At 37.0% G+C, this 144179-nt stretch overlaps 1 protein-coding gene across 1 annotated transcript; it reads right to left on the bottom strand.

Moving 5' to 3' along the window:
• Window positions 1-28270: 28270 nt before the first annotated feature.
• Window positions 28271-83838, bottom strand: IGF1 (insulin like growth factor 1). The gene is made up of 4 exons (XM_068401684.1): window positions 83683-83838; window positions 79176-79332; window positions 39734-39915; window positions 28271-28339 (listed from the first exon to the last, which is right to left on the bottom strand). Exons 1-4 carry the CDS (start codon window positions 83743-83745, stop codon window positions 28280-28282), a joined length of 462 nt encoding a protein of 153 aa, XP_068257785.1. The 5' UTR covers window positions 83746-83838; the 3' UTR covers window positions 28271-28279.
• Window positions 83839-144179: the final 60341 nt, after the last annotated feature.

Here is a 144179-nt window from a genome sequence, read left to right as displayed (position 1 = left end):
TCATCAATACTGTAGACTACACAGGAAAAAAAGAAAACCAAATTGCTCTATGAGAACTTTCCCATTTATAGTTCAGACTATAGCCCTTCTTTCTGCAGGAGCATTAAGAGGATCTCATTCTTCTACCCATTATTATTACATAAAACTTGTAGAAACTTACTGTCTTTGACACCTCTATACCTTACCAAATCTGAAACGTGCAGCCAGTTCAAAGTTGTTAGAAAAAGATAGATGCACTGCTACGTTTATCATGATCATGCAAGATTTGTTTCTCTATGAAATCAGTATAAAAATATTTTAATGAGGAAAACTCGGTCTTTTATAGGATTTGTTCCTTTGTGTTTTATAAAAATTGTCACAAACTAATTTTCGTGCTTATTATGTTATTGATTCTTTTGTGTATCCTTCTACCGAAGAATGTTTGAAGACGTCTTAATTAGATTCTGTTCAAGATTTTTCTAATGCAATTCAAGATGCTAAGATGCTTTTTGTGAAGTGGGATTTTTTTCTTCTACTTAGGTAACACATCAGAGAGCAACTTCTTTTTCTGTCAAGGCAAATTGTAGTAGAGTATAAAGCTTGGCACAAGCTTGTTCCTCACCATAGTTATTTCCACAGTTATTCTTGCAGGATTCTTCAGTCTGACAGAGAACTCAGAGGACTAGCTGATCTAGCTGACAAGGAGACAAGAAGATAGCTTTGTATACTTGTGCAAGGTCCTAACACCTGGCAAAACTATTCTTAGCATAAACACTTAAAACTCTTAAAAGAATTTATACTATTCTAACATCTCCTACAACATGTTTGTGTGCTGGTTTATTGTAAAAATATTTTTTAATCAGTTAAAACACCAAAACCAAACAAAATTGTAAAACTCCTCAAAAATACAACCTTTACTATATCAATCTGGATCAGTGTATATTGGGAAGGGCAGAGCTGTTTAAATTAAAATGTAGAATGGATCTAAACTGGGCTCCAAATCTCTTTTAAAAGTGCTTAATTATAGTCAAAAAATATGACTTTGGAACTTGCTTAAACTCATAGCGCTTGGGAGCATAAAAACTTACTCCTACTGAAGTTACTATGATTTTTAAATATATTGCTTTTACAAGAAAGGATATTAACTTCTCTGTAGCTGCTTGCTGCTATTTACTAGTGAATCTGGATGACTGTAAGAAATCTAGAAAGCTACTAGAAATCTAAGCAGGAAAAAAAAGTATTTATATTACCCAGAAAAACTCATCTGTATTTTCAGCTGCCTAAACAGAAAATCCCCACCAGCTCTTTTTTGAAAGTTCTATGTAAGACATATGGCTGTGGGTCTACCTGATCTAGGTGATGAAGCTTATTTTCTTCATGGAATGTTTTTTTGTTTCTTAACATTTGAGTTTGCTTTTTATGATGATAGCATTTTGATAGCAACAAAAATGAGCATTTGATTTTTTTATTTGGTAATTAAAATTAAGACAGATTTCTTCCCCCCCCCTCCCCGTTTTTTGTGAGATCTTAATTTGTTTCTGTTTAACACCAAAGAGCTAGTCAGAAGAGCATTTGCACTGTCTGGCTATTTTGTCATCAGTAGAATAACCTGTTTGTTTTCTTGGAATTTTGTGGATTCCAGTGTGATGCAAAGACACTGAAAAAGATTGCAGAAGAAGGTCATAGAATCACCATCACTAGCAATCTTGAAGTCAATCAAGGCTGTGTCCATCAGTGCCTTTTATTTTTGGTTGTCTTTGCTTTAAGAAATAAATTTCTAATTCCAGGATTGTCTTAGATTTTAAATTGTTTTGTGCCAGAAACTTTGATGTCTCTTGTTTGGATGAATGCACAGTTACGACAATTCATTAATAAATAACATATTTAGTCATATTTTATGCCAAAAATAATTAAAGTAACTCTTGTTAGAATGTAGATCCAACTACTAGATTTAGTTTCTTGCATTATTTCATCATTCTGACTCATTATGTCATTCGTTCTTTAATTTTAGAACACAAACATTAGAGTTCTATCTCTCTTGTCTGCCCATAATGACTTTTACTAAGCAACTTTCCTAGTCCTAAAAGTATAAGAATCAACTAAAGCAGTAAACAATTCTAAATGTGGTAAGAGTGAATTATATGCATATATAAAAAGAGAAAACATTGACTGAAATCTTGACTTTTGTGAAAATGTAGCAAGAAACTTGTGGTTGGAGGAAATATTTTAAAGCATTTTAAAATAGACCATCATAAGGGAAAAAGCTATCTGACAGTTTTTCCTCTAGAGTTACTGTGTGGAACTTTGTCAGGATCCTAGGTAGTTCTTTTCTTTCTTGCTGCTGAGAGTCATCTAGCTAGTGCTGCATGATCTGGTTTTGGCTGGCAGTGTGGGGACTTGGGTCCCCAAGTGGAGGGCGGACTCTGCACTTGTATTACATTTGAGAAAGAATCCCATGGAAAAGCCAATTAAATAACAGAAAAAAGGTAAAGGGTTTAAAAATCAGGGTTCATTTTTTAATTAGCTATTTTACTTTTAGAATTTAGGAAATAGCCCACCTGTGAAGAGGGAAGTCAGCAAGATGGAGCTTGTGCTTTGAAATCCTTCAGATGGTGGTATGTGCAGATACCAAGATGGAATTTTTCTGAGTGAAGCAAAATTACTTAAGGTCACTGAAGTTTCATTGCATCTCCTACACCATCATCAGATGGAAAAGAGATTATCAGGAAAAGAGGAACATAAGGTCAAGTGAGTCCTATCAAAGAGTCTCTAGTACAATATGATGGCCAAGTAGACCTTACAACAAAGAGGTGGAAGGAAGTTGTAAGACCTTAAATCAAGGTTCAGCTTTGCTTGCATCTGTCAAGATTTGTATAAAGACTGACACCCCCTTTGACCTTGGTGATAGTGGAAAGACACCTGCAGACCCACCAAAACTGATCTTATTTTGGGAGGCTCATATAATATCACCTATCCAAAACCAGGCATAGACAGCACAGAGAGGTGATATTTGTCTCAGAGTTAGTACAGTTCTTGCCTCTCATTTCAGCCCAAAGGGTCTCTGACATCTTCACCTGTTGTCAGAGTCAGTAAATTCAGGCTTAAGTGATTGAAACTGCCCCAGCAGTGAGATAGTTCAGTGAGAACAAAGTGGAAGGCTTCTTTCCTTGATTTGGCAGTCAACTACTAACAAAAATTGGATCTTGGACTTTAATAAGATTTAAAGACCATCTGTTTTCAGGTTTGTCAGTAATCTCAAACCTGCTTTTTTTTGACAGAAATTGTTGCTCTTTCCTTTTTATCTGCTTGATTATCGTTAAAAAGGTTAGACTCAGTGATGATATTGCTCAGTCATGCAGCTCATCCCATCAGTTTTGAGTAATATCAACAGGGTTAAATACAGGTTCAGAAATGAAAAATTCTAATTGTAGTTTATATCACAGTTCTAAGAGCCTAGGTTATAGGCAGATAAATTCTTTACATGCTTCTTGGTGACGTGATTTTGTTCTTGGTGATTCAAGTTTGTCTTAAGTGTTCATTTGTTCCCACTTTTTACTCTCCCTTTTTGTTATTAAATGTGTTTCTCTCTAGTTTAGTCAATAGTCCTTGACTATGCAGACGAAGGAGATCCAAACTATGTAATGCTCTCTCACCAAAGAATGTGAACTTCTTTTCTATAAAACTATTTACCTACCCAGTGGTTCACTTACAAAATTTAGGTTTTCTTTGTACAGAATATAAGATCTATGTTTGGAAACATTTCATCATTCCAAGTTTATAAGTTATAGATTTCTTCAGAGCACTGTCACATAAAACAGCAGTGGTAATCACTGTCTGCACATTTATCTTCATTGTATGAATGTGACGTATTTTGAGAGACTCCACAAAGGAGTTTAGTTCAGTACAACTAATCTTTTTTTTTTAAAAAAAGAATTAAGTGTTACAATCAATGTCAGTATTTCTATATGCATAAAATTTGGCCATGAGATTCAATTACTTATTTTCTCCTAAGATGGCTCAACATCCTATATTTCTTCCAAGATTAGTATGAGTTCATTCTGCGCCATGTCAAATTATGTTTCTAATCGAGGCCAACAAGCACTTGTGTAACAATACTTTTTTCTCTAGTGGGATAAATGAATTCTTAACCAATTCTTGGCTGGTATTTATTTTGCTTTTACCTGGATTTTTTTTTTTCCACCTTTATTTTGGTGTTGACATTTTCTGTGCAGCAGGAAATCTCCAGTTTTCAATCAAATATACTTGCATTTTGTAAGAAAAATGGATAGTTCTTCTAGAACCAAGGAGGTCAGCTTTATTTAAAATTAAGATCTGTAGCTGTCAGTGGAAGTTAGTCTCAAGCAGCAGAACTTAAGGAAAATAAAATAACTTTAGTAAATTAACTTAGATTTAAAAAATCTGTACTTGGTTGTTGTCTGATTGCAATTCCTATTTCCTACTAGCTAACTGAAAGCTTTATGTAATTTCCACTAACACAGAAGTCTCAGCTCATATTGTTTGGCCCTTAGCTGGATTTCTTCTAATTTCTTTTCAATGTTAGTCAGAAACCCTGTTGGCATTTTAAGAGATTTGCAATCTGTAGCAGTCATATTATACAGAACAAGAGGAATAGTCTGTGCTTGGTCTTCTGTTTAACAGGAAGGCTGTCTTCAACAGAAGTGCTCCACTGCTATTGCTTTTGCAACATATCATTACAATCAGTATCATTTGTTCCATGCTTTTTCAGCATCTGTGAAGCAGCAGCTGGTTACTGCTTTCTTCATCATCAAAGTGCTTTCAAGGACATTGGACTAGAAACTTCTAGAAGAATTTTATTAATTTGCAAACACAGAAATATGAGTATTTCAATGTTGGTTTCAAATGTAGGTCAAGTAAGATGTTAAAAAATACTGGGGAAGGTTTATCCTCCATGGGAATGTGTGTGTTGATCAAATATGAAAAATCTTCTTGGAAGTAATGGGATTTTCTTCTTATAATTTTGATGATTCTCCATTATTTTGATAATTTTAGTTCTCTTCTTCCCTTTTATTTTGATAGGGATACCAGAAATACAATTGGTCCGTTTAAATCTTCATGTCGATTTAAAAAGTCTGCATTTAATACACTTCACTCCTGGGATTTACACAGCTCTAACACAAATAAATCTTCTTCAAACAGAAATCTGGGCACATTCTAGCCACCTCTAATCCTTCTGCAACATTAAACATCTACAAATAGCACTTAGTTGATAGCCTACATTTTACGTATATGAAGTTTGGCAGTAAAAGCAAAAAGATTTGGACATTTTGATTTAGAAAGTATCATGCTGTCAGCATGTACTTTGCTTATTTGTTCTTATATGTAAGTGGGATTCTATTTTTATGGTAAAGCTATCAAGAAACTTATCATGAAGAGGCAGTTCCTGTCTTAGCTAATCATCAACTTGTTTTTAATAATAATTCGACATAAACTTGAAGAAGAAAAGATCCAAAATGATCAACACTTAAACGTTTTAAATAGGTAAGAAACAGTGGTAGAGGCGCTACGGGACATGAGAATATTAGAACATCTCAGTGCTCTGTCATATTCTCCATTTACTTAAGGCCAACCCATTGCAAATGTTGTTAACAATAGCAAAAGTCTTAACATAACATTCTTCCCCCCTCAACACCTATTAAAATATCTCCTGTGTCCTCTGCATGTCTCTTTAGTGTGTAAAGTGAAAGGATATGTCTAATCATCAAATATTTCTCATTATAGTTTGAAAATTTAAAAAATAACAAGAAGTGTTTGCAGTTGTACTGCATTTAAGGTGTAGTAATTTGAACTAATATTGTGGAATACTAAAGTACATTTATTTAAAAGGTGTCTGCCCTGGTGAGGCCACATCTGGAATACTGTGTCCAGTTCTGGGCCTCTCAGTTCAAGAAGGACAGGGAACTGCTAGAGAGAGTCCAGCGCAGAGCCACGAAGATGATTAAGGGAGTGGAACATCTCCCTTATGAGGAGAGGCTGAGGCAGCTGGGTCTCTTTAGCTTAGAGGAGACTGAGGGGTGACCTCATTAATGTTTATAAATATGTAAAGGGCAAGTGTCATGAGGATGGAGCCAGGCTCTTCTCAGTGACATCCCTTGACAGGACAAAGGGCAATGGGTGCAAGCTGGAACACAGGAGGTTCCGCATAAATATGAGGAAAAACTTCTTTACAGTGAGGGTGACCGAACACTGGAACAGGCTGCCCAGAGAGGTTGTGGAGTCTCCTTCTCTGGAGACATTCAAAACTCGCCTGGACGCGTTCCTGTGTGATATGGTCTAGGTAATCCTGCTCTGGCAGGGGGATTGGACTAGATGATCTTTCGAGGTCCCTTCCAATCCCTAACATTCTGTGATTCTGCGATTCTGTGTACTCTGTTTTTGATTTCTGCCACTAGGAGGTGGAAGTGGTCCTTTCACATAATCAGCACTAGGAAAATCTCATCTTGCTCAGTGACTTTTCTATCCCTCCACCATCTTTTTTTTTTTTTTTTTTGTGGAATAGGAATGTATTGTGTTTGATTTTTCTTTTATAATGCTTCGATAGTGTTTGTGGCTCACACTGTTCACACAATCATTTCCTCTTGGTTGATAATCTGTTCTTCCCTCCCTTAAAATGGCCTGAAAGCATTTCTTCCCTCTGCCTTTTCCAGCATTTCTGCCTGACTTTTTTAAAAAATAAACAAACTAAAAAATCTCCAAGGTAGCCTTTCCAAACTGGCAGGCTGGTTGCTGTAGCCCTGAATCCCCTTGAAGCCAACAGCTTTAAGGCCACTTGAATTCAGGGAACTGAAATTACCCAGTAAATGCCAAGGTCTAGGGTTATTCAAGTGCTCTAGGGAATTAGGCTCTCATTTCTTACTAAAACACTTTGAGAGGACATCACCTTTATTTCTTGGCCTTTTAAATTTGTCACTGTTCTTTATATTTATGAAATTGCTCTTTTATTTAAGTGCTTTAAAATTCCAGCAAAACCACAGACAGAAGCTATCTATGTTTCTCCCTAATTTCTTTTTTTCAGTAACACTATCATATTTCTAACGAGCTTTCCTTCTTCAGAATTTCTGTCCTCTGAACTATTTTTAACTTGTCAGGGTAAATAGTCCCCAACTGTATTAAATGCTGCAGGTTTGCACTCTTAACTGCTCTCGTCTCTGCACTGTCTTTTCAACAGATAAAGGTCAGGGAGGGACAAGAAATGTGATCTCAAATGAAAAAGACCAGGCAAAAGCCATTTCATGGGGCTTGCATACAGTAGTAAGTGCTAAATGTTAAGATTTTTACTGTAATTCAGGTGTTTACTTGGAGATGTCTCATTCTGGTTGAGCATCTTAGAATCTTATTCTGCAGAAATATGTAAGAGGTTTTCAGTCTCTTTCTTGCAAATCTTTACACCCACAAATGAAAACATAAAAAAACCAATAGCAAAACACTTTTTTTTCATTGGAGTATGCCTTAAGAGAATCATTCTTTTATGCAAATTTCAGACTATAAAAATAAATAATAAAACACATGATTATGAAGTAAATCGAGGTATTGTGGTTTCGTAAGTACTCAGGATTAGGAATACCACATCCTCACTCTTTTTTTTCTCATTGAGTTGAAGATTAAGATATATGAACTCCTTCTCTTTTTACTGTTGGTATATTTCTGCACATTCTAATAGTAACTGAAATGAGGTCAGTTAACCATATCCCTGCTATATGTTGTCAGGGAAGGATAGGATAGCAAGAATAAAATAATGTAGTAGGAACTTTCTTTTTCTTATTCTCTATTCATGTGTAAAATATTTACCAGATTATTAGAATTTCTTTCTTCCTCTAATTTTTTTTGCAGCAATTACACTTTTCCTTTTGCTGAAGTGTTGGAAGTATATGCATCAAGTACACCAAAACAATTATTTTTTTTGCAAAGTCTTTTTAAGTCCTTAGTGTCTCTCCACCCCCATGGTGGACTTTCCTGTCTTTACTTTTTTAATTCATAGTTTTACAGGAATGCTGAACAATTTTTTTAATTAAGCAGATTTAGCTATGGGGATAAGAGGGTTTTTTTTCTAACTTATTGGTTCCTGCCATGTGCTGTTGTTCTTCATATTAACTTTTAGATAGCATTTTCACTTATCAAGTATAACTTTATCTGGAAACCCACTTAAGGTAATGGTTAAATTCCTTCCTTTTTTCCCCCCCCTCTTCCCTTTTCTCCTTGCCTATTGTGTTTATGAGCTTTGTTATTGTGGGGAACGTTGTGATAATATTATCCATATAAAATGTTTCAGTAACTGCACAGTACTTCAGATCTGTCTTGCATCAATCACATTGAGCCAAAATCTATAATTTCTAATCAGTAAAGTTCTTGACTGTAGTGGGAGTTTTGCTCAATTTAAGACCTGCAGCATTTGGCCTGCAGTTTTTCCTGTACTGAAAGAACTTGATCATGTTTTCATGAAATAAACCTAGTATTCTGTTCTATTGGTTTTCCTTTCCAGGATCTCATTTCCTCTGACATCTGGCATGTAAAACTGGCTGACAGGAATGTTGCCTGGTGCATGAGCCTTGGAATGTTAGCACTCTAAAGCTTGGTGCCATATCATGAATGTGTTTTTCATAATGTCAGGAAGGATGAGTTTCCAGTTTATTCTTGTGCATAGACTCAGGTTTTTTCTTTTCACATGCCTTGACTGGTTGTTATACATAAGAGCTGAACCTCTAGCTGGTAACATACAGAAAGCAATAATCTGTTCAAGTCACCAGTCTCAAAACAAGACACCAAAACTGAAAGGCTTGATTTCTTCTCTGCATAGAATGACATGAATACATTCAGAATGATTGTAGATGATTTTTCCCCAACTTGTGTTTTTACTTATCTGTGACAAGGTTGATGGACTGTAAAAATATTTGCTTTGCAGAAGAGTCATGCTTTATGTCTTTCTCGTAGAACAAACAAAACCAAAATCCAGTCAACCTAAAATCATTCTTTAGTTCCATTAATATGAAAGGAGAGATTTCCAATGATCACACTAGATTTTGGATAGGGCTCTTAGGCAGGCTTATAGCTCAACTATTTTTAGTTTTCTAATATAAGGTATGTATAATTGAAATATTCAGAGCTGCTGTCACCTACGGCACATAGCATATATGAGTGGTATTATTCTGTTAGTCAGACTTGCATCACATTTGAGCTGTCATACATTCAGCTATACCGAAGTCAGGGGGCTGCAGCTCCTCTCAAAACCCTCTAAAGGTTCTGTGTCTGTCATATTAGACAGTCAGGTGAGTGCCAAATTCACTGAAGCTCACAGAACTGAATATATTGAGGCTACAATTACTGCAACAAGTTAAGAGAAGCAAAACTGCAGAGCAAATGGGGACGGGGTGGTGGAGAAGGTGCAAAATGAGAAGGCAGGGCTGGAAGCAAGCAAGGAAAAAAGGATTTGTTAAAATCAATGAGGAGAGGAACCAAATGTGCGCTGCTTAAACTTCCTTAGAGCTACTCTGGTCAGTCATCTCTGGTATATTTTCCCTATGCATCGGTTTCTCAGGCTGTTTTCTCCTTGATATCACTGCGCCTCTTTCTCGCTCATAGCAGCCTGATACTTTCTAATGTGTAGGTTCCCACTCCACTGACATATTTGACTCTCCTTTCATGTCTGGTTGTCCTTAATTCTGCATTATGCAAAAATTTCACCTTTTGGCTGCTTCACATCTATGGGATTCCAAGGGGAGAAATCAGATTTTTTTTTTCTAATAAACAACAAATATAACAGTGAAGTACCCTACTAGCTGTGAATATCTTCTCACTGGCACTGTAATAAGTGTCTTTAAACTTCTAGGATTTCCATTACTATGAAGGTAGAGAGCATGCCTTGATTTCTGTGTTATCGAGAGATAGTAAGTCACCAAAATTATGCATTTTTAAAAAAAGTCTTATTTTAGAGAGCAGAACATTTTGCATTCTGAACATAGGCTGGAGTGTCTGCTGAGAATTTGCACCAGAGACAGAACCTAAAATAATATAGCTATAGAAAGGATACTGAATGAATCTGAAATCTGTGCCTGTTTCAAATTTTAGCAACTGCTTTTGCACAAAGGAAATAGTTTCTTGTTTGTCAGATGCAAAATAAAGCTTACCATGTTACATATATGTCCAGTCTAGAGGAACATTTTTTAAAGCTTTGAAGGTAGGTTATTGATTTCAGCAAATTAGGTAGTTTTGTCAGAATGCTGTGTGCATAATGAACTTCAAAGTTTACAGTAAAAACAGATTTCAACATCTCCTATGCAGAATGAAAAAGAGATGTGCAGAATACAAATTTTGAACTCAACTATATACATCTGTAACATTCTGCTAAGTGTTTAATATTTATGTTTTGCACTGTATGGATTCATTAATATCATGTGCCTGTCAGACAATGCAGTTAATGGAATGCAACAATCTTTTAATGTGTTTTATTTACTCTGTCATCTCTTTTCAAGACTAAAAAAACCATGCCTTTTATGTTTCCTTGTATGTCATGTTTCCTAGACCTCTGGTCGTTTTTGCATCCCTTTGAGTACTCTCCATTCAGCACCATCTATGGAATTTGATGCAAAAACTGGGTACAGTATTGCAGTGGAAGCCTTAACACTTCTGAAATTACTATATTTTCTTTCGATCTTCCACTCCTCCTCCTCTAGATGGAAAGATGCATTTTACCACGAATTATCTCCTTTAGAAATGGCATAAATAGTTAAGTAAATTTTGTTTGTTGAAGATGAAGACTATTTCTTCATGTATCATTAAATCTATGTGTAAAGTATTACAAGAGCCATTTTTTTTTTTTCCTCACTGTGGTGTCTTTGTAGTAGGAAGTGAGAAATTCCTCAGCACAATAGCTGTAATTTTGGATCCATACCATCATGTTACATGAGTGATAAGGCATTCCCAGTTGCTATATGAGAAGGCTTGTCACAATTTCTCAGCCTTAGATTTTGTGCTAATAGAAAGGTGAAGCATTAATATTTAAAATATTAAGTATCTACTAAGTTCATCCTATGTATGGTAGCACAAAGTGTTGACACTGTCAAAGGACGTTTTTCTCTACTGCTTGAAGGGAAAGCCTGGAAACTAAAATTTTCAATGCCTACATGTAGGTGTGATGAATGAGTGCAAATCCACAGTGGAGAAAGATGAAAACTTCTTGGAAATGCTTCTCAATTTTCTCTCTAGTGAGCCAAGCAGATGCTAAGGTAAAGCTAGCAGTTAAAGTTAGCAGAAATGAATTGTTATGTAGAAATCAGAAATTCCTTGTTCAGTGTCTCATGATGTCTAAAATTCTACAGTGAGGTAGGTGTATTTTTGTTAATATGGATGACCAACATTAGTACTTTAACCCCAAAGCTGTAACTTGACATTTAGAGGTATCCCTGGGTCAGCTGGCATTCCTCTTCAAGTTGCTACAGTGGACTAACTCCTCTGCATGCCCTAGAACATAAAAATGAGAATATTGAAACAAATGTTTTCACCTAAAAATGCTGCTTTGTGAATACATAAACTTCGCACATAATCTTATATATTGAAATGTTTTTTCAATGACAAGTTTAAGTACTTGAAATGTTCCATAGTATATTTTCCAAATATAAGTTTGGGGCAGTCATCTGAGTTTTCTTAAAGTAAGAAAACATGCAATATTATTTCTTAGTTATGAATCTGATCTTCTTCAGATCTTGAATTTAAGGTGAGATGAATGTTTTTCATCAATCAGTAATGAGATGCTTACATGCTTTTACTGATTTCTTCCTGACACAATATGTAAACAGAGATGTCAACACCAAGCCTTTAAAATAAGCAAAATCTTAGTCCTCTTCTGAGCAAAGGGCATTACAAATAATTGACAGGTGAATTTAATGTATTGTCTTTTCCATATTCAAAAACTGTCCAAATCTCATTTGATTAAGCATAAAAAAACCTCTGTGAATGCCATTAAGAGTACTGATGAATACTTAGTTTTTCATTTTCTCCTTTTGTTTTTGATAAGACATTGTTCAATTGCGTGTGAGTCTTTTCTCTTATATAAATGCAGTTTTATTCTCCAGAGATGGAAGGAATTGTTTTTACAGTGAGATTTTCTTTAAGCTTTTCCTTTTCCAATTAAAGTTGGAAATGTTAATCAGCTGGCAGATTAGCGTGTGCTTCTTACAGCTTGTTTGTCTGATGCTCTTGTTTCCCTCATAAATATATTACAAGACTCACAGATCTTACCAGTCACATGGTAGTTAAAAGAGAGGTCTCAGTTAGCAGGGATTCAAAAAGTATTGGTTTGTTATCTTCTTGAATTAGCTCGTTTTTCTTTTTTGTCTCTTTTGAGGCTTTTGCCCTTTTGACAGAGACTAATGTCTGTTGTGCAGCCCTACTGACAGAGCAAGTGTTGAGAAATATATAGCAGTTACTGATTTCTCCTAATTCGCTGTCACTGGGCTGCTTACATGATGTAAATTCTTGTTTTGGTCCCATCTAGGAATTGATTTCTCATGAGATTGTTAGAGAGAGAGAGAGAGAGAGACAAAACCCCTTTATCATCTCTTTTGGTAGCTGAATTTCTGTGTATGTTTTTCCAGGAGACCAATGAGGCTACATTTTGACAGAAGAATAATAAAAATAAACCTGTTAGGAGTACATATATAGTTTAGATTGCAGTCAAAAATGCTACATGTGTTTACAGTGTTAGTAGAAACCTATATCTGTTTGTTGGTAGGACTTTTTAGAAGTCCGCGATACCTGAGGACTGTACTATATGGTGTTTTCAGTAAGACTTCTAGACTGATGTCAGGATACCAACTTACTGTCTTTCACCCTCTGAATTTGCAGTCTGGTAGATTCTGATGTCTGAGACTTTCATACTTAACTTTTAGAATGATAAGTTAAAAGTGGGATAAATATATTCCCTATATATATATATACATATATCTGATATGTTTATCTAACACTATGATCAAATGAATGTAATAGCTTAATTTTTCTTTGAAGTTACTCTGAAAAGTCTGGGTTGACTTTATGTATGTATTTTAGTACACAGGTTAAATTCTTCATAGACAAAGAGTTTGAAACAGTCACTAGGAACAACTAAAAGACAAACTTAAAAAAAAAACCGGGCAACAAACTTAAACGTATGAAGTAGCATTGTCCCGTGACATATAAAGAGAGATAATCTCTTTGTAACTGGAAGACTATGTCATAAACATTTCAACGACCTTGATGGTACTTCCTGTTGATTTCAGTAGCTTTCTCATCAGATCTATCCTACACTTGATGCTTTATTTTCCACATCTAGAATAATAGAATGTCTGTAGCAAGATACTTGTTTTTAACAGCAGATATAAAAACAAAGTTGGAATTCTTGAGTGCTGCTCTTGGTTCTGTTATGGACTAGCTGCATATTTTTTAGCAAGTTAGCTAGATTTTGGACTTTCACTTTCATCTGATGCAAAATTAAAGTAATTCTGCTTCATTTTCTTCTGAAAAGCACCATGAGATGTTCCATAAGTAGAAAGAATTATTCATTCATGATCTCATAACGTAATTATCTGTACTAGTTACTGTCAGTTTTTTAAGTTGTGTTCAAATTATATGGCATACCACCTTGATAATGTGTTCAGGATTCAGTAATCTGAGGCACCACATGACACATTTCTAAACTGAGAGTTTTAGAGGGGCCTTCATCATTATATAATTACTGTTATGTTTCAGCTTTCACATTTTTGTATTTGGCCTTTCAGTTTCCTGAAACTTTTGAGGTAAAAATTTTGCAGATTTATTATCTTCCTGAGTAGTATCTGTGATTGCATGTACACTCTGAAACTGGGCAAGTAATAGACATTTCTGCATAAGGGGGCAAGTTGGATAGGAAAGAATCCACTGTATTATTATAAGTTATTGAGTGTTATTTTTAGCCAAATATTAAACAGAATTTTTTAGAATGGGAGAGACATTCCAAATAAAAGTTGCCTTTGTTTATTCCATTGTTTGTCTTGATTGCCTTTATGAACCTTTCAAAATTTCATATTGCACATTAAGTCAGCTTTTTGTGCAGTTGGAAAATCCCTCATCTGCACAAGCTTTTGCTGCATACGTCCATGTACTTTTAATGATTCTCAATAGCACATCTATATTATTAGACTTACATTATGGAGGTAGATTTAGAATTATTTGGATGTAGATTTATAATTATTTTAATATCATATCTTTTATTAATGAGAAATATTTTAAATGGGCCTACTTATGGTACATATTTACATACTGATTCAGGTACCTTACAGAATCTTGGCCAAAGACTCAGATGGCATTTCTATACTGGTAATTCTGTTACTGTGCTGGCCCTTAGGGCAAATAAGTTTAAAGAACCAGTCCGTTTCCTTGTTAAAAGGAAATACAAATGTAAAAAGACTGAAAAACAAATCATGCCAACTAGAGATTTTCTTTATTTAGTGCTCAGGAAAGTTCCAGTCCATCTCAGAACAGAATGGTTTGAAAGTGTGTTGACCTTATCCTCAAGATTTCAGTAGTATTTCAGAGCGAGACTTACTGGCATTCTACAGGATACAGAAATATGAGCTTCAAACTGATATAAAGGAAAACCCTAGATGTCAGTGGTTACCCAGAAAGGCAGTAGAAATGTCCCTATTTGAATATGAGATTTAAGTTTCTGAGATGCTGATGAAATTCCTTGACTCACTGGAGTCCTTGGGTAGTGATAGGGTTAGCATGCTGCAAGTTCAGCTATTAAGTTATCTTGATTTTGTGATTACAGACAGTATGGACTAGAAAAAGTAAAAAGTGAAATTAAGGATAGGAGGAAATGTTTTCATATTAACTGGCACTGTTGTTCTGGCTGGCGTAGCAGAGAACATGCAGTATTTGAACTAAGTTAAAAAGCTGGGCAAAAAGGCTAAATGCTGCTTAGACAAAACAGCAGTAGAAAATGTGTTTGATAGTAAGTTATATTTGCAGAAAAGGCTAATTCGAATGTTTTGTCTGAAGTCAATGGCTGGTTTATTGATTGCTAAAATAACAATGGGATGTGCTTAAAGCAGCACGATTGTGTTCAGCATGTTAAATTACGAAGAAATTTACTGATTGATTTGGGTCTAAGAGCTAGGAATGAGATATGTGTATGAAAAAATATTTGAAGTTTGGAAGTACCAGCAATGACAGCAGTCTACAGATGAAGATCTGCAGGAAAGGCAATGATGTAAAGTATTTTTGGAAAAGCAAGGATTTAAAGAATGTGAAATGAAGAATACTGTCTCCCTTGCACACTATGAATACAGATTTTGGTAAGGATTCCGCAGTCAAGTAGTTTCAATAAAATCCATATGAATGCAAACACAGGTAAGAGACTGTTGTTTCTGTAATGTGAACTAGAATACAAATGTTGGATGTGACAAACAAACTATTTGAAAGAATTAAAGAAAACATATATCTGAAATACCAATGACTAGATTAAAACTGAACAAAAATTAGCAGCTTCTTTGTGGCCTGTTCTATTGGATTTGCATGGCAAGGTTTTGGTAATGGGGGGGCTACAGGGGTGGCTTCTGTGAGAAGCTGCTAGAAGCTTCCCCCATGTCCAATAAAGCCAACGCCAGCTGGCTCCAAGATGGACCCGCTGCTGGCTAAGGCAGAGCCCATCAGCGACAGTGGTAACACCTCTGTGATAACGTATTTAAGAAGGGGAAAAAGTTGCTGCAAAATGGCAATTGCAGCTGGAGAGAGGAGTGAGAATATGTGAGAGAAACAACTCTGCAGACACTGAGGTCAGTGAAGAAGGAGGGGGAGGAGGTGCTCCAGGTGCTGGAGTAGAGATTCCCCTGCAGCCTGTGGTGAAGACCATGGTGAGGCAGGCTGTGCCCCTGCAGCCCATGGAGGTCCATGGAGGAGCAGATATCCACCTGCAGCCCATGGAGGACCCCACGCCGGAGCAGGTGGATGCCTGAAGGAGGCTGTGACCCCATGAGAAGCCTGTGCTGGATCAGGCTCCTGGCAGTACCTGTTGCCCTTTGGAGGGAGGAGCCCATGCTGGAGCACGTTTGCTGGTGGGACTTGTGACCCCGTGGGGAACCCACACTGGAGCAGCCTATTCCTGAAGGACTGCAGCCCATGGAAGGGAGCCACACTGGAGCAGTTCGTGAAGAACTGTAACCTGTGGGAAGGACTCACATTGGAGAAGTTTGTGGGGAACTGTCACCTGTGGGAGGGACCTCATGCTGGAGCAGGGGAAGAGTGTGAGGAGTCCTCCCCGTGAGGACAAAGGAGTGGCAGAGACTACGTGTGATGAACTGACTGCAACTGCCATTCCTCGTCCCCCTGTGCCACTGGAGGGAAGGAGATAGAGAATTTGGGAGTAAAGTTAACCCCAGGAAGAAGGGAGGAGTGGGGGAAGGTGTTTTAAGATTTGGTTTTATTTCTCACTATCCTACTCTGATTTGATTGGTAATAAATTAAACTAATTTCCCCAAGTCAAGTTTGTTTTGCCCGTGACGGTAAGTGGTGAGTGATCTCTCCCTGTCCTTATCTCGACCCACGAGCCTTTCATTATATTTTCTCTCCCCTGTCCAATTGAGGAGGGGAAGTGATAAAGTGGCTTTGGTGGGCACCTGGCATCCAACCAGGGTCAACCCACCACACCTATTAATGGTGGAAATAACTGATTTTGCCTGCTCTATCTGCTTTTAAACCTAAAAGATCTTAAAGTGATCAGAGTTGTGTAGTATGTTGTGTGCCCAGAGCTATTCCATGTCAAGAATTAAAATACCTCCCTCTTCTGTAGACCACACTGGGAATACATCCTGTATAGCATTTAAGTCTTCAGAGGTCTTGATCTCATCAGAAGGCTGAGGGCATGCTCAATGGTGTAGTATTGGGCACCCAAAAAATGCTGGCATTGTTGCTTTTTTTTTTTTTCCAAATTGCAAGCTGATTGCAGTATGCGTAGAATCAATGGGAGATCTGATTTTATTCCATTTTCAGCCTGATGGCATTCAAACCTTTATCTCTCACTTCTTGACAGCATGCCCAAATCAGTAGACTTACCAGCTTTTTTTTGTTGGAAGGTTTGGGAAGGTGTTTGCTGCTTCTCCTATTGCACTGGGTCACTATGTAGCAGGAATATGTGGTACATGGAACAGAAGGAAAAAGCAAATAAAAAGAATGAAAACATTACTTAGTGGAGAGAGCACATGCTGAGAAGGTGAGTCCTGGAGGTCTTGGAGTAATTGAAATGGTTGTTGTATTAAAGGTAAGTCAAAACACTCCCCAAACAAAAAAACCCAACACAGTGGTAATCTGGAAATCCTGCTTTAATCTTTGTTTTATCTCAGTTTAACTAACACTTTTCTTCCTGTTCTGTTCAATTTCTTCTCACCGTTTTGTTTGTCAAAACACAGAGATGACAAATGACTTCTTTTCAGAAAGCCTGCAGAAAATCTGTGTACCACTGATGCATAGTGCAACATGTGCAAACTGTTATGAATGTTAATAGGTCTGTCACCCTCTCAGTTGGTAAAACATACTTCTCAGAGGTGAAAAACATACTTCACAGACATGAAAGATAGGCTTAGGATCGCCACTAATCAATTTTATCTAAAAAGTATGTACAACAGAGAGAATAAGTAAAAATATAAGGTCGTAAACCAAAATTAAGGCAATAAGGTGTGAATAAAGGTATTTTTAACCAAGTGTAAACCAGTATGAAAATACAGGACAAAACCACACATAGCTGAATGAAGTTGCCCAAGTGAAAAAGAAATTTAGTTCTCCACACACAATGTCAACTTTGCACTAATAAAATATGAATTTCTTCCGTGACATTTTTAACAGCTGCAGTTGATAGTCCTAATTTTTACTAAGCTTCCAGAAGTCCTGCTGGCCTTCAAGTAGCAATGGATTTCTAGACTGATTTTTCCCTTTAGCTGTCATCCAAAACCAGTTCCAAGTTTGGGCAATAAACAAGATAATTTCCCAGTAAGTCAATATCCAGGCTTGGTTAATCTGCAGCAACTCTTTGATCAAAAGGTACTATAAATTAAACCATCTGCATCTGCGGAAGTGCACAATTGAAGAAAGGAGCTGGCCACTAAATTTTTTATTTTTTTCTGAACTATTAGTAATTTCTTAGATGTTTCCTTAATCCCTGTAGAGTGTTCTTATTTTGATTGTGTTAGCATAGCTTACCATACAGTCGTATTTACTAACAAGTACATGATGTTCAAGCAAGATTGAAAACTTGTAGTAATGCATGCAATACACATGATTAAAAACTTTTAAAAATTGTAATTAAGATTACAAATGAATGGATTTTTAAAATGCTCCTTGGCCAAGTTGCCAAATCCACAAGTTATTGTGGTGTCTGTTAACTGAATCTCATCATCAGAAAGTAAGAAGAAAAATAGTTTATTATTGTTAGGTGATTATTTTTAAACTGAAATGTCCATAAATTGCTCAAATATTATGATAAGACAGTGTGGGTTTAAAAATTATTGGCTGTGAATATTTAAATATACAGAATTTTGTGAGAAGGATATTTTAGGGATTTTTTAGGGATTGTGCACTTAGAGATTGTGCATTTAGAGTCTAGAGTGGCTACTATGCCAGCAGGATAAAAATACAAGAAGTCAGAGTAGAGATAAGATGGGGAAACCGGTCCAGGAAACTGTTTTACACTGTAGCCAAAATCAGTATCTAGGGAAAAACACTAGAACAAGGCAACATGTTGTGAAAAGTTCCTACTCTCCGTTGATTTACAATTTAGGGACTTCCTGGCCCAGAGGCCTTTTTTATGTCTATTTGCATTTGTGGTGGTAAGACTGTCCTCAGGCCTCCCAGAACCATGAGTTCACTGGCAGAGTGGAGCATTGACCACAACAAAAGAAGAGGGTGATGAGGGAGCATGCAGTATTGTTGTGAGCCTTCTCTCTATTATATTAGAAAGGGTATGGCAACTGTGGAAGTTTAATGACTGGAAAAAAGCAAACATTGCACCCATCCGAGAGGGCCAAGATCTGTGGAGGTACAAGTTGGCCTCAGTACCTGGAAAGTTATAGAAAAAATCTTCCTGGAAGCAGCTTCCAAGCACATGAAAGAGAAGATGGCAACTGGGAACAGAACCAAGGCATAATCATGCCTGATTGACCTGATTGCCTCAATATCACCCATAAACTTTGTATTCTTACCATTCACTCCTTCTCGAGCTCATTTAGGGAAAGGTTGAACATCATGAGTGCTAGAACAGATTGCAGCAGGATGTCATATATGGTGTCCTCCACTATCGACTGGTCACTTTTCCTGATTTATCTTTTCTGCTTTTTAATCAGTGGTGTGCACATATGAAGAACTTTCTTCTTATTCTATGAGAGTGTAGTGTTTTTAAGAACTTTGGATGAGGGACCTAATTTACAAGAATTTTGGAAATCCAAGATCACCCTGATCTTTTTTGACTATGTGGTTGCCCTTTCTTCCAAAGAACTCCCAACAGATTTCTGAGGCTTAACTTCACAGCAACCATCTTCCTTTTCCTGCAAGGTACCATATTTATCATATAATATTTATTCACATATCCACAGATTCTGTTCTTGAGAACCATTTTAAGTGATAGAGATATAAGGCATGGTAGTTTGTAGTTCCTTAAATGAGCCTTGGAGATATACATATATATGTATCAGTATACATTAGCTACCACCTAGTTCTCATATAGCAAGGAGCTTTTGAGTGAGTGGCTGTACACCAGAATTCAGCTGTCTTCATTTGTATGTGAATACAGTTCGTTCCTGGTCATTCATTACCATTAATTTTATCTATAGGTTCCCTAATTTCTTCTGCTGACACTTCATTTTACCAAGGCTCTTGAGCCACTAGTTAACTTTCTATGTCAGTCCTATCTTAGGAGTGAAGTCTGCTCATCCTGTTAAGGGATGTCCTGATTTTGGTGTATTCTGAGAATTGAAATGTATATGCCAGGGAAGAGAAAGGAAGAATGCAAATTACTGCAAAATCTATGTGGATGAAGAGTTTTCAATACATTTTTTATTAACCATAATCCTTTATTAGACCTCACAGAGGTGTAAACTATACATACAAATACATTAGAAAGATACCCTCTTAACAGTAATGCTTCACATTTTGGACCTGATACCAAGAGGGTTGCAAACATTTCAGTACATTCTACAAACAAAGGGTGCTTCAGCCTTTATGTATACAGAGTGACAAAGCCCTTTACTGAAATCAAAGTAGATAAAAGTGAAAATCAGTCAACTACCTCTTCCAACCTTTACCTACTATAAATGCATATAAAAGCCTTTAAAAGCATGAATACACTATTATTTATGGAGCAAAGTTTACCATTCTAGACAGCTCGTAGAGAGAGGGGAAGAGAATGGTCAAGATGGCATTACATGAACTGCAAACTAGCAAAAAATCTTTATTTTTTTAATATTTGTACATATTAAGAGCTCTGTTTTTTGATTTATTGGTTGTTACTAGAAAAGCTTATAAGTGCTAAATGGGGACAATAGCGCAACAAAGACATTGTTGAGGTATTTGGGGGATTCTGCAACACAATGATGTTACATACACAGTATGAAATATTATTTGTCATCAAGTAGTGACATTGTATTATGAGTAAGCACAAGAAAATAGAAAAGAAAGAATAAATCCAGTTAGAACTTTAATAGAGAGTTTAAATGGTTTTTAGTGAATGAACATTTAACACTTGTCACTGTTTGGTTATAATGACTTGAAATGTTAATAGTAGCATTATTCAGTAGTGAAATCAGAAATTCATGTATCCACATTCATGCTTGCATCATCTAAACCCCAGTTTTAGTCAGGATACCAATTGAAGTCCAACAGTGAACAAAGGTAGGACAGTTAATATTCCTATTGGAATGGGTGTCCTGAGAACCAAGTGCTATTGATCGTTTAGCACTTCTGGGTGGCTTTGCAGATAATTTGGGAGGAGAGAAAGCTCATGTATGATTTGATTATCAGCAGTAGGTGGTGCTGCTTCTTCTACTTTAACTTTGTTTCCTAAAATCCTGAGGGTTGATAAACATGTTTAGTATTCAACCCAAAGACTCCGATGATTAAGAAACTGTAAAACCGAACCATCACAATCTGATAAAAGCAACGTGGTGAAGCTGTTCAGAACACTATAAAGTACCAGTATGCTTTCAGTGGAACGTTTTGTGACTCATGTTTGCTGAGACTTAGTTTAATCAGGCAGCTACTATCATTATACACTTTTAACAATTGTTTTTTCATGTTGCACAGGATTTCTATAGAATTCAATCAAAGTAATTCCTAAGAAATGGTAATAAAAAAGGTAAGATTTATATACTGTATCATACAGTGTAATTTGCATGTCTTTATTATATTCAAACTTGTCTCTAAGTGGAAATAACGAAGAGTATTATAATTCTTATGAAGTATTTATGTCAATTTGATTTGAAATTCTAATCTAAAAAAATTAAGATAGAATTCATCCCTGTGCACATAATAAGGACATTGTACCTCTTTCATTACTAGCACTTTAGCCTATTGGTCTTGGATCCTTTCTCTTTGATCATTGTTGAAGTGGGCTTTTTCATACCATAAACCAGGTTAAAGCCAGTAAACAAGGAAGAGTGGAACATTCATTTGATTTTAAAATTTATGAAGTTAAGTATTTCACCACAAAATATGAATTTCATTGAATCGGATGTAAATATAGTTGTCTGGTTAAACCTTTTTCTTTAACATGAGTACATGAAGCATGATCCTGTTTACCAAGATAGAGTCCTTTTTGTTCTGCAGGTATTTTGTTGTTGCTTTAGAGGAATGAGATGATACTAATGAATGTAAAATGCAGTAAGATGGAATGCCTTTGATTTAGTTAAAAAATGGTTCATACCTTTAAAATGTGAAAAAAAACAATTCTCCCAACTATATTTGTGCTGTTTCTTAAGAACTTCAATCAAGTGTGAATATGTAAATATTCTAGGTGAGTGTACGTATGTTAAAATATTTGTGGGAAAGAATGTTTAGCAGCAGAAGTATCATGTTGATGCTTTTTATGACATTTGTGAGCCAAGCTGGCAAAATAAAAAGTTACTGAACGATACAGAGAGATCAAAAATTGTTATAAATAATTTGAGATATAGGAATTTACAGTGCTAAGTCTTTCCACTTCTGAAATAGTTAAGGGTACTATAGAGAGGCATGAATTATTCTTATAAAAACCATCTAATTGACAAATTAGTAATTGAAGTGGTATTATTAAATGACAGAAGTTTTAATTCTTCTTTGTTTATAATACCCATTATTCTTACTTTAAAGGAATGCTTACACTTAACTTCTGTTAAGTGAGATTTTTTTTATCTGGAGAAAAATGAAATAAAAGGAAATTTTTAAGTCAATGTTTTCATAATAAGGCCCTCAGAGTTAGTATTTTATATCTGTACTTAGATAAATTTGCCTGACAATGGCAAAGGAAGTGTCTTATGAGTTAAAAATCAGATCATTTCTTCAGGTGTGAAAAACAAAAGGTAGGATCTAACTTGTGACACCCATATTATATAATATTCTTCTAAAATTAGATTCCATTTGGATTATTGAATATAATCCATGAGAAATAGTGTGTAAAAAGCAAGAAATTAAAATTTTACTTGAGAGGAAAAAGAAGAAAAGCATAATATACACGTGCACACACACATGCGTATACACACACACATATTATAACTATATATATATACACATATACATACATATGTCTATATATATGTATATATCTATATATACATACAGACACCCTTTATGCAACTAGTATAAGATTTCCTAATGTAAGCATTAGGGAGGTCCCTCTTGTTTTGGTCTCTGCTAGACTGGTATCTCTATACTGTACTATATGTAATCAAGTTTCGGATATTCCCATAACACACTTCATGTAAAAAATCAAAGAAGATTTATATATATCAGATACTGTGTGTTCGGACAGTTACAGTCCAGTAGAATATTCCAATGCTGTTAGAAGCAAAATGTATATTGTAGGATTAGAAAGAGCAAAAAACTTTGCATTAATAACTTTTTTTCCTTCTTTCAAGACAACTTTAATCTCGTTGATTTACTTAATGCTACTTCCACAGATGAATTGGATAATCGATATTCTCATCAAGGCAAATTCTTTATATTTTGTGGATTGTACCCAAGAGGAAAAAAATCTTAATCACTTGAAAGCCTCATGTCCTCCTCCTTACCCCTGCCCCCCAAATCAAAACAAAGTGAATCAAAACAAAACACCCCCCTCAAAACAAACAGACAAACAATAAAATTATGTGATAATAGTGTTCTAACAGAGTTTGCTGGGGGGAGGGGGAGGAAGGGATGAATGTTGGTTTTGAACAGAAGTTTGGCATTTGGAAAACTTGTTTGCACTGAACAGTATCCTTAAAAGAGGGACCACTATAGGTTGAGTCCCCAAATAAATTATTACTATTCCTTTTTAGACTAAAAATAAAACATTTTAAATATATTGATTATACCTTCAACAGAACATAAGTATTCTATCTAGCCTACAGGTTCCAAGAATCTCTATTTGGGCTTAACTTACCATCATTTCAAAACAAAACAATGAAATGTGAAATTTTGCACATTAGGATGTTCATAGTGACCACATGAAGTTAAAAAAAAAATTCACAGACTGTTAGCCATATATTTCAACTTTTTCTCACAATTTGAAACTGGTGAGAATTAAAAATAGCACCAGTTTCATGTTAGGAATATTTATTTTTTTATTCCTTGTTAAAATCAGATGCATTTCTTTGTGCTTTTTTTTTAACGAATCTTGACTTTTTGGGGCATGCCATGAGTGAAAAGGTAATCAGGTAAAAATAAAAACGTGCTCAATGAAAATCTCAATCATATCATGCCACTGACTTTAAGCCAAACTCTACATTGATTTCAGGCTAAAGTGTGGCTTAAAAATCTTTGGTATGACATAGGACATACTTACATTAATCTGAACAGGCTTTCAGTCATATCCATTGTTCCCTGACTTTAAATGCTTTTCTTCATCTGTATGTCTGACTTGGAGTAAAGATTCAGAATTGCATTTCAAGTCTATGAATTTTTGTGGCATTTTGACTTATTCCTGCCCCATCTCCATTGATTTAAGATTTCTTTGCCATTGCTGAGTGACAAAAAGTTGAAAAATTATGGCTAGTTGTATTTCTATTTTAATAATCATACCTATATAATTGTCATTTTTATACATTAAAAAAATATTTATGCTTTCTTTTATATTTTAGTCAAGTACTTTCTTAAAACAATAGCACCACTTTGGCATTGTTGGCCAAATCAGTAACAGATAAAGCAAATAAGCATGCACTTTTCTGAACTTGTCTTATCATGCACTTGCTTGTTAAAATGGAGGGCCAAGAAGACACAGTGCTTGGCCTAGAGTCTTCATTAATCAACTTTAATCATTGATGCTAGGTCAACAACCAACTCATGGGGCAACTGAACATAGCTACTAGTTGTGTATGGAATTCACTTCTGTAAAGAAAGCCTACCACTAATTTACCCTTTATTTTTTAAAAGAAGTTGACACTGTAATCTGTCTTGGGCAAAAGGTGCCTACTATAATGTGTCTACAGGGACTGAATGCCATATCCTGTTATTTGATTTTCTTTTCTCTCTTGACTAAATGGTACAAATGAGCCTCATACAAGTCTTTCACACAAATGTAAGTATAGGTTTGCAAGTACATTTTGACCAGAGTATAAAATTTATTCATTTTCTATTTAAACTCTTAATAATTAATTATGGTTACTATGGAGATGAGGCTCAAATTTTGCTGCCTTGATGAAAGAGATATTAACTTCAGTGGGTTTAAATCTCCAGTCCTTTTTGAACAAACTGAAAATAATGAGGCTTAATTAACTTTTTTACTTCTGCACTTCAGTGACATTCTGTGTAATAATTGGAGTTTTATGTCTCTTTTAGAACGCAAAAATCTGTGACTTTTGTCATGTGGTTTACATGATATGGAAGGATGGGCAGTGGGATTTTCTTTACCACTTAAGTGATTTACAAGAATCAATGGCATCCAGTGGGAGACCTGTTCCTAAATATCTGGAGTGCTTTTGAAAATCCAGCTGAACCCTTCAATTTCTCTAATTAGAAGTTTTTCAAGTCAGACTACTTTGCACTTCTGGGAGGGAGATGTTTTGGCTCATGCTTCAACTTCTTTAAGCAGCGGATTTATTGAGATTATTAAGCTAATGCAGCCCTTTATCTTTCACACTGACTGGTATATCATGTGCTCCCTGCCATATGACTGGAGATTTCTTACACAAGTAAGCATTTCCCATTTCTCACTTCTATGGTGGTGGAGCTACTGTCCATTTTGTGATACCATTTATTCCCTACTAAAGCAAAGTGTTGCCTTTGAATCTTGTAGCTATTAATTATTTACTGTAGTTTCTTTCAAGAGTTGTTTTAATTTGTTTAGACAGCTGTCAGGTTCTGATGTTAGATATTGCTGTCTATAAGTGACATTTTCTAATTATGATTTCTCAACAGGAGAAATATGGTGGCATGGATATGAGTGCATGAATCCCAAGATAAGACCAAAATTTGAATTAATTTACAGGAACTAAATAGCACAACGATCTATGGTTATTCAGTTATGTTAACAGTGCATCAGTGAAATGTTATCTATAAAGAAACTTGCCACCACAGAGAACTGCAAATTGCTTTTTGCACTCACACCTTTCCTTCCTCCTCGCCTTAGAACTTCAGAGGAGGTAGGGGACAGAAAGAGCCATGGGATATGAAATGGAAATATGTATTATGTCTGTGACATCAAAATAATTGCTTATTCTTAGAATGCATTTTAGAATTCTTAACAGCCATTGAAGTAAAAATACTTCCCTCTCCATCCCCTCTGCCAAAAAAAGGTCTGTAAGAGCTGTGATAGATATCGAAATTGCTACCTCTGTTTATTGAATTGGTGATAAATAATTTAGGTTATTTTCCCCATCTGTTTCTCTGTACTTTCTTCCTTTTCCAACATAACTATTTCAGTCAGTGACAGCTGTGACATATTCTTTTTATTCATTTACTGCTCTGCTTTTACATTGCGATGGCAGCCTATCGTGCTTATAAACATTCATCTCACAGAAAGTGGAGGGTTTAAAGAATTGCATAGGCATACATTGCACTTTCCTTGGAAAAGATATGAAACCCAGATTTTCTATGGGAATAAAAAAAGGAACTATAATAATTTGTTAGACTTTTAAGATCCACCTTTTCTGTCTGTTTCACAAGAAACTATTGAGGAGCTGTACAATATGCAGTCTGTAGAGATTCTTCTCTTGTGTTCTAATCAATAGTTCAGTCATCTACTCCCATGGATGTAGTAGAAAGTAAGGCAGATTTGAGCCTTTAGAGAGACTTCCTTTACAGATCTAATCAAACATCTCCCTAATTTCTCCCTTCATACAGTATTCTCCCTGCCCTCTTTGGGGCTGACCATGGGGTACTTCATCCCTTGTCTGAGCTTACCATGTGCAGGGTGGTGGGAGAAGTTGAGTGGAACCACGTTGCAGTTCTGGACAGGATGGAACAGTGCATTCTCCCCTGCATTCTCTTCCCTTCACTTACAGCAAAGTTTATTGCTCACCTTGGGACACTGTTGGCTACCTGTCCCCCTTTACTGCATGGCCAATCTAGCACTGAGTTGATTTACAAAAATGGAGCAGAGGACACAGTGTTATTCAAGGTAGAATCAGTGCAGTACCTATCAAGGTTACATGGCAGAGATTATCCGGAAATATATGTCTCCCACAAGAGTGCATGAAAAGCTATTGTGAATAGCAGTTTGAAGGACATTATGGTTCATGTCTTCTTGAGGACTCTTTCTACACTGTAATTTGGTGATTAGATTAGCTTTTCTGATTTACAGAGAGATGCAGCAACCTAATTAGTCAATTTAGTCACATCTGATTGTGGTAAGAATTAAAATGGAAGAGAACTTGAGTAACCCTCTGTTACATTTGAATAGAATGCTGATATTTCAGAAACATTTAGGCCCTGATGGGCTACCCTTTGAAGTCATTTGAGGGCTGTTTTTCAAATTGTCTTCTCTGGGCCTAAGTGTCTATGAATTCGTATTCCACATTACTGTAAGTGAAAACACCATCATTCAAACATCTAAAAGGAAACAAGTATCTGAATTTTCTTTTGAATATGGGAAAGTTATTTCCATGTTGGAATCTGAAGCTATTTTAGTTCATTTAAACTGAATGTTTTTAAAACTATTGTTATTTAATCTTTGGCTTGATCTTTTCATATTTACTTTTACCTGTTACTGTTTTGGCCAGACCCTTTCATGTAACAAACTATAAAATAGCACCGTTGTACTATAAAACAGAGATTTTTACATACTGTTTGATATATGTCTATTAATGATATGCTAAATTTTACATACTGCATTATATGGAGGAAGAAAAAAGTTGCCTATACTGTTGCAAAATAATTACCTGGAAGAATCATTAATGGTTTGAGAGCCTGTGTATGCTTTAACTGCTTTTAAAAATCTTTTGTCTCACAAACTGCAATAAACTGCATCTTTGCAAGAGAAGGAAAAATAAAACTGTCTTAAAATAAATGCATCTATAAACCATATTCTGTCAAAATGCCACATATGGAATTATTGGATGTTTAAAACTGTATATGTTACCTTACTGCTGCTGTTACTGGGAATGCCAAACTGTGCAAATATGAAGGGGTAGACAAACAATGTTATCAGACACTGTAAAACAAACAGTTTGTTGCTTGTGTAGAAGTGCAAATAAAAAAACCACCACTTAGACAAGGCTGATGAATGACTCCAGCAGCCAGTGTTCATAGGTTAATTTAGTGCAATTGGATCCATCAAAGGCCCATAAATTTGTAGGCTTTTGAGGAGCACAGGACTTTAAGAGATTTTGTGCAGGACATTTAAAACAGGTTAACAAACAGCAATGTATCAACCACAGAATTTTTTAGCTCTGAGCTGGTTAAAATGTTCTGTTCTCTAAAGACTTAATATTGGAATGTTTAGTTGCATTGTTCACGGGGAGAATGCCCATTGGTTGAGATTGCATCAAGCTTATTAAACCATAGTTTTTTTAAGTCTTCCAATGTTTAACAAATAATTTATTTACAGCAAAGTATCCTGCAGATGGCACATTCATTCTTCATTCTTGTGGATGGCATGTTCTTACATTCTGTAGTTTCTGTTTCCTGTGTTCCCTCTACTTGTATTCTTCAAATGCACTTCCTGAAGGTGTAGAAAAAAATAATTATTCCAGATAGGCTGTATGATCACAAAACTCATATTAGCGGGAAAACAGTTTTCCTGAATGCTGGAATTGTTAGAGCCCTTCTGCCTGTTCACAAAGAACTCAACTATACAAAACTTCTGTACACTAAATTCCCCATTTTCCTAGGCATAAACACTTTGATTGCTGTGATTGTTGATCTTGGCAGAGGAAACATCTGCATACTGGAACTTAGATGGGCTTAGACACACAGTAGGTACCAAAGATTTTCTTTCTTTCAGAACAAACATATTTGCAAAAGGAGGATGTATAGGGGCCAGGGAAATTTAGAGTAGTAACTGTAGGATTTATGGAGTCTCTAGCTTTGGTACCCAGTGGTCAGAGGTTTTCAAAAATGCTGAGTGAGACACTGTTACCTACATTTTGCATAAATGGCATATTAGATGTGTAAGATTTCAGTTGGATAAGGCCTTTGGGAGGATAAAAGGTGGGGGTTTGCTACAGGAGCTGCAGCCATATAATTTGTATTTTCAAAAACGGACAGAGTGATATGCCAGGCAAATCAAGAGGTCTTTGGAATGAATAATGCCCTCAGTTCACTGTCTTTCCATGTGCTGGCCAGTTTCCAGCAGCAGTGATGGGTGTGGCATATATCTTTCAGTTTGATTTCCTTATTTGCTATGCTGGTAAATATTAGCTGGGCCCAAATCTTTGCATATTCTGTACCAGATTAGAGGCAGAATTGTTAAGTGACTCTCCATATTTATAATCTTCATCAGGAACAAAATTCTTAGTTAACTGAAATCATGTCTGTTGTCTTAAGAAAAGCCAAAAATAAATAAATCTCCCTGAGAAAGGTGAAGCATGTGTATGCAGCTCTACCACTGCATTATCTGCTATTTAAGCCCTAAATAAAAGGAAATGTATTCTCTAAAATTTAAAAAGTAATGAAATTTTTGCCTGCTTTTCTGATGGACAGAAAGAAAATGGAAGATAATTTGGTATGTTAGAGTAGTTTTGTAGGGTTTTAAAAAATTATTTCCTATATAAAATACTATTCTATATATAACTTTTCCATTCACCTCCAGTATCTATTAAACATGAAATAAATCAAAAACTGGTAAAAGATCACAAAACTTGAGCTCACATAGGGCTTATTAATTTCCACTGGTTTTGGATTGCGTTCTGATGGATATGAGTTGAATTATTATCTTCAGAATATAAAAAAACCCCAAGCAGTACTAGTAATTGTTAAATTAATTATACCACCACCAAGTAAGAACATTGAGCCAACTAAGATTTATTATCACTGACAAGCCAAATTTGTTAATAGCAAAGTATTAATAATGAAGAAATGTCTTTTTTAGGAATCTGCCATTCTAGATGTTCTAGTCTGAAATGTGATACTAAATGAGGAAGAAGAGATTAATCATCTAGTCACTATTCCTGTGATCAGTTCAGTAGGATACTGGCTTGTCTTCATCAAATTTTGCTAATACTACTATAGAGTAGCTTCCTTAGCATGGATTGAATACAGAAAGAGAAATGTCAACACAATTCTCCTTATCCATAAATTAAAATATTTTTGCTGTTTTGTCGCCTGTTTCTCTTCCAGCTTTTCCAAAACTACCTTTTCTGTCTTTAGTTTTCCCCAAGTTTTACCTTAGTTTTCACCCTGAGGTACTCATTCTGGATGAACCCTTCAGTTTTCACTAATTTTCACTAAAATCATCATTGTAGAGCTTCACAGGAGTCTGCCACTCTTAAGGATCCTGCTTTATGCTACAACTGCCTATATTGGTAGAAAGGAACTAAGAAAACAGGAATTCCTTGATTCATCTGCCCTGTGTTTTTCCTCATGGCAACAAAGCAAAATATCCTCGTCAATGCTGCCTCTAGGTGCTCCTCTTTGAAGACAGTTTACCAGCATATAGGAAAAGTTTTATGCTACATTTTATTTGCAGAAAGTCATACATTCTTAAAGGCTGCACACTCGCGATGTATAAAATGGACAGTGAGAGCCTTATTATGAAACATCAGCCATTTTGCATTGCAGTGGCTTTCAAAGTATACTTAGAATGAAAATTAACTGTATGTTTCCCAAATGAAAATATAAAAATTCTCTCCACTACTGTTGTTTGGCTTTAAAATGGCTTTATCATCCAAATAAAGCAAATACAAAGATGCAGCAGGGTTTCAGTTATAGCTTTTAAGACTGACATGTAGATGGAAAAAGAGCTGTCATAATATACAGGCTAGCTTTGAAATTGAGGGAAGATGGCAGGTTACTTTTAGAACAGTTTCTTTTCTGGAATCAGCATTTTGATGAATAACTACAAATAAGTGGCACTGGTGGTGGCAGATGTAACATGCATGCCAGAAAATGCTTTGACCCATATAACACATTTTTTCAAGTATGCAATGTTGAGACCATTGGGAAAAAAAAATGTGTGAATACCTGAATCAGGTTCTCAGACCTGCATTTACACTGATATAGAAAAGCTTGCCCTATTTCTCGTCTTTGGAAAAAAGGTAATTAGAAATAAAATTGTTATCTGTGATGCTTGTTTCATTGTCAGATCCTCTGAGCTGACATTCAGACCCAGACAAAGACAATAAGCATTTTAAGATGAGAGATGCAAAATGTCAACTTTGCATAAGCCAGTTCAATGAACAGAGGAGCACAGACTTCTAACCTATCACCTTAAGGATAAATCTTTGGAGACAGGGCAGCATTAACATAAGGATAACAACTACCTCAGTGATAGTAAAGGTCATTTAACTAAGCTGCAAGGGTATTGGGAAGCATTCAGCAGCATTCTTATCCTATTAGAATGGACATTCAAACCTCATATTGGCGTTAAAAGATATCTTGTTTTATTGGTAATAAATGGAAAGTCTAATGTTTGTAGTAACCGGCATGGTATCTTAGCTACGAACTCTCTGGGGTCTCTTTGAAAGCTTTTTAGTTCTGTGGGCAGTGTGATCAATAACATAATAACAAGGCTGGAAAGCAAGCAATGGGAGAAAATAATTTTCTGCAGTGAAGAGGCCAAGTTCTTCTATCTGTTATACCTAAAGGGGTTCCCTCATTGGCTTAGTAATGTGGCATGGCTGTAACAGAAATTAGGATTAGTTCCAGTTTGCATATTTTGGCCTGTAACTGTATCTGTGAGTTGATACTGAGCCAATTACAAAAGAATCTGCCAATCTTAGAAAGATTAATAAGAAATGATGCAATACTTTTTCTGTTTTCTTAATGGCATTTTCTTAAATGAAAAATATTAATATCTTTTCCCTCTAGCTCTTAGTCCTACTTAGTATTTATTTAAATTTTGAAGATTAGAATAAAATCTGAAAAGGATTTTTAGGAGAATCTGCTTCCTAGTGATACTTTGTTGGTGTATATATATTTATGTGAATTTTCCACAGAAGAGGCCTAGCGAAGAGTAAGGACTGAAAATCTGAGGAAGAGCAAAATTGTATCAAGATGTACACCTCTCTGGTCCTTTTGCTCAGGGTTCAAGGGGATGGCTTGGCACTATGTTTTTTTTTTTCTTTCCCTCTTCTTTATTTACTGGATTTTAAAATCAGCCTTACCAGTGTTCACATTCATGTAATAATTTTCAAGGTACCTTGTAGGCTTAAATTGATAAGAATTTTGTGCCACTGCTTCTGTGACGCTGCTTCATTCAAAAAGGTCACAGTCTTCCTTCACGGACACAATTGTTGTGGAAATAGCTCAATTTCCTTTGCTTGAACAGAGAACAGTTGTTTTTCAATGTTCTATTCACTAGTTTTCCATATTGCTAGTAAAACCTAATTCACTTAAGGGTAAATAGACTAAACTTTTATTAGTATTTCTCAGAAGAAAAAGAAACAAAAGAATGAAAGAAAAGCTAGATGGAACCATGTACACTGAAGACAGAACTTCAATTCCGCTTACTCCTATCTCATGGTTTAAAACTCTAAACATAAACTTAGTGTAAAAATACGTGAAAACATTACTTTGCTTTCCAGCACAAATACTGAAAGTTTCTCCCTGTTCCGTACTCCTACCTTACTAGCTGATGTATTAGCTCATTAAATGAGATTTTAATCTGAAAGCAATGTCAACAATTATTCTCATAGTTTTAGGTTAAAAAAAAAAAATCTTGATCTGTAATGTCCTTTGGTTTTGCACCTGTTCTCTTTGTTGAAAATTCAGGGATATCTTTCTCGTGTTCAGAAATGCTGACATATGATTAAGTTGTGTCCTCTTCAATAATCTCTGCTTATATACATAACTAAATGCAACTAAGGTATAATTTTATAGTAGATTTGTATTATGCAGTTGATCACTTCCTACTTTTTATCAGTTGTGGCAAGATGAACACCTAGGTATCTCATTTTTTAACAGTGAGAATTCCACTGAAAGCTTTCAACAGAGTAGTCAAATAGCAAGTAAGTAAACAAAATAGGCTTTGGATGAGTATAATTGACGAGTGATCAGTAAATGAGTGAACAACAGATCCTGAAGGTTGGTTGGATTATTTGATCAAATGTTTAGGTTTTCCTTACTCTTTCAAAAAATATGATTTTTCTCATGAATTTTCAAATGAAATTTATTAAAAAAGAAAAATGCTAAAAGAGTAATAGGAATATTTGCTGGATTGTGGTCCTGCAAAAAAATTACCTATTTGTTTAAATGTACAACTGTTTTAATCAAATTTAATTTTCACAGTATTTTAACTTTGTTTTACTAGGATCTTGTTTTGAATAGTATTATAATTAATATGAAAAGGTGAAGTACTAAATTTCAGTAGCTTAGTTAAGATGGTCAGAAGCAAAGTGAGGGGATTTTGAGTAATATTAAAGTCCTTGAAATCTGAAGTTTTGAGGAGACTGAAAATAGCTTAATGAAGATCACTTTCACCACAAAAAAAGATAGGGCTGGTCCTGGTTTCATGGAATAAAATTGATAGAATCAAGTTTCTGTTAGATTTTGTTTCAGTTTGTGGCCAGCCATGGAGACCAAGGCCCTTAACAGTTAAATCCAGGGCAGCTGACCCAGGCTGTCCCACAGGTGTATTCTATAGCATTAAAATCAAGTTCACTACAAAAGGAAAAGCTTGCTGGGGACGGGTGGCATTTTTTTTGCTCTCCTCTTTCTTTCTCATTCCTAATGATTGCTGTTCCTGGAGCAACTTGCCAGTGCTCTGTAGCTATGTATAATTTTGTGTGTTTTGGATTATCATTGATACTGGTTTCTTTATTTTATTAAATCTGTTTAACTTTACACCCCTTAGTCTCCCTTCTTTTCCCAGTTCCCTTCCTCGTTTGGGGAAGGGACATTGGGTGAGACAGCAACTGTTACTGTTTAGCCCCGGGTGTGGGCTAAATGAAGACAGAGATATACTAATTAATGTTAATACTATAGATATTAATAATAGAAATGTATATACATTGAAGTAAATGAAATAAACTGAAAAAAGAAAACCACTCTGTATCATCCTTGGTCTTAGTGTTGCAATGGGATCTAAAATTATTCTGTTCCCTTAGCTAAATAGTCCAGAACTGTTGTCCTGAATTATTTTTTTTATGTCATCAATCTGAACACTAAACTGAAAGTCAAATTTAATTACCTAGCTTTCCTTAGGAAGCCTATTAGAGAAAACCAATTGCCCTACCAATTGCATTGTAATTATTGCGTATTTTATGCCATTTCTATATTTCTGGTCAGCTGCTCTTGTCCCGAGTAATCTGAATGATCAGGGCAATATATTCTAGAACACAGATTGACTGAATGTAGATTATATGAATGAATCCTATTCTATTTTAAAGGAATAGTTTTCCTTTGTACATCAAGTTCAGAGGAACAGAAACAAAAGATATAAATGGCTCACTAAATCTTAGCTAACCATGTTGTTTTTGTATAAAAGCTGCTTCAGATATGATTGTTACAGCAACATGTGAAGGCTATTGAAAAAGCTATTTGTATAAAACTAAAGCATTTTCTCATTGACCATCCATTGTCCAGTTGTCACCAAGAAGACAACTTTTCTCCTATGCCAGATTTGAGCATTTAAAAACAGAACTGCCACTTCACTGTCTATTTCCTGTACCCCAGCCTGGATATATTTATTGTTTCATACTGGAGAAAGCAATTTGAAAGCTCCAGAAGGCTCTCAAACTGCAAACAGTTTTTTCATCCCAGACAGAGCTGCTGACCCAGACAGGTTAGGTGACCTCTGTAGGCTTCGACTCAAAAAATATAAAGTATTTCAGGGAGTAGGGGAGATGATACTTCTTTTTAAGTAGGGGACACACACTCTGGTGAGACTTTGATGTCCTTTAGATGGATGCCTGAGAAGGATGTTTGCTGGGCTCTAATAGAAACTACATATTACTGAAGTTCAAAACTTACTCAAGACCCACAGTGCTGAAACCCTGCTGGAAAGATACTCAGAGTTATCCCATCTAATCACTGGAGACTTTAGGGTGATTAGCCTGTAGCCATCATGCTGTGCCCTGATGCCTACCTCATTTCTCTCTGCAAGTTATCGTATGTGTTTTTTGCATTCATTGGCTGCTCCAGTTTAAGGTAATTTTGTCATGGGCTGGGTGCAAAAGAAGTGGTGAAAGCTGGACATCTAAATTAGGATAGAGTTAAGGCTGGGTACGTGCTCCATTGTATACAGCAGCTGTGGCAATCACAAAGTGCTTCTAAATGCCTTCTTCATGTCTTTTTTTGTGACTCTGTGAAGTATGCTGTGTACATAATACCCCTAAGTCTATCATAACAATGTGTTTATTTCTTACTTTTCAATATACTTTTATATTTATTTGTGAGTAAAGGTCTTAGAATAGGACAAATAATGGTCCTATAGAGAAAGAAATATTTTGTTCATTAGATACACACAAATAAAACTCTACACATACAGTCTCTCTAATTGGATTAAAACTAGTTCATGATGTTGGCCTTATATCAGCAAATAGTCATTTTGGAGTTCCCAGCCCACATTAATCATTCAGTGCCTGGCCCTTATCATTCAATATAATGACCACTCTCCATCATCTTTGCTAAGTCGTGGGCAACGGGAGAGGTGCCTGAGGACTGGAGGAAAGCGAATGTCACTCCAGTCTTCAAAAAGGGCAAGAAGGAGGACCCGGGTAACTATAGACCGGTCAGCCTCACCTCCATCCCCGGAAAGGTGATGGAGCAACTTGTTCTTGGTGCTGTCTCTAGGCACATCAAGGATAGGGGGATCATTAGGGGCACTCAGCATGGCTTCACCAACGGGAAGTCATGCTCAACCAACTTGATAGCCTTTTATGAGGATGTTACCCGGTGGATAGATGATGGTAAAGCTGTGGATGTGGTCTATCTTGATTTCAGTAAAGCGTTTGACACGGTCTCCCACAGCATCCTCGCAGCTAAACTGGGGAAGTGTGGTCTGGATGATCGGGTAGTGAGGTGGATTGTGAACTGGCTGAAGGAAAGAAGCCAGAGAATGGTGGTCAATGGGACAGAGTCCAGTTGGAGGTCTGTGTCTAGCGGAGTCCTGCAAGGGTCGGTTCTGGGACCAGTTCTATTCAATATATTCATTAATGACTTGGATGAGGGAATAGAGTGCACTGTCAGCAAGTTCGCTGATGACACAAAACTGGGAGGAGTGGCTGAGATGCCGGAAGGCTGCGCAGCCATTCAGAGAGACCTGGACAGGCTGGAGAGTTGGGCGGGGAGAAATTTAATGAAATATAACAAGGGCAAGTGTAGAGTCCTGCATCTGGGCAAGAACAACCCCATGTACGAGTACAAGTTGGGGACAGAGCTGTTGGAGAGCAGCGTAGGGGAAAGGGACCTGGGGGTCCTAGTGGACAGCAGGATGACCATGAGCCAGCAGTGTGCCCTTGTGGCCAAGAAGGCCAATGGCATCCTGGGGTGTATTAGAAGGGGTGTGGTTAGCAGGTCAAGAGAGGTTCTCCTCCCCCTCTACTCTGCCCTGGTGAGGCCGCATCTGGAATATTGTGTCCAGTTCTGGGCCCCTCAGTTCAAGAAGGACAGGGAACTGCTAGAGAGAGTCCAGCGCAGAGCCATGAAGATGATTAAGGGAGTGGAACATCTCCCTTATGAGGAGAGGCTGAGGGAGCTGGGTCTCTTTAGCTTGGAGAAGAGGAGACTGAGGGGTGACCTCATTAATGTTTATAAATATGTAAAGGGCAAGTGTCAAGAGGATGGAGCCAGGCTCTTCTCAGTGACATCCCTTGACAGGACAAGGGGCAATGGGTGCAAGCTGGAACACAGGAGGTTCCACATAAATATGAGGAAAAACTTCTTTACGGTGAGGGTGACCGAACACTGGAACAGGCTGCCCAGAGAGGTTGTGGAGTCTCCTTCTCTGGAGACATTCAAAACCCGCCTGGACGCGTTCCTGTGTGATATGGTCTAGGCAATCCTGCCCCGGCAGGGGGATTGGACTAGATGATCTTTCGAGGTCCCTTCCAATCCCTAACATTCTGTGATTCTGTGATTCTGTGATTCTGTGATTCAGATTTGTGCCTGTAGTGTAGCCACACTTGTTTGTAATTTAATGGCTAAAGATCAGCACAAACATAACCTATAAACAGACCAGCCTTGCTCCATTGAAGTAAGTTATTCTACCAAATTGTGCACGGAAGGAATGATCTGCTTAAGGAACGGGAAAGTAGACCATGTACAAAAACACTTAAATCAAAATCCAAATCCTGGATTAAAAAGGTTATGAGGAGATGCCAAGTAAAAAATACATTAGAAGTATGAAAGGCGTAAGAAACTGATTATGTATGAAAACTGATTGTGTATGAAATCATTACATTACAAACAAGTGTTGCTACAGTGTACAACTGTACGACATCTTATACATTTCACTTAAACCTTCCTTAAATCTTGTGTGTAATTAAGAAAATATTAGGTGTCATATATATTAACTTACATATATATTAATTTTATATATATAAGATACGTATCTCATATAACATAATAATGAGAGAAAATTATTCTAAAACAGAAAAAAATTGCTCAGCTGAAAAATAATTTGACTTTAGTATAATTCATTTTTAAATTAAAATCAGTGACATATCAAGACTATGAATTAGCTAAATGCGTTCATATTGGGGGAGCCTATCCAAAGAAGAAAGTATGAGCATAGCATTATCTTTCTTAATGGAGGCATGTACAGCTGACTGCAAAAAGAAAAAAGAAAGAAAAAATAATTGCATGAGAATATGTACTAGAGCTTTTTCACATACAGTTTTTATTAATGATTTCTCTTACCTTCCCTGCATTTTCCTTTTATCTATCATAAATCTGAATAATAGTTTCTCCTACCCCTTCTGTATTTTTTTTCCACAATCTAATTTTCTCCATCCACAGACATTAATGAAAATTTCAGTTTGTTTTTCCTGTCAGATTTCTGTTATTTTTATCACCAAGTTCCCATCAAGAAGCATTTATGGTTTTTCTGCTTCTGTTCACCTCTCTCCTGCTTTTCCCATACATTTTCTTTAAAGGTGGTGTTTTCTTTAATATTAATTTTTCTCTAATTTTATTTTCTCTCCCCTTTTCTCAAAACTCTATCTTTTCTGTGTGATGCACCATGGTTTGTTTAGTTCTTCAATATTTCTCACCTCAGCCTCTTTGATCTAATTCCCTCCCCTTTCTTTTCCTCTGCTCCTCATTGTCTTTTTACTGCCTTTTTCACGTCTTGATTTTTTCTCCTTCTAATTTCCTGGATGATTTCTTCTGCAGCTAGGTTCTCTCAATTACTATGTACTCCCTTTAACTTTTTTCTTCTTCCAGTATCCCCCTCTACTACCTCCCCTGCTGCTGCTGCAAGATGCAAGGCCTTTCTTCTGTTCCTTCCTGCTTGTAAGAAAAGTTGTTCCTGCCTATCATTTGAACTGGGAGGAGGACAGCTGCCGAAAGAATGACATCATTCCTTGGCCCTCCGAGGAAAGTGGTGTGGAGATCCATCAGAGAGCTGGCAGATATCTTGTCTCCTTTTACTCGAAGTTACAGAGTGTTTTACCCATCACCTTAGCAACAAGTATGGGAAGGAGCAACAGATTATGGGCCAAGCCTGTTTTCTTCTTTTCCTGCAAGTCTTAAATATATGTGTGCCCAGACAGGAATAAACCACAGGGTTTTCTTGTCTATAGTTGAGCTCTACCTGAAGACAACTTCACTTGTCTTGTGTGCCTTTTGAGATGTTCATGGCTAAGGCGATACTTCCCAGGAAGAATCATACAGCCATTACTTAAAAGGTTGAAAAATCTCGAGGAAGAGGTGAAAGGATTCCTTTCTGTGGATTTACTTATGGAAAAGAAATGGATGCTGGAACGATTACAATTGTTCTGTTCATAAAGATAATATTAAGGAAATTAGTATATAGTGCTGGTTTCCTGAATTCCTATGAAATCTTAGGTTTTCAGGGAGTTCCATTTCTTATAAGAAAAAATTTTCAGATAACTGCAGGAACAGGGCCAATGTGTGTGTGGGACAGACAGGGTCAACAGCAATAAAGTGTATCACCAGAGGCTTACAGCAGATCACAGATAACATGTAAAACAGATGTTCAGAACTCGAGCAGGAGAGACAGTTGGACATGAGCTTAATGGTAGCCTAGACTAAGATGGGTTTTCTGACCTATAGGCTCTATTGAGGAGAGATGAGATTTAACTACATATATGTACAGTATATCTAGTATGACAGTAATAAAAGTCTGGGTACTCTGAACTCCACAACTATACAAATAATACTAATGAATATTTGAAGTGCTTGGAGAATATCCATATTAAACATTAAATAGTTAAAATTAAATATGTAATGATTGCAGTAACCATCCAGTTAATTTAGTTCTGATAAATAAATTTTTAAAAAGCCAAAATAATGAGGAAAGAAAAAAAGTAATTTGTTCATTTACATGTAAAATAAATAGCAGAAGAGCTATGTTTTCCCTCTTGATCACTCACTCTAGCTTTTCCTGACAAGGAAGAATGAGTGAGGAAATTCTGGATAGATCAGTTGTTAAACATTCAGTGTTTGCTTTCTCTTTTGAAATAAGTCTTAGGTGCTATTTATGATTGGATGATGTCAGTACTTGCCATTTACTACCCAGTAGCAGGATAAAGCCTCAAAACTACTAGCTTAGCAATTCCATGTTTTATTCAGTGTTCTAAGAGATAAGATAGAACACACCATTTCCTTCTTATTTCCTACAACAGACACTATTTTCCAAAACCCCACTAAATCTCAGTGTCCCTAATAGGCAGAACACATCAGCTGTTTGCTATGTTACCAGCTTTGACAGGATTTTCCTTCCCTAAAATAGGTAGGGCTTTTTTTTTTTTTTTTTTTCCCCAGCCTGGCCTACCTTTTGAGCTTTTGGCATATCAGTGTGGCGCTGAGCACGTACAGAGCGTGCAGATTTAGGTGGCTTTATTGGAGCACAATACATCTCCAGCCTCCTCAGGTCACAACTCTGGAAGCAGCATTCATCCACTATTCCCTTGTGGTGTAAGCGTCTACTGCTGGATCCATACCCTGTAGGCTTACCTATTCAAAACACAAATGGAAAGTTTTTATGTTAGAAAGAAAATGCAAAGATCTCAGCAGCAATCATATTAAGTTGCATTATTTTAACTGAATCACCAATGACAGTTGTAGAGGCTGCCTGTGTGTACCTATTCTAAGACCCTGTTCTCAGATACAGCATTGAAAGATATTCCTGGAGTTGGGCAGCTTTGATCTCTGTCTATGGGTGGTTGCTATTTAAGCATCTGAGCAAAATTATATCTTCTTAGAAAAGTATTATTAAAAGATTTTCTTGAACTGTCTTGGCGTTGAAAATGGAGAGGGAGGAAGTTGAAACCTGGCATTTAGAAACCTTGAAGGAAATTTGTCCTTTAGCTTTTGGATGAAAACTGATTGTTGAGCTGACTGAGGTAGCTGGTGTTTAAAGATCATAAATCACTCCTGTGTTGTAGGCAAATTTTTTCTAGTGAAAAAGGCTACACTGAGGCACTATGTGAAGTCAGAGTGTGTTCCAAAGGGGAAACTAATACTGTATACCACTGCACAGGCTGTAAGATCTGCAAGCTCAAAAACTAGTGGGAAGCAGGAAATACGGTAACAAAGTAACCAATGAAATGCAGCAAAAATAGGAAGATGGTTGATGGAACAGATAAAAGCAGAAGATTTTATATTCTATAGCTTTGCACAAGATAGGAAATGGGACTGACATAATGTGTTCTTTCCTGTGTTTTGTGTTTGCACTGGGCAACTGTAGAAACTACTTGGTTGGCAAATGTTTTGCATTTTTCACTCATCTCCAGTAAAGCGTGACATTTTCATTCATAGAACTTTCTGCTCTTTTTTTTTTCCAATGATTTATGATTTCTTTAGTAACTGTTGATTTCTCTGCTATACTATGCAAAGATTACAGATACCTTATTTCCTGGGTTTGTTTGTATGCAACCCAGCTGGATGTGCAGTTGCCCTGTTATGATTAACTAGAAACAAAGGAACAGTAAAGTCACAAAAATAAGTGGTTGCTTACTTACTACATCTATTTTAAAATTCTGATAGAATTTGGTTTCAGGCAGTAAAATTCTGAAAAGATTAAATGTTTTGTTTTGACATTTTCAGCATTAAATGTGTCCATTTACAGAATGATCCACATTGGTTAAGAACACAAAAATATGGAAAAAAGGAAAGAAAATCACACCAAGAGCCAAGAAATGAAGTAACTCAATTCAGTCAGCTCTACCATTTATTTTTCTTGCTTTTTTTTCCCCCTTCAGTTTTATCACTGAGACAAAAAATCTGTTATTCACAGAGTTTGGCATGAGTTTACATTTTAAGAAACTACTAAAGCTAGATAAAGAATAAAGGTATCAAAAAAGATGAAAATTCAGTTTCTCTCTGGGAAATTATTGCAAAATTCTAGGTTACTATCCATATAATTGTCCTGTAGTTGTCAATTTGAAGACAACACTGCATTTTGCAATTCTCTGTGATTAAAACATACATCCACTGATGAAGAACCCTTGAGGCCTTAGTATATCCGTAAATGAAAAGACCTCTAGTGGTAAAGTATGTCTAACAATTTAGCCAGCAGTACAGTCAGCTAAGAACTAACTATCCCTATGAGCTTTGTAAACCCAGACAACAGGTTATTAAATGTCTTTTTTTCCAGGGACTATAAATTAAACAAAAAGAAAAACATGCTTACTTAGTATATTGCAATCCACTGAGGGCCTCTATACTGTACATTGCCTGCTAAATTATTTGTTTCATAAGACTAAACAGAAAAGCAAGCCAGGAGTAGATCACAGTAATGTTTTGATTTGTCTCTGTGTGTGTGTGTGTGCATGTTGTTTTCTGTATATCACTGAAGAGGATTATAAATATTAAGACACAGAGTTTTGGGTTTTTTTTCCAGACTATTTTCACTCACTGACTTATAAAGTACAAGATTTTCCCTGGAGATTTTTCTGAAGTCTGTTAATCAGGTGGTCTTAGCCTAATACGTTTAAAATTTAGCAGTCATGATAAAATGTGGACTGTCATTACTGGGTGGGATACCCAGAGCATTCCACATTTTGTCTTGCTCCCATTTAAAACATGGAAGGGCAAATTCTGTTCCTGGATATGAAGGTATAACTCTTTCTAATAGATTCAGATGAATTGTAGGTACAAATAGTTGATTAGTTAAGCTTACCTTTCTTTTCTCAGTCTGCCAATTTTTCATAAGCAAACATACTATAAAAGCTTCTGTTCAAGAATTTTCCTTTAAATGGTATTTCATAGCAGCTAACAGGCATTGAGGTTTGGTTGATTCCCTGGCTACTGCTAATAGCAAAAATAAGGATGGACAGTTCATTGGTTAGTTTCATCTGGCTTATCATGATCTGTCTACCTAGCAAAGAAGTTACCTCTTAAAAAAAAAAATGTATCAATCCAATACAAGATTTCAGTTTAGTAATATTTTGCACTTCTGCAAATTTTACAGATGTTAGTTCCTCATGACATTCATGCTGGGTAGATAATATTACCTCTAGGTGACAAAATTTAGAATCAATAAGATGAAATGTGTTGGCCAGGAACTTCCATGAATTAACAACAGAGCGTGATAGGAGAAATCTTCCTTCCATGAGTAGTAGGAAGACTACAAATGTCTAATGACTGATAGCGGCATTTTTTGTGGGATCCATTGGTATATGAAGGGGGTTATAAAGGAGATAATCAAATGAAACATAAAGTTTTCAAGGTCTTAGTATTTTGTTGCTTAATATGGTTAACATTTAGCTTTGTCATGATTAAAGCCAAAGACGAACTAGAACCTGTATGGTACATGTAACAAGTTTGGAATGGAATCACTAATACACCAGTGATGTGGTCAGCAATGAAACTTGGCATTTATTTATAGACTTAAATATTCATGTATTACATGGCATACTAAATGCTTATCCTTCATAAAAAGGTAACATTATTATTGTGAAGTCAAATGGGTTTATTTTTTTCTTTTAAAAAAAAGTTTTCCCAAGGTTTTAGAAAGACCTAAGCAATCAAGTATACTTAAAATTTGTATGAAATATTAAGTGGTATTACCTATAGTGCTGTACAACAGATAGAGCAAATAAATAGAAAAAAAATAGGAAAAATTATTCTTTTTCAGTAATCACGATTCTGGACTCTACTTTTGAGAAGTATATGATGTGTAAATTTTAACCCAACAGATTTAAAATTGCTGCTGTCCTCTTAAGTGCTGCAGTATACAAAAGATACTATCACAGACAAAGATGAGATAAAGAATTACAAGGAGATACTACCACTTTTACAGATATTATCAGTATTTGGCCCATCTTCTTCTGGAGGGACTGCAGGATCAGATGGTCCCAGTTAATCAAGTTACCAAAGGATGCACTTAAGTCTAGGCAAATGTTCACGCTCTTACACAGTCTGTTGGACTAAAGCATGTATTCAACAGTAAGTACATGCCTGAGTACTCTCCTACACAGAGACTTAAGAGACTTATGTAACTAAGCACTTAAGTTAATTTCTAGATCAAAAACCATATTAGTAAATAAATGACTGATGTTCTGCACATTTAATAACAGTGTTCTGTTCCTTAACTTTTTTTATCATATTGCCTTAAAATACTGACTGATCCTGCTGTGTCAACTGGGCACCCATATAATTCTTTCTCATTTTTCTGACATAATTCAAGTGCTGCATTCCAGCTGTTATCAAAAAATCCCTCATATTTACTCAACCTTCAAAGTGCTGCCTGTGGACATATAACAGTCCTAGGCATTCTTTTTTGCTGGCGTACACTGATCTCCTTGGAGGTTTCTTTCCTTTTTTGTCAGTTGCTAGCTCAAAAGAGATTTCATATCATGTAGGTTAAAGTTTACTTAATAGAATTTTTGACTCTCATTTAATCTACTTTACCAAATCCATGAATGTTTCTTTCCATGTGCTACAAGCAGATACGAAGTTTAGTCACACTGTTCTGAAGTCCCCTGAAAGCAGGCTAAGGTACAGAATTCCAATAGTTAAACAGCTGGCTTCTGTTCTAACAGCACTTCCCTTTAAATAATGAAAAGTCAGTGGAATAATTCAGCAGGGTTTGTTTAGTCTTGATTTCTTTCTTCCCCCCCTTCCCTCCAAAATATCTCACTGGTGCTGCCATTGGTTCTGCTCTACTGACGGTTTCAATGTGAGAAGCACCGGTGTAGGTGGACTATAGAAGTTTCAATTGTCAAACTATCTAGGTATTCTGTGGAGAATTATAATATACTGTTGTAGGATTAACATTAGAAATTACATGAGAAATAGCCCAGGATAAACACAAAGCTAATCTACTGTTTAGAGGACTCTAGGAAGAACTGGGGTAATGTGTCCTGGAGCTTTTATGTGACTCTTTGTATTTGCTGCACATAGTGTCTTTTTTTAGCCCAGCAGTAGAACCCGAGAATGCTGTTTAGACTGTAATTCAGAGAAACATCACAAATCTGAAAAACCATGAACTTATTCCTAACCTACTATTAGAGTCAATCTTCAGCTATAACTGCAGCTTTTAAAGTAATGTGAAAGGCTATTGACCTATTAGTGTACTATAATCTTGTACAGAGAAACTCAAAATGTTTCCATCAAAACATCAGGGTAATATAATTTGTACAATTTAGAAGCATTGATAGCAGTTTTGCAGTACCTATGTGGGCGATCCTGCAGAGAAGTGTGATGACAGACTTTTTTTCTCATTTACCACTGTGTCCAGTTCGTAGGTTACAGTATCTGGATATATGTAAGCATACTATGAGACAGTAGGTCGGCCAGAAAGAATTTTTCTGTGGCCTGAACAACAAGGTTGAGATTCTATAGTGCTATATTACAATGTACTAACTGAATAAACGTATCCTGTATGTCAGATTGAGGCTGGGACCTGCTGGTTGGAGTATTTTTGAGTTGCAGGTGCTATCTGCCTTATGGTGGCACAGAAGACTAGGGATGCTGATTTTGAGATTTATCTTACTCATCTTTACTACCTGAAAATTAGGGATCTAGTTTAAGGTTGTCAAGTAAATAAGCAGGCGTGGCTGGAGAGTGACTTATTTCTGTTTTGAATGCTTTGCTTAAAATGAAATGAATCCTTGTTCTCTGAAAGAGCCCGTGTTCTTTCATCGACAGCAGATAAAGCTACTTGATCTAGTCTTAGAGTATACACACAACTTCTTCTACGGAGCTGAACTCAAAGAAAATGAATTCCATTGAAAGTGATTTATCTTAAATCACAAAATATGTGTCACTGGTGGAGATCAAAGCCATTCTTTTTTATTTCCATTTTAACAATTAAATATAAGGACACATATTGTTCTAAAAAGCATACCAGCCAGTCCGCTGTTTAGTTGTATATCGCCGTACATTATGCATTATAAATGCATACATATGCAAAATAAGAGATTGTTGATATCACTTTTCATCTCCTTGTGATCTTAGACAAATAGTTATAATGTTATATTGGTAACACTTCTTGAGGGTACTCTGGAATTTCTAATCTGTATTTGGAAAATTATGAGTCAGTATTCAATCAGCAGGAAATGTCTGGTGTTTGATACTTCTACAAACCATTAAAACAAACAAACAAGAAAGCAAACAACAAATCTTGTGAACTATTGTAAAGTCCCTTAACAGAAATACCTCAAGGTTTAAATGTTGCAAAGTAGGCAACCTGATTTTCATGTAAATAAGTTGCGTGCATTTTGAAGCTACAATATTTAATATTTATCTTCCACTTTCCTTCAATGTTTTGTTAGTGCCAAAAAATAATTATGCTTAGACAGATTTTTGTTTGTATTCATCAAAATGAGCATATATTAGCATTTATAAATGCTCAATGAATGGATGCTGTAGCTCTGAAGTCTAATTTAATATGCATGAGAATAGATGATAAGCTTTATCAGAACGCAAAAGTAAAATCTTTATGAAAGCATGTGCATTTGTTAATATTGAGATATTGCACTAGAGCTACTGCTTTGTGGAATACTGGATTGCGTTAATTACCAAGTCTAAGGCAAGGAGGTGTTTGCTGATTGCTCTGAAATTCTAGGCGAGTAAGACTGGGAAAACATAGGCACTCAGTTAGTGCTGATCTATAAGAGAAATCTATCAAGACTTCACAGAGTGTTTTGCCTGAATAATTAAGATTTATAAGCTGCACCTTATGAAAAAATGAAAACTTTCATGTTTCAAATGGAGAGTAAAATAACTACTTCACTGCTTTGAAGTCAGCTGACAAATGTACATTTATTCCAAAAGGTGTCTTAATTTTTAATTTGTATGTCTGTGTTTATTTAATCTGCCACACAGTTGAAGAAGGTAATTTTTCCTCTAGAAATATGCTTTCAGAAGCATTTTTTTTCTTCATTTTGTATTTAATTGGAAAAAAATTCTCTTTTCCTTAACTTATTTCCAAAGTACAGCACTTGTAACAATTTCCTCTCACATATAGCTGCACTGTACTCTGCCCTTTTTTATGGAATGGCTGCTTTGAAGGCCATTAAGTATACTGAGCACGTGATAGAGCCATTATGCTTCACACAGTAGTTCCTAAGCCAGTTGCAATGTGTGAAGAGAAAGACCTATAGTTTTGTGAGTATTGCACTGGGATATGAAACGGAAATTTCAGAGTTTAGAATTCTTTTGAGGAAAAAAAAAAATAGCAGGAAGAGTGGGAAACAATATAATGTATTATTTTACACCAATTCAGTGCTCTAGAGGATGAAAACCTTGCCAATCTAGCACAATTTACAAGCCTACATCAGATTCCAGGGCTGGAAAGTGCCAGATGCTGCCAAAAAATATATACTTTGGCAAGGGAAATGCTTTGCTGGAAAGAAATTCACTATTGCAAGAATAGCCAAGTTTATCAGGGTTTAGGACAAGATAATTAGAAACCAGTAGGTCATTGTTACATTTGAATATTGCCCCCTATAGTGCATCAAGGAGGACAATGGTAATACAGTCATCTACCCATAATGAGAATCCATTCTCTCCTCTTCTTGTATATGCTCTCGCAGTGAATAATTACTGTTTGCCCATGTGTATGATGGAAGGATGATCAATCATGATAGGACCTTTCATATCCCACAGCCAATGTAAAAATCCCATAGGACCTTTCTTATCCCATAGCCAATGTAAAACTGCCTTTTATTTGTATTACCAAATGAATAACAATGCAAAAACCATAATTGGGTGAAATCCTAGTATCACTGAAGTCACCAGGAAATCTTTTAGTGCAGTCAGGATTATGTCCTGATGAATCAGGTGCCAGAAGCTACTTATATATAACCTCATCCAAGGTCTATTAAAATCAATGAAAAGACTTCCACTGGCCTTAGTGGGCTTTGCATCAGGCTGATAATGAGCAATCACTTGCTTTTTCTTCTGACCTTACAGTTCAGTGAGTAAATACTATCTTAGTGGCATCTAGAGAGATTTACAGGGAATGGATGTGATACGATTCCTTGAAGGAGGTAAGGACAAAAGAATACTGATTGAAAACGTGAAGCAGAATGACTGCTATATGGTTAATGCCACTGACCACATAACAAGCAGTACATTGCTTAGCACTGTGTAATCAAGATTTTTATCTCTATAGGTCTCTTTCTCAGCTGTATTCTGAGAAATGAAAGCAAATAACAAATGACAAACATGGTACTCTTGTTCCTGAATTTTGGAATCATCATTTGGTGAGAGGCAGAAGGTGTGAATGGCCGTTGCATTAACTCCTGTCTAATTCCTTTCGCACTACGGAGGAGTGCACCTATTGACACACATTACAAATTTTATTTCTGTTTATACAGCAGTAGTACTTACAGAAGGGTAAGCAGCTGAGCGCAGGCCACTGTCATCTTACCTACTATAGAGGTAGACAATTTTCATTCCCTTATTAGAAACAAGTGTGACAATAGAGAAGAAAGCAGGAGGGAAAAAGGTAACAGTAAGGGCCTGGCTCACTTCTCACTCACACTAGCTCTGTATTTGTCTAATGCAGTTAACTTCAGTGGATTTACTCAAATGTGTTGTAAGCTCTGGAGCTATAAGCTCTGTTTAATAAGATCTGATATTACTGCCGAGGGCTTTGTCAGCAAGAAGCATCCAACCTTGTACAATGATGCAGCAACAGAGCACAAGGAATAAAAAAGATTCAGCTTTGTACCTGTGCAGTGTTGTCTGAATCTTGTTTAGACTTTCAGTTATTGAACCTTTCTGTACAAGTCAGAATGACATTACTTTAATTACTTCAAAAATTACTTAAGCATGGTAAGATGAATTAATGCTTTTGACAAAAGTCCAGCATGTAGTTTTCTTATGGCCAACATTTTAAATGTGAATTATTTTCCAGAAAACTTATTTTTGATTGTCTACTACTTCTGGCATGTTGGGATAATTTTACTTGTGAAGGTTGACTTACGAGATTCCTGATTAGCAAGGACAAATTAACCACTACATTCAGAAATGGAATTAAGACAGAAAGATTAAGACAGATTCTTTTACCTTCACTGATGTTAAACAGTACTTTATCCTAAATTAAGAGAGCTGTTTGCAGAGAAGGACAGTACTTAATTTGAGTAATTTATGAAAACTAGCTATCAAATATTTGCAGAAGAGAAGGCAGTGACAGTGCCAGGAACTGAACCTACATCAACATGAGCACCAGGCTTTAACTATATACCTGTCTTCCTTTAACCTTATTTTTGAGTCAGTAGGGCATGTGAAAATCTAATCTTGAAATGAAACATTCCTTTGAGGTCATGATGCTCCTGTTAAACTTGTCTAATGAGATAAAAGAAAAAGTGAAACTTTCCAGTGGAGTACATAGCCATTAGGGAGTGAGGATGAAGTCACTGGGATGAGAAAGGGACAGTGAGTTGTGTGTGTCTGGATACAAAACCAGAACTAAACCTAGCTAAAATATACTGTTATGCTGGATTCACTTTTCACTCACACTGATTTTCTACCAGTTGTAGTTCCACTCTTTAGTGATTTAATACTGCAACAGGAGCTAGGAGAATCAGTTCTAGTGACAGGAACATAAAGAAAAAGTAGTCACTGCTGAATAATAAATGAAACTACTCTCGTTCTCCTTGGCCATTCAGCTCACCTTGTTATTACTGAAGACATGCAGGGGGATTATAAAGGAACACTGGTATAGTGCAGGGAGAAATTGGTTCCAGTATACCATCTTAAATACCAAAACTACAGTTTCTGTAGGATCTTTGAAAATGGAAGTGCTTATAGGCAGTAAAATTGGTTTATGAAGCAAATAGGAAGTAATCCTTCTTTTACAGGCCTGACAATGCCCTCTCCAGTTATAGTTTTTAAAAGGGAATGTGGTTTCTGAGTAGATTTTTTTAAGGTCTCACTTTCAATGGTCTTTTCAGGGAAATTCAAAGGTTTTAAAAGTTCATTTCCATTTAAAGAGAAGTTTTTCTAAGTAACCAGAATTATTCCTTTCTTGTACTATTTCCTTTCCAACTTGTTTAAACTTGATTAATGATTGAAACCTCCGCATCAGTTAAAGATGTTTTTCAATGACTTCTCTTATTTGGCAGTCTTGCTGTCCTCTTGTTTCGCTAGATTTGTTCAGTGGGTCATACAGGAATACTATAAACTTTAAAAGGGCTGTGGCAATGTTGAAGTTGATCTGGCTTTTAAATTCCATGTGCTCCCTGACTTCTTTTGAGCCACAACTTTCTGCATCCACAATCATTTAAGCAAGGGAATTCAGTTCAGCAGAAAAGAAGTAGGATGAATAAGTATGCTTAAAATGGTGCAGACTTTTTCATTTCTCTTATTGGTGTCCTAATGTGTAAGCTTAATCATGAATCTGTGAATGCTAACTCTGTTAGATGTGCTTCAGTCTACAAAAATCATTCTACCCAACACTTGGCCAGTGTTTTTGCACATCATGACATCCACTTCATCAGGCTGAGCCTACTCCAGCTCGGGAGCTATGGTGGTTATGAAAAAAAAAAAAAAAAAAAAGGTGTAAAAATGAAAAAAATACTTGTCTTAAGCATACTTGGCCAGTGGAGGGCTTACATGGTGTCACAGAAAATGAGAAAATAGAGCCAAGTCATTCTTATGAAGTACATTTCTAAAGAATCTCTTTTATTCCTGCATTGGTTATTAGAAATCACAGCCATTTTTAATTCTCAAGCTTTCAACACCTATATTTTAATTTTTATTCCTTTAAACACTAATAAATCTCAAAGCCTGGAGGTCTTTGGAGAAAGATTTTGATCATCTGAAAGCATAGATTCTGAGTTGTGTCTGAAGATATTTCTTGAACATAGGCATCATTATTATGGCCTTTTCAAATATTTTTGTTGTGAGTCTTTAGATATTTAGTTCTGTAGTTACAAATTACTTGTCTGCATTTAAAATTCATAATCCAGTGTTCAAATATGACATTAAGAGTCAAGCTGTAGGAAGAAAAATTATGTTCAGACATACTCTGTTGGTACCCAAAATTTGACTTAATAAGATCATAAATATTTTCAAATAACTTCACAGAATACACTTCACAGAATCAAGTGTGATTTATGAAAAATCATAAATATTTTCAAATAACTATCCTTAAGTAGTTAATTGTAGTTAATCCTACAATTAAATCTGATATTGATATACATAAACCAAATCAAATAGGATAGAAAACAATACTTCCACACAAAAAACCCCATCAAAACACCAAAATCCTTGTAAGTTCTTCTTCTTTGCTTCTTCTGCCTAATCTGATACAACTAAAGGAACGGGCAAATGTCCAGGGGAAGTTAAGTAATTTTCAGATATTATAGATGTGCAGTTAAAAGGGTTTTTTTTTGTAACATATTGAAATTAACTTTGTCGTTAGCCAGTCAAATGTCATTAAAAAGCAGAATAATCTATACAGTTTCCTCTGATTCTGCCTCCTAGGAGTGCTTTTGCATAAATGTGATAATACTTGCAACCTCTACACTTTTAGTATTTATAGAATTTGAGTGTGGATGTAGATGCCAGCAGTACAATATTTCTTTCTCTTAGTCCTTCTGCACCAAAACTTTTTAGAGTTCTTTTCATTGAGAGTGATTTTTGGATAAAATATGACCACTGCTGTCACTGAACCTTTGGTCAAAATGTATACCAAATTAAACTTTTCTGTGGTTTGGGAAAGTCGAATTATTTTTTTCCCCGTTTTTCATTTTGCATTCCTCTGAACTCCTCTATGCTAACCAGAAAAGGAGCTGCCAAAATAACCCAAGGAGGCTGTGCAGCCTGTCCGGAAGTGAGATGTTCAGCAGGTTTAGTGAGAGTGTCTGTTTACGTAAGATTTCCAGCGCAAGGACCCTAACCATGATGACATTTGAATTTTGCAGAACTCATTTTCCCCATTTGTGAAATTCAGAAAAGTTTCAGGTCTGCATCCAGGATAAAATTGGAAATGGAAGTAAAATGAAGTCACTTTCACAATTCTGTTTGTCTAAAATGGGCCTGAGTTTTCTGTTCTTTGCCTCTAAATGATTATCTAAACTGCATCTCTTGTGATTTTGCTTAAGTGTTTGCAATCTCTCCTCATCTGTCAGTTGGTTATGCCTCTCATGCATTACTTCCTCTCTTCTTCTAATATCACTTCATAACTTTTCTAATGAATTTCCTAAACTCATTCCAGTATTCTAGGTATTCTTTGTTTATCCCTCTAGCAGTTAGACAGCAGGGCATTAAATAAGCTGTTACCAATTTAAACTTCATAATTGTTTTGACTTTCCATCCAGCATCATAAAACTGCTATGCAATCAACTGTGATCACTCTAAAGATTAAAACCACAAAAATAAGCTATTGCATATGGTTTCCTCTATACAACTTCAGAACAATATTGTTTTTAGACCAGGTAAATTTAACATATGTCTCATTTAGAATTAGTGACAATAAAATATAATCAACATAAGCATCATCCTTGCTATTTTTTTTCTAATCTTAGTGATACAAAGCATAAACCAAAAGTTTTGATGCAGGAAACATCTGCATATTATGTGTGTGTGTGGGACTGAATCTCTATCGTTCTCTCTTTACGAGTTTGTCTCTCTCTACTTGCATGACTGTGATCTTTTGCCAACAGCTACTATGCAGCATCTTCATAGAATACTACAGGTACTGTGGAGGTATATGCTGCCTCTCCAATGGCTTCTTGTGTCTTCAGCTGTATATATTATGTGAATATTACATGAATTGCATGCTGTAGTGATATATACAGATTTTTTTTTTTTTCTCTGTCATCCGAGATAAAGAGATGGAGCTGCTGTAATGAAGCCATATCACTAGCAAATAGATCTGAGCACTGGAATTTCCTGGATATTATTTATATTCTAGAGCAAACTGGCTAAGCCTCTGGAAGATTTGAGTGATCAGCACATAATAGATAAAATTTACCCTAGTACATAAGGTTTACAAAAAAGGCTTTCTGTCCTTTAAATGTTTTTTATCAATGGTTCTTAAGGTCAAGGTCTAGTGGAAAATTTAAACAAAATATTTATCTGACAGGGACTGCAGTTTATTTCTGCATCGTTCTCAAGTTTTTGGATTCCTTTTTCACTTAAGACCAGTTGTATGGCTGGTCACACATTAGCCCCGAAATCACATTATCTGTAACACCCATTAGGACTAGCTATAAGTATATATACACCTTTTCTTCCTTCAGTGTTGAGAGCCAGGAGATTTTATAATTGTTGCAACATGTGACCAGTGTGTGTTGCTGGAATGCCTGGAGACTGACAGTGGCATCGCAGTCATCATTTTTCTGTGTTGCTCGTGTGCAAAATATGGGCAGTAGGTTCAGTTTCTTTTTTACACTAGAGGGCTCCTTCACACTTGGTTAGCACTATGCCAGTGCCTACAAGTCAGAGCAGTGGAAACACAATGCAGTGTAAGGGTATGTCCACACTATCTGATGTAACAGGCTTACGGTGTCCTCACTTCACAGAAATTTCTTCTGTGTATCATGCATGATATTGTCACCTCATGAGCAGTATCAGAGAGGCTTGTGATAATTTTCCCTCCTTGCCACATAATGCGGGAAGAACAGAAACACTATGGAACTATTTCTGAACTAAGAGAAGTTAAGATTCTCTCCTTGTTTGGTTTATAGATACACATGAGAATGGTAAATGCCATAATCAAGCCAGTTGGCAAACAGGAAATCCTACCTTGAATGTTTCCTAAAATTATGGTCACTAGGTAAGATTTTTGGAGGCTATTGAAAATCATGTCGACTTGTCTTTCTGCTGTTGGAGTGTCTGAGTTAATTTAATTTCAGTAGTGGGACCTGTATTTTTACAGGTTGAAGAATATGCTCATACTAACTCTGCATGTTGCAGTAGATTTTCCTGTCAGTATTTAGATCTTGGACTACAGTGGCTCAAATAACACACAAGAACTAGAAAGTGAGAAGAAAGCTTAAGTGTTGGAGGAAGACACCCGTGTGTGAAAACTCCTCTTGATCTTTTTTAGACCAGAATTTCAGATAATTTTGACCTGTAAATACTGTTATGGAATTTGAAAAATAAATTGGTAGAGAAGATGTGCAAATCAGGAAGTAAAACACTTCTCAAATATCTGTCCTACACTCTGTCCTTTGGCCTCTTTTCTGCATTAGTAATAGTTTTCTTAGTTGTCTACACAGAAATTTCTTAGTATTAGTAAGGTTAGGCTTTCTTAATTTCTAGTTTAAATGGAGTATTATGGTAGAAAACCAGGAAATTTACAGACAAAATAGCTGTGTGCTGTAGTATAGTAACCTTTTAAGTTTCTGAAGTAACTGAACTGTATTCAGTGTGAGGGGTTGTGTAGTAAACTGTGTTGTTCATTCAAGTAACGATATCAGAAATTGTTCCCAAAACACTGAGTTATGTTGATATTTTAAAATACTGCTACTGATCTCCACAGCTTAAGCACTTAAGCCCTACCCTGCTCTTTGTCAGCTTCATGCTTGGGAAATGTCACTGGAGTGACAGCTGGTGGAGTGAAGGCACAGAGCAGAGAGGAAGCGTTGAAAAATGCTTGGAATATGTTGCTGTATTGTAGGCAGAAAAGACACTAGAAATATAGAAAACAATATATGGCTTTTAAAATGCACAACATGTTCCATCCTATGTAAAAGACTGTTTAGTGTCGGTTGTAATTAAACTTACATGCATGATGAGCGGTATATTTATCAGAACTCATTGCCATTCTTCAATAATGCAGCAGCAAGGAAGATTATCCTTTCCCCTACTCCAGGATGACGTCATTGTACTGATAAGTAGGACTTAGGGAAGGTTTATGTTCTTACCACTAGAATTAAAGAATATAATACTCCTTTTAATATAGTAATTTCTAGCTCTACTAATTTTCAATGCTGATCTTGCAAGATCATTAGGAAATTCAGAAATCATTTCTCTGGTTTGAGAGAAAAAGAGTGGGGTGATCTAAGGATAAACAAGCTGTCTGCTGTAGTGTTCTTCTACCACTGTATCACATCTGGCAAGTATCTACAAGGTCTTTCAAAGTGACAGGCTGTAAAATTGCTAAGAAATGCAGTCTTTAAAAATTCAAACATATTGTTAACATTTTAGTGTTGAAGCTGGTAGTAATTACTGAGTACTATATTTGTTTCCTAATAGAACAGACGTTCTTAATTTATTATTGCACATTGTAAATTTTCACATTAGACACCATACTGGCTCAAGATAAAATATCAGTGATAGGACACTTGTTCTTTCTTTTTATTCAGAAGAAGCCAGACATTATTGCACCGTGTCCTGTATCTTGTTCAGATTCATTTTGCCTCATTTCCTTACAGAAATTGCTGAAACCTCTCCAGAGTTCTTCATGGACCATTCATTTATTGTCTCAGTGCTCTGGTGCAATTATATAAAGTCATATTTAGTGGATGTAGAAGAAGAAAGATTAAGAGTCAGCTCTTCTGTATGGGCTGTATGGCATCTGGTATAGCTCAAGCTGGAATCAGTGAGGGGCAGCCCAATCCCTAAAGGACAATTCATCCTGTCTCATTGCACAAAGTGCATATAAGTGTTTGAAAATTAAATACTTCTTCAAAAGCAAACTAAATATTCCATAACAGTATCATCAAGCGAGCAGCAGAACACAAAGTTTTGTAATCATACATATAAATTATGATTGTTTGGCACCATATTGCCATTGACATTAATAGCTGGAGCAGGTAACAACACCTAAACTTCAGATTGCCAAACACTTTCTAATAGTAGTTTCTGCCTTAACGTTGTTATAACTTAACCAAACCTTAACTGCCTGAGTTTCAGGTTTTGTGCATTGTGCATCTTTTATATGTTTTTGAGGTTTTTTTGTTTTCTTTTTGTAAAGGAATGGGAGAGGGAAAGGTGCAGCTAAAACCATTGAGTCATTTCCAACAACAAGATTAGAAGCCACATGGTTGCTCCTATTAAAGCGCAACCGCCTCTTCTCTGAAGTGTACGGCTGTTTTATTGAATATTCCTTGTGCTTTCATGATGTGAAGGTAGAATTCAGGGAGGAGGCAAAAAAGGAAATGACTTTGGTTCAGATACGTGCACTTGCATCCTACATCTGGAAATTCACCTAAAAATTGCAAATTTCCAAGGTTCTGGGGTATTTGTCCATAAAGGTAGGTATAGGTATTTAGCAGTCTAGTATTTGTATTTACCAGTTCAGTACTCTGAAGACCCGGGCTGCTGCAAGTGTTTTTCTTTTTATGCCCCTCTCATGATAATTTCAAGGTGTTGTCATCTGGCAACTCTCCTGCTCTTTAGAATGGCTGCTATCATTTGTTCCTGCTACCACAACTGAATCTGCTGTCTGATATTGTCATTTCCCCATCTGAACATTGAGGTGAGGTTTCTCTTAAAAACATTTTTTCTTGGACTCTACTGAGATTGAAGTTAAATGAGATGTGGCTACTTCGTGGTTAGGTGATCTGCTGTGGGTATTTCTATAGAGATGCTTCACAGTCTGCGCTAACCAGGACTGCAAGACTGACACTTATATAGCTCACAGAATCACAGAATCACAGAATGTTAGGGATTGGAAGGGACCTCGAAAGATCATCTAGTCCAATCCCCCTGCCGGAGCAGGATTGCCTAGACCTTTCGGAGATCTTTAAACTAGATTTGAAGGGGGATGGGGTAGTAGCTGGGCTTGCACCACTGTGGCAACACTCTAGTGTTGAGGTAGACCAGGAGGCCTCCCATCCCCCTGGGGTGAAATCGGTGTGCTCAGCTCGCTCCCTGAAATGCCTGTACACCAATGCGCGCAGCATGGGGAATAAACAGGAGGAGTTAGAAATCCGTGTTCGGTCAGGGGGCTATGATTTAGTGGCAATTACAGAGACTTGGTGGGATGCCTCGCATGACTGGAATGTGGTCATGGATGGCTATGTCCTGTTCAGGAAAGACAGGCCGCTAAGGAGAGGTAGTGGAGTTGCTCTTTATGTGAGTGAGCAGCTAGAATGTATTGAGTTCTGTCCAGGGGCGGATCAGGAGCGAGTTGAGAGTTTGTGGGTGCGAATTAAGGAGCAGGCTGGCAGGGGTGATACTGTTGTGGGTGTCTATTACAGGCCACCGGATCAGGATGAGGACGGTGATGAGGCCTTCTACAGGCAGCTGAGAGCAGTCTCTCAATTACAGGGCCTGGTTGTTGTGGGGGATTTCAACTACCCTGATATTTGCTGGGAGGCCTACTCAGCCAGCCATCCTCAGTCCAGGAGGTTCCTCCAGTTCGTTGATGATAACTTTCTGATGCAAATGGTGGATGAGCCAACTAGGAGAGGAGCGCTGCTGGATCTGATCCTCACTAACAAGGAGGGTCTGGTTGAAGAGGTGAAGGTTGAGGGCAGCCTTGGTTGTAGCGACCATGAGATGGTAGAGTTCAGGATCTCATGTGGCAGGAACAGAATAGCTAGCAGAATTGCAACCCTGGACTTCGGTAGGGCCAACTTTGGCCTTTTCAAGCAATTGCTAGGGGAAATCCCATGGGACAGGGTACTAGAAGGTAAGGGGGCCCAAGATAGTTGGTTAGCATTCAAGGACTGCTTCTTCCGAGCTCAAGATCAGAGCATCCCAGCAGGTAGGAAGTCAAGGAAGGGTACCAGGAGACCTGCATGGTTAAACAGGGAACTGCTGGGCAAACTCAAGTGGAAGAAGAGAGTGTACAGCTCATGGAAGGAGGGGCTGGCCACTTGGGAGGAATATAAGTCTGTTGTCAGAGGATGTAGGGAGGCAACTAGGAAAGCTAAGGCCTCCTTGGAATTAAACCTTGCAAGAGAGGTCAAGGACAACAGAAAGGGCTTCTTCAAATACATTGCAGGTAAAACCAACACTAGAGGCAATGTAGGCCCACTGACGAATGAGGTGGGGGCCCTGGAGACAGAGGATAAAAAGAAGGCGGAGTTACTGAATGCCTTCTTTGCCTCTGTCTATACTGCTGGAGGCTGTCCTGAGGAGCCCCGGACCCCTGCGGCCGCAGAAGAAGTCAGGATAGAGGAGGAATCTGTCTTGGTAGATGAGGGCTGGGTCAGGGACCAATTAAGCAATCTGGACGTCCATAAATCCATGGGCCCTGATGGGATGCACCCGCGGGTGCTGAGGGAGCTGGCGGAAGTCATTGCTAGGCCACTCTCCATCATCTTTGCTAAGTTGTGGGCAACGGGAGAGGTGCCTGAAGACTGGAGGAAAGCGAATGTCACTCCAGTCTTCAAAAAGGGCAAGAAGGAGGACCCGGGGAACTATAGACCGGTCAGCCTCACCTCCATCCCCGGAAAGGTGATGGAGCAACTTGTTCTTGGTGCTGTCTCTAGGCACATCAAGGATAGGGGGATCATTAGGGGCACTCAGCATGGCTTCACCAACGGGAAGTCATGCTTAACCAACTTGATAGCCTTTTATGAGGATGTTACCCGGTGGATAGATGATGGTAAAGCTGTGGATGTGGTCTATCTCGATTTCAGTAAAGCGTTTGACACGGTCTCCCACAGCATCCTCGCAGCTAAACTGAGGAAGTATGGTCTGGATGATCGGGTAGTGAGGTGGATTGTGAACTGGCTGAAGGAAAGAAGCCAGAGAGTGGTGGTCAATGGGACAGAGTCCAGTTGGAGGCCTGTGTCTAGCGGAGTCCCTCAAGGGTCGGTACTGGGACCAGTACTATTCAATATATTCATTAATGACTTGGATGAGGGAATAGAGTGCACTGTCAGCAAGTTCGCTGATGACACAAAACTGGGAGGAGTGGCTGAGATGCCGGAAGGCTGCGCAGCCATTCAGAGAGACCTGGACAGGCTGGAGAGTTGGGCAGGGAGAAATTTAATGAAATATAACAAGGGCAAGTGTAGAGTCCTGCATCTGGGCAAGAACAACCCCATGTACCAGTACAAGTTGGGGGCAGACCTGTTGGAGAGCAGCGTAGGGGAAAGGGACCTGGGGGTCCTAGTGGACAGCAGGATGACCATGAGCCAGCAGTGTGCCCTTGTGGCCAAGAAGGCCAATGGCATCCTGGGGTGTATTAGAAGGGGTGTGGTTAGCAGGTCAAGAGAGGTTCTCCTCCCCTCTACTCTGCCCTGGTGAGGCCGCATCTGGAATATTGTGTCCAGTTCTGGGCCCCTCAGTTCAAGAAGGACAGGGAACTGCTAGAGAGAGTCCAGCGCAGAGCCACGAAGATGATTAAGGGAGTGGAACATCTCCCTTATGAGGAGAGGCTGAGGGAGTTGGGTCTCTTTAGCTTAGAGAAGAGGAGACTGAGGGGTGACCTCATTAATGTTTATAAATATGTAAAGGGCAAGGGTCATGAGGATGGAGCCAGGCTCTTCTCAGTGACATCCCTTGACAGGACAAGGGGCAATGGGTGCAAGCTGGAACACAGGAGGTTCCACATAAATATGAGGAAAAACTTCTTTACGGTGAGGGTGACCAAACACTGGAACAGGCTGCCCAGAGAGGTTGTGGAGTCTCCTTCTCTGGAGACATTCAAAACCCGCCTGGATGCGTTCCTGTGTGATATGGTCTAGGCAATCCTGCTCCACTAGCTATCCACTTACATGCAATTGCTAGTACACGGTGCAGTCACTGATCAACCCAGATCTGGTAAGAAAAATTGGACGCAGTTGCATGTGCTGTGCATTTGTGAGAGAACTGTCCTTGAAACCTGGTTCAAACATGATTGTCCCTCAAAGGAATCAAAGTCCTAGTTTAGGTAAGGTAGCTGCCAAGTACAGAACTTTATTAGCAACTTTTAAAGACTCCTCTGTCAAATTATGTTTTCTTTTGATTCATTTTTCCTATCTCTTTCCAGATGAAATTATTTTGTCTTTCTTGTAACACCTTTCTCTTAATGCTAATCCTCACCTTCTTTTGTTCTGTGTGTAATTCTGATGTATAATGACTGTTTTTAAAAGAAATGCACAGAAGTATTGACTCCTTTAAATTAATAATGGATATCTCAAAGCTCAGACTAAGGGACTTTTTTTTCTGTTGTTCCTGCCTTAACAATACTGGAAAATTTTGAACAGAATTTCTATTAAATTTGAAAGGGTAAAACTTTTCTCAGCTGATTTTCCCAAATCAAAATTACTTAGCAATTCTGAAAAACATTACCTTCACAGTTCATTAACACAGTATTGACCCAGAACTAGCAGATATCCTACCTACAGGGAAGTCACTGACTTCAGGGAAGTTAACCTCATGGGAATATTGATAGAAACAGGTCTAGGAAAAGAGCATGCAAGGCAAGTGTGCTCTTCTCTGAGGCAACTCTTTTGATTTATTGCCTCGTCTCTGTGTTAGCATTGGCAAAATGTTGTGGAGAATGAAAAGAAATTGCTTACTAGGCTCTACAACTTTATTGAGAGGGTGCAAGGAAAGTAGTGTGAAAAGGGGAATGTGTGGGGAATTAGAGTGAGAGCACAGTATTTTGTTGCTGGCAGATGTCTGCCTGGCTTTACCATTTTACAGGGGTGGTACAATTCAGTTGTTATGACACATCCAGGAAGAAAAACAGAAAACACGAGCTGGAGGCTTGGAGAAAATTAAATGATGATGACTCAGAACTTACACCCCAAACTAAAATGAAGATTGAACACTGCACCAATTTGTTTAGTGGAGGAATATGAAGCACACATGAAGAAATGAACTTCCAATTTGTTGAAACTTTGCACTGATTTTCAGATGAAGAGGGTAATATTAGAAAGCTAGTGTCAAGGTGAAAGGCAAGGATGATTACAGATAAACTGCAAGCTGAGCTTATATTTTTGCTGCTGCCATCCACTTTTCAAAATATTCTTTTTGTTCAGTGTGTAGTCAGTCCACATCTGCTTCTGCTGAAATCCAAGGAAAAGTGTTTCAGCACCTAGAAGTGTTATTGTTTGACTTGTTTGGCTGGGACAATGCATCTCAAGTAACCTATGAACTCTGTGCCATATACTTGCAGTAAGCAGAGGCCTGCTGGGGTGATCTACTTAACTTGCTGTTAAGTTTTATGTAACTGTTATAGTATTGTTTAAAAACAGTTTGAGGGAGTCTCTGCAGTAATATGGCATATGTTAACTTCTGGTTTGAAAGTAGTAGCCAATTTTTATCCCTTATGTAAACAGATCTATTTTTATTATATTTACTGAACTGTCTTCCTAAATCCGACAGACTATTATCTATAATTTATCATCCTTACTGCAATGTGGCATTTTGCTTAAAACTTTAACCCTTCCAGTGGTTGAGTTATATATGGGTGAGTTTCTAAAAAATAGTATTTGGATGGATCTGAATGGTTACCTGAATCAGGGGATTTCAAGAGCATTTACAAGGTGAATAAACATCATTGCCTCATTTTCACACGTGGTGAAAGTAAGACAAATACACATAAAATTGGTTTGTTCAAGGTTATGTAAGGTAGTTTTTCCCAGAGCTAGAAATAGCCATAGCCCTCCCAGCTGCTTTATTCTTTATCCATTGCCTATCTACAGAAGCACTTGGTCTGTCCTCTGAAATATAAAAGGTGAGAGAGAGTTTACACCAATTAGGCTTCTCGTATTTGGAAGTCTTATTTCTGGATTCACAGGTTGCACAGAAAGGGTCTGTGTTAGCCATAATTGTATACTGCTGAACTCATATGTTTCAACATCTCACCATTTCTTTTTATGGGTGCAAAGTTTATAAATAAATTTTCCGTACATATGAGAAATTGGTTAGCAACAAGATCATCTTAGGCAGCATATGAGGGTGTTTGTCTCTGCTCCCAGGTAACAAGCAATAGGACGAGAGGAGACGGCCTCAAGTTGCACGAGGGGATGTTTAGATTGGATATTAAGAAAAATTTCTTCATGGAAACAGTCATCAAGCATTGGAACAGGCTGCCCAGGGAAGTGGTTGAGTCACTATCCCTGGAGGTATTTAAAAGATGAGTAGATGTGGTGCTTAGGGATATTGTTTAGTGGTGGACTTGGTAGTGTTAGGTTAATGGTTGGACTCAATAGTCTTAAAGGTCCTTTCCAACCAAAACAATTCTATGATTCTATATCAAGAAATTAAGTGACTGTGGGTTTGATATTGGAAGTAATCTGTGTCCACAACTCTTGTGCAATTTAAGTAGCAGTTATAATTGGTGAGAGTTGAAAGACCAGATAGTGGTCTTGTTATTTTTTTACCAGAGAAATTCAGGTCCTTTTAGCTTTGCCAAAGCAGCTGTAATTCAGTCTACCCCAGATGACAGTGTCGTATTGGGCATATCATCCCTTACCTTGTGATCATAGCCTCAAAACTCATTGAATATTATGCAGCCTATGTGGTATAGTAAGTCTTTATTTCATATTTTTATCTGTCATAAAGACTGTGTTAGTGGTCTCCTCAGTGGATCATCAAGAGGGCAATGGCTACATTACACCACTGCTGATGACTGTGATCACATGAAGGGACAATCAGTCCTACATAATGCCTCTGATTTACAGCTCCAATATACTGATATTCTAAAAGGACAGGTAACAGATAACACCGGATACTCTGCCATATGTCTTGAGGCAAAGGGTACGTGTCATGCCCTTTACCAGTACCTGGCAATACTGAATTCTGTCTATCACCAGCCCCTTGGCAACAAGAACTATTCCTGGTCAGTGCTTTGCTGCTGCCCTGCACAGCAGCTGCTGGAATTTCTGCAGCTCACAAGAATGAGGCAATTTCTGTCTCTCCATTGAGAGCAGTGAGAGGCTAATGATTCTTTGGACGGGTGCTTAGTTTTGAAGAAAAGGAGAAGAGGATTACATTCCCAGTTTCTGTTACATGCTGTTCTCCATTGCTTGTAGTTGTCAGGCCTAACCTGTACTAAGTTAATGGACTGATAGATAGACCTTTTACTCAGCAATTTGGGAGTACTATGCTATTTATTGGCTGCACACATTTAGGTGCATCATGGCCCATTTGTAATGTAGAAGCTCAAGCTTATTGTCACCCATTAAAAAGATCAGGACTCTTACCAGACTATATCACTGTGAGTTATAGTGGTGATGAAACCTGTTCTTAATGTGTCTGTTGTCTGAATCCAAGCTTCCAGTGTTAACAAGGTTTAGATTTTCTTTTCCCCTTATAAAAAAAATATAAAGAGCTCATATTTCAAAATAAATCTCCTGAATTATACTTTATTTAACATTTGACACAGCTGAGATTTTAAGCCGCTGAATGCACATATAATGCATTTTAAAATGTGACATTTCTATGGTTATGAGTTACACAACAACATGATGTCAGCCCTCTGATTGGTGTCATGGTATTTAGCAATGCCACTTGGACAGGAAAGTTCACACACAGAAGCCTGTCCAACAGTTCTAAGAATTTTATATCTTTTGAAGTATTCAATATATTTCTTTATGTGTTGAAGTACTGGCCTTCCAAAGCCTTGTTTTTATTTTCCAGCAATCTCAGTGAACTTGGGGTCATTGGATTGCTCGCTTTCTCACTGGCTGCACAGAAATCAAGCAGCCATCAACTAAATTACTGTAGTTTAAATGTGTCTAAAATGAATTCAAAGCAGTACATTAAAACAGAATTATGACCCTGCTTTCAACATGGCACAAGGATATAACACAAACCGAAGAGGTAGAGGTGGTTCAAAAAAAAGGTGGATTTTCTGTACTGGCTCAAAATAAGAAACAACGGGACTTTCAGATTTCAACTGCCTACTTCAGTCACAAGTTTTCTGTGATTATAGTTGTTTCAGCAAGAAAACAATCTACTGTTGATACAAATTAGGTCTTAGTTTTCCAAGACATCTCTCCATCTCCTGAGACTATAGAGAAACAGCAAAATGAAAGCTTTATCAAAATATTAGTTCCTTTGTCTGAAAAAAAAAGTCAAATTAAGGACAGTTAGGATGGACTCGACAAATAAAATCATATTTATCTGTTTGGGTTGTTCAGAACAAACAGTTTTCCAAGTGTTGCATACAATCTGGTGATGCAGAGTGGAGAAAGCAGGAAAAAAAAAAACAAATAAAAAGGCTTTTTATTTAGTAGATTACTGTCCATTGCCAAGAAAGCTTGATATGTGAAAAACATTATGCTTATATAGTTGACTGTCGAGAAATGCACTGGTGGTCTCTGCTAATACTCACATCATAAAATTACTTCAATAAATTCTCATCCAGTTGGTAGTTGCAATTGACTACCCATGAATGGATAAGCCTAATTTATGTTATCATTACTGAAGACAGGAAATTACTTATTCCAGCTGAAGATTTAGCATGCAGCTCTGAGAGGTGTTTACACAACCACCGCACTTCATGAGTCTTTTGTGAACAGATATAGGGCTTTTCTGTACTACCTTTCATGAGATCCTTCGTTATCTGGAAAGAAAAAGAAAGGTTTTATATTCTTTCTTAATTGTTTTTAACTTTTTCATCTAAAATTAGGTCTCTTGACCAAGAGATTTCAATAATTTAAAATTTTAAATGATTCTGCACTGAATTCTATGTATCACCAGCCACCTGGCAACAAAAACTATTCCTGGTCAGTGCTTTGCTGCTGCCCTGCACAGCAGCTGCTCTGGAATTTCTGCAGCTTGCAAGGATGAGGCAATTTCTGTCGCTCCAATGAAAGCAGAAAGAGGCTAATGATTCTTTGGAGAGGTGCTTAGAGTTGAACAAAAAGAGAGGAAGATTACATTGCTTTTGTTTTCAGCTGTCTTGGCAAAAGTGCTTTGTTAGCTCAGGTAGGACAGGGTATATGCTGAAGTTGCTTTTGAGCAAGCGGCGCACTTGCAGCTACGTGTTTTAAAATCTGCTTTTGCCTTTTTGATTCAGTTTCCCCTGTATAAAGGGAAGGTACTACTTCATTGTTAAATTCATTGATGTATGTATTCTGTTTTGAACATACAAAGTACTAGCAGAAATGTTAAAATTACTTTGCGAAATTAATCCTTGCCGTCTCCAGTTGGATGTGCAATTACTAGGGAAAAAAACCTTACAAATGCATAGAGAAACAGATGATTTCTTGGGAAATTGTAGGGTGTAATGTATTTGTCTTCATACTTCTATGTCTATGTCTATAATGTCATCATATTTCTATGATGAGCACTCTAGGGAAATATTAATTCTTATTGTCTGCAGTGTTTGGATCTTGGAAGTCAATAGGGCATGAGATGACCCATTACATAGTGGAGACAGAATAAATATTGGAATGATTTTTTCTTTCTCCCAAGAAGTATGCATTCTGCATAACTACGTGTACAATTTGTTGTTAAAGACTGTAGTCATTTAGTGATGGACTGTATCATAATGTAAAGTTGATTGGCCTGTGGCCAAAATTAAGGCTAATATTCCCTGATTTTAAGGGATTCTTAAGACCACAGATAAAGTCACTAGTTCTTTCATTAAGCTCTTCTGTTTGAATTGCAGCACATTTAAAAATGTGTTTAATTCATATATTCTGGTGTTATTTTTGGTTACACAAACTAATACTTTTTAATAAAATCTGCATATTCTCTTACTCCTTATATTACAATGTATTTAGAATTATTGCAGTAAATTTACATGCTGTCAGATGGTCTCATTTCAGTGGAGGCTAGGTCTAAGTCACAAGTACATGAAATTCCAAAATGAGACATCCTGAAGAAGCTTGATAGATTTTTAATTACATTTTTCTGTTCCTAAGACAAAGAAAACAATAAAATATGCATTGTCTCCAACTTCCTGCAATGATTATAATTTTTCTCATGTTCGATCTTTATCCTGTATTGTTTGTGGTCCATGTTTAGCCTTTGGCATCTTGCAAATGAGGTTAGTAGAAAGATAGCATTTACAGTACTTATTAACCACTGTCTGTTCCAGAATGCCTCTTAGAATATTTATTCAAATTCAGCCTTCATTATTTTTAGCTCACTTGGGAAATTATTAGCTTTCATCTGATGCCTCACATATTTATGCTAGAAATAAGAAGATTTCATACTAAGCGTATTAGTATGTTTAACGTCAGAGAGGAAGCCAAGTCATTATGCCAATTCTTATTTTAAAGAGCTTTTAATAGTGATAGCTTTTCCACAAGTAGTCAATAAGGTCCATAAGCAAAATTTAGACAAGTAACTAAGGACTCTGACTTGTATTTCCAAAGATACCGAGGTGACTAAAAACCCAGGCATATGCCTAGACTTAAAAAAACCTGCCTAGAACCACCTATCATTTATTTCAGTGGAAATTAGACACATGACTGCTTTTGAAAAATCTCTTGAGTGTCCATCTGCCTCTTCAGTGCCTAAAAAAAAAATGAAAATCTGCCTCGTGTGCCTTTAGGAGCCTCCAGGGTCTCACTGACTATTCATGAGACTCAAACTGATTTTTGAAAATAGATTAACACTTCTAAAAAGTTAGCATTCAGTCTTTTAGATGTAGCCACCTACCTGCCACAAAATCAAGACAAATTTAGGCACTTCAAGAAACACTTACGTAGGAAGAATTTTTAATAGTTTGTACCATGACTGGTAGATGAACTTTAAAATTATGCTACGAACCTTTCAGGTTGGTTTGAATTAATGTTAAAAATAAGGAGGTTTTTGATGTGTGTGTACTCTTTTCAAATCAGGCACAAGTAGTACCTATTGATTGCTAAAAAGAGCCCCTATTTGCTATATTTATAATACAGAAGGAAAAATATCAGAAGTCCAGCTGGTAGTTCTTAGGAAAAACAGATGACTAGTTAGTTACCAGTGGGAATCCAGTCAAGGGAAAATATTTGTGGTGCAATGATACTTATGGCCAGAAGACCTAGGAAAATCAATGATCAATCTTTTCTTTAGTAAGCATAGAGAATTCCTCACAGTAACTCACACTATCCTCAGTGCACTGAGCCAAAGCCAACTGAAGTTAACAGGTAATCTTGAGTAAGTATCCACAGACTCCTGATTGTGGATTATGAAGTGAAGAAACTCCTGGACAGGGCCAGCCTGGGTTACCAACATCATTATTTTCCCCTTCTGTGGTATCATCTTTGTCCCTTCTTTATTATAATACATGTCAGCTTTTCCTTGACAGTGTCTCTCTTTTCGCTGCCATATGAAAGTGTAGATATAAATTTTAAAAAATATTATATCTCCAAAAAACCCAGGGGCACTCCCACTTGTTTCATAATTCAAAGATAATAATTTTGTATTCAAAATCTGTTGCAGGTTATTTGATTCTTGATAGGGGAGGTCAAGCCTGATTTATTAAAAAATTTTTGCTCTTTTTTCACAGATCTGAGCTTCATCTGTTTCATATCAGAGTATAAATTCCTATTTGAAAAGAGCAGCAGACAACAAGAATATCACCACTTATGAATTCTGTTCATTTTATTAGTCTTCATCTTAGTGATAACAGGAAATAGCTGTCTTTTATTGCATCAACTCCTACTGCTTTCAAAAACTAAAATAAGATGACTGTAACAAAAATTATAGTAGTTGACTTAATGCCATTAGAGCTGCAGTTATAGAATTTCATTCCATTGTTTGCAAAAGGAAGATAAGGGTCAAATTCTACAAAAACATCTTCCTATTATTTTTCGAATGACCATATTATCTTGATCACTCCACATTTTGAAATGGAGTGGTATTGTATCTTGGGATAGCTATATTAAATCTACTGTATCTAATTCCTGAAATAGTGGTGGAACTCTACAAGTTTATGAAGATCATTCGTGTGAGTATCTCATATAAGATCACCCTTCATGAATTTTAGATGCAGAATTTAACAAATAACAGTGAAGTGAGAGAATGTTGTGGAAACACTACCCTCATTTCTACCCCGTTTCCCTCAGGCCAGAACAACTGTGAATGGAACAATGCACAATGTTAAGAGTAGCCTGAAATAAGCTAAATTGTATAGGTATTTATTCATAGCAAATATAAATAGTCCTTTCTGGTTTTCGGTGCTGTACTCTGACTGCTTTAAAACAGCAGTTACTGAAAAAGGTTTGTCAGGATCTGAAAAACCTAAAGCACAGTTCCTACCCCTCATATCTGGTTTGGAAATTTTAACTACTGCAATTACTCTTCCCTGCAAAGGGATCACTTTAGAGAAGATCATGGAATGCGTTATCTTTGAAGTGGTTCTGTACTGTTTCTATATTTCCTTGGATTAAGGGAGGAACTGAAGCAAGGAAGGTAGAGGGACTTTGTACTGTTGATTCAACTCATTGAATGGCTAACAATCTCAGGCAGGGTTCTGTCTTACTTCAGTCATATTATTGCTTTTGTAAATGAGCTCATTAGGTCAGAAGTAGCTATTTTTTAAATCTTCAGATTGCCTGAGTATTTCAAAACTGTATGCCTGTTGTATCAATGAGTATCTCAAAACTGTACTTGAGTATTGTTCTGTGTCCTTTCTCCATGATGATACTTTAAGGCACAGCATTCTAATAGAGAAAACGCTTCTTTAATGATGTCTGATATTTAGATTCTAGGTTTTAAATATCATTATTGTCTCAAATTCTTAAAAAACTGCTGGGCCCTGTATATTCACAGGAATAGAAATGAATCCATGTGAACAGCAGTGTAAAAAAATGCTTCACTATTTATGCAGGGATAAGTGCACCTTGTCTCATTATGCAGGAATAAAACATGAAGGAGTGTTACTTATTATGGCATGTAAGAGTATATTCTGTCTATTATATTAAGAAAGAAAAGATAGATAACCTTTTCCCTTCTACTTTTACTGTCTCAGAGTGGAGTGCTTTCTCAAACAGGATTCACACTTAGTCAGACTAAGGCCTGGGAGTTCTTAAAGGCCAAAGGAGCAACTCTGATTGGTGTTACCTGCATAAGGCACATTCTGGGTCTTTGCTTGACTGTATTATACCATGGCAGCTGAAAAAAGCTTGGGTTTTCTTTGATCTGAAATGCGGTACGTATGAGTGCATCCTTATCTCCACATTGAAGTTCACTGTGTGGTTTTAAGTAGATTCATTCCTCTAAAATTTAGGCTCTAAATGGAGAGGCCTTACTCAACTGATTTAACTAACTACAGGATACAATTGTGATAGCTTCCTTCCTTAATTTAGTGGAGAAGGAAAAGTATGTCCCACGGGATATTCGGAACTTAATGACAGCTCTGAAAGTTTCTAACTCCTCTCACTGACTGTAGAAAGAGCTTGAGTAGGATCCTAACTCAGATACCTTATTTATGTGCCCAAAAGCAGACGGAATTAATCTGAACCAGAATCTCTTTGTGTATGCTGGATCAAGCTCTGTTTAGTCTTTATCATTCAGAAGGTTCAGTCTGTATGTGGATGCATTTCCAGGAGCAGGTCCTCCTGGAAACTATACTGAGGCACACGGAAATCAAGGAGGTGATTGGTGACAGCTAACATGGCTTCACTAAGGGCAAATTGTGCCTGACAAATTTGGTGGCCTTCTATGATGGGGTTACAGTGCTGGTGGATAGGGAAAGAGCGACTGAAGTCATCTACCTGGACCTGTGCAAAGCATTTGATACTGTCCCACATGACATCCTGTCTCTAAATTGGAGAGGGATGGACTTGATGGAGGGACCGCTCAGTGGATAAGGAATTGGCTGGACGGTCACACTCAAGGAGTTATGGTCAACGGCTCGATGTCCAAATGGACACCAGTGATGAGTGGCGTTCCTCAGGGGTCGGTGTTGGAACCGGTCCTGTTTAACATCTTTGTTGGCGACATTGACAGTGGGATTGAGTGCGCCCTCAGCAAGTGTGCCAATGACACCAAGCTGTGTGGTGCAGTCGACACGCTGGAGGGAAGGGATGCCATCCAGAGGGACCTTGACAGGCTTGAGAGCTGGGCCTGTGCGAACTGCATGAAGTTCAACAAGGCCAAGTGCAAGGCCCTGCATGTGGGTTGGGGCAATCCCAAGCACAAATACAGGCTGGGTGGAGAATGGATTGAGAGCAGCCCTGAGGAGAAGGACTTGGGGGTGATTGATGGTTGACAAGAATCTCAACATGAGCCGGCAGTCCATGCTTGCAGCCCAGAAGGCCAACCATATCCTGGGCTGCATCAAAAGAAGCATGGCCAGCAGGTCAAGGGAGGTGATTCTCCCCCTCTACTCCACTCTCATGAGACACCACCTAGAGTGCTGTTTCCAGCTCTGGGGTCCCCAACATAAGAAGGACATGGAGCTGTTGGAGCGAGTCCAGAAGAGGGCCACAAAGATGATGAGAGGGCTGGAGCACCTCTCCTATGAAGACAGGCTGAGAGAGTTGGGGCTGTTCAGCCTGGAGAAGAGAAGGCTCCAGGGAGACCTCATAGCAGCCTTCCAGTATCTTAAGGGGGCCTACAGGAAAGCTGGAGAGGGGCTTTTTACAAGGACAAGTAGTGACAGGATGAGGGGGAATGGTTTTAAACTGAGAGAGGGTAGATTTAGCTTAGATATTAGGAAGAAATTCTTTACTGTGAGGGTGGTGAGACACTGGAACAGGTTGCCCAGAGAAGCTGTGGATGCCCCCTCCCCTGGCAATGTTCAAGGCCAGGTTGAATGGGGCTTTGAGCAACCTGGTCTAATGGAAAGGTGTCCCTGCCTGTGGCAGGGGGGTTGGAACTAGCTGATCTTTAAGGTCCCTTCCAATGCAAACCATTCTATGATTCTATGATTCTATGATAAATTGAAATGATGTTTGTCACAGATTGTCTGCCTAGAAAGGACTGAATTTAAAAGTCTTTTGTCTGAAAGGGGATGAAAGGAACAATATGGTCAACAACATAGAATACAAATGAGAGCTTTTCAAATACATCTATCCTTCTCTACATGAATCCTGGAGGTATAGTAGCATCACCTATTCTTCCTACACCTCTATGCTTCCTTGAATAAAAGAAGGAAAAAACCACCACCAAAAAACAACAGCAAGGAATACTTTGGTATTACTGAATTCCAAAATATAAGTGGGGTCATAAAGCAAATTATTTCAGTAGTACCTCTGTTTTTGTTCTGTGCCCATTGATTTAGAGTAAAATGCCAGAAACAATTAGAAAAAAACAGAAGTGTTCTAAAAGTAAATATATATGGTGTTTTTGCATTTAATCTTAGCTATATATTTCAGGAATAAATATGGCTTTTATTCAGGATGTGTATTTGCCAATAATATATCTGATTAAACTAGGAAAATTAGACATATTATCGGTAGCTTGCTCCCAAATTACACAAGAAGAAATTAGATACATTTTCAGTAGCTTGCTCTCAAATCTCTTCAGTCTATGAGTCACCAGATTCTTCCTGCCAAACTAAATATGTCTGTGAAAGGCTGGAAACTTTAATGGAAAGAAACATAAAACTTGAAATACGTAGGAAAAACTAAGTTTTTTCATGGAAGACCTGTTGACTAGTAATTCAGGAATTCAGGGGATGTAGAAACAAACTATTACATCTTACTTGTCTAGAGAAGTTGCAAGGTATGAAATGTATTCAATTTAAACCTGCTATGTTAACCTAAAATCGATGTCCTTATTAGCTTTCATGTAACCTAAAGTAATCAATGAAGAGTCCTAAAAAGAGGTTCTAAAAATTTCATTATAATAGTAGAAGCTCTTATCCAGTCATTTTGATGGGGCTGAATTAAAAGAAACCTTCAGTACAGTTAATGCAAGTCTGACAAAAAATCCCTCTGTTGTAAATTGGATTTATTATACAAAGTACCACACAGCCATCAAAGCTAATTACAAATGTACCCATGTTTTCAGATCCACAATCATAATGACATCTTCTCTACCATTTTCCCCACAACATTTATACTTTTTCTACCTTTGCATAAGCCGTACATTTAAAAATATTCTTTACAATGCAGACTTGTGAAATACAGAGTTTGTGTGTGTAATTTAAGCTTTTATCTATTGCCTTAGTAGGATATGGCTGTTAATTTACATTGTTTTGAAGTCAAAACAATTTTCAGTTGTATTTACTTTCCTTAGAAGTTGCTGTTTATAGGAGCTGGGGGTGTTACTTAAGTGCTTACTTGTTTGGAGATAGAAATAGTAAGTATTGCTAGAAGATTTATTTTCAGAAAGAAAACAGTTTTGCTCACTGAGCTGGACTGAGTCAGAATGGTCTGAGCCAACCCCTTCTTTTTTCTGCGTACTCAGCCTTGTGTAAATTTCTACCCAACACACAAACACACAAACACTATAAATAAATAGTTCTGTATTAAAAAAATTCGTATAATTTCAGGTTTGGGCATGAGCCATAATGTACTAATGGAAGTGCTTTAACAACACTTCCACGCTTTTATGGGCACATAAGGAAGCACAAGGGTCTGCTGTCTGGAGGCATTCTCTTAATCTAGAATAGTTATATTACATAGATGGGAAAACCAGGATCAGAGCTGAATTTCAAAAGTAGGATGGGAAATATACAAATACGCTGTAGACTCAGGAAAAAGAAAAAAAAGAGAAAGATGAGCCCTAAATGGTTTCTTTGATAAAAGGAAGCTATTCCAGTTTTCATTAGCAAAGGATTTAACATGAGGTAAACAAACAGCTTCCACCCTGTCTTGTAAGAGCAAGAACATTGAAAACAAATTAAATTGACTATACATGGGATTCATTCATAAAATACAGCAAGTATCTCAGACTTGTGTCTGATTTTGTAGGAATCGACATTTACTAAGGTATTCAAAGCAGTTTTCTAAGGAATTCCAAACCATTTTACCAGGAATTGACACAGGAAAGGTAATCAGATATTTAACCTAAAAGCTGCTCAGATAAAATTGACAAGATAAGCTCATCTATGTAATCTGTCTAATACTTAAAGAAGCCTGAAGACAGCATTTGAGTTTTCTTGTTTTGATACAGTAAGAAAAGCAATTTATCCTATTATTCTGAAAGTTATGTGTTAACCAGTGCCCAAGGTACAGCCTTTTGGTTGAAATAGACATTTAACTGGATTCAATTTTTCAAATTTTTACTTACAGTGACAATGCAAAATTTTCTATAATTTGGAGTGACCCCACTGGTCAGTATACGTTATACTCCTCCAAAGGCTATGGATGTGTTAAGATTCTTGTTCTCAGAACCTCATTCACTGATGCAAACATGAAATATGCCTGTCGTTACCTAACAATTAGACCCAGTACTTGGGCTACATCTTGTGTAGTACTTTTGCATTAAATGCACCACAAAGAAAGTATGAGTTAATGGCTTTTTCTTCTTTTTGACATGGAAGTTCCTGTGGTTATTACCAGAGATAAATTTAGCATAAATTCTTCAATAAGCATACATTTGTGGTATTTCTTTTGTCTTGATTTCTAGACTGAGAAATTACTTAACTGTTGGTTACCACTTTCATTTATTGCTATATTTTTGAACAATTATGCTTGTTTTGTAAGGAAACATTGACATGTGGGTATGGTTTAATAAACAAGTTCAGATCCATCCTTTTTTAGTAAAGCTCTGAAATGAAAACGGCTTTAAGTCTCTATTTGATTTTCAGTGATGTGAGAGTGTTTGAAACATGCATAAGCGCTAAAGTGCTGAATAAGCCCTAGACAAATGGCTGTATGAACTTTTTTCTTTGAATGACCACTCTGTATAGATTGCCATAGATACTCAAGCAGTTAATGCAAAAGGTTTTAATGAAGAGTCTGTGTGGTTCTGCTAAACTGAATAATTTGCTTTGTGACTCTTGCTGCCGTTGATCAAATATTTCAAATGCATTATTAATACCAGAACAAATGAAGAGGTCCATATGCAAAGGTTTTGGCCAATTGCATAAAGCATATGCCAGAATTAAAGTCAGTGAAGGGTTTTTCTCAGTATTTAAGATTCAGTGGAAAGAGGGGCAGCTATGCCAAGAATTAATGCTGATCTTGCCAAGTGCTTCTTTGAGTGACTTTATCCAACATGAGACTAAACAATGTATTAAATACACATATAGCAGTTAGAGAATCAAATGTCAAATAACAGCTTTCTGCTATTTGAGACCAAATTTGAAACTTGGTCTAGTGCATAGATAAAGGCAAACATCATAAAAAGCATTAACATCTCTAACATCTAACAGCTAATAAGGACACATATAACTTGAACTTCTCGAGAAACTGTACTTATTTGGTACAGTTTGGAGTTGGTCCAGTTCTGGAGAAACTGTACTTATTTTGGTAGTAGAGACATTTTGCAGATATTTCTTGCTGGAATTTTGATCAATGTTTTTTCTTCCAGTCACCTCATTAAAATTATCATTACCACTACAGTCCCTCTTAATGAAAAGTTTGAAAAATTATTAAATCCTTGGCAACCTGACTCTGTTTGCAGAGTCTAAATTTAGTGTGTTTTAGAGGCTAACTCCTCCTAGACTCACTGTGTGATCCATGGAGAAAGAAGGCAGAACCTCTCTATCTGTTGTTAAAGAGGTAACTTAAGAAGATTAACCTCACTAAACTAAGGTTAGCCTTTATGAACACTCCCTAGAATTTCTTAATGTGGTAAAAAGGGACAAAATTCTTTCAGAGACTGGCTTATTTTCAGAGAACTTCCACAGTGATTACTACTAGGGACAACAGAGCACACTTCAAACATGTATCAGTTATTTGACTATACAGTGATACCATTCTGGAAGCCAGAGCTGTCTTTTTTCTCACAGAGATATATCTGTAACTGTGCCTGTAGGCCTGGTTCCCTGAGCACTGGCCCTGCAGACCTCGCTAAAGCACATCTTAGCTTCTTTCTAGGGTCGCTTTCCTGTAAGTAGTAAGGAACCTGGGGGTAAAGATTGAGGAATACACTCAAATCTTCCATGGATAGAGGATTTGGACATGAATGGGGCATGTAGCCAGACCAAGGAACTTAAAAACACTCTCAGATCTTGCTGTGTGAATATAGCCAAGATGACCAGCATTTCTTTGCAACGATTTGTAAAACTGTCACTGACACCACAGGCTATGTGTGTCCACCACAATTTTTCAGCTTGCCTCTCTGGGCTTGTAACATTAACATTCCTTTTGATCAGGGACACAAAGAGGAGCTGGTGACTCATAGCTCCTACAGGTATGGAATAGTTAAAGAACTGAGTGCCATGCCACCTCTTGTAATTATGTTGATAGGTTTGACAGGCCTAGAAACTTTAATAACATTTTAAAAGCAGGCTTTCTGAAGTAAACAAGAAGCTGTTAACTAAAGGGAAATGGAAAAAGCAAAGCATAATTGCCTATTGCTATGCCCTTTATTTCCTCCTCTGTAAGGCAGCAATTCCTCCATGTATACCTTAGTTCTACAAAGAAATGAGATCTGATGACAGCTCTGATGATTACCCAAAATTATATTCACTGTCTTATCCTGATTTTCTGATGATTATAAACCAATAGTCTTATGTTGCACACATCTGGGGATATTCCCAAGGACAACACACAATTCTGATTTTCTTAGTGGAAAAAAAAGTAGTAAAAATCTGTAATGCTTCTCCACAAAACAGTTGACACAGGCAGTGTTAGGCTGGATACCAGAAAAGCCTGTCTTTTATGGGATTCACTCTTTTACATATGGAAACATGTGCTAGATCATTCTCCATTTGCTGAAGAATATCAGAGGAAGTCCATTGTGTCAGGTATCTAAATAAGCTCCTTCTTTTCTATGCAAGTGAAGCTTCAGAAGATTCGCCATAAACCCAAAGCAGTTTTTTTAACAGAAAAAAGGTGGGGTTTTAATTCATGAAGTTTAATGCCATGGTTTCAAATACGTATTGCCATCTAACTTGGGCTTTAGAAATTAGAATGACCAAAAGTGTCTAAGGAAATAAGAAAGCTATTTCTTTATTGACATTCATGTGTATTGTTAGCCAAATTGGTATCCATTTATTGGAAAAGGAAAAGGTATATTTTCAAAGGAGAAGAAACCAGATTAAAAAAAATATATAGCATTTTCTCCTTAGAGTAAACTACATTTGCTTTCCTTTCTCATGGTAGTAATAGCCCTCAGGAAACAACGTGAGTGAGGATGAATGATTGTCTATCAATTTTAGTATAAATAAAAAAAAAAAATCTCTTTTTTTTTGATTAATCTACAAAGTAAATTCCTGTGATAAGACTAGACTATTTCAAGTAAAATTTCCCCACTCCTGGGCTATTGCTTCTTAAGTTTCCTGTAATTTGTCCTTTCAGTATTTCCAACATTCTTTGCCCTCAGCATTGTTTTGTAATAGCAGTGGCATGGCAGACCTTTCTAGGCATCAAAATTCAAATTAACATAGCAGTCATCCCACTTTGCTTCGTGACTGTTGAATACAGAGTTTTTGAGACTGGAGAAACATTAATTGAGAAGACTTGTGTCTAAGTGTAGCCACTTGTACAGCTGTGGCCAGGCTCTCTGCTTGTTGGCTTCTCCTAACATAAGCTAGCACACAGGAACTTGAGTGGCAAACGTTCTGCTGGAGAGGTGTTGCTAGATCAAAGGTGCTCTTTGCTGGTGAATCATGGGAGAGAAGAAGCTGTCCAAGAAGTAGCCAGTGCTGGTTGAGGTTACATGTGACCAAAGGAAAACACAGATGCTATATTTTGGGATTTCTGCAGTGTCCTCCCCTAAAAAAACTTTAAAAAATATTCCTTGCCAGTCTACCTCATGAAGAAAGGGAGTGGTAGAAACCACATTTGACTTCCTCTTGAAGTCAATATTTTTCTTTGTGTGTGGTAAGCAGCTGGAGCATATCTTCAGAAGCTGTAAAGGATTTCCTTTTATAGCTAGGAAGTTGGGCAGAGAAGACTATATAAAGGAGATTTTTTCTTCCGGTCCTAGCTGTAGATATAGCCTTGTGGTTGTGGAGTACAGAGTTTCAATAGAAAGTAATTCAATTGTTTCTAGCTTCATTTCCACCCACAACTCCCAAGGAATAGTCAGAAGTTTTGACCTTGAATCTGAACCAGGAGTTCCACCTCAGCCAAAAGGTATTCGTTATATTTGAAGTCTCTAGTGAAATACAGAATGATGGAAGAAAAACCTCCCCTCACAGTTATTTCCTGTGCAAGGTAAAGGCAAACATTACCATTAATTATACTTTATCTAAAGGAACCAGAGTATGAGAATCAAAGGCTTAAAATGCAATTTAAATTGACATTCTCTTCACAATAAAAGAAAAAAGGTCACTGGATTTTTACTTCTGCAAATGATATGGCATTCTTAACAAGTCCCATGAAATGGAGCAACATTTTTAACTTCCAATAATACGCTGCATTCTGTAGCACATTTGATATAAGGATGTCAAGTTGTTTTACAAATGTTATCATTGGATTTACTTTTCTATAGTTCTGTATTTTAGATTAAACACTAACAAATAAGATGGAGAAGGTTAAAACAGATTAAATTGCAGCCTCATGAATCAGAAGTAGTCAGGTAGAGGACACACATTACTCAGCATCCAAGGGCCACGTATCAACTTCATAAAATTCCTGTTGAATGTTGCAATTGCAGTCTGTTGATTACAACAGTGCAAGACTTTCCTAAAACAGGGTGATCACTCATTAGTAAAACTTTCCATAGTCTTCCATACAAAACAAGGTAGACCTTTATGGTATCAACAGTTATATTAATTTCAAGTGAAAACTCAGAATGTAAGAAAACAACAAAGAAAACTAGACAGAAAGTCTTTACTGACAGCAGATAAAACTCAAGATTGAAAGGGTAAAGATCTTTAAAACTTCAGAAACCCATCCTGGTATTTTAAAGTAAGGATGATCTAGCTTAGGGAATGTAGAGATTTGAAACAGGTGAGAATAATTGAGATTGAAAACAAAGAGAGTTATTGCTGATGATTAGCATTTCACAGGTCCTCTTAACCCTGAGGACCGCAAAGAGTACACGTAACAGTAAGTCTGATCTCTTTGCAGTAGCAGCCACTCTTGTGGTAAGAAAGTGGGATAATTCTATGAACAAGCAGCAAACATTTTTCCGGGAGAGAAATGACTGGGAAAACGCCTAAGATGATACATGCACTGTAAAAAAAAACATGCTATGCTGTTCTAAAGATGTAGAATATTGTCTCATTGTTTTCTGGTGCAGAAACAAGAGAGGGAGGTGAAAATCTTCCTTTACATTCCTTCCAACCATGAAGAGAACATATTTGTAGGACACTCAAAGAGCCCTTTAAGTGTAACTCAGCTGCTGATAAATGTAACAGATTTTGGTGTTCAAATGAACACATAAAGAGTTGGTAGAAAAATGTAAATTCTTTTATGAGATTCCAGTATTTTTAATATTGTATTTAGCACCAGAATACTAAGTTAAACAGCACCCTAGAGCAGATGCTCATTAATGATGGCTAAATTGATAAATACAGAAAAGAAGGGTTCTTTAGTGAATTACTTTGCATATATGAAACTAAAGCTCCCAGTTTCAAAGGTAAACTTTAACGGAAAGTGCCAAGAAGATAGTGAGAATATCTGCAGCTTGTATCTTGAGGAAATAAGGATTTTCTGTAAATTAAAGGTGCAAGAATCTGGATTTCCCTAATTCTATTTTTTATTGCAAGCAAGGAAAAAATATTGAAAGCAATATTGAAAAATATTGAAAGCAATAAGTCCGTGAATAGAAATGAATAGGAATTGGGTGGGTAAGATCAGAAAAACAAAAGTGATAGTTTAGAAGGCAAGAATTATTATGATAAAATAAGGATTATAAAAGTAAAAGAAAAAAAAAAAGAAAAAAAAGCTAGACCTCACAAAGAATATAAAAATAAATAGAAAAAACTCCCTTCAGTTAATTTCTTGTCTTTATAGCCTCACCGCCCCATGTTTCCTTTTCTTAGTTACATTCTTGTTTGGAAAGGTAACTGAGGCCCTGAAGGAGAGGTAACTTCAGACAAGAACTTCAGGCAAACACATATTATTAAAAGTATACAGTATCTTCAGAGGCTCTAAAAGCACAAATTCTTGCATGTTTTAAATAAATATATTAATGAATGAATTCAGAATGAATATATTCCTAGTTAAAAGTTTCATTAACTTTATGTTATTTGAGTATCAAATACCTGAAAATTAGAAATAGATTTCTATTATTTACAAGTTGTGTGTTTCTTGATCTTGACAGCATTTGTAAGAAGGTACTAAGATAAAAGAGTTACTTATCTAAGTACTCCAGCTTTGCACAATCTAAGACACAGCAAAGGAAAAATATTGTGATGTTCAGTTCTAAACTGTAGGTCTTGCTCCAAAAAGTTGAGTACCAATATATCCACACTACTGCAGACAATGTTATCTGTTGTCTGTACTGGTGTTAATCTTTATTATCTCACCATGCATGAATTTTCCTTCACCTGTATTTAACTGACAAAGAATGTGGATACTTGGATGTGGTAACTTTCTTCTTGCTGCCTTCCAGCTTTTCTTTCTTTCAAACCAGATGTTGAAGCTTATTGTGTTTTTAATATGATACAATGTGTACTTAAACTGTTTACGAGTAGTCTGACATAACAGGTACATGCAGTTCTGCCTCATGAATATCTTGGGTCTAGTGTGTGCTTTCATTCATTTAATTTCAGTGGCAGGTCAGCAGAAAGCCGTAATATGGCAGGTGGAATAGCAGCAGCTGGAAAGTAGTTAAAAACAATAACATGTCTGAAAAGGAAAACTTGTCAGAAACTGAGAGAGGCTGAACAGAGACACAGCTCTATTCTTTACTGAGACTTCATGGTCACTGAAGACTTGGGCATCTCCAAGATAGAGGATACTAGTCATACTCGGCAGCCTGGTCTGATCATTTCTAAGCTCGCTTAGAGCAGTTGCAAACTCCAACGGATTACATGGACAAGTTTAGCAGTTGAATGAAAGAAAGGGTTGACTTACTGAAGTAAAAGCCTCTGTCTCCACACACAAACTGAAGAGCATCAACCAGCTCAGCACCACAGAGTGTTTCTGGGCCAGCAGCAGTAGAACTGGTTAAGGTAAGCAAACACAGGCCAAGGTAGAAGAAATGAATGTAGGACACAGTGTGCATCTTCACCTGCCAAGGAAGTAAAAGCAGTGTCAGAATTTCCCAACAGAGTCCTAAAGAAAATTATTCCTGCACCCTTGTGAGCTGAGAATGCATATGCAATGTAATTTGTTAGACAATAAACACAGTATCAAGAAATGCCTCACCATAATTTTGCAAATGTCAACATATGCTAGTCCATGTATCTTGTAAACTGATTACTTCCTGTGGTAAATATTCTTGGTTCACGTTCACACATAGCTAGAGAACCTTGTGGTAACTATGATTCATGGTTGCTCCTGCAAAAGGAGGATATGGAAGGATGCAATAGACAGGCAAAGGGAAGCCCAGAACAACTAGAGTAAGGAAGACTAGACAACCTTGAATTGTTTTGTCTGAGACCAGATAGGCTAAGAGGAAATACGACAATTGCCTGCCAACATACTCTGGGAGATGGAGGTGGCATATGACAGACAAGAGCTACTTAAACTAAAGAACAGGACTGGCACAAGTATAAATGGCTGTAAACCAGATGGAAGGAAATTTGGCCCAGTAGGAAAAGGTTTCATAATTAGTACTCCATGTTTCTCCAGCCACCTTAAAAAGGGAAATATTAGGACAAAACAAAAGAAGTTTCAAGATAGAGCTTGCCAAAGTTACAGAAGAGTTGATGCGGGAACTTCCATAGTAGGGGACCACATTCAATGACTCTTAGAGTCCTCTGTTACCAGCAAGTTAACATTTGGAAACATTCAAGAATTTAAGGGAAGCACTGATGAGAGTGTTAAGGATTTGTATTTTTACTTGATGGAAGCAGCTATACTTTCACTGACCTCCATTATATCCTCTTAGTCAAGTTTGGATACGAGATATAGACAGAGGTGGTAATTCTTTTCTCATTTACGTTTGGTTACAAAATATCTTTTTCCTGGACTTAGACTGAAGAAAGGCCAATCCTCAATGGGTGTAAATTTGCACCATTCCATTTATCCACTTCTTTTTGTATCAATTTATATCAACCAAAGATCTTACCCAATATGTCAAAGAAGATAACATTTTTTTTTAAATACTTGGAAAAGCTATTTATATTTAGTAGCAGGACAGTGAAGAATGTGCTTAATGCATATTCTAAACTGATTTAGATCACTTGCCACAAATACTAGTTTAGAAAGGCATAAATCTGCATTTAATTTCATTCTCTTTCAAGGTTAACATTAGTATTGCAGTCAGGTAAGAAGTTACAAATCTTTCTTGCACATACAGTTAACCTTGGCTTAAAACTGATTTGTATTATCAGACTAGTGCGAAGTAATTGGAATAAAATGACTAATCTTCCCTAAAGTTTCTTTCAGGTTTTCAGGGACCATTTAATTTTATTTTTCCACGGAACTTTTGAAAAACTGGTGAAATTATCTCTTGTCTGCTCATATGGGATCTCATCCAGTGGAGTATTGAGCCTTCTCTAGTCAATAATTTTTAAGAATTCTTATTTTCTTGGCAAGAGATCTTAGCACCTTGCTGGATGAGTCCCCTATTTCAACTTAAGTCAAATCTGAATAAGAGAAAAATCTATAAACAAGTCAGAATTTATCCCCCCTTTTTTCCTGATATTTCCACCGTGAAAATAGTGAACAAATCTGAATCCCATGATACATCATAAAAAGAAGGAATAATTATTTTCCCATTCACAAGAGTCTTTAGCCAACTTTGCCATGCAAAAACCAACAAGCTTTAATACATGGACAAGACTTCAATGGCAGATGGAGGAAGATCAGATTATAAATGAATGATGATAACACAAGGCATTATTTCCTGTAAGGATTCCATGTCTTAACAACATCAATGTCTTTTTTCCCTTGCCATAAATTTATATTTCTAAGATAAATGTGATGCACCTGCAGTTTAAGATGGTTCCCAGTTCTGAGGAGGTAAAGCAGGCAGCTGTTTAGCACATTGCCTCAGAAGGCTGAAAGACATTACAAATACAAGAACATTATGTATTTAACAATTTGTTCTTGTATAACATTTGGGCCAGAAATAAACAAAAACTTTCGGCATTTAACAATTCTTTATTTTTCAAGACTTTTCAGCTGGGTTGCATTTTCAGCTAAATATCAGTACTGAACTACAACAAAACAGATTATCTACTGTTTTTCCTTTAGTGGAAGCCAAAAAGACTGCACAGTATAAACCACAGAGATTTTCGAACTTTATCTCTAAATTTAAAAACAGTCAAGAACTTTCAAACAAGTAAAAACTTTGGGGAAAAGAAAACAGACTCACATGTTTCTAGGGCTCAATCAATTATTTGTTAAATTAAGTGCTGTTTCATCAAAACTAATTCCAAAACATAGTTTAAAACTTGAACTTTGCTTCATCATTTTAATTAAACATAACATTAGTTGATTCAATATTTTTGTGATAAAATCAAAGTTCCCATTTATGTCTGAGGGGAATATTCTTAAGAAAATGCAAAGATGTAATCCAATATTGCTTCAGGTTCTTTACAAAGAGGCAGAGTACTTACAATGTCCCTGGTTTGACTAGAAAGTTGAGAGTTTAAAAGAAAACGCATTGGCATGTGGGTGGGGTTTATTGAAGCATCTAATTACATTTGGAAACTGAATACAGGTTCACGATGAGCCTGGTTAAGCACTTCTTTTAGTTGCATAGAATGACTGACCATATTTTCACAGCTGGAATTTCCTCTTTTTTCAGTAAAATAACCAGCTTTTGCTGCATTCCTCTTTTAATAGTCCAGAAGATTGGCACCACAAAGGAATGTCATATAAGAACACTTTAAATCTCTTTTACTTCTTAGTTCTTTTATATAAGTCCTCTTTGTCTAACAAGCTATCAGTTGCCATAAGTTGTGCATAAGAATTCTTCACATCCTTGGTCACTTCAATAACATATAAGAACATCTACAATAATTATAAATATCTTGAAGGGACAACATTTTTATGGATAGCATATGCTATAGAAAGAAAAAAAGCCAGGAGTTATATTCAAAATTACATTTTGCTACATAGAGGTTGTACCTGGTTACCAAGCCATAGTAGAAGTGTGTAATTAGTATGTAATAACAGTATTCACTAGTAATTATTGTACAAATAAAGCATATATGGTCTAGAATGGATCAAGGTTTAAATACTGCTAACTTTGATCAAAGAATTTGGGCTACATTCTAACCTAAATCAATATGTTCCATTGATTCCAAGGAAGCTTGGCAGGATGCATCAGCTCAGGAACTAGCACATTACTTTTATGTCTCTTAGTGCTTTACTCAATACTTAAAAAAAATCATCTTCATCTTCCGACTATATTGGAAGGGATTCCCATTTATACATTAAGAGAATGTTTTCATCCATTGCAATTACAGACCTGCTCTTTTCAATCACATTAAGGAATGAGATAAGTGTGTTTTAAGTGTAAGACACTCTAAAAAAATAATTAGGCCCTAATTAAAACAGGACATTTCTGTCAACTACATGTGTCCTTGCAAAATATTAAAGAAAAAAGTCCTTGAAAGATATAGATTTGCTGATAATGGAAAGTTGAACTAGGGCCAATTGACTGAAACAGAGGTCAATGTACCTACTGAAGCCAAATTTACTTAAAGAAAACTTATATTAATGTGTAGAAATTATAGGGACATAACATGAAACTTCACATGCAAACTTTCCTGAAACAGCCTTCCCTACAAGGGAAAACTTGGAGATGAACATGTAGGGGAATTTCCATTTTCTTTATGTACTATTGCTTAAGCTGTACAAATACACAAGGTCAGCAAGAGTCGCAGCTAGTTTCTAGTGTAGAAAACAAACTGAACTTCACATTTACTTTTAATTTGTGAAAGCAAAAAACCAAGTAAATGCTACAATGCTGCCAGAAAATTGCTGCAGTGACAACATCCCTTAAAAGTTTCCCTGTGACAGCATGAACATTTTGTCTATAATTGTGTATAATAAAACTGCAGAAACTTAACATGTGAATAATATCTTTTTTCCTATAAAACCCTGCACCTGCAGAAAATAGCTAAAAGTTCTTGTTTTCAGAAGCATTAATTAACAATATAGACAATGATGTAACAGGAACCTTTAATAATCACATAACTGAAATATTAGAAAGTTCTCTGAATAGAAGTGAAATTTAAGACATGTATCTGCAATAATTTACCCTTATAGTTATCTATGTAAATGAAACTATTACATACAGCCATTTTCCATATCACATAAAATTGCATGTTCAGCAATTTATAAACTGTTCTAGTTTTAAAATAATGTTATTGAAAAGTGCACAATACTCTTCAAACCAGAAGCAGACAATACACAGTAAAATAAAACTAAAAAATTATTTGAAATAGTAATAAATATTTACCTTCAAGAAATCACAAAAGCAGCACTTAACTAATTGTGTTGAAAGACTGTTGATTTTTTCCATTGCTTCTTAAAAGTGCAAAGTCTGGAAATGAATTTGTTAGCAGTAATGACGAGAAAAAAGAAATCCAGAGAGATGTGAGATGTTGAGAGCAATGTCACATTTCAATATTGAGGACTTTATTCCATTGCGCAGGCTCTATCTGCTCTGATTTTAGCAGTGACAGTGAGATTTAGCAAACAGAAGAGGGATTTAGAGAAAATCCTCACATTTATCTACATTACACAGACACTGTAGACAGGAAACAGCTGGGGGAGCATTTGCCTTCTCTCTCTCTCCCTCTTCTGGCAAAGTTACCGAGTAAGGACTTTTTTGGGCATGGTGACAAATAACATCATACCTTTGCATTTTAAAACTAGAGCACAGAAGCATATTTTTTTCCCTTTAAAAGAATGTGAATTAGTAACTGAGGTGTTAGCAGACAAAAAAGCTTGTGCTGCCATGAAAAATAAGAAAATGTATTCTGGTTAACTTTCAGACAGCTATGTGTGTATTTGTATTTATATGTGTGTGTGTCTGCATTTCAAATACATAAAAACTTATATACCTAAGGGCATTGTTTGTATATATACATACCTTTGTATATATGTACACATTTTAATTATGCATAAAGGCACAGGTATTGTATTTATATAGTATAGAAAGACAGGCAGTTTGTTATCTACTTTTTCCTTAATGCATCTTCACATTATTAAACTTGGCACACCTATATGCTGAGTAACAAAACCTCCAACTCTCTGTGCTGTTAACCCTAAAATAGCAGTTTGTAATTTGCTAAAAATAACAGAATTGTTGAGCACTACTTGTAAATAGGGCAAAATATCTTTGTGATCTTTTAGCAACCACACAGGAGAAGTCGTATAATTTGCTAGAATTTACAGTATTATGAATATGTTAACACAAGTAGCCCAGTTTGGGGGTTTCCATGACATTTATCTTAAATGTGCTGTTGTAACTATAAAGTGATTTTCCCCCTTTTTAGTAGTAATCTTTATAATTACTCTTGGCAACAATTTGAATAACACTGGGCAAGAGAACATTCAACTTTGTTAGTTCTGCAATACCTAACTTTCACCTTTTTATTTTTCCTCAATTATGAGTATATTATAAATAACACCAGCTGGCCAGCAACATGCTCTCACGGGTTATGATGTCATTCAAATCCCTCAACTGTGCTAGTGGCTTGCAATGTGCTCCAAGCCAGCTGTTTTTCTATTTATAATGTATGCTTGCATTTCAATGCTTAGCTATTGAGAATAAAGTTGTGATGCTGTTTTATAGATACAATTTGTACTTGTTACCCTTTGGTTTTGGAAGATGTTTGTTACGTAACAAACAAAGCGTGATTTCCATAAAAACTGTTTCAGAATGCTGCGTTTTGTCCCTGTCCCCTTCCACTCAAGTGAGAGTTGCATGCTGAGGTGCTAGCTGTACTTTATTATAGAAAATAACAATTGAGATCATGTTGGCCCAGGTCCATTCTCAATTTTCAGATCCACCTTGAACTATATGGTGCTTGCCAGGCAGAAAGGACACATTTAGTTATTTGTATCCTCTGTGAATGGCTAATACTCTGCTCTGTGCAGTTTTAAATGGTGTATGGTTAGCTAAGCTGATTAATCTTTGGAAGGGATTTCTTCTAATATAGCATAATGGCAGAATCAGGGAGGGGCTTTGAGGTAAGTTTGTTTAGTTCAGGTAATAACAATATTTCAAGTACTCTAATACACATTTGTACTGCAGGTACTGTATTTTAATATTCTGGTCTCTTTTATTCTTCTGCGTTTCAGAGGTCATTGAATAGTGGCACCATTCTACATGTAGTTTGACATAGCCTGCTGCAACTCATAGAACATATATCACTTATTTCACCAGCCTAATAGAAGAATGTGGGTAGACAAATTATCAAAGCTCTGATATTCTTTATTTTTGACTTTTACAGTATTACAGATGCGTGACATACTTCTGCCTTTTTCTTCCTAAATAACGGAAGGAATCCACTCATTCCTCACTTCCCCACTGCTTGAGATTCAAACCCTCATTTCACTCCTTAGTGCTTTCTCTCTCCTAGGTTTCACCAGACCTCTCTTGGTCATGAGAGTAGCATGCAGTAGAAGATGCAACTTTTGGCTTTTAGGGTAGCCAAAGAGTCATGGTGTCTCTGCAGAACTGATAATCCTGTTTCTTTCCATGGAGCCATTCTGAACTCCTACCCTCATTCCACCAGCCCAGCCTAAGTTTCTGATGCACTTCAGTTATTTCTTTTAGTTCTTGTTTTAAAGTGGTATTGTGAAAAGGCAGGAAAACAGAATAGATTCAAGAGAGGTTTTTGGTAGTAATTTTTAGACTTACTTACTGTTAGTGCAGTGCTTTTCCACGCTAACAAGTAATTCCATTTTTTTTTCTAGAAAATTAAACATTCCTCAGAACATATTGACTGGGCATCACTTCTTTCCTAAAATACAGCTTCTATTCTGGTAATAATATTGTAGTCAGTATAGCAGTCTATTAACTAATGGAGATTTGTTCATTTCTCCCTTGTTAAATATAATAGCTTTTACTTTATAAACCACTTAGAAGAAAGTATTGTATGATTCAACTTTATGATGGAATGCTTATGCAGTTACATACATTCCCTTGAATAAAATGCACTTGTAAACTACAGAGTGTATGGTAGTCATCAAAATACTATCAAAAGCTGTCCAGGTCAGAAAAAATTATTTAATTGGATATTATATTGGATATATAGCATAGCTATTCTACATTAAAAGACAATAGCATATATATCTTTGTTTGGTTTCTTAAGTATAACCTGAAGTGATATAATAACCACAAAGATATATGAAATGTGCGAGATAGATGAATAATCAGATATTTAGCAATTTGTGTGTTCTGATCCTCATCTTTCAAACTTTAGTACTCCTATGATATCATTAATATGGTGTAATGCTGTAGAGCTTATGTGTCAGTTTTTCTGGGGAGAACTCTGTTTTATAGAAGATAGTTAGCAAAACTATGAATAATCAATTATCCTAATTAATGTATTATTCCTCCTAAAACCTTCCTTAAAAGGTAGGAATGTGTCACAATGCCTGAAAAAATCTGAGCTGTAGTAAGGCAACTGGTGTGCCACCCTCTTGCATTCTTCTATAATGGATCATTGTTACATGTATGCATATTATTTGTTATCTGTAGCAGTTGTTTCTTTTCTTACATTGGGATTATAAGTTTTCTGGAACCAAGATAGAACCACTATAATAGATATCACCTCAGAGCATGATGGAAGACAGGATGGAAGACGACAATAAACACAGTGACTGGTGAACAGCTGTTCTTCATTATATGTAAACAGCAGAGACAAGATTGTCTTTTATTACGTTGTTTTAAGGACATTCATCCTGCACAGAACATACACAGATGCAGTAAGATTCATGCAGTGTGAATAGATGATTGAGCTATGTTGAATGCCATGAGTAATATGTCCCCTGTCTCCTACCAAAAAGCAGAAGAGCTTTTTGAAGGAATGATGTCTTATCAGTCTTCCCTTAGCTTACTGACTGGTTACTCAATTCACTGGGCCAATGGGAACTTTGTGAATTTTTTTTTTGAGGTCCCAATGATTATATTAGACATTAAAGACATTATTAGTTGCCTAAATCTAGGCATCTAGTGTCATTTTCAGTGCTGTGGGATATTCTGCATGCCCCCAGCTTCCACTACAGAGTGATACTTATTTCCCATAAGTCTCTGTGTCCTATCTGCTGACCTCATATAGATTTCTTGCATACTTCAGGGCATCTCAAATGGCCTTCAGCACCTGCAGGTAACTGTACCCCACCATAAGGCCTTCTTTTGGCACGCTGATCTGGAATCCTTGTAAGTGCAGCCTTTGGCCTGAGTATTGCCTTTGGCTTCTTCATAAATAGAGACACTGTCTTCTGTTATTTTCTATTCTTGTGATCCATTTGTGAAGAGGTTTTAAAGTGGAGAACACAACAATTTTCATTGAATTTCAGTATGAACTCAGTGTATATTTTCCTTATACTCCTTTGCTTAGTGTCCAGCTTATGCTCTTTTATTTTGGAGCTGTCTCTTTTTATTTGCTTCATAAATCACATTGCTTATTTTTGGATAAAATAAAATGTTATTTACTATGATAGTATTGTTTCCTGAAACACACAAATGATGATTGTTTAGCTCTTACAGTCTCTAGTGAATTATTTGTAAAGTATTATGTGTTTACATTGAAGAAGTTTGGCTTTCTTTTCTAGGAAACAACTTTGGAGAAAGGGGTGAAAGGGACTATTTTATTAATATGGAATGTTGTGTTAAGTTAGTGATAAGTCAAGTATAAGGTAGAAAATTCCTTTCATCATGTTAAAAGTTAGGGAATCGAGAAAGAAATCATTTTACTAATTCATTTGAGCTAATGAAAAAAACCCAAACACCTTTTCTCATGGTGGCCTAAGTAGCATCATCACTACATGAGAAACAAGTAACAAATTTGATGGGGAGGATGAGGGCATGCAATTTGAGCTGTCATTACACTGGCAATACTGAAGAGACACCAAGGAGAGAGAAGTGCCATGAAAAGCAGTTTCTCACTTGGGCAAAACAGGGAAAGTGCAAGTTTCATGATTAAATGAGGATCAAGTAAATTGAAACCTTTCATATACACTAATCAAGAAAAACATGAGTGTTTGAAGAGCAGGATGAATGTGTGAGAACCTGAGTCCAAAATTACTGCTTATAGGTAGTAATGGTAGAAACAATTGGTGTTAATAACAGGTCAGAGTTAATCTATAGACTTGTAAACTGGAAGTACTGAGTACTTCACATTGTGTGGAGTAAGAATAATAGCTTTGTTAAGATCACAAGATGTCAAGGACTTTATTGCTTGCAACTAGGATGCAGAGAAAGTGTGTGGGCAGACTGCTGTGATGAATGAAGTGCTGTATATTTTTAATTTATAGTATAAGTTAAAGTAGCTGCTGTTTTGAATATCCTTGTATTAGTATGTTTTTTTCCCTAGGTTTTAGAAACAATTGCTGATAAAAATAATACAAAGCCAAATACTGATCTTATTTCCTACTCAAATGAAATATACATCAACTATTGGATATATTGTTTTCACAATTTAAATACTTATTTTAAAAATTATAATATACTATGGAAATTACTTATTAATTATTAAGTCACATGAGATGACGTGTAGTTATGACTGGTAAAACAAAAATACAAAATATGAAAGGTAATATTAAATAAACAAAACAAAAAAGCTCAAACAAAATGTGTTTCAACATTTTTGAAAGCATTTTTTTAGTTTTTTTAATTTCTGTTTTGTGGGAAATTTTGAAATAGTTTGTTCTGATTCAGAATAATCAGAATACCAGTATTTTCCATTAAACTGGAAATTCCCAGTTTCAGCTGTCTGTAGTCTTGCTCACCCTTTCCCAATGTTAAGCACTGAATAGATCATCTTTGCTCCAAAAAGTTGCTTGCTTGCTTATTCCTAAAAGAAACAAAAAGTCAGAATCAACAAAGAAATAAAACTGAGAAATACGACTGCCTAAGCTCTGTGCTTACATTCACAGAAAGAAGGCAAAACAAGTGGGAGTTGTGATAGGCTGGGGTTTACATGCATGTGTATAACTTCCCGGTAGATGAAGGATGGTTTCTACGAGTCACTTAAATGTCTGTATCACAGAAAGAAAAATGCATGGCCTTAGATATTCCTTTCATTTCCTAAACTTGTACCTCCACATTTAGGTGAAATGTAGAGACATATTCATTTTTTCCTGAGTCATCTTAAGGGTTAATCTGTGTTCATAGATTTTTATAAAATATGGTCTAGCAGATATATTTAATAGTATTTTGCTTTTTCTGTAAGTTAGACACACAAATTCTAATGCCTGTGTGCGGGTTTTTTTGGTTTGCTGACTCAGAAAGGACTGTAAAAGAGACAAACTGAGTATTGTAAATTTTGTCACAAGCAGGTTGCATATTTCCATACAAAGCAGACAGTGTGACGACGTGGCAAAAATGCCTTTTTATTTTATCTTGGTCTGAAGAGTTTTTGCATGAGTTACAGTAAGGAATACTTTCTGAAGTCTATCCTTATAAACAAACACTATTTGGAGATTAAAGAAGATGTCTCTAAACAAAAAGAACATTTGCTTAGCCCATTTTTAATTTCTTTAGTTTACAATTAATCTAGCTCCTACTGCATTGCTTAGGACTCTTTCTTCTGGGTTCATTTCTCTTCCCTCCCATGGTTTACTACACAGAAAGGGCTTATCTCACAAAATTTATACAGCGTTTTGTGGACTGAAGTCAGTATGTTCTGCATCTTCAAAGACTAAGCCCCCTTATTGACATTTTCATCTCTTCAAATAGAAGTTGCAGATACATTGATCATGTCTAGTTTAACCTATTATAGTGATACTCTGGTTTATTTTGATCAAAACATTAAGAGCTAATGAAAAACAATAACCCAAACCCATAAACAACCTCACCTAACTATAATTTTTATATTTTGGTCAACTATGCTTTCATTAAGAAACTACTGAATAATTCATTTAACTACTGAACTACTAAAAAGAACCCACAGAATTACAAAGTTGCCTCAAATAAAAGATATATAGATTCTGATTCATGAGTGTTTCTTTGTAATAAAGAGTTAACCAGTGTCATTTAAAACTCAGACCTCAGTCTATACTGTAGCCCTAGGATATAGCAACCGTATCTTCAACTGTCATCTTAAACCATATTGTCTGATCAAATGACCAAATCAGATTTCCTTTACCTCTTTCCATCTTAAAATAAGAAGTTTGTTAGACCGTAGCAGAATGAGGCTCTGCATTTAGCAAAATAGGAGTGAATCTACCTTAACTCATGCATGGATTCTGTGGTTCTGAACAATATCTGCTCAGTAAGCTTGATGTATTTTTCACCCTTTATTTTCATCCACTTTGTCTTTGATAACGTTATTTTGTCATTGGGTATGTTTTTAGGTTTTCTGAAAGGCAATGACAGCTTAGGCCGTTGAGACTGATTTTGCAAATCTGTGATTTTGGGTTTCATGGCATCCTGTGTGTGAATGCATTAAAACAAACAAAAATGCATCTTCGATCTCTAACGGATCTTAAATATGATTGCGTTGAACTTTGCTCTTATTATCGTTTCTACCTCTGAATTACTGTATTGCCCTGAGCCACTTGAGCCATTTCTACAATCAGTTCCATATTTTCCTGTCTGTGAAACAGGAATAATAGTTCTGAAATGTTTTGTAATGTACATTGAGACTCATAGAGGAAAAGTAGAGCAAACCATGTTATGTATTTTTTTGAAAACATCATGGTGGCCAAAAACCACCCCTGTATGTTTATAGGAAGTGACAAGTTACTGTGTTAGCCCTGCGCATATCACGTCTCTGTCATCTTCCAAAAGTCTTAAGCATAGCTGGAAGAATCACCAACAGATGCTTACTTTTAATTATTTTCTTATTTTTTTCTTTTACACCATTCACAAGTGTTCTTGTCAAAGACCTTTGCAAAACTCTTCCTGGAATGATTGTTCTTTATAAGATACTAATATTAAAGTAAGATAAAAAAGTATGTTTCATTACTCTGCTGTTTAAGAAAGCAATGCTGTTATTTAAACTTATGTAAGTGAGGAGTAATATGTTCGAAACCAGTGAAATATAACTGGAAAGGGAATTGCATCCCATGAGGTGGCAAACACCAGTGGCTAGCTGTGTATTACTGGGGTGTATAGGGAACGATTTAGTAAATAATCCTTGGTCTAAATATGTACACATGGCTGATTTATAGAATAGGGTCCTGATTCTAAAGCAGACACCTTAGCATGAAACTTTTTTCCAGTCTCTGAACGTGCCTGTGGGTTGAGCCGTGCCCCTGTGCAGAAAAAAACCCTGCTGGCAAAGAGGCTACTGTCTGTGTTGCTTTTCAGTGGTAATGAGCACCTGCAGCGCTGACTTGACTTCTTTTGATGCTAATAGGTGGTTACCATTTAAGATTGGTAAGACCAGTTTTAATTTTACTTACTCTTTCTGTAATAGTTTAACCTCTTTTCCTTCAGTGTTACATAAAATATTAGATTTTTTTAAAAATAAAATAAAAAATCGTGAATATGAAAGGTTTTAGCACATGAAAAAACACACAAAGAAGAAAACATGCTTTATCTTTGTTAAAGAGGGGCAAGTTCTGTGAGAAGTATCATGTGTTACAAGTTTAGATGATGAAGAGAAATAAAGGTCTAAAGCCAAATTATTTCATTGTTTAGAATTTTAGCTTTTCTCACAAAATATTAAGAGAATGAGAGCACATTTACTTCATATTCTGTGTTATCTATTTAAACAGGACTTTCCTGTTTCTGTGTCTCCTTTTACAGCTATCACCACTTTAGTTTGCTAAATCTTTATTTTTCTTGCATGTTTTTTTGTTACGTAGAATATTTTCTAGAGCAAAGATTATTATTGCTTCTTTAGAAAAATGTTACTGTTTAAAATCTTTCTTTTTATGGGCAACAGCATCATCATTATGGTAAAGAACTGAATATTGATGCAGTTTTGAGATGCTTCCAAACATCATCAATGTTTCAAAACACTCCTTTGAGATTTGAAAAGTGTAGCAGGCTGTGTAGCAGATTTTATCAGTAGAACGAAGATCTTTGCTCGTTGTTTGATTTAAAAGATTTCTCTTTCTTTATAAATTTCTATTTTCACTCTTTTGTCTTTTAACAGGAAAGAAAGCATGCATACAAGCATGGCCTCTACCTATACTTTGCAAAGTTTATAGAGTTTTTTTATACTTACGTGTCTTAAGTGATTCAGATTTTTAACTTCTTTTTTAATTTCTCTAATCATTAATACTGGATCTATATGCTACTGAGTCATTCAGAAACAAAAGTCTGAGCCAGATCAGCTGTGAATACAAGATCACATTTCAGCTGAACAAGGCAGAGCAGAGCAGAGCTCAGCATTGATGTGGTTTTATGCTGGTTGCAGAAGACGACATGGTATTTTATTCTTCATAACATTAGAGGGGTGCAGGCAATTGTTATGTGAGCTGGCATAAAGAGTGCAGGTACAAAATTAATCTGTCAAAACTTCAGCAAATTTTAACAGGCACAGTGAGTTTTGTTTGAAGCTTTGTGTCATGTATACCTGGAATATTTTTGTATAGTATTAGAAGCCCTAAAACTGAGTATACTAATCATTGAACCATTGTCCCTACCCATGGCAGAGGAGTTGGAACTAGATGATATTTAAAGTCCCTTCCAACGCAAACCATTCTATGACTCCAGTAAGAGTGGAACATACCAGCTTAGACACAGTTGCATTTTTTTTTAATTTTAAAAATTATTTTTGAATCTTTTAATAGAATATTACAGTGCTCTGATAGGCAGATTAGGTTTCTTTTTTTTTTATTCTAATCTTTACTAATAATTTTTATAATTTTCTTCTGTTCTTATTCTATAAGTATATATTGTTTATTTGGCAACAGCAGTGTGCTAGGTGCTTTTCTCTCTACTTTTTATTGTGATAGGTATATATCATTCTAGTCATATTGAAATACATGTAAACTTACTGTTCAGTTCTTTATTGGAACAACATTTGTCTCTTTTGCCAGTATTTCCAGTCTTGCAAAACATCCATCTGAATAACAAACATGTCATTTCTTGGGCTTTAAGCATGAGACTCTTTCCTTTTGCTCGTACTTTACTCCTCCTGCCACAAAAGTGGTATCTCATCACCATTTAGTAAAATTATTATTGCTTCTCTGTGGCTGCACGTGGCATGTAATGCCCAAAGATAGGAAAAAGCAGCCTGTATTGTTGTGTTCAGTGCCATACTTACCAGTGATATTGTTTTGGGAGGCTGTGTCTACATTTCACAAAGCGGGCACTAGCTTTCTTTGGAAACCACAGCAAAGGTGGTTGTGTGCTCAGGTCTCCACTCAAGGCTTAGGATGTGCACCTCAGCTAGGGAACTTAGAAGTGCTTCTCAGTTTCACTGTCCATCTGTAGTCACAGGAACCTTATTGATGAAATATTGCCTGGGAAACAGCCTCCTATAATTTTAATGTGACTCAGTCTTCCTGGAGGCAATTATTACACGACCTTGTACATAAAAAGAACTGACATGATCCAGATGCATTGTGCACTAACTACATGTACTTGTACTACGGGATGTTCATGGCTGTCAGGTGAGTTGGTAAGTCTAGAGTAATCTTCATTCCAAACACAGGAAATCCTTTCATAGCTCGTCTTTGGCTATCACACTATTATATAAGACAAACCGACCAAGGTGTTCTCATGATTTAGTTGGGAAGCTCTGTCAAGAAGGTCAGTCTGCTGAAAGAAATGGCTTAGCTGATACTGTTATTCTCCATAAAGGTGTGAAGACATACACTGATGCCAAAAGAGAAAGTTTTAGCAGATGGTTAATGATAGGTCTCTGATTTTATCCTTGCAATTACAGGTGGTTACGTTTTTCTTTCCTTCTTGTCTTGCACTGGTACACCATGCTGTGCATAGCTGAAAAAAAAAAAAAAGCTGTCATATTCCAGTGGGGCTCTATACAGGGAGACATTTCTAACATCCTTATAGACCCTTCAAGACATATACTGATTATGAATATTTATTAATTTATTTCAAAAGTAATGAAGCCTGTATTTGATTTTGATCATGTGTGATTCTTTTTTAAAGGCAATGTTCGAGTAACAGATGGAACAGAATGGTTTGATAAAAAGCAAAAGATTATGCTTTTGTCTCTTCCATCCAAACTGATTGGTGCCTTACTTATTACCTACAGAACTGTAAATATGTTTACATTTATGCTTAAATACTGTTCAGGGTGATAGGAGTAGTGAAATCTATCCTCAAAATAACTGCTGGAACTGGTACGTAATCCTAATATTAATGAAAATGTTCTCAAAATCATGTTTTACAATACAGTATTTTAAATATGCATTATGTGAACACTTCTGGTTTGAGTTGATTCATGTGTTATAAGAACCAGCTGAAGTTCATGATGTAACCATGTTAACACTTTTTAATAGCTTTTTGAGAGCACAACACAATTGTGTTAATGATAATCAGTTAAAGACTATTTGTTCCAGATGTTACTCTCCTAGGCAAAAAAAAAAATAAATTTCTTCTATGTCCCTGTTTAATATCAATTACTCAGAAAAGTCCTAATGTAAACTAATCTCTTTCTTTAGATAACATACTAGCAAGCCATAGTTTGAATTGGATATGTGAATACAATTGTGAAAGAAACAGAGATGCCTAGAAAAGCATTTTCTTTTTCTGGCATGGGCTCTTAGTTCCCAGTGGCCTAAAGTCCCACATCACAAAATCACTATAATTGGCATGGCTGGCAACTTCTTCTCTCATTGTCAAACAGATCCTTTACAGTAAATTTGTAGGAACTCTGAAACTGAGCTAATACCAAAAGTATCAAGAGGAAAAAAGAAAGCAAACCACACACAGATTCAAGCATACCATTAAATGACTGACTTTTGATAAACCGTGATTAAGTGACCTATATTAACAAAAATAAAACATTTATTTATTAGTTGCTTATATTTCAGAGAGAAACTTGATATTCTATGCCTCATCAGCAACATGGGTACATTTTACTAGACTTGTGTTAGACAGACATGTCCAGGCTTGTTCATAACATTGATCTTAAGGGATATAACTTCAGGAGAGAAAGGTTCTTGGGAAGTGGTGAAACATTATGCATATATCTATGTTGCAGTAGTAGCTGGAAAATATCTTTAGTCATTACAATAGGTTGTAAGAAATACCTTTTTCTGGGACTTTTCCTCCCTGCATAAATTAGGAAAAGGTGTGATGGCCCAGAAAATCTCCTGCACTAGGACAAGCTCAAGAAAGGTAGTTAGTTATTTATGGGTCCTAGATTCCTACTGTTATGTAGCTTCTGTATATTGCTCCAGAGGATCTCCCCAATAAGGATATCTCAGGCAGAGGACATGTACAAGACCACAATGAATATCCCATGATTTTCAACCATATCATTCATGTTTACAGGATGTCCTTGGGATACAGTCTCTTGCAAGGATACTTGCTCTCTTCTTTGCTCTATAGAGCAAAGAATCTGTGGCCCATCATGCTGCTTTTCATAGAGAAGCCTTCTCACTGTTTCCCTTCAACATTGCCATTGATCTTTCTGTGACTGCATGTTCTGATTATTTATGACTAACAAGGTTGGAGAAGAGTGAGGGAGGAAGGAAGTAGGAGACTCCAAAAAAAGGAGGCGAACGTACTACCCAGAAATAAAGCAATATTCTTCTGCCCTGTGCATATATTGTCACTGTATCTTGAGGACTGTGTCCTTATGGACGGTGCTTGTTCTAGTTATGTCGCAGTTTCTCTTTGCTGCACAAAGAACATAAGAGTTCTGACCAAACATGTCTCAGTCGTTCTGGGCATGCATTGTGAGCATCCTTGGTACTATCATACAATGAGACTACAAGGAATTTAGCTACATGGAACAGCTGCCACATATCTGCTGAGTTTTCCTCTGGTTCACTCAAAGCACAAAGGCATTGCCTATGAAGCAGGTGGACTGGCAGTGTGGAGAGTGCTATAAGGATCACTCAGGACTATGGAGTTCTTCAAAATGCCTGTAGGGAGAGCATGGACTGTCACTGTTTATTCCAATGCAGTGAAGACCTTGACCTTGGTAGTTACTGCTCTTGCAAGGTAAGGGAAATATACCATTAGTATCAACATATATTGGGCATTAGGCCAAAATAATAGAGTCTTTTTGTAAACAGCAAAATCGTTTTTTTGGTTGAGTGTAAAAGTCACTTCTGTTTTCCAATTTATGCAGATTTTTATTAGCCTTACATGGAGAAAGTCATAAAAAGCAGTGAAGCCTGAAAGACAGACCTTTTTTTCCTCTATGTTAAATACAAACACTCCCCTCACAAAAGACAGAAAATGTTTTTTGCCAAGAAAGTCAGAATGTACTTAAAAAGGTTACCCATATTAATCACAGTCCGATTAAGCATCAACTTTTTACAGAAGCACTGTGACATGTTCATGCCCTTGATGGGCTGCCTTATTTGGATGTTTTCAGTGTTAATGAATTTTTGCAGTTTGATCAAGAAAAAAACAGAAAATTTAAATGAGTCATGTAGGGACAAGTTTTTTTCAAAGTATTTAAGAAAAAAAGCATCCCCTAACAGCAACATGTGTTTGTGGTAGAACAATGGGCAAAGAGTGCCACTAGCCTTCTCTGTCATGCAGACTGTTGAATTCTCCACTGAGGATTTGTTAAAAAATGTCTGTTATCACAGTTCCTGTATATGACTGCAAACAGGACATCCTGCCGTACAAAAAAAACAAGAGTCAAGAAGAGCCCCTTCTCCACATCTGTCAATAATCCTTTGGAAACCTGTACCTAGCAGTCACTTTACTGCCCAGTGTTGAGGATGTTCTGGATGCCTCCTCTGTACTCTTTTCTTGGTCAAGTGGGTAAAATCACTTGCCTGGACTCCCCAGTTCTGTGTATGTATAGAATTGCAGTTAACAGACAAGTGAGCTGAGCTGGAGTAGTGCTGCTCTGTGTTTAATCCTATTAACAGTGGCCAGTTCAGTCTGCACTATTTACTTTTGCTGAATGGTGATTCTGCCTACCAAGGCTGTCCTTGTGCCTTAACAGGAAGGGGAATGTATCTGTATAGATAGAAGGGCTGTTCCACTGCCTTTATCTGCATCCTCACAACTGTAGACCAGGGTATCTGCCTCATTACATTTCCCCTCCCAGGGAATGATGTAGTCCACTCCCTCTTGCTTGTTCCTGAGGTCATGATCACACCCTTCTCCCAGTTTTGAATATCTTGTCTCTAAAGGAATAAATGCCTGCCTTATGAGTTTGATCTGCTCAGCAGGGTTTTTGAAGGGATATACCTTGTGGAGAGATACGGGGGTTAAGCAGTCTGACAGGAGATTGGGGCAGGATGGGCTATGCTGTGTGAGGCCTGATGCTTTGGAATATGGGGTGTGCTGGCAGGAGTACAGATCATCTAAGCTGTGTAAAGAATTAAGAGCATGTGGAAGAGATATCTCTTAAGGTTTATTTCTTGACATTAAAACTGCAATGCACTCAGTTCGACATAAAGGAGATTTGAAGTGCTAGACAATGTGAGCAGTCAGAGAATCTGGTCTTGAGTGTGCTGCTGAGACTGTAACAAGACAAACTGTAACTGCAACACAGCAGTTGACTTGACTCTTTCTGGCCATAGCCCTGGCGTGGCTGTTTTAACGTGTGCCAAGCTGATTATAGTCTGCAGGAGACTATGTGCCAACTGAGAATTGCTGGAAGGCAGGCCAACATCAAAACAGTTAGAGGGTAAACTGCTTGTTGACTTTGTGAGTGACTTCTGGGAAGAGGGGCAGCCTCTGGCAGCCTCTGAAATTGCCGAGAATGGAAGGAAGTAGTATCCTCTTAGAAATGCAGTTCGGGGTGGTTATGAGAAAAAATAACTCTTGTGCCTCTTTTAGACAAGAGTTGTGAAAAAGATAGAGTGAGTTCATGGACTTAGTGTGGGGGAAGGGAATGAAGAAACTTGCTGGTTTTGTTAGGAAATTGGTTAGTTTTTCCTTGCTCACTCCAGTTCAGTCCAGAGGATTTGAGCCCTATATGAGCCAATGAAGTCAGGATGGTTTAGAACACATTGTCCTTATTGGCCACAAAAGCCAAAAAGGGAAAGTTCTTAAGTCCACTCTTTTAGTAAAAATGGGCACGTATCATGCAGATACCCCTGGATTTTATTCTTTCTGCTGGTAACAGTTTGACCAACACCCCTCAGTTGATCATTGCCAGTCTTCTTAACAGGGACTGAAATTCATAAGCCATAGCTACACTTCTTGGCTTTGGTCTGTGCTTAAAAGCATTACAGATGGAGAAGGAGTTGATAGGTAAACTTGTGGCACTTAAATCCAGACACTTACTCATGATAAAATGCATTTAGTTCATTAAATCAATCTCTCCCTGAGCACTTTTTCTTCTGCCCTCAATTCCCTATATCACTACAACCAAAAGGAGTTGTAGTGTCTGCATGTTTTCAAAATAAACAGAAAATCCTTGATGGTGCTGGACTAGATGTTCCTGATAACATGTTGCCAACAAAAAAGTTCTTATCCTTGAAGAAAGTTTTTTGAGTGGTCATGACACTCTCAATCATGTAAGCCTCTCTTCAGAACAGACATTCTGTGCCCTCAAATGACTCTTCAGACTTGGCTCAGAAACAGGCTGACACAAAAGGGGCTAATTAACACACACATTTTCATGTGGAGGAATCTGGTTTCCAAATAATTTTTTTACCAGCAATATAGCTGACAAGCTGAATCTGCTAGGGCTGTTTCTTCCATCCAATTTGAATGAAAATGGAAACAAGGGATAGGAGAAAAAGACATTTCATTCCAATGACGATACAGACACGATGAATTCCTTTGAGCCCAACTTCTGTCATGTTATATTCTTAAATGGAGCAAGGCACAATATCAGAGGAAACAAATTAAAATATAGATAAATGTTACATGTGCCATGTACACATCCACAGGAAATGTGGGTGCGTACATTTCTGGAGTATGGAGGTATTTATGGAGAAGAGGCAGAAAGCAGATAGAAAGGTGGTCCTACATTATAGCACTGACCTGGAATCATGAAGGCAACACTCCCTTTTTCACTTCTGCTATAGACTTCATATACTGTAATTCCATTATAATGATTGCAGTAGTGTAGCCCTACTCTGCACAAAGGTTTTAAGGCTGCATGGGCATCTGTCCAGACAACCATGAAAGAGCAATGAGAAAAAAGCAATGAGTTTGGTAGAACCTAGAAATCAAACACCACCACCTCTACTCACTCCCACCCCCCAAACACCAGTTAGGAGAAGATATCCTTAATGTGAAGGGCCTCAGGTGCTCCTGCTTACTTTCTTATGATCCCTGTTGCACCTGGATTGATTCTGAACCAATTATTTTACTGTCATCATTATGGGAAATTATACATGCCTCTCTCCCCACCATAGTAACTACCAAATGTTGATAGCCAATGCTCCACACTAGTGTACTGCATGTACCTTTGTATCTGGCAGGGTATTGTAGTGGCTGCTAGTAAAGGGCTCTGAAGATAAGAACAGATTTTCACACGTTTTAGTGCATCACAAGGAGTCCATTGTAACATTGTGCCCTTTGGATTAACATTAAAGAAATATTTTTTTGTCAGTTTATCAAAGGAAAATTAAAGGTCCTTAGACATCAGTTACATTGAATCTGAGCCTTTAATCATACTGACAAGAAAAGATAGAGAATTTGAGCTAAAGAATGCGTTCATACACTTAATGTTGGATGGCTGGTATTTAACTCTGTGTAAGCTACTGATTTTTACAGGGAAGAGTTTTATCTCACTAAAGATATATACTTCTGAATCATTTCAGTTTAAAATATTCTACTCTTTATACCTTTATACATTTACCCCACATGGTAGACTGATTTTTTTTCATTCCAAGGACTATTAGATAAATTCCTAGAAATGGTTCATCCAGAAATCAGTTTGTTTTGCATCCAGCAACACAGGGAACTCAAGCAGAAGTTTAGGGGGAAAAAAGTCCTGATTCTCAATGACACTGCCTGGGGAGTCCTTATTCCATGTGAAACTATTTGCAGTATTACCAAATATTAAGGTACTGAAAACTGTTACAAATGGGTACTGGATCAACTCCCAGAAAAACCTTTAGGAAATGCTTAATGAAAAAAAAATGCTGAACTTGAAGCTTCTCTTTAAGAAAGTAAGAGAAAGCTAACTGAATGTCATATGCAAACAGAAGGTGATCTGGTTAGTAAATTAATTACTGTACAGTTACTTGTGATTACAGGCTTTTCCACATCTGACCAACAGAAAAATGAATAAACAAGTTAAAGTTCTAGAAAGAAAGCTTCCTGGACAAACAGCTGGGGGTAATTACAAGACCATCAACAGTGTAGGTGTTGCTTTCAGTTTGGAGCCAAAGGGAAAAGGAGGCAGTTAGAAACATGCTCTGGGGAGAAGGAGTAGGAAAGAGCTGTAAATACAATAACATAAAGGGCCATCTTAATAAAAGTAGTAGAAGTAAGTAGAGAGCATACAAGGAATAGAAAATATGCACATTCAAAAGAAAAGCACACTTTTAGAAGCAGAAAAGTGTAGAAATAGCTTGAGAGTTGTCCAAAGTCAAGCTGAATCAGATATTACAAAAAAAAAAACAAACCACCCCAAAACCCAAATAAAATGCTTATCTAATTTTCTCTTCTACTCTTCCTATAGTGGGCTTATGGCACCTTTTTTGGCTCTTGCTATGTATTTTTTTGTTTTATCCTTCTATATATTTTGCAGTGCAGCAAGTATTTTTTAGTTCTCCTGTGTTATGTGCTCTTCTTCATTTTTATTAGTGTGTACTTCCATTGGTTGTCTGCCTCCTTTAGCAAAAATTCTCCTTTTCACTGCCATTTATTTACCAACTGCAACCATTCTGAGCATTTGGGGTAGTGAACTTCAGGTGGGAGGTGGTATACAAGAGATTTTTCTTGGAAAATCTTTGCTTCTAATTAAACAATATTTTTTGCTATGAGGGATGTTCAGTCATTGAATGCTATGGGTGATAACTTGTGCCAGCAAAAGTATTCAGTTAATATTAAGACTCTGAAGCCCAAAGCCTAATGGGAGACAGATTTGTGTGGTATGACCACTAAAGAAGTGATAGCTGAAGTCATGTGAGATAAAGGGGAAATATCAAGATGTGGGATCAGTGGTGTAATTAGCCTAGGAGGAACGACAGCAAGAACTGTAGGTTTATGTTGCTTTAAAATAGTATAGTGTGTCTTCAATATCTTGCTGAAGTGTTAATAAAAACTAACATGAAAGAAAAATACCCAGCAAACAAATTAACAATGGTACTTCGTGTAAGAGCACAGGTATTCACTGAAGGTCTAACATCTACTTTTTGGTCAAATACAGTCATCCATTTTACATTTTTCATGGTTTTTATTCAACAGAATAGTATTATTAAGTAGCTGAAATGACAGGAATTGATCCTCTTTAAGTTTCTGTTCATATATTAATCTTCAGTTCTGCAGTGATGTAAGATGCAGAAAGAGATTTATCATTTTTGGTGATTCAGAAAGAGTAATTTTTCTGTATGAACTCTTAAAAATGTAAGCAAGACTGACCAGTTCCAGGCCCTGAAGGAACTATGAGATGAAATTCAGTTTCTCATTGAGATCCAAGGAAAATAATGATGAGAAAAGGTCAATATGCATCTGTACAAGAAAATGGGTAACGAGAATGAAAGAGGCTAAGACCTGTCATTAAGAAGTCTCATCTGAAACACCTGATGCAAGCAGACCTGTAGCTCCCTAGTGCACATGCTTTTTACCTTTGGAACTACAGGTTAATGCTCTAGAATTCTGATTTATGATTTGAATGACACTACAAGGCATCAGGTATATGTTTGGGCATTTTTTAGTGTAAGTTCTTGTGGAAAGCACCATACAAACACTGCAAAAGCTTTTGACAATAAATCTTGGATGCTATTTAAAGAAAGTGTTGAGCTACAGGGAACAAAAAAAAAAAAGAATGTGTAACTTTAACTTGTTGTGTTGGTGTGGACTGAACATGTATTCCTCTGTTTGGGAGGTGTCAAGTTGAGCATGCTATCTAACCACAGCCCTTTATAGTGGCTGAGGTCTAAACTTGACCCAAGAGCATGTTTAGCCAGATGTCATTTGCAATTACAGGAATTTGGACTGACTTTCAGCTAAACCACAAACCTGGATGAATGACTGTTGTTCCAGATGCATTATCTCATAATCCTAAAGAAAATAAGATCTCAGATGAAAGGACTATAGAACTTTCCTTTGTATGAGCTTTGAAAACTAAGGCTAATCCTGAGATCATTGAAAAGGTTTAACCTACCACTGTGTGAAATTTTAGCCAAACAGAACTTAAGAGCTTTAATACTTTTAGAATCCCCTCAAATTAGTAAAGGAATATTCAAAATTAATTGAACTGGTTCAATGATCTTGAAATGTATAGCAATTTCTCACTTTAAAACACTAATATATTATTATGTGTTTGTTAGCTTACATTGTGCTAGTAACATCTCAATCATGTATGGAATATTCTTCATTGTTGGGAACTCTTCACACATAGTGTTATCCAGAAAGATCACAGACATACTATAGTTCAAGAATACCTCAACATAAAGACTTGTATTAAATATCTGGAGAAAAAGGAACTGGGATAAAGAAGGTGAATATTTTTAGGAGCTGTATTTTATCTCAAATAAATAAAGAGCCACAGTATATTTCTAAGACATATATATATAAATACATTGCACGAGTATTGGCACTCTCAATCTCACTCTTCTGTGCTAGAGAAGGCAATCAGGCTACTAGTTTAGTTGCTAACTTTTAGCTAATTAACGATCTTGTGTGACACCTCCTCCCCCAAAAATATTCCAGAAGACAAAAAAAATAAGCAGGGCTTTCAAAAAGCAGTAAAAGCCCTGTATCTTCCACACAGCTGAAGGTCCAATATTGTTAGTGGTACTCTATCACCCTCGATTTCAGATCAGGTTACAGTGTGTTAGCACGCTATTGTCTGTCAGCTGAACTGTGGCAAATGTAAGTGGGTCTTCTTAGCGTGTAGTATGAGCAAAAATGAGTCTCGGTTTAAGTTGTTTTCTTTGTGGACTAAGCTTTCCCTTTGTTTCTGGCTAAGAGTGAACTGGCAAACAAAGTTCATGTGGTGTTCATCATCAAGCAACTTGATGGTGTGTCTGAGTCTTCATTGAGCAATATCCTAAATATACCAAAAAACTTTATGCCTGGTAAAACTTAAATAAAAAAAACTTAAATAAAAAAACTTGATTTATATGTAGATACAATAATAACAAAACCATGCCCATGTTCTTAATGGTGGGATATTTTATTGGATTACTAGAAACAGAATTTAAACAGGAAAAAGTCTATACCTTCCTAAAAGACTATGAGTATCATTGTTGGTTTCCTTTATATCACCAGAGTGATTAATGGTTTTTGAACTCCAAGTGTGGAAGCAGCCAGAAAATGAACAGATATAGAGGTATGGGAAGCAGTGACATAGGATAAATATGTAGGAACTGGAAATCAATTATGCTGAAGATTTTACTGTTAATACCTTAGAAAAATATTGGTCTCTGCTCACAGTACATATATCTTTGAGATGTCTGTATTAGGCTAATTACAAAGGATTAGCAAGCCTCTTCTAGGTAGCTAATTCATAGAGGTTTGTGTCAAAAAAGAATGACATTCTTTTGGTTTGGGAATTTGACATCTTGTTATAGATAGAGTGTACCATTTTGATGCCAAATGGTAATCTCCAATAATGGCCAGCATTGTCATAATGAGGATCACAGATTTGAATAGTTACTTCTTCCAACTATAGTCTTTCCTGATGAGAAGTGGAAGTCTGCTAACACAATATTCAGTTATTTGCTTACCTTCTTAAAACTTAACCTGCAGCAGCCAACTTGGCCTTATCTCTTATTGACCATTTGCCTAGCTAGTCCTTTCTTACCATGGACACTTTAAAAAAAATGACACCTATTTAGTGAAATGAACTTTCTACTGCTTTTGGTTCATGATTTATTTGAAGTCAGGTGATACTCTCATCATCTTGGGAAGTATAGGAAGAATAAGTAATTACTGGCTTTGCTGAGAATGGCTAGTGAAAGAATCACCTGAAGTATACTTAAATTCTTTACCTATGCAACATAAACCAGAAAACATATCTGTCACACAATTCAAGATTTGTTTTCCATGTATACATATCAATTAGCTACAGGAATGCTCTGATAGTGTTTTCAAAATGTGTTGTAACACTGCTAAGGAAATCATCATTTAAGAGTGCTGAAGTAGCTGGCCAACGTCATTGCAAGGCTGCTCTAAAAAAATCTTTAAAAAATCATGGCAGTTGGGCAAGATTCCTAAGGACTGTCAGACAGCAAAGACACTCCTGTTTTCAAGAAGGACAAAAAGAAAGAGCAGCTGATATTGTTTATTTGATTTCAGCAGGGCTTTCAACACTGTCTCCCATAATATCTGCATAGACAAACTGATGAAGTTTGGACATCATAGACAGTGAGGTGGATTGAAGACTGGCTGAACTGCTTGGATCAAAGGGCAGCAGCATGAAGTCCTGCTGGAGGGTAGTCACTATTTGTGTGCTCCAGGACTGGATACAGTTTGTATCCAGTTTGTGGATGATGCAAAATTAGAATGGTTGATACACTAAATAGTTGTGCGGCCTTTCAGAGGGACCTTGACAGGCTGGAGAAATGGGTCAACAGGAATCTCATGATTTCTAACAAAGGGATATGTAAAGTCCTGCACCTGGGAAGGAATAACCCCATTTACCAGCACAAGCTGGAGACCAATCAGCTAGAAATCAGCTTTGCAGAAAAGACCTGGTGACCTGGGGATCCTGGTAGACAAGTGGGCCATGAGCCAAGAATATGCCCTTGTGGCAAAGAAAGCTTACAGTGTCCTGGGCTGTATTAGGCACAGCATCGCTAGCAGGTGGAGGGAGGTGACCCTTTCCCTTTTTCCACTCCAGTCCTGGGCTCCCCCATATAAGAAAAGGACACTGACATACTGGAGTGCGTCCAGTGAAGGGCATGAAGATGATTTAGGGATGGAGCATCTGACAGGTGGATGAGAGACCAGAGAGCTGGGATTGTTAAACCTGGAGAAGAAAAGGCTTAGGGGGATCTTTTCAAAGTGGTGAGAGGGAGTAAAGAAGGTGAAGCTAGATTTTTCTCAGCAATATCCTGTGCAAGGATAAGAGGCAACAGAAACAAACTGAAACACAGTATATTCAGATTAAACATGAGAAAAAAGGTTTTTATAGTAAGAGTGTTCAAAGGCTGGAAGAGGTTACCCACAGAGATTGTGGAGTCTCTATCCTTGGGGATATTCAAAACCTGAATGGATATGTTACTGAGCAACCTTCTTTAGTTGACCCTGCTCAGACCGGAAGGGTGGTGGATGAGGGGAGAGCAGCTGATAATGTTAGAGGATTGATAGACAACGTCCAGAAGACCCTTCCAACGCCAACAGTTCTGTGACTCTGTGAAACAACTTTGAAGAACCACACCTTCCACACACTATCTATACACTATGTAGACTAGTATGTCTGCATAAAATGTCATAACTTACATGACTGAATGTCTTAATTTAGCCTGCACCCAGTGCTAAACAACAACAGTTTTTCTCTCACCCAATGTCCCTTCCCCAACTGAGGAAAGAAACTGGGAAAAAGAAGAATACTCATGGGTTAAAGTTAAACAGATTTAATAAAATAAAGAAACCAATATAAATGCTAACACAAAACACACAAAAGTATACTTACCTACAGAGTTGCAGCAAGTTGTCCAAGAATACTAATCCCTAATAATAAAAAAAAGGGAAGCCAGAAAAGAGCAAAAATAGTAACCCCTCCCTTTTATAGTGAACTTGATTGTTAATGATATAGAATACACCTGTGGGACAGCCTGGGTCAGCTGCCCTGGATTTAGCTGCTAATGGCCCTGATCACCGTGGCTGACCACAAACTGAAACAAAATCCCAGTGAAACCAGGACACTGAAATAATCAGAAAGTTTGTCTGACAAGGCAAAATGTTGTTTTGTGAACCACAGTGCATGAGAATTTAGCCTTGACCTTTTTCCTGGGGTTGTGAGGAATTGGTTGGGTATACAGGTAGCAGAGAAGTATGGTTAGGGTAGTTGGTTGGAAGATGCCTATTTTGTTTCCTTTTCAAGCCCTTGAGAACGTTTCGGCAATTGTCTTGACATTCAGTTGTTTATAGGAAACAATATATAGGGTCTGTAAAGCAAAAGTTTGAAACTTTTGAACATTCTTCAGTTTTCATGAGCCACAGTCGTACAGGTAAAGTAGACCACATATATTGTCTAATTAATAAATAAGATGTTTAATATTTGTCTCTTCATAGATAAGATTTATAGTAAAGTAACATCTTCTGTTCCCTGTGACATACCTAACAAGGTATTTCAAAAATTGAGAAGATCTACATTTCCAGTTCTCAGTTTTGACTTGTTGGGGAGAACGTAATTCCTTCTTGTATGGATACAAATAGCTGGGAAAAGCATACTGTTATTACTAACCTGGCTCAAGTCACAATTGTGATGTTCAAAACTAGACAGTACTTCTACAAATATCTTGCTTTTTTCACTGTCTGAAAATGTGTCAGTCATCCAGAAGCTTCGTCCAGAAGTCGTAGGTGGCACTCACTCCATTATACCAAATAATACTAAATAATGAAAAAGAATGGAGACTGATTATTAATGTAAAATTACTTGAATAAGGGAATGAATAGAATGACAAAAATAGATTGAATAATTGAGAGTCTCAGAAAGGACGTTAAAATGTATATCTTACATAAATCAAAAATGAAGTGTGTATGATACAGAATGAGTCATCTTGTGAATAAGGGGAAGATGAATTAAAATGTTATTTGCCAGTAGTAATAGATGGTACCACTCTGGTTCTGTCAATCTGCTAAATAATAAAGATGGTCCTAATACAGGAAGTCAATAGAAGTTTTGCTTGGCTAAGGAATGTAGCATAGAGCACTAGGAAACTAACAAATTTAAATAAGGAATATCTATTGTGTTGGCCTACATTCTAATCCTACCTCTAGCGAATTAAATAATAGCAAAATATTTATTAGCATCACTGGGAACAGGGAAGAACCCCCTCTCCTCTGATACAAATTAATTCCTTTGTTAGCAGCAAAGTAAAATGTAAGATAATGTGCAAATAGCCTATAATGTGTTATTTTTGCTCAAAATAGTAAAAGCTTTAACAGACTTTTTTTAGTAATGTCCATCAGAGAAGGACAAGGTAAGAATGTTGTTCATTTTAGAGGCAGAAGAAATTTAAATTTTTATCATATGCTACAGTACACATGAAAGAAATAGTAAGTCTATAGAAGAGACTTGTAAGAATTAGCATACAGTTGTTACCACATTATCAAATCTGAATTACATAAATAGGTATTACTACATTCATCATTGACTATTTCATTATTGAATTAGAAATTGTAAGTTTAAAATCAAATGGCATTTCCATATGAATTTCTGACTATGGATAATATATCACAGATGAGGCTTGAAAGCTTCTATTGGTTTTAGTGGTGTCTAGATTTGGTCAGTATTTAAAAGCCTCCCTTTTCCTGTACATACTAGGGTGACAAAAAATGCAACAATGACTGCTATTTTATTGTGCTTAAAAATCTGAATTCTCAAATTTCAGCTTGTCACTGCTAAAGGAAAAAAAAAAGGAATAGTGGCATGGTTTTAGTGCACTGAGAGTAGGAAAAAAGTAGAGAAATAAAAAGAGACGAAAAAGACAGAGGGGAAATAAACTTGGCAAAAAAATCCTGAACTGCAGGAAGGTCAGAACAGAAAAGAAAGCTTGGAAGAAACAGATGTGCTTGGGAACAAAAAAGGGTAAAAGCAATTTCTGGAGTAGAGCGAAGCCTTGGACTCATTAAAGCAAGGCAAAACAAGGAGACTTTGGGGAGTAAAGAGAGCAATCACACCTTGGAAGGAAAAAGAGAAAGAAACTGGGAAGTGGGCCTGAAAGAGGAGAGCAGGGGAGAGTTGAGAAATGAGGTTTTGGGAGAAGAGATAGGGCTTTGCTAGGATGGAGTTAAGCAAAAAATGTTGCTAAAGGCTCCAGCTCTCTGAAATGTCAGCCAAGGTGGCTGTCTGTAAATCTCTGGGTTTATTTATTTGTCTTGCCACAATATATAAAGGAATTTATTTAGTTAGTGAAACACATTTTTATTGCATTCTGCAGAGCCTATTCTCCCTTCAGTGTACATGCTAATGGGAAATTGTTGAATAAATTGATGGGAGAACAGATGTCTCTAAGTAGTTTTCCATTGACAATTTTTTCTTGCTATTTAGAATTTTTAAGAATATGCAAACTTTTGGAAAAGTCCACATAGAATGTGCCTAACTCATGCAGGCTAGAAACACTGAAATTCATACCTAATTGTGAAATATAGAGGTCTGGTAAATGGCTAGATGATATAACTCTGAATCTCTTAATCACTAACATGGTCAGATTACTCCGACAGAAAGTGCTCCCCTACGTGAAAAACAATTGTACACTGTATTCCCAAAGACTGTCTTGGACAGTGAATTAAGCAGTCTGGGTGATTAATGGATTTGGCGAATACTGGAATAGATTAATCAGTCTTTGATTATGGTGAGTTCAGAGAAGTAAAGAAGTTACGAAAAGAAAGAGAGTTCTGCTAGCAGTATAGTTCTTCCATTGAAAGCTATAAAGTTTTGTAGAATTTGTCCAATTATACATATCTAATGAGATATATCACATTAGGAAAAGAGTCTACTTCCTTTGCTTGTAACAATTAGTGTCTCCCTCATCGGGTGGGATACCTGAAAGCAGTAGCAGACCTTGAGAAGTAATGTACTGTTCTTCATATAAAGATGAGGAGGAAATAATGTGTTTTAAAACTTCTTTCATTATTTTCCTTTTTTATTGTGTATCAGCACAGTGCTTTCATAAGTTTCTCACTTGTTTAATCTGATTGTTGGTTTACATCACCATGCTACAGCCTGAGCTAAGCCAAAGCAACCTAAACCCCAATGAATCTGCAGTATCCAATCTACTAGCACCTACATTTTTTTCACGGGTTTCATAATTAGCTAACTACATAAGAATGTTGTTTGTTCCTGTCAGCAAATCTATAGCTCATATTTTGAAGACAAAAATGAGGAAAGCTAAATGTCCTCACAGCAGCTACCAATATATGATTTTTCTTCTAATATGATGTGATAATTGTTGTTATATTTTGGACATGGATATTAGGAATCAAAGACTAAAATCCTTCTTATACTTAGGAAACACACCTTGTTCGGGATCCTTCCTAACCATGTTGTCTCATTCTATTCTGTTCAGTAAAAATATACATATATATGTGTATATATAAATAAAAAGTTCTTTCCCTCTTTGAGTGTTACACTGACACACACACACATAAATTAGTATAAAAATAAGAAGGGGAGTGGGTTACACAACTTCTTTCCGTTTGATGTGTTGTGGGTAGAGAGGACAAACCATACCCAAAAACTAGAAGGAGAAGGGTTCTCTGCCATATTGTGTGGAGGAAAGTGTAGACTTAGATATGCTAGATGCAGGAATAGTCAGGTTACAAGTGTTGGACCAGCTGCCATGAACAGAGTGATTTCTGGCATCTTGTAAGAAATCTGCTGGTGGCTGGTACATGGTGCCATAATCTTCATATCAAAAAGAGGGAAACTTTGTCTGTTTGAAGTCCATTTAAATGCTGACTATCGTAAAGGGTGTTTGTCTTTAGCAGGGATCGCAACCCAGGATGAATAGAGTCCTGAACTATTAATTTAAATCTTGGCTGCAGGAAAGATTTTTTGCATTATTTTGACTAGTCTCAGAAAATGTGGGTACAACCCTTGTTTTGAATTTCAGCAGCTTGGGGTACCCATCTCAAAACCAGACCCAGTAACTTACGCATGATGTGCATGACAGTAAGTGATGCACAAGAGAGGCACGTATCACAAGACTTGCCTTGCAATTGACCTCTGTGAGACTTCATCCATAGCCTCCCATAGGGATCTGAGTGAATACTAGACCCCCTACAGGTCAGAGAGTTCTGCCAACTTGCATCAAGTTTACATTAAAACAAGAAAGAAAAAATAAATTCTCAAACCTTCAAATGGAGAAACATTTTTTGAATTAAGATTTATTGCTTGGTTTCATAATCTGTTACTTGACAGCGGCTGGCTATACAAAGTGTGGAGTCTATTGGATTAGTTTATATAACAGATGGTTCTGTTTTCAAATTTATTCCAAATGTTCAGATGCTTTAGTAAATTAATATTTCCCATCTGATAATAGCCTATGGGCTCAGCTTTAATCTTTGGTATTTCTACAAAAAAAGAGTTAATAAAGACCCCTAGGAATCACTGACACTTGATTTGAAAATGACAGTCTGGGGAGTGACAGGACTAGGGTAAAATGCATAAGCAAAGGCAATAAGAGTATTGTATTGAGGCTTAAGTTAAAATCACAGTGTATGCAGTGTTGCAGTTTACTTCTCAAAATAATTTTATGGGAAGATTTCAAAACCTGTTTCATGTGTTAGGTGCGTATGTTTCTTGCACTATCCAAAAGTTCCACTTGTGTAAAAACCCATCTTGAAAGTGCATAAAGAAAGCAAGACCAGGCCAATAAATTCATTAAGCCTCACAAAAGCTCTGTAAAATGAGTGAGATTATCAGTGTAGTACAACACCCTATTGCAGTGCATTAATTGTCATAAGTGGGTCATCTTATGTGTTCTTCATAGAATCATAGAATGGTTTCAGTTGGAAGGGACCTTAAAGATCAGCTAGTTCCAACCCCCCTGCTACAGGCAGGGACACCTTTCCACTAGACCAGGTTGCTCAAAGCCTCATCCAATCTAGCCTTAAACACTGCCAGGGAGAGGACACCTACAACTTCTCTGGGCAACCTGTTCCAGTGTCTCACTACCCTCACAGTAAAGAATTTCTTCCTAATATCTAATCTAAATCTACCCTCCTTCAGTTTAATACCATTCCCCCTCATCCTGTCACTACTTGCCCTTGTAAGGCACTACTTGCCTTGGCTTTTGAATCATTGGAAGAAAAAAAAAAGAAATCCAAGACATCTTCTAAAGACCTGAAGGCAGTACACTGTGTTGTCTGTTTCTTACTCAGTTGACATACAGAGATGCTCTATGTCTACATGTTAACATCATATTAACCTTCAACCATTTTCTCTATTTCTCTAAACTGACATTTAAAAAAAAACTGTACTAAAGGATATTAAGAAAACAGGAACTGCAAACAGTGAAGCTGCTGTTTCAACATAAATCTGCTCTGTACATATATGCGATATGATAACAGTTTCAATTACATAGCGCTTTTAATTAGACAGCCACATCCCACTTTTCCTACAGAACTCCAACCTCATTGATGACTATGACAAATTGTGCTCAGTGAAGATCGGTCTTTATTTAGTAGTTCTTCACAGTCTCGTTTTTCAATATATGACCCTATGCATTATTTATCATGTGCTATCCAAACCCTTTCCTGAATATAGAACTTCTACTGTGTACAGAAATATTTCTACTGGCCTGTTGCATTAGTGCCAATGGATTAGTTCAAAAGGAATATGTGAACTTAGACGGGATTCCAGAACCTTGGAATTATGTGACCAGACTCCGTACGTGATGTAAAGGGACACTAAAGATATTTCAGAGGGCTATGTGGATTGACTACCAAGTTGAGTAGACTGCTGCTCAGGGATGACAAATACAGAATTATTGAAAACAAAAGTGCAGTTTAAGTCTTTCCACCATGCAAACTTAAGAATCTTACTCAAGGGTACAGGACAGAGAATGAATTGAGAGCACTGCTGAGGAGAATGACTCGGGGATGTTGGTTGATGAGAAGCTCAACGTGAGCTGGCAATGTGCGCTTGCAGCCCAGAAAGCCAACCACATCCTGGGCTGCATCAAAAGAAGCATGACTAGCAGGTCAAGGGAGGTGGTTCTCCCTTTCTACTCCACTTTCGTGAGACTCCACCTGGAGTACTGCATCCAGCTCTGGGGCCCCCAACATAAGAAGGACAAGGAGCTGTTGGAGCGAGTCCAGAGGAGGGCCACGAAGATGATGAGAGGGCTGGAGCACCTCTCCTAAGAAGACAGGCTGAGAGATTTGCGGCTGTTCAGCCTGGAGAAGAGAAGGCTCCAGGGAGACCTTACAGGAGCCTTCCAGTACGTGAAGGGGGCCTACAGGAAAGCGGGAGAGGGACTTTTTATAAGGGCATGTAGTGATAGGATGAGGGGTAACGGTTTTAAACTGAAAGAAGGTAGATTTACATTAGATATTAGGAAAAAATTCTTGACTGTGAGGGTGGTGAGACACTGGAACAGGTTGCCCAGAGAAGTTGTGACTGCCCTCTCCCTGGGGAGAGGCCAGGCTGGAAGGGCCTGGCCCTTCAAGGCCAGGCTGGAAGGGGCTTTGAGCAACCTGGTCTAGTGGAAGGTGTCCCTGCCCATGGCAGGGGGGTTGGAACTAGCTGATCTTTAAGGTCCCTTCCAACCCAAACCATTCTATGATTCTATGATCCTTATACTTTGGACAAAAGCCCTATCCCTCACCCTTGGTGAAGTAGCTAAGTCCTTGCTTTCAGTAAAGAGCAGGAAACATTACTATTTCCAAATGTGACTAGAAGAAGAGGCAGCAAAGGAATTGATGGTACTGTTGTGGTGATATTGGTGATGAAATAGTTTACTAGTTAAGCATTCACTTGACACGTTAGAAACCCAGGTTTAGTTAATTTCCATCTCTCTCTGACAAAGGAATCAAATGTGTACTCAACAGCCATTCCACCATGCAAAAAAGCATTCAAGTTTTACTTGATCAGGCAAGAAAGAGGACAAGGTGAACTATAATTCCTTAATTTAATGGGTAGAACATGCAGTGGAGAAGGAGGGAGGAAATGAGTGAGCAGCTGCTGCCTAAGATAGGGAATAACTGTTTTGCTTTTTTCCTAATAAGGAATCCTTTAAAAATATGAAAAAAACTACAGTGGAGTGCAGGGCTTTCTAATCCAGCCTTGTTGTTGCCTGGAGCCTAACCACTTGTCCAGAAAGTTTATATGCATCATCCTTTCATGTTGTGGCACAGTTTCAAAAGGAACCAGTGTTTCTAACCTCCCTTCCTTGCATTCCCCAAGTCTATTGTGTGGAAGCTCTGAGTATGACTCACCTCAGAAGAAGGGGGAAATTGAGTCTGTACCTCCTACATCCCTTAGAAATGCCATACTGCCTAGACTATTACCTAACAGGAGCCACCACCTTCTTGGCCAGTTAGGTTTTAACAGAAGTCAGTGGGAGTAAGCCTTTTAATAGACATAGGTGAGAGTTTCTAGATTCAAATCAGGCTAAGGAAAGCATGTATATCGAAACAAGCCCAATTTACAGTGACATACCTCTCTGTAAATATGCAGAAGCAGAATTTTAGATACTTGTTACACTGTGAGGTAATTGGGACTCATGGAGATGAGGTGTTTCCAAGATTGGATGGAAACAGAAATGGGTGTTAGAGAATCTGAGAATTAAAAGTAGGCTCTGGCTTAAATTTACTTGGAGACCTAGTGTCATTATTTTAGTCCTTTCAACCTGTCCATAGCACTTTAAAAATATGAGTGGTTTTATTTTAATGACAGTCCTGTCCAGTAGACTATTATCATCACAGAACTAAGACAAACTATAGCTAGAGCAGTGAAAGAACATAAGGTGGCCAGTCTAACATAGATGAGTTAGCATTATAAGAACAGTTTAAGTGAAGAGTAGAGCTCATCTTGAGACCTCTTTGGTCTCACTGACTTTAGTTACAGTAGTAAGAGCTCACCACACTTGCTGTGTGGTTTCACACTGCACAACAAACAAAAAACAACCACCTTGTCCACTTCAGAAAATTTCACATTATTTGACTTTCCCAGCAGCACCTAACAGCTGCAACAGCAGCTGAGACAGAATCCATTTACTCAGGGAACTTTAACTTCTCTAGCCTGGAGGACATCCTTCTGCCTTGTGCATGTTCCAGTCTCAATGTTATGCTTTATGGCAAGACTCTGGTACCTCTCCTCAGTCACCAGACAGCCTTGACCACCATGCACTAAATAAGGCCTGGCTTCACTTGGAGGAACTATATCATCATGGACTTTGGTTGTATCCATATACATATGCACAAAAGAGGCACATAAACTCATAAAGCAATTTACATTGCAGTAACAACACAGGAACAAAAATTAGACTAAAAAAACCACTGAACTTTCAATGCTGTGAAATATTGTTGATCCTCACGTGGGTCATCAGTAGGTCTGGGTTCTTGAAATGTGTAACACAGCTGTTTAGCACTTGAGCTAACAAAGTAATTTGTAGTAGCAGAAGGCTTTTATCTTCCACTAGGGGGGGAATGGATACACATACTTTGCTGATGAGTTTAACAAATCTTTGCTAGCTGATGAAGAAATTACTAAGCTTGGGGGTAGTAGGTTAATGGGTGTCCTAAGGTAAAGATTAAGAAAATCATAGTCTAAAAGTAGAAACACACCCCAAGAATGACGCTTAGTTTCCTTTTATCTGTCTCTGGATTTCTGAGAGCTTTGGGATATGCTCAGGTCAAATTTTTTTCTGCAAATAAGAGGGGAAAAATTGAAAAGGTAGGATTTTAAGAAAAGCACCAAGTATTACAAGATGCACAGTAAAAATGTCTGAGTAGGTCAAGTTTAGTAACGTATTTAGTGACTGAAAGCAGGGTCATAAGCTCAAAAGCGCTGAGCAGCCTCCACCATAGACATCAGTTCCTGTGCTACATACAATGGCTCAAAGCCTCCTGGTGCTACCCTTACTCCATTCACTACAGTCAACAGCAGCTTCCCTGACAAACTGTTCCAGTGGTTTCTACATTAAATTTCTCTGAAGAAGAGGTGACAGGACCTGACATTTAGTAAAAAAGCTTTCCAAAAATCACTGATGATATGAAGATCCCAGTTCTGGGATCTTTGATTTCTAAAGCTGGGGGGGCTTTTGAGTTTGAGATTCAGCCAGGCCCTCAGCCCTGGGATGTGCTGAGAGCCTTCAGCTCCCTAGCAGCCTTAGCTGTGGATGGTCTTCTGACTGTGTCACCTCAGGCCTCAATTACTGCTCTCAATTTTTAATTTCCCTACCCCTCTTCATTCTTCTATTAATGCTGGTTCTCCTCCCTTTCTCTCCCTCATGGCAATGAATTTTCATTCACTGTGAGCCTCTCCAGTTCCCACTCAAGTAAACGAGTGCTTTGCCATTGACTTCCGTGGGAACAAGATCTGGCCTTTCCTATTCTTTCTCTCTCTTCACCCACCCACAGCTGTCATTTACCTATTCTTATGCTGCTTCTCTAGGTTTTTTTAATTCTCTGTCCAGTATTATAACCACCGTATTTTTTTAATATTTCTCTGGCCTCTTTACGCACTGTAATCTGAACCTTTTGCTATTCAGCCTCCCTAACATTTCACACACACATTCTCTTGTCCCTCTTTCATTTTGCTTCCTTTCCAGCTTTTGGCTTTCCTATTTTAACCTCTCTGACTGAAATAGGAAACAGAAAAATAAATGAAAGTACTTCATAGAGTAACTGGGTGAGATGGTGGCTTGGATTCATCAAAGGGTATTCGTTTTTCAGATTTTAGTAGCCTAGATAGGAATCTTGTTCATTATTCATCTGTGTTAGAATTGTAATGAACCGCTGCAGTGGGGGGAATTAGATTTCTAGACAGATGCTTCATAAATAAAGAAGCATTTCATAAATATCAAATTATGCCACTGTCTTAGCATGTGCAGGTTCTCTGTCATTACAGAAATGTGATAATTATCTCTGATTATTCTTTATAATTTAAGAATGGAATATGATTTGAGAATGTGTGCATGAAGGAAGGAAATACCTGTAGCATTGAGGTTTTACCTTTTCTCTTTGTGAGTTTTAGGGGAGTTTGCAAGTATTAATTCAGCACTCATTTCAGCAGAGAAAATTAGTATGTGATTAAGTAGTATCTCTGTTCAACAGTACATTTAACTGTATGTTTCACTAACTGCTGAATAGTACTTTTTCCTTGCAACAGGCTTTCTCTTTAAACACTACTCTCTTCCCACCGATGCTTTCATAGATATGGTCAATATGAAAACTTATTTTGCTGTTTTTAAAACATATTTTATGAGCAGAATTAGATAATTATATTTCGCAGTTTTCTTTTGTGTTCCAGACAGAAATAATTTATTCATTGCCTAAATAGGTTCATGACAGACAACTGCAATATGAAATTTCCACACTCTTTCATGCCAAAGTGCCTCCTTTTTACCTAAGGGATCACTTAGAGGAATAAGAGCTGAGACAACTGTCCAACGTTCAGCTGTTCTGCGAAATTTCTACTGGAAAGGGTTCCATTCATGGTGGTGGTTGTGGATCTGTAGTACTTGTGACAACAAGTATTTGACAGATGTTCCCTAATTCATTTGATAAAGGGAAGTGAACTGCTCATGGGATGTTGTTTGGTGAATAACATATTTCTGTCACCACCTACCTAATCTGGATTAGAACTATGGTCAGATTTAAGAGATATATGGACAGGTAATAAGACTGTGAGTACTAATGAAAGTTCGTTTCAACAGAGGAAGAAGTTTCCAGCACGATGGATGTAATCTGTTAGGATTCCAGGAAGTATGATACAAGGCCTAAAGGGAAAGTAAAGGAATAAGCAAAGAGCATGGTATAGGGAAAATTTCTCTTTTCATACATGAAGAGGTATCAGAATGTGCTAATATATCTGCAGTAGCTCAGCTGAGCTAGCACAAGCAGCACAGGTGACAAAGTAGAAAGAATACGAAGAAAGAAAACAGGGGACACACAACTCCTGGACTTGGATGTTCTAGAAAATCAAGTTAGAAAAGACTTCAGGAGAGCATCTAGTCATGCCTTTTGCAACCAGGAAGCATATGCCATCTTGGAGATGCTCTGAATGGCAGATGAAACATGAAGCAGCCTCCTAATGTCTTGTTTCAGAGCCATGCTGTGATTTGGCACAAAGGAATTTTTTAATGGAAGAAAAACATGAACTAAAGAGGGTTGAGAAAGACTGCATTTCAGTTCAGTATTCATTTCCTCAGCAGGTTTCACTATCTCAAATTTATTCCTGACAGAATAGATTCAAGCATTTACCTCTTTTACACTGATTACATTTTAATTTCATAGCAAAAATTCTTATTCCTTGTCCATATCATATCGAAAATGTAATGAGATCTTTTACAATTTAATTGATTGTTACGAATAACAGGCTGCAAGTCCTTCCATACTCTGTAAAATACCGTATAAAATCTGTATGCATATAGTATTCTATTATCACATGATCAGATAGGAAACTTAGGCTATTCATCATTAAACTACTTGGGTAGTAAACAGAGATATCAAGAAATTCTTGTCTGCAAAGTGCCATAACAGTTATGTATTGCCGAAGCATTACAGTAAGGTCCATTTCATGAACAGAAGAAAGGTTTCAGTTATGCATCACCTGCATGCAATATTCTTGTATCATATTTGCTTATAACTAAGCAGTAGACTCATTCTTATATTGTATTAATGTTAATATTTCTTGTGTGCAGAGGTGTGCTTAGTTATTGTAGGATTCTGAATCATGTGGTAAAGTCCAGTCAACACTCTTTTGTGGATTTAAATGCAAATCAAGTAGTTCTGGCATTTAATTTTTATTAATCACAAAGTACTCTAAACTTTCTCAGAGTCTGATCTTTTCATCCTAAGCTTATTTGATCTTCATCCAAGTAAGCAGCATGATTCAGTATTCTCCCAGGATATAATATTATAGTTTGCAAAGTGATTGTTAAATGCATTAATAATTTCAATGGGATCATTAATAACATCTCTTGTCAGTGACCTAGCTCGGATAATAACTTTCTTGTGACTTACATGAAGTAAATTTTTTCTGGGGGGAGGGGTATCCTTTTCCAGAGGTTTCTAGATGTCTTTCAGTTGTTTTCCAGTGACTGAAATAGCTTTTAACTGTGGTATGTCTTGAGGTTTATGCATTCATTCCTAAGAAAATGTGATAATTGGTTAACCAACCATTCCTCTGTAGTTGGCCTGATTGCTTAACCTAACAACTCCACCAATATTTGCTGTAAATAACAGTAATTATACGTGTTTTTCATGATAAAGTCATGTTGTTACAGACTAATTTAAGACAGCGAGTGTCTATTGACACAAGTTATATAAATCTAAAAGTAGTATGGCAAAGAGATGTCTTCTGGACTAAAGATTAATTTGGCACAATTTCAGTTTATAAGAGCAATGTATCAACATTGTTAGTATTTTCATGTCAGGATAGTCACGTGATTGCAAAGGGTAATTCTCTGGCTGTTGGCTTATCATTAAGAACCCCCAAATGCCCTGTAACTTGGGGAGAGACATTAACCATGTTTGTCTCCCTATTTACCCGTCAGTTTGATGGAACATTGTCTTGTACCATTCGTCTTGCACATCGCCATATTCTTCTGCAACAATAGCAAGCTATATCTCTATATATCTCCACATTCTCTATATTGCTTTCTCCTGTTTTCCCCATAGAGAATAAAGAAAGTCCGACTCCTTGTTGGCCCTGCAGAGAGATTGCCACTGTTCAAGCAAGGATCACACTCCTTTCTGCTTTATCTACCTTGGTATGGTGTGTAGCAATGGAGCCAAGGACCAAGGCAACATCCTTTATCAAAGAAAGTAGGTTAAGAAAAAAAGTTCAGTTGTGGATAAAACCATATAGCCTGCTAAAACAATGAGATAACTACCAAACATTGACATAACTCATTAGCAACCAGTTCTGTAAGTAGTTGCCTCTGTTCATTGCCTGGTGTGAGAAAGCCAGTTTTCACTGTGGTTGGACAATGAGAAAGTCCTTAGGTAGATCTACTTGTTACTGTCCTTCACTGAAACATATTCTGGTTACTCTTTTCTGCTGTCTCCTTCCATGTGATAAATCCAGTGTTGTATAGCTGATAAGATTTCTTATGTATTACCAGCAGTAGTCCCACCTTTGACTCTCTTGCACATACATTGAAAGGGCATAATGGGATCCATAGCAGTAGACTACAATGTTTACTATTTCTGATGTTCTTTGGACAGCAAATGAAGCAGTTAAACTAATGTGAAGCTAATTATATGTGCAGGACCATTCATTTTACTGCATGTCTTCTGTCTTTCTAGACCTAGAAATTTTAATAACATTTTTCAGATGCATATTTGTTATTATTGGACTTTTTGGGGATTATCCTAAATATGGAGCTGTTATTCTTCAGTCCACTCCCTAGGTCAAGTTAGAGTCACCCATAAGAATCTTCATCTTCAGTCAGCAACCAGTGAGTGTAACTGAGCTGGTTGTAACAGCTGGGGAATGCAGGCATTCGTACAATGACTGTGTCATTGTATGCATTGGCATAAGCATCTCTCTAGGAACTTTGCCCTATTGCGCTTACCCTCTTCCCTTACCTTTCCCAGAATAAAAAATAATCCACCATTAGCTACTTTGGTGATTGCTTTACTTTTCTGAAACATTATAGTGAAGCAAGGCCTAAACACAACAGAAGGGTCCCCAAATTGCCACAGGCAGAATTTCCAACAAACTCCAGCTAGGACAATGATTAGTAGAGAGGAAAGGAGGCTATTCAATCTGGCATTGGGTTATGCTGTCCCTGGAGGTGTTGTTGATTAACAAGATACTAAACAAGACACTAATTATGCATTGTAGCTTCAGTCCTGTGAGGTTCTGTGTCCTATAACTTTAATCCTTCTTCACGTGCAGGCAGACTAGGTCAGTACTTATCTCCTCTCTTCAGATGTGAGGCTGAAACTTAGGTTGTTAGCATTACAGAATCATAGAAATTAAAGATGGAAAAATTTTATTAGATCATCTACAGTAGTTCACCATCTTGCCAATACAAGCACTTTACTATAGAACAATGACTTCTTGCCCAAAGCCGCAGAGAGAATCAGTGTCAGAGCCAGGATTAAAACTCAAAGAGTTTCTGGCTCCCTGTCCTCTACTCAGACAGCAAGAGCATACTGCAGAAAAGCTAGACTGTCCAAACATTAACAAAAAACAGCAGGGATGATTTGATTAATTCAGATTCATTGCTAAAAGGCCTGCAGTGGTTTTGATTAGCCCTTAGGCCCTCATCAGGCTTAGAGGGGTGTGTGTGGTAAATTTCCTTTTACCAGTATGTTACCTAGAAGATCTTGAAGTGATATGTGTTCTTGAGAAACATGCAATCAAAACACTACTTCAAGCCAATCCCTATGAATATCTGGATCAGCATCTTTACGATAAATAGGTCAGACTTAACCCTGTAAGCTCCTGAAGTCAGGGGCTGTGTTTTCAATATGTCCATACAGTTTCTTACTGGACACTCTAAAACAGTACTGTGATATAAAGTAATAATAATTAATATTTATTTATTGGACACGAGAGCTAAAGTTAGAAGTTATTTCTGAGGTGTAGCTTCACTTGTTCATAAGCAGTTGCACAATGATATTTCTATATGTTTAGTCCACAGGGCTATTTGTGAGTATCAGTTGTTCTGTATCCCGTATATATTTGCAAGCATGAGTATTACATGGGATGTGCTTATTATTGTTATTATTCTTGCATAGCACTCAGTATATATATTTCTATAGATGCTCATGTAGCGTCTATAGAAAGAACACTTAAATAGTCAATATTTACTGCAGAGCTTGGTTTTCACTTCAACACCAAAGTTTTCATACACAGGCTTCTACAATAAAAGTATTATTATTGGGACTGGAAACGCTGCCTAGTATTAAAGTTTTCAGATGTGGCTCATTATAAAATCTTGTTTTCAGTATCTAAGCTTTAACTATTTAAGGAAACTTATCAGCGATATGTATCTACCTCAGACAGGATTTTTTTGAGCAAATTTTACTCTGAATAGTCCAGTTCTTTCTAAGAAACCAAGAAAAAAAAATTACAGCTATTTTAGTGAGAAGATTTGAACCCTTGTGCTTTGGAGCAGGGGTATAAAATTTGTCAAAAGGTGATCTTTATGTTGGATGTCTGTTTTCTTCCTGTTTTGAACAAAAATTTCAGGATGTTATGAGTTGTTCTGGCAGCAGTTTTTCTTCACTTAACTTCTTCCAACTTAAAAATGAAGCTTTCCACTGATCTGATTCTGTTTACTCTTGAACACCTCTTCAGTGCTCTTTTGGTCCTTCCCCAGTTGTCAGATGACTTCTCAGACACTACCAAATGACACTCAATGTTGTGTTTTACATTGCATTTTAGCAGGAATCTGAGAATGAGTGGTTACACGCTGTGGTAATGAAGAAGATAATGAGAATTAGCTCTCTGCATGTAGATAAGATTGTGCTTTCACAATCACTTGAAGATGATCTAAGTGGATACTTCTGCCAAAAGTGGTGACCTCACCTATCCCCAGACAATGGTGGCATATTCCTGCTTCTTGACTTTTAGAGAACTAATCCAGATAAAGACTACTAACTTTTTGGCAGAATTAGTTTGCTGACACTGTAGCTGTGCAGATGCTAGCACAGGAGTGGGAGTAAGACTGCTTGCCTATGGCAGGGACAGGGAATGCTAGCTCATATAGTCAGCAGCTAAAATTATGTTAAACTAATAATTACTAGCAGCCATGTCCTCCTCACCTTTCCATTGACTGTATATAATCTTTGAATTCAGTTAACAGTCTGTTAGTATAGAAACTAGTTGATAAGACATGGCTGGTAAACATCAACTTTTGAATACGCCACTAGCAAACCTTATCTGCTACTTGAAAATTATTAGGTATAGTCATAGGGAGTTTGTTGTATGCCTGTACTTCCTTTCTGAGTTACAGACCACGTGATTTCCACATATAATTTGGCCATGAAGAATGGAATTCTTTTTACTTAACTTTAGATGGTTGTAATGTAAACATTGATAACTGAGCTGACCACCTAGGCTCCCTTTAATCATCAATTAAATGTTATTGAGACTTCAGGATTGGGACATGTTTCAATAATCTGTCTTTAGGATTAATCATGCTCTAGGAATGCTTACCTTGCTCTATTGAGTAAACAAAAAATTAATCCTCTGCAGATGAGCAGTCACATGAAAACATATCCACTGTTATATGAGATACAGACAAACAAAAAGCCTAACCATCTAACCTGGTAAACTCAAGGACTGGTTAGGCAAGGAGATTTGGTCAGAGAGAGACTGGAACTGGTTTGCAAATTCATGGTGCAGCTGGGAATAAATGGGGCTGAAGGCAAGAACAACCACTAAGAACAATTAACTACCAGTTCCCTTCCTTTTCTAAACGGTAGTGCTCTGTGCCATGCAGCAAGATACATCAGCCCTACTCATGACTCATGTGGGTATCAAAATAGTGCAACTTGATGGATGTTGCTAATATCATACTTTTCTGTTTTAAAAACATAGGCATTTATTCAAAGTCAAGCACTCAAAAGTGAGAATTGCCATTAAGTTCATCTCTAAAGGACCATCATCCATGCTACACTCTCCATGAGATGCAGGTCTCAGGTAGGATTTTACACTGTTCCTATTCAAGATCAGCATATTCCCCTGAATTTAAAGGTTGTACATGCTTATGTAAAAAAACAAAACCAGATATGCCTGGAAGAATGAAATCAGTAACCTCTCCGCACATTCCAAGAGGAGGAAAAAACAAGCAAGAATACATAAGCCAGTCAAGCATGCTGTTATACTGCTACATGCAAATAACTTGAAAGGATTTAAAGAAGTAGAAAATATTTTTAGAAAAAACAAAACTTTAGAAAAAATAATCCTTGCAAAATGTAAATAACTGTTTCTAAAAGCTTTATAAGTATTTTTGTTTGTTTTGAAACTAAATCTGATACCTAATTGTGTACAGTAATATTGTCATGCTTTGTTTGGTGTTATGTATTATGGACCAAATGAATCAGAGATCTATCTACATAATAAAAATCAGACAAGTTTTAACTATATGTTGAACTGAGGCCGAAGCAGTAATGTTAACATAAAGTTCAATTAAATTATGTTTTAAATATAAAAAATAGAAATATATTAACTGTAATTGAGTAATACGTAAGAAATAAACATCTAACTTTCCAGCTGGGCATTTACAACATTTGGCACATAACTAACAGTAATTTCAGTGAGATGTAAGTTAGGTTAAGCACTATGTATAAAAGCATGGGGCATGAGAAAAACTTCAGCATATGAGAATCAGGGATGGTCCCAATGAAAAGCACATCTGTAAATTTCATATACTGTGAATTCCCTGGCTCCAGTCACAGATCATGCCATTGTTTCTAAACAGCTCTGAGATTCCTCCCTGTGTCAGTGCAAAGCATTGTTAAAGTTTAATACTACTTCTGTGCTGCTTGGTTTTTAGTTTTCTTGGCACACTCCGCTGAGGAAGAGGAACACTTAGGGCTAAAAATGAATAACTTAATTAGAGTAGGACCTTCTATTACTGGACCAAATTCTGAGTCCTTCAACTGAGCAGAGCTCCCACTAATTTGAGAGGACCTTTTCTTCAATTGACTGCATAACTTGAATCATTGTCTCATGTTAACTTCTGGTACCTTAGCTAGTCTCATTGCAAGATACAAAGGGAAAGCCATCTTAATCCTGAGGAACTGAGTCTAAAAATGGGTCACTAACAGCCTTCTTGTAAAAGAGCTTTTATGTCCTAGCTTCAGCTTGATTTAATATTCTCAAATGCTGGTGATGCAGAATAGTAGTTGAGGGTTTGTTTTTGAGTTACTACTGCTGCATTCTGGGAAAGCAAGAGTAAAATTCTCCATTGTTTTTCAGTAAAAACAAAGTCTAGTTGGAAATGCCTTGCATATTCTTGCATCAAGATTGCTTTTGCTAAGCCAGCTAACTACCTCGAATTCTCTGTAATTTCAGATGAGCAAGCCACTGGGAAATTTTGTTCTGCTGCACTCGAGGATGGTTGCATTTCACTGATAAAGCAAGGGTTTCTCCCTCCACTTCTGTTCCTGATAGTCAGTAAACAATATGATCTGGAATACTTCTAGAAGAAAGGAATAGTGCTTTAAGAAATATGGCTTCAAAGACTATTTTCTAAGTCTTCTAATCTGGCTGCATGAATTTTTACTTTGTTCTCAAAGCAGAAGTAACTTATGGGAGAAATATTATTAGTATTTTTATTGTTTAAGGAACTTATTAAAAGAATGTAAAGGAGAATAATGGCCAGCTCCTTATTAAATGTCAGCTTTTGTGACAGTAAGGGTAAGATTTTCAAAAGTCCTCAAATTTACACTGCATCTTTTCAAGTCAGTAGGAAAAATTGTGTGAACTTTGATGGAATTTAGACCAGAATGAAGAAAAGTCATTAGAAATTTCAGAGAAATAGAAAATTTCAACTTGCATTGTCATCTGTTTGTCTCATATATTGATATTTATGGGCATTCTTCCTTTCTCCTTTTCATCACATTATGGCTGAGGTTATCACAATCTTATTCTAAATCTTATCTTAATAACCTTAGTGTTAAGCCCCTTTTGACGAATTTAGGAAAAATGGTTTAAGACATTTCTTTTTCATTCAGTGACTTAAAGTAGTGAATAATTTCACCATAAGACTTTTAAGTTATTTATTATCTTGATAATGCAAAAGATGCACCTTATTTTTATTCTCATTTTGTCAAGCTTAATTTCTAGCTATTAGTTCTTGATACTTATCTTTTCTAATTGAAAAATCAACAAAACTACTATCGAAAGTCATCTCATTTAGTCACTAATAAACTATTATCAGGTCACCTAGTTAGCTTCTGTTGGATAAACTAACTAGACTGAGCTTTTCTATTCTGTCATTCTAAGACTGATTTTCCACACCATGATTTATTCTTATTTTGCTTTCCTGTGCCCTACAAGATTTTTTAATATCTTTCTTTAAGTGTGAGCATCAGAATTACACACACTATTCCAGTAATGGCCTCACTGGTGAGAATCACATGTAAAAATTGCTACAAAATGCATTATTCAAATACTGTTGCAATAGGAGCCAGATAGTACCTAGCTACCCTGATAGATATAAATACTGCAATAACATTCTATTCCAACCTTTTCTTTGGTTTTAGTTCCTGTGGTTATATGCACTCACCATGTTCATTTTATTTTGAGTTTCGGTTGTTCCAAAACTGTAAAGTGAAACTCATCTCAGCCCACAGTTCTTCTCCTTCTGCCCCCTCAATTTTGTGTTGAAACTATGCAAAAATGTGCATTTTTGTTATTTTTATTTAAACACAAAAATAGTTTGACGCAACTGTGCTGAAAACTGGGTCATGGCTTGTTCAGAATATTTGCAGCCCTTTCAAGGAACATCGATTGTACTTAGGGCTTGTAAGGAATTCTGAATTCAAGTGAGTTTCAGGTGGCAGGTATGAACATTGTCCAGAGTTAAATAGCTATGCTTTTTAATGTTTAAGAATATGCTACTATAAGTTAATTCCTGTTCATTTTCTTCTGGTGAGTTACTGATTGAAGCTAAAAATTTAAAATATTTTCATATTCTGAAGGTAAGTGGCAGACTGAATGTAGTTCATTTAAATTAAGTTTACTGAATGAGAAAATGACTCCACAGAGAATTAAATTGAGGTCCTCTTTTTCAATAACATTTGTGATTGTGTTTTCCCTCAAACATTGCGTTATACAAACTGGGTTCAGCACAGTCAGGCTGAGGACACACAACAAAGTAACATTAGTTTAACAAGAAATCATTCATCAGCAGAGCAACAGTTACAGCATGGGAGGATGTTTCTGCTCAAAGGAAATATAAGGTCATCCAACATGAGTGTTCAGGCACATGGCTGAATTACAGAAGCTTTGTTCAGTCTTGGTAGCTGAAATTGTGTATCCTCTCAACCAGTTAGTCACACATTAATAAAACCTAGCTTTAAGTCTCAAGGAAAAAGATTGTATTGCCTTGCATATGAAGGAGGCTAAGAAGACAAACATAAATGTCACAGAATTTCAACTGGTACACGGTAACTTGGTTGTCTGTATGCCTGTAATGCAGATTGCTATTAAAATATATCTGTCTTGTGGTATCTGTTTAGTAGTATGAAACTTTTGGTAAATGAACCCCCAAGTCTTACATGGAATTTGACAACTGCAAACCTTTTAGTGAAATAGGCTGGTTTGCCAGCAAATATGGGGCAATTTATTTTTCAGAGAGGAACTGTGTAAAGCCTGCCTGTTTTCACTAATTTTTGCTTTTGATCTGATGCAAGCCGATAGGCTTAAATGAAAAGGAAAAAACTTTTTATTTGGCAATGGTTCAGTCTAGCTCTGTGTATTGGGTTTGCACGGCAAGGTTTTGGTAGCGGGAGGCTACAGGGGTGGCTTCTGTGAGAAGCCACTAGAAAGCTTCCCCCATGGTCCAATAGAGCCAAATGCACAGCCGGCTCCAAGATGGACCTGCCACTGGCCAAGGTCAAGTGGTAGCTTAAATATGTGATAACATATTTAAGAATGGGAAAAAAGTTGCTGTGCAATGGCAATTGCAACCAGAGAGAGGAGTGAGAATATGTGACAGAAACAACTCTGCAGATACCAAGGTCAGTGAGGAAGGAGGAGGAGGAGGTGCTCCAGGCGATGGAGCAGAGATTCCCCTGCGGCCTGTGGTGAAGACCCTGGTGAGGCAGGCTGTGCCCCTGCAGCCCGTGGAGTTTAATGGTGAGCAGATATCCCATGGAGCTAGGCCAGAGTGGGTAGATGTGCCTGAAGGAGGCTATGACCCCATGGGAAGCCTGCATTAGAGCAGGCTCCTGGCAGGACCTGTCGCCCTGTGGAGAGAGGAGCCCACACTGGAGCAGGTTTTGCTGGCAGGACTTGTGACCCTGTGGGGGACCCATGCTGGAGCAGCCTGTTCCTGAAGGACTGCACCCTGTGGAAGGGACCCACGCTGGAGCAGTTCATGAAGAACTGCAGCCCGTGTGAAGGACTCACATTGGAGAAGTTTGTGGAGGACTGTCTGCCGTGGGAGGGAAACCCATGCTGGAGCAGGGGAAGAGTGTGAGGCATCCTTCCCCTGAGGAGGAAGAAGTGACAGAGACAATGCGTGATGAAGTGACACACTGCAACCCCCATTCCCCATTCCCCTGTGCCACTGGAGGGGTGGAGGTAGACAATTTGGGAGTAAAGTTAACCCCAGGAAGAAGAGAGGAGTGGGGGATGATTTTTTAAAGATTTGGTTTTATTTCTCATTACCCTACTCTGATTTGATTGGTAATAAATTAAACTAATTTCCCAAGTCGAGTGTGGTTTTGCCCGTGAAGGTAATTGGTGAGTGATCTCTCCCTGTCCTTATCTCGACCCATGAGCTTTTTGTCATATTTTCTCCCCTCTGTCCTGCTGAGGAGGGGAGAGATAGAATGACTTGGTAGGCACCTGGCATCCAGCCAAGGTTAACCCACCACACTCTGAACCTGAATGAGACTGGACTTCATAGGAACAATAGGTTCCATACTTCATTTCTAAAGTGAATGGGAGAATGATGACAACTTTGTACTTTTGTCATCTTCACTCTGAGTATGGATGACAGAAGGACAGCTAAATAAAGCTGTCAGTTCATTTATTTTTCTAAATAGACAGCAGTATGTTTACAAGAATTCAGTTTCTTTAAGGAGTAGGAAATCAAACCCTAGAAATGTACTTTAGGCTAATGGTAATCACCAAAATTTCGAAGTCGCACTGAGGGGATTTAAAAAAGTGAATCCCATGTATATCAGTTAATTTTATTAAATCTCTTCACGATGTCTTGAAATTAAAATACAAATTTCAGTCCAAGAAGTATGGAGCTAATATTCACATCTTCATGCATAGCTGTTGCAAAGAAGCACAGAACCACAGGCTGCTGTATTTCATGAAGAGCAATGAAGCTCACATCAAGAAACATGGGATTACTTAAAACTCAGCAAGTTGTGAAATTCTTTGCAAATTCAAGACCCATTCCAGCTGTCTGAAGTGTTTGGGAAACCTTAAAATAACTCATGGTCTGAATTTTTGGAAAGCATGAATCAACATCTGAACGAACTTCAGGGATCAGTCACTACATGATTCTGCTATGATGAAGTCACTAATGTGTTCCTGTGAAATCCAGTGGAGGGGCTGACAGTGCCAGGGTATCTAATGGACCCAAGCCAGCTGTTATTGACTTCCTTAAAAATAATATAGAACATGAAGCCAAAGTCCTGTGTAAATATTTTTGTTACATTATTGGGAGTGTGGAAAAATTACAAGTCACCTGACCTAGCGGTATGAATGAAAACGCTTCTGTAGATGCCCTTATGTCAGCAAAGGTAAGTTCGTTCATGTAAACACACCTCAGAATGTAATAAGTCTCATAGACAAACTGATGAAGTATGGAGTATCTGCAGGGATGTAGGAATTGCTCATACTATTTACTAGAATGATTTGAAGGCTGGTCAAACCTAAGTGGCAATCTTGAATATTTTTCAACACATGATAGCAAAACATATAAAGCTTTGAGTGTAGTCAGTCTTCACTTTAGCAAGCGTAGGACATAGGCAGAGCTAAATAAAATGTGCATATGTTTCTCTGTTTCTTTCTCTTCACAAATTCAACTCAAACTGATGCAAATCATACTCTTCTTGCGTATCAGGGAAAATCTCCTTCAACTCACTTCTGCAGTTAATTTTCTGCTTTTAGTTGCTTCTTGAGCTTGTCTCTTAACTTGTTATTACTTCTTAAGTGTCCTTGCTGTTGAATCTCATCACTTTCATCAAGTGATCAAATATTGTCCATTAGAGATTCATTGCTAGTTATCAACCCACTTTGCTACATTTGTGTTTTGGCTGCTATCTTCAGCATAGTCAAATATCAGTCACTGTGATCACCTGCTCACTGAGTCCAGACCTGTATACATGACACAGGTTAGCCCACTAATCATATGACTCCCAGCAGATGTCTCCAAAAGAAACTAACTATCTGAAGTCCAGGAACATCGATCACAAAGTTATTCGGGTAAAGGATGGCATGCATTCTATTATTAACATCTAATGCAGAGATCTGGTTTATTCGTCATATAATCTTCCACTCAATGAGAAGTCGTCTGTCAGCTATAGCTTAACTGGCAAACCCTACCCAGCACAGCTGAATGCCAAATTTTGTGCTAACCCTTGTAAATCAAAACCATCATGTTTCATGTAGCTCTCTTCATATCTGCTATAATACCTAAACAAAATGGGGTGAGTTGAGGACAGAGTTGCAGCCCCACTCTGAATTTCCTAGCTTTTGTGGGCTTAAGTCATACCCTTAATGTTATTTGAAAGTATTTTTTTTTTTGTGGTTTAATATATACTATAACTTGTTCTTTTGTGACAACTGGATTTATACTGGCTTCATCCCTAATACCACTGGAAACTGGAAGCAGGTCATAGTGTGAGCCTGGTCTTCCAAATATTTTAAGCAGAAAGTCACCATTCTGCAGTCATTGCTCTTGTTCTCCAGTAAAAGTTCAGAGTTTCGTATTAATTAGAATGATACCTCTTATGTCAATACCACATCCAACTTGTAGACTATTTGTCCTCCTGAATGTTAAAGGTGAACAAATGAACAAAAATCTCTTTGTACTTTTTCTCCTTTCTTTTTTTGTTCATATGGAAAGACCTAGTTTTTATGAAAAAAGGGTTGGTTTTTTTTTTTTACACTAGATATTATTTCTTGTCTTTTAATTTGATTTTCCTTGGCTGATTCCATAGCTGCTATATTCTATGTTTGAACACTTTAATGCTACAGGCTACCTTACATTGACAAAAGTCTGCCTATTTACCTGTAAGTCCTGTCTAATTATGTCTTCTATATTAAAACCGTAGGCCTTAGTTGTCTGAGTAACATTACATCACAGAATCTGAATCACAGAATCGACTAGGTTAGAAGAGACCTCTGGGATCATTGAGTCCAACCTTTGACCTAACACCACTGTGTCAACTAGACCATGGCACTAAGTGCCATATCCAGTCTTTTCTTAAACTCCTCCAGGGATGGTGACTCCACCACCTCCCTGGGTAGCCCATTCCAATGCCTAATAAGCCTTTCCGTGAAGAAATTTTTCCTAATGTCCAACCTGAACCTCCCCTGGAGCAGCTTGAGACTATGTCCTCTAGTCCTGTTGCTAGTTGCCTGGGAGAAGAGGCCAACCCCCACCTCACTACAACCTCCTTTCAGGTAGTTGTAGAGAGCAATAAGATCTCCCCTGAGCTTCCTTTTCTCTAGGCTAAACAATCCCAGTTCCTTCAGCTGCTTCTCATAGGACATACCCTCCAGACCCTTCACCAGCTTTGTTGCCCTTCTCTGGACTTGCTCTGGCACCTCAGTGTCTTTCTTGAAGTGAGGGGCCCAGAACTGGACACAGTACTTGAGGTGCGAGTACTCACATAGCAAAATAAGTTCATGTTTACATGTGAATGTTGACATAAATCCTATGTTGAAGTCCTGCTTCCTAATGACTGCTCAGGTCACAGACCTGAACTCTATTGCTGGAAGTCAAATTACTTCCAGCAGAATGCACTTCGTCCTACATATGTACATTATTTTTTTTAATTTTGAAAAAGAATTCCTCTTCTTGCCACACCAATCCTGTGTAGGATTGACTGCCTGTAGAACAAAATATGTACCAAACCTGTATGCTTCTTCCTTGAGGAGGAAGATGCTGGATGTTCTCCTGTATGGATAGACCCAGTTTCATGAGAACCAAAGGAATGAGGACATCTGTGGGAGAAAATGAGATGAGAGGAACAAGGGAAGGACAACTGGAGAAACATGGGTACTGCTTGTGTCCCTATACAAGCAGAGAATAGGAACTTCCAAAGACAAGCTTCACCCCACCGCTATGACATCAGGGCAACGGTTGGACTCGATGATCCCAGAGGTCTCTTCCAACCTGGTTGATTCTGTGATTCTGTGATTCTGTGACATACACTGTTTTCCTCACAGGAAGTGATTTTATGGTGACTTCAATGAAACATGAGTGAGGGCTGTCACTGAAACAGCAATCGCTCCCTTCCCAGTCTTCTGACTGTATGTCCTGTTCTGCTACCTCCCCTTTACAGGCATTAGGGAGAGACTATCATTGAGTAAGTCAGCTCAGTGAAACTGATCTGGCTTCAGATGGACCCCTTTTTGCTACCTTTTTCACCATGTTTTTCACTATCCTTTTCCATACCAACTTGCACATGAGTTGGACTAAAAAAGTATGGAACTTCACCTTCTGTTGCACTGATACAGCTATACGGGTGGCCTTTTTTGTTTGTTTCAATGATCTGTTTACAGTGCAGCACCATAAACTGTTGAGATAACAATGAGGGAGGGAGTGGACAGGAATGTTGTAATTCTACTTTACCACTGAATGAACTGTAACATTCGCATTCATACAGCTTTCATTCATACAACATGCATATAGCCACAGAGAGAAGCTGGATAAAAGGAAGTATTCCAGAGACAGAGAGATCAGAAAAAATCTTGAACAGCTAATCTGCACTCTGTCTGACTAAAAACTTTGCTGAAGTGACTTTCGTAACTCAAAAGCTCTTGTTGTATATCCAGAAAGTCAATAAACATTGACTTATTTTTGGAAGGGCAACTGTTGTTGGCAAATTACTTGGTTCCTTATCTTTTCATAAAGGTCAAAGCAGATTGAGTCAAGAGACTTTAGGAGCTGTAATTTTTCAGGCCTGTTCTCAAAAGATCTGGAAAACCTTACCTCTGTGCCAGCCACTGGCTAAAAGGGATTGCTCAGAACACCGTGTAAGGGACTATATTTGCAGGAGAAATCGCTTTTACACAGATTTGAGTCAGCTCAATGCTGTCTAATTTAACTAAGTAGCACTTAAAGCTTCATTTTTGCAGCTATCTTAAGTTTTTCTCTGCATTAAAACAAACCAGTATTAAAACCCTCTTTCTTTGTTGTTTGATGTAGCTTTCACTTCACAGGACATTTGTAATAAGGGGGAGAAACTGCCTTTTTACTCTTGAAAGTCAGAGTTGTGAAATAAGTAGCAGGCATTTGGTAGATTAAGTGTTAATTTTTTGTCATCTTATTGGACTCTAGTTTTTCTCACCTATTCTGAGGTCTACGTCCTTACCCCTTTTTACCACTCCTTTGTACTTTTCTGAGAAGTGAAGAAGTCAAGCTGGTTTATTTAATATGGGGGAATTCAGATGTATATATAGCTGTCACAGTGAACCACATGTTACCAGACCTATTTCTTCCACCTTTTTTCCTTTTTGGTGGCTAGCAGAAGGTGCATGGGGCTCCGGCAATCCCAAACTCAGAAAAGAGCTTCCTAGTAACATTGGTGCAAGATACACTAAACTTAAGTGTTTCACCCGTATGGTTTTGATGAGAACAGCAAAACTTATCAAGACTGTGAATTTGCCAAAAATAAGGTAAAGGGGACAACTGCCCAGATTCTCAAAGTTGGAAGAGTTGGAAGACCTCACCAAAATGACAGTGGTGTTATTGTGACAGGTGAATAGTAGTAAGGTGGTTGTCGTGCTGCTTCTTCAGGAGAAAGATCATATCCTTATTGTTGCCAAAGGTATTAAAATATATACATGCACCCTGTTTCCATTCTTTTGGGCTGGACTCTAAGTAGCAAAAGGAGTTTGTGTTTGCTACCCCAAAATATGGTATTGGAGGGATGTGTGTATGTATGTACACACATACAACCACACATAAATGCACACACACAGAGGTTAATTTTAATTTACTTTAAAATTGCATAAGTGTATTTGTGAGATGGAAACTAAGAAAATCCATAATAAGACTGAATGAAGTCCCAGCACCTCCTAAGATTTGAGAACAGAAAGTAGTTTTCCAAGCTTTCATGTATGGAAATACCAGATGAGTCAATGGGTGTTCTCTGTGCTAGGAGCTTCCAGGGCTACTTTCTCTATGTCAGCACCATTACCTTATAATTTGATTTTAAAGGCCGCCCAGTATCCACAGCCACCACTGATTTAACTGAAGCTTTGGGTGCTCAGAACCCCTGAAACTGGGCTTATGGTTTCCATGATACTTCAGGAAAGGCAGTCACGCAAAAACAGTTTAGGGAAATTAACATCTGGCATTTGGGTTAACGTAAGGTTTGGCTAAAGGTGACAATTCCTGGTAAAAAATTACACTAGAGAGGAAAAACAAAAAAAAGAAAGAAAACCTGACTTACTCATAGTGTAATAACACTGTGCTTTTAAAATGCTTTTAACCACAAACAGTTTGGAGCAACCAACTGCAATCTATTAAGTTTCAGCTCATAGGGATTTTAGTTTTTCCTCAACCCTTTCTTGTACGTTATATAAGTATTTTTAGGAAATTCACAGTTCTTACTGAATTTGAAAGAAATATCTAGCCTTATGAGGAGAAACCACTTATTATCTATAGCTTCTAAGATAGACTTTGGAAACGAAGATTTTTCACTGTTGATTGATATGTTCTATACTAAATTATTCTTCTTTGTCCTTCTGGGAGTTATTTCATTTTAACTTCAGGGGAAAATTCAGTGTTATTTATACAAGTTTCATTATGTAGAATACTGGAACTTTTGTCATTTTTTCTGCTTTGGATGAGTAAAGCAAGCAAAAGTTGCCTTAGAGAGTATATCATATCATCCAGAGCAAGATTTTTTTTTCAATATCTAGCTTATACGGGAAAGGTTTTTTATATATAATACACATTATCCTTCTTGAATTAAGTCATATAGGCAATATTTTAATCCTATACTGGTAGTTATAACCACAGTAATCTTTCTTTATCCATGTAGACCTTTCAGGAGTTTCAATGAGAACTGAAACCTGTTCATCTCAATGGTGATGGAGCTAATCTATTTTTGCTAATTAATAAAAAATCCAATGACATTCCTTATTGAATAACATCCCCACATATTTTTCCACCTCAGTTTTAGGATGTGGCTATCTTTTCTGATGTGCAGTAGTGCTATGTTGTTTGGACAATCTGTTTGGGAAGTCAAGAAGCAACGAAATCTAATGACTAAATGCTACTTTTCATAGATACAGATTTACTGGGGTAGCCCATTATCTGCTATTCTACCTTTATAGATTTATTAAATATTTTATGGAGAAGGCTTATTTCACATTGTGTCAGACTATAGTAGGATAGCAGTTCTTGTATCTAGAAATAGAAGTATGCTTAATGGATAGAAGTGTTCTATAATGCTTATTGGAAGCTGATTAAAGACAATTAGTGTTTTCTTTGAGACTGTGATGATTGTAAGCCTTATGAAAGGATTCATCTAGCATTCTTCCTCTCACCACCATTCCTTTTTTGGTTATGCAGGATGTAAACAGCTGGATCTTTCACAAGATGAAATTTATGAAACCAAAATTTTAGCATGGTTATTGTCAGAACAATATTGAGTGGGTGCCAGAAGAGATGGGATGTGAGGGTGAGGATTGGGCCTTTCTCACATGGAGGGAATAGTGGCCTTCAGGTAACAAGTTTGAGATGACAGGCACAGAGGAAGAGAAAGCAGCTGCTTGGTGAACCAAGTGTCAATAGTATAGTACCTGAGAGAAGGGGCAGTAGGAACGGGAGACAGACCTAGCTTGGCAACCACTTTCTATTTTGATACCTAATTCAGAACAAAACTGTCTCCAGCTTGGTCCTGGTAGCTAATCAATGGAAGATTTAAAAGAAAATGTAATTAGTTTTGAAGCAATACTTGGAAGTATCTCTGCCTAGTTGTTTTTCCAGAAGAATACCATTAGACTTGGTTTCTATTTCATGCAAACTTTGATAGGATATCATTTGCGATGATGGGCGTTGTGCTGAGTGTATAATTTGGGGATGTGCTAGAATCTGTCTCTTTTAAGGCTGACTGCAAATATAGTTTTATAAACTGGATAATCGAGAAATAATCATCTGTGTCACATAATTGGAAGGCTAGCTCTTATCCCCCTTCAAGAAACTGAAACAGTGGTAGCCTGACACCGAATGGTCAAGTGTCATCTGTACTATGCATTCCACTTGAAAACTAAAGTGTATTCTTGAGGTTTAGAAATAAATTACTAACTCAGTCCTCACACAAAACTCTCTTGATTTCAATGGAAGTGCTCTGCATAAAAGAGTGGATGGATCTTAAGCCTTCAGCCTTCCCATCTGCTTTTCTAGGGATAAATTAAGACAGGGGTATGTATGTCTGATACAGAGTCTACGAACAATCAGGAATTAACACCTTCCACAGCATTCTGAACGCTCCAGATTAAAGCTGATGCATATTTTACTGGAAAATATACAAGAGTATATTAAAATAAATTATTAATACTACTGTAATTTGGTATATTAATAAAGTAATTTTAATAAAGTTCTTCTAGTAATGAATACATTCTAGAATATGACAATGTCTTGTAGTTCATGGAGCTTGGCATATTGAAGAATGAAGCCAAAAAACCATATTTTGAAATACTTTGGAAGCATGTGCAGAACATCATATTGATGCTGTAAATCTTATCAAATATCTCTAAGAGATTTCCAGGAACTATCTTCCTGTGTAAAAAAGGTGGTAAAGGAACATTTTCTGCTGGTACTAAGGTTACTGGGGAAAGGGGAAAGGTCATGAACTCAGGGACCCTTTCAGGGTGATTAACCTCAGTTGCCAAGGGTGATTCATAGTTTTTTTTTCTCTGAGAAATAACCCATACTGATTTGATTAGATTAAAGATGTCTGGTACATCATGATCTCACAGCTGTCTGTACCAACCCTTATGGATGAAAAGCTGACATCCCATATTCCAGAATCGGACAAGGGTCTGTATTAGACAAAGAGACAGGTGAAAAGATCTGAAGTAATTTAATCAGGCTCTCCAATACTTCTATATGATTTCCTCATGTAGAAGATGATTACATGCCTGGTAAACTAGATTTGCATGGAAGTTTTTCATTGCTTTATGAATTGTTTTCTCTGAAGCTTTTATTATTCTAAGTAGATGGTAACCAGCACTGTTACAGATTACTCTGCATTTATTAGTCCTGACATTGTCTCAGTGAGAACATGGATAGAAGCTCCTCCCTGAAGTCAGACTTGAGAGATCATCTCAAAGACCCACAGCCTCAGTCTCCTCGTGGATGGAGGGAAAATAAAGAGCTCCTTACCAAAAAATTGTGTCATTTCAAGGTTTTAAGACTTAAATAGGACCACAGAAAGAGACACAATGAATTAGAGGTGCATTAAACTCAGAAATTGTAACAGAGAGACTCTGGGACACACCAATCCATGACAATTTTGTGAAGAGGAAAGATAAACAAAAGGTTAGACAGATCTTCAGTGTGCTGAATGTGCCTCACAGTTTTTATAGAATAATGTAACTGAACTGTGCTTAACTCAATATAAAATTTTTCTTTGTGGTTGACCTTTTCCAGATTAATGACACAGTTTCAGTGGTAGGACACAGGAGACGTGCCAGTTACAGTGATTAAATAAAAACATTAAAAGAAACTATATATTGTTTGTTGCCTAGCAAGAGAACCAAACATTTTTTCCTGAAAGCCACATGAACTTATTTTCAGGTCTTAAAAATGGCTGGTATTGGACATCCATAGAAAGGAACTGGAACAGAGAGGTGATTTGTAGTAGTTATGCTTTGGGATGGTGATAATTATTATAATATCCCCAAATACTTTTTTATATGAAAATAACTATTGAGTTTGAAAAATAGTGCCAGAGCATTAAGGTTACACTCAGCTAGATATTTTTAAAAATGCTTCACTTTACTGACTTTAATTACTGTCTCTTAATATCATTCTACCAATTTCCAGAAGTTACCTCAAAATCTGATATGGATAAACGAAGACTCTTAATCTTTTCCCTTTTATAATCCCTTTACCTCTTTCTAATCAGTATGAATAATGCTAATCTGTTTACTCAGCCCCAGAACCCAGGCGTACTTTGGGTTGGGCTTTATTCCAGATACTCACATCCAGGCCCTGCATGTTTCCTTGCCATCTGAGACCTCTGTTCTGGGCCAGGATGAATCCATCTCTGACATGCCTATCTGTTTACCCTAACGATATATAGACAACAAAAGCAAGTAGTTTGGATTAGAAAAATTTTAGCAGGCCATTAGTTGGATTAAAGTGATCCCATATGAGATGATGAGGGCCTGGATCAAGGATTTAGCAACATGGAGGAATATAAAAGGTGGAATATGAAAGATGATCTTGGAGAAAGAACTTTTAGCATAGCATCATTTTTAGACATCTAGGGAAAAAGTGTTGTTTTCATTCTGTCTGGAGTTAATAAGAAACTACTCCTTTCCTTTTTTTTTTTCTGAAGTCAGATATATCACTTTTGTTGTCTTCAGAACAGAGTTAAAATAAATGTGTGGAGGAATGTTACTGAAAAGAAGTTGCCCCAAAGTGTGGGTATTCAAAGAACAAAGAGCTTTGAAGATGGCAATGAAAACTGCAGGTTTTAGATTAGACAAGAAATGGGTGCAGTAAACGAAACCTCAGTCCCTGTTAACTTTTGCTAGTACAGGGAATGGGCTGAATGTGACAGTTCATATTCTCTTCAGTCCCTGAAGACTTGGAGCTGTAAGAGCGGGCTACCACCCATGAAGACTATGCTGTGTTCATGGCCTAGTATTCAGAGTTATTTTCCTATGATCTGGAGAATTGCTTCTGAATCAATCCATTTTGTAAAGCACCAGGGCAATTCCTTCCTTTCAGTGACATTGAAAGCTAAAAATTTGTCAGTGCAAATTTTTCATTTTCAAAATATGAAGTAATTTGACATATGACTTGTGTGGATTTTTGTTTGTTTCATATCTACGACATAAAAAGCCGTGAACTGCGTGTGATAGAGAGAGGGGGAGAAAGGCCTCTAACTTGCTCATGTTTTGTAATTTAAATACTCTCTTTTATTTCTGTGTGAGGAGAACAGGGCTTTAATAATCACTTTTTTCTTTATTTTTGGTAAGTGATCAAAAATAGAAACTAAATTAAGCAGGAATTAATCAGTCGATTATCACTCATTTCTTTTAAACTTGATTCCAAGATTAGCTATCCTTTCCTGAATATCTTCAGGTAGCTTTCCTTCTTTTCTTTTTATTTTAATTTTGGGTGACTGTTCTGTCTTCTCAAAATAAAACTTGATGGTAAGCATACTAACAACAGTGGCATGCTTACCAGGCTGAAGATATAGTTGCTGTGATCCCTTATGGAGGTATCTCTAGAATGCTCCATACAAAGATATATGCAGTTTGCATTCATATGATGAATATATTTAGTGTACATCCATGTATCTTGTGACTGGGTGTGGTGATTCCTTCTCAAGTGAACTTTTCTGCTACTGAAATTACCCATTGCAAGGAGAGGTTGTTCTAGAGACTTCAATCTCTTCAAACACCAGGCTATGCATGTGAGGTATTGATTTGCATTTGCAGATTATTTTTTGTTTGCTTATAGGGACTCCAATTACAATTAAATAAATGGATTTTTATTTATTGAAAAAGGGCTATAAATGTTAATAGGATATATAGATTACCTGAAAGAATATAATTTCTTCAGACAAACAAGGCAGATAAATGTATTTCATGTTTCCAGATATTTTTCTACTTCTCTGGCAATTTGAAATACAAAGTTCTCATCTGTGTCTTTCAAACTTACTGGCCTCCACCACACTTTGATAAAAAAAAACAACAAAAACGCATTGAAGTCTATTTCTTTTCCTTTTCAAAGAATATTCAAACAAGCTGTGTTGTCCAGGATATCCAAAATCTCTGTGTGGTATTCACTGCAAAGGTTAACCCAATTTCAGAAAGACTGGAATTAATAGATTTCATGGGCATTACTTAAGTAAAATTACCACCTAAGTGAAATGGGAAAACATCACATGAAATACAAACAAAACTGTCTTAAACCCAAATGAAACAAGAATATCATTGAGTCTAGTTAAAAATCGAGGCAAAGAATTGGAAGAAATTTGCAGGGAACTTTGCCATTTTGTTTTACAGAAAATGAATAGATGAATTCCCATTTCTGTGGAAAATTTTGGAGGTACCTCACATAATTTATAATTGATTTTCCACTAAACTGTTGAAAAATCTTTTTTTGCTTCTGCTGCTGAAGTGCAGCACCAGCAAAAATCTGCAGAACATCTTGGCAAATTCTTCAGAAATTAACTCTACCTCAAAAACCTGAAAGTATGATGTCTTTTTTTTTGTATTTGAAAAAGAGAATACCAAGAACGTGTGGAATACATTAGTTACATAATTCAGTAAAAGGCCATAGTACTGTAGTTATAGCAGTACATTTTAACAGAACATTTCAAATGACACTTTGAGGTAAATTTTATACTTTTTAGATTTGAAATATAGTAGTGCCTTTTGAGAGCTGTTGGACCTAATCTATGACTTAGATGCCATACACCAACAAGTGTCAGACCTGCAGTCAGTTTGCTGTTTCCTAGATTTCTAAAACTCTGGATATTACAACTTCTTAAAGAATCATCTTGTGGGTTTATTACTGTATAATGAGTCTTTCAGCTCTGAGTCCCTGACTGAATTTCTGTAGCATCAAAAATGCTTTATTATCTGGAGAGCAGTTAAAGGAATCAGAAGTTTCATTTACTGTGTGCCCACACTTGAACACAGTACAAAGAGCCATTAGAATTAACCTTAATTGACAAGTTCACCAGAATCAAGGAGAAACAGTTATCTTTTCCTCTGAAGTATTCTATCTGCACTTTGAGGTCTCATGTTTGATACAGATGGGAGTGAGATGTACATTTTCACTGCTCATATTGTAGCCATGCTGTGGAGGAAGAAGCCTTCAGCTAAAGCTGAAAGTCCTTTGGAATTAAATACACATTTTTGCTGATGAATGTCAGTGGGACCAGCATTTTTGCCCTTAGGTTCCATAAAAATCGACCTGGAACCAATCCCAATGCACTACACTGATTTTTCAAAACTATCTCCACAGCATCTTTCACAAAATTATTTACTCAGTAGGCTTTAGAAACAGCTAAACGAAAGGGTTTCGGTCACTCTCTCAAGCTACAGAGAGTAAGCTACCATTTACCTCGTAAAGCCCTTGAGAATACATTTTAGTTTAGCTATGATATTAGTGCTGGTCATAGCATTGATACAAAAAAATGTGTGTAAGGTTAGTTTCACTGCTAATAGTCTTAAATTTATACATTTCACTTGGCACTGTTGAGATTTTCAGATACTCTCTGAAAAAGATTTCTGCCAGTATTTTCTGTCACTGGAGATCCATTATATAGCTTGAAAAGTACTGCTTAAGAGACAGATTGTATACCTTTGTTTCTCATTTCCCTAACAGCAAATATTAGGTTATGCATATTATGTTGTTAAGTCCTAGTTTGCTTAAACTTATTTTCAGAATGCCCCATTTCTAACTCTATCTTGATAGAGAGCCCGGGCTGGATATTGTTCCTGTTTTCTGAATTGTCTAGAATAGAATTATTAACTGAAAATACATACTAGAATACCAACTGAAAATTCCTGAACCTAAATACTAATTACCTGACAATTTCTGAACTGAAATACTAATTACCTTACAGTATCGTTTACCACACGATGTCCAATCCAATGTTGACTATACCTTCTGCATGTAAAGATTTAAAGCATATTAAATTATAGCCAGTTTTGCAGTTCAAAACATAATATTTCTGGTTTAGATATAATCTAAAATTAAGAAGTTGACTCTTGCCTTCAAAACTGATTATTTAGTGACTAATTTTGAAAAATAAGTCCTACTTGATCTTTGACATAGAATTTAGGGATTTTTTTCCTTGCAATGGTCTTCTACACCAGGTTATCTGTATTCATACTTTTGGGTCACTTTCAGTGAAGATTGCCTCATTTGCTTAAGCTCTAAAGACATCTTTATATGATGAAGATTAATTAGCTTCACTATATTCAAGGTAAACACCTGTCTGTAAGACACTAAAGGGAAACTATGAAATCTGTCTTCAGGTTAGCAATGTATTCTCATATTATTTCAGGTTTCAAACTACTTTTCAGAGGAGCATCCACCCTCTAGAATCTGATTTAATGATTCAAAACTTCTAATGCTCAGATATTTTTGCTACAGTGTACTTTGGCTGTGAAGATTCTCATGCTGGTATTTTATGAGTGTGACATGGCTCCATTTACTAAAACCCACACTAGAAGCTTATTCAATTATGTGACATTTATACTTATTTAGGATGCTAATTTTGCTTCTTTAAATTTGCTGTGTGCAAGGCTTGATGGATACCATAAAAAAAGTCCTTTTTATTTATGAATTGATTAATTCTGTAATAATCTGATGCTACTTCATAATTAAATTGTTCCTGTATGTTCACAAAGACAAAACTGTAGGGGAAATGAGGCAAAGAACTCTCAGTCCTTCCCCCTCTGTTTATAAAAAGAACGTTATATCCATTTTCAAGGTTAGCATATCCCCAGGGAAAATAGCTATGTACTTCTATTCTCTCTCAAAAAAACTTCTTAGTCAGTTAGAAAATAATGGCCAAAGATTTATTCTGTAGATCCTGAAGATTACTTCAATGCATAGAAAAATAAAATGATACAGAGTACCTTACTAAAGCTGAACATAGTGTTGTTAATTTCACATTTTTAATAAGTTCTTTTTAGTTAATCATTAATTTAAGCTGATTCAAGTTGAGGAGATTTGGATGCAAATTCCTCTGTGTAATTTGTGTTGTTTTTTAAAAAAGAGAAACTTTATAACATAATGAATTATATGCTGGAGGAGACCTTTGACTCAAATATAATACACAGGTTGGGAGTAGAAGAGTGCAATTAAATATAGGATTTAAGAGTGCATGATGTGCTCCTGTGCTATTTCAAATATCTCTGAACAGATAAAAATTGGTGGAAAATAATCCTGGATGTAAAAGTGGCAATATCAGCTAATACACATCTTTTGGTTTTGGTTTTTTTTTTAATAAAATACTTTGATATGTGCAGAAGAAAGGTGAAGTACTCCGAACTAAATGATCTTCCCTTCTTATCTCTCATATTTCAATCTGCTGTGTTGTCCCTTAAGTGTACAATGTCATTCTAATTCAACCAGCCATTTATTATTTTAATTCTAATTTCACCTTGCTTTCACTTTTACTATTCTTTACTGCCACAAAATCTAGAAACACTATCTATCCTTTTTGAGACAGTGATTCTCCTTGACCCAAATTTATACCCAAGATACTATAAACAGTGAGATGCAATAAATATAAAATAATACAATGTTAAATTCTACACTGTGATTCAAGAAGTGGAAGGAAAATTAATTTGTGTTTTGTACAGCATCAAAGAAATTATTGTCACTTAGTCATGCGCTGCAGAAACTGGAAGTATAGACAGCTTAAGAACTTTTGACAGGTTAGAGACATTATATGCAAGAAAATTCTGACATTTTCCATTATAGGATGCTTTTTAAAATTGTTGATAACTTTGCTAAAATTAAACTGCTTGGGTTGGAATTTCCTTGTCTGACTGGGGCTGATTTTGTTACAAGTTTTACACATTGTCTTATACTTGTTGTTATGACAATGCTCCACGAGTCTGTATTTTGGAGCAGGGACTTGTTATGTGCGAGTAGAACTGTTTCGAGTGTTAGGATGGATCATTTACTTGCCCTTGGAAATTTGTCCAGGTATGGCCAGCTTGTAATTCTTTAAATAGTCTTAATTTACACATCCTCAGTACAGGTTTGTTAACAAATTTTCATACACATTTTTATAAATATTCCTTATGTCTTAGGCATACCTTGTCTGCTCAGAGACCCAATGGACAATTAAAACTGTCGAAACATCTTCAGTTTCACTGAGGAAATCATTCAATCCATCTTCTATGCAGTTGTTTCCCAGACACTGCATGAAGAACAGTGTCTACACCATGCAGACTTTAGAGGTTTCCATGCTAGCTTGAAATTGACTGGCTATATCTATATTGCATAGGGCAATATGGCTATTCTTGCCTTTACATAGGTCTGTCCCTGCACTGCCACAGTGTAGGGGTTCCACATAACTATGAGGAAAAACTTCTTTACGGTGAGAGGGTGACTGAACACTGGAACAGGCTGCCCAGAGGAGGTTGTGTGAGTCTCCTTCTCTGGAGACATTTCAAAACTCGCCTGGACGCGTTCCTGTGTGATATGGTCTAAGGTGGTCCTGCTCCGGCAGGGGGGATTGGACTAGATGATCTTTCGAGGTCCCTTCCAATCCCTAACATTCTGTGATTCTGTGATTCTGTGCTTTCTGATCCTAGGTTAGGGTAGTTACAGTTTAGGTATTTCTGCATTTTCCTCCCTTGCCTGCTCTAATTATACCCACAAACTATCTGTATTCTCCATAATCTTGCTCTTGCTCCTGAAACATCATGGAGAAGGTAGAGAGGAGGAAGGGTGTATACCAGAAAAAAGAGTGGGGATAGGGGAGTACAGTCAGAATCCTGGAGGCGGAGAGAGAAGAGCAGCACAGGGAGAGCATGGAGGTGTGCGTGAGGCAGGGAAGCTCTGGAGACTGGGAGAGAAGGTCCTGCAGACACAAGAGCAAATGTCTTAGACACTCTAGTCCTTGTG

Source organism: Nyctibius grandis, chromosome 5 (genome assembly GCF_013368605.1).
Source record: "Nyctibius grandis isolate bNycGra1 chromosome 5, bNycGra1.pri, whole genome shotgun sequence".
Lineage (NCBI taxonomy): Eukaryota > Metazoa > Chordata > Aves > Nyctibiiformes > Nyctibiidae > Nyctibius > Nyctibius grandis.
The sequence above is the reverse complement of the archived record's forward strand: the minus strand, read 5'-3'. Positions and strand labels throughout refer to the sequence as shown.

Excerpts from the sequence above, each read along its gene's own strand:
- IGF1 (XM_068401684.1), bottom strand. The coding sequence starts at position 83,745 with ATGGAAAAAATCAACAGTCTTTCAACACAATTAGTTAAGTGCTGCTTT. Across the intron at positions 39,916-79,175 it reads AGACAGAGGCTTTTACTTCA|GTAAGCCTACAGGGTATGGA; the intron begins GTAAGTCAACCC and ends TGTTTTGAATAG. Across the intron at positions 28,340-39,733 it reads ATATGCCAAAAGCTCAAAAG|GAAGTGCATTTGAAGAATAC; the intron begins GTAGGCCAGGCT and ends CTACACCTTCAG.